This window comes from Drosophila suzukii, chromosome 3 (assembly GCF_043229965.1).
Source record: "Drosophila suzukii chromosome 3, CBGP_Dsuzu_IsoJpt1.0, whole genome shotgun sequence".
Classification (NCBI taxonomy): Eukaryota; Metazoa; Arthropoda; class Insecta; order Diptera; family Drosophilidae; genus Drosophila; species Drosophila suzukii.
The window spans coordinates 16,674,966-16,796,106 of NC_092082.1; the positions used below are offsets into that span (position 1 = coordinate 16,674,966).

At 41.7% G+C, this 121,141-nt stretch overlaps 48 protein-coding genes and 1 non-coding gene across 54 annotated transcripts; 24 read left to right on the plus strand and 25 right to left on the minus strand.

Annotated features, from left to right (window-relative positions):
* Window positions 1–655: 655 nt before the first annotated feature.
* Window positions 656–5,132, plus strand: ringer (tubulin polymerization-promoting protein ringmaker). 2 transcript variants are annotated; one of them, XM_017076415.4, is made up of 3 exons: window positions 656–788; window positions 4,095–4,497; window positions 4,775–5,132. In XM_017076415.4, the coding sequence occupies exons 2-3, from the start codon at window positions 4,102–4,104 to the stop codon at window positions 4,955–4,957; spliced, it is 579 nt and encodes a 192-aa protein (XP_016931904.1). In that variant the 5' UTR covers window positions 656–788; window positions 4,095–4,101; the 3' UTR covers window positions 4,958–5,132. The 2 variants fall into 2 exon arrangements, with proteins under 2 accessions (XP_016931904.1, XP_016931903.1); XM_017076414.4 differs by lacking the exon at window positions 656–788 and adding an exon at window positions 3,659–3,798.
* A 711-nt stretch (window positions 5,133–5,843) lies between these two features.
* Pdh (Photoreceptor dehydrogenase) lies at window positions 5,844–6,931 on the plus strand. 2 transcript variants are annotated; one of them, XM_017086401.4, is made up of 3 exons: window positions 5,844–6,035; window positions 6,094–6,492; window positions 6,557–6,931. In XM_017086401.4, the coding sequence occupies exons 1-3, from the start codon at window positions 5,892–5,894 to the stop codon at window positions 6,845–6,847; spliced, it is 834 nt and encodes a 277-aa protein (XP_016941890.3). In that variant the 5' UTR covers window positions 5,844–5,891; the 3' UTR covers window positions 6,848–6,931. The 2 variants fall into 2 exon arrangements, with proteins under 2 accessions (XP_016941890.3, XP_036670778.2); XM_036814883.3 differs by having other exon boundaries at window positions 5,845–6,035; window positions 6,091–6,492.
* Window positions 6,891–8,185, minus strand: Tcs3 (Probable tRNA N6-adenosine threonylcarbamoyltransferase Tcs3). The gene is made up of 3 exons (XM_017086426.4): window positions 8,004–8,185; window positions 7,255–7,940; window positions 6,891–7,194 (listed from the first exon to the last, which is right to left on the minus strand). The coding sequence occupies exons 1-3, from the start codon at window positions 8,116–8,118 to the stop codon at window positions 6,952–6,954; spliced, it is 1,044 nt and encodes a 347-aa protein (XP_016941915.3). The 5' UTR covers window positions 8,119–8,185; the 3' UTR covers window positions 6,891–6,951.
* Window positions 8,186–8,260: 75 nt separating this feature from the next.
* Golgin104 (Golgin 104) lies at window positions 8,261–11,416 on the plus strand. Its single transcript, XM_017086402.4, has 7 exons — window positions 8,261–9,068; window positions 9,189–9,308; window positions 9,366–9,429; window positions 9,488–9,642; window positions 9,708–9,850; window positions 9,943–10,123; window positions 10,354–11,416. Exons 1-7 carry the CDS (start codon window positions 8,349–8,351, stop codon window positions 11,296–11,298), a joined length of 2,328 nt encoding a protein of 775 aa, XP_016941891.4. The 5' UTR covers window positions 8,261–8,348; the 3' UTR covers window positions 11,299–11,416.
* On the minus strand, window positions 10,168–10,240 carry TRNAM-CAU (transfer RNA methionine (anticodon CAU)). Its single transcript has one exon. It is a non-coding gene; the product is annotated as a tRNA-Met (tRNA).
* Window positions 11,371–12,085, minus strand: mRpS34 (mitochondrial ribosomal protein S34). The gene has a single exon (XM_036814884.3). The coding sequence runs from the start codon at window positions 11,990–11,992 to the stop codon at window positions 11,426–11,428; it is 567 nt and encodes a 188-aa protein (XP_036670779.1). The 5' UTR covers window positions 11,993–12,085; the 3' UTR covers window positions 11,371–11,425.
* A 528-nt stretch (window positions 12,086–12,613) lies between these two features.
* On the minus strand, window positions 12,614–14,692 carry LOC108018818 (uncharacterized). The gene is made up of 2 exons (XM_017086403.4): window positions 14,182–14,692; window positions 12,614–13,693 (listed from the first exon to the last, which is right to left on the minus strand). The coding sequence occupies exons 1-2, from the start codon at window positions 14,225–14,227 to the stop codon at window positions 12,738–12,740; spliced, it is 1,002 nt and encodes a 333-aa protein (XP_016941892.4). The 5' UTR covers window positions 14,228–14,692; the 3' UTR covers window positions 12,614–12,737.
* A 656-nt stretch (window positions 14,693–15,348) lies between these two features.
* Window positions 15,349–21,771, minus strand: LOC108011308 (uncharacterized). Of its 2 annotated transcripts, XM_036816118.3 has the most exons (5): window positions 21,628–21,771; window positions 18,288–20,078; window positions 17,024–17,890; window positions 16,500–16,798; window positions 15,349–16,434 (listed from the first exon to the last, which is right to left on the minus strand). In XM_036816118.3, the coding sequence occupies exons 2-5, from the start codon at window positions 20,067–20,069 to the stop codon at window positions 15,831–15,833; spliced, it is 3,552 nt and encodes a 1,183-aa protein (XP_036672013.3). In that variant the 5' UTR covers window positions 20,070–20,078; window positions 21,628–21,771; the 3' UTR covers window positions 15,349–15,830. The 2 variants fall into 2 exon arrangements, with proteins under 2 accessions (XP_036672013.3, XP_036672012.3); XM_036816117.3 differs by lacking the exon at window positions 17,024–17,890.
* A 5,840-nt stretch (window positions 21,772–27,611) lies between these two features.
* On the minus strand, window positions 27,612–28,176 carry LOC108011316 (uncharacterized). The gene is made up of 2 exons (XM_017076423.4): window positions 28,061–28,176; window positions 27,612–27,996 (listed from the first exon to the last, which is right to left on the minus strand). Exons 1-2 carry the CDS (start codon window positions 28,073–28,075, stop codon window positions 27,712–27,714), a joined length of 300 nt encoding a protein of 99 aa, XP_016931912.1. The 5' UTR covers window positions 28,076–28,176; the 3' UTR covers window positions 27,612–27,711.
* Window positions 28,177–28,692: 516 nt separating this feature from the next.
* Window positions 28,693–29,605, minus strand: retinin. Its single transcript, XM_017076431.4, has 2 exons — window positions 29,500–29,605; window positions 28,693–29,435 (listed from the first exon to the last, which is right to left on the minus strand). Exons 1-2 carry the CDS (start codon window positions 29,509–29,511, stop codon window positions 28,869–28,871), a joined length of 579 nt encoding a protein of 192 aa, XP_016931920.4. The 5' UTR covers window positions 29,512–29,605; the 3' UTR covers window positions 28,693–28,868.
* Window positions 29,606–29,642: 37 nt separating this feature from the next.
* Window positions 29,643–30,130, minus strand: LOC108011324 (protein dpy-30 homolog). The gene has a single exon (XM_017076434.4). It carries the CDS (start codon window positions 30,071–30,073, stop codon window positions 29,729–29,731), a length of 345 nt encoding a protein of 114 aa, XP_016931923.4. The 5' UTR covers window positions 30,074–30,130; the 3' UTR covers window positions 29,643–29,728.
* A 296-nt stretch (window positions 30,131–30,426) lies between these two features.
* LOC108011321 (trimeric intracellular cation channel type B) lies at window positions 30,427–32,058 on the minus strand. 2 transcript variants are annotated; one of them, XM_017076429.4, is made up of 3 exons: window positions 31,585–32,058; window positions 31,107–31,382; window positions 30,427–31,042 (listed from the first exon to the last, which is right to left on the minus strand). In XM_017076429.4, exons 1-3 carry the CDS (start codon window positions 31,869–31,871, stop codon window positions 30,754–30,756), a joined length of 852 nt encoding a protein of 283 aa, XP_016931918.3. In that variant the 5' UTR covers window positions 31,872–32,058; the 3' UTR covers window positions 30,427–30,753. The 2 variants fall into 2 exon arrangements, with proteins under 2 accessions (XP_016931918.3, XP_016931919.3); XM_017076430.4 differs by having other exon boundaries at window positions 30,428–31,042; window positions 31,107–31,379.
* A 100-nt stretch (window positions 32,059–32,158) lies between these two features.
* On the minus strand, window positions 32,159–33,018 carry LOC108018832 (uncharacterized). Its single transcript, XM_017086418.4, has 2 exons — window positions 32,756–33,018; window positions 32,159–32,691 (listed from the first exon to the last, which is right to left on the minus strand). Exons 1-2 carry the CDS (start codon window positions 32,765–32,767, stop codon window positions 32,275–32,277), a joined length of 429 nt encoding a protein of 142 aa, XP_016941907.4. The 5' UTR covers window positions 32,768–33,018; the 3' UTR covers window positions 32,159–32,274.
* A 917-nt stretch (window positions 33,019–33,935) lies between these two features.
* On the plus strand, window positions 33,936–34,848 carry LOC108018831 (uncharacterized). The gene is made up of 2 exons (XM_017086417.4): window positions 33,936–34,097; window positions 34,517–34,848. The coding sequence occupies exons 1-2, from the start codon at window positions 34,086–34,088 to the stop codon at window positions 34,787–34,789; spliced, it is 285 nt and encodes a 94-aa protein (XP_016941906.4). The 5' UTR covers window positions 33,936–34,085; the 3' UTR covers window positions 34,790–34,848.
* Window positions 34,849–35,557: 709 nt separating this feature from the next.
* LOC108018824 (uncharacterized) lies at window positions 35,558–36,207 on the plus strand. Of its 2 annotated transcripts, XM_070996025.1 has the most exons (2): window positions 35,559–35,884; window positions 36,073–36,207. In XM_070996025.1, exons 1-2 carry the CDS (start codon window positions 35,638–35,640, stop codon window positions 36,105–36,107), a joined length of 282 nt encoding a protein of 93 aa, XP_070852126.1. In that variant the 5' UTR covers window positions 35,559–35,637; the 3' UTR covers window positions 36,108–36,207. The 2 variants fall into 2 exon arrangements, with proteins under 2 accessions (XP_016941897.4, XP_070852126.1); XM_017086408.4 differs by lacking the exon at window positions 36,073–36,207 and having other exon boundaries at window positions 35,558–36,057.
* Window positions 36,208–36,360: 153 nt separating this feature from the next.
* On the plus strand, window positions 36,361–37,160 carry LOC108018823 (pupal cuticle protein G1A). Its single transcript, XM_017086407.4, has 2 exons — window positions 36,361–36,531; window positions 36,591–37,160. The coding sequence occupies exons 1-2, from the start codon at window positions 36,520–36,522 to the stop codon at window positions 37,134–37,136; spliced, it is 558 nt and encodes a 185-aa protein (XP_016941896.3). The 5' UTR covers window positions 36,361–36,519; the 3' UTR covers window positions 37,137–37,160.
* Window positions 37,161–38,059: 899 nt separating this feature from the next.
* LOC108018825 (A-kinase anchor protein 14) lies at window positions 38,060–38,799 on the minus strand. Its single transcript, XM_017086411.4, has 2 exons — window positions 38,666–38,799; window positions 38,060–38,597 (listed from the first exon to the last, which is right to left on the minus strand). The coding sequence occupies exons 1-2, from the start codon at window positions 38,675–38,677 to the stop codon at window positions 38,145–38,147; spliced, it is 465 nt and encodes a 154-aa protein (XP_016941900.4). The 5' UTR covers window positions 38,678–38,799; the 3' UTR covers window positions 38,060–38,144.
* A 2,500-nt stretch (window positions 38,800–41,299) lies between these two features.
* LOC108011325 (uncharacterized) lies at window positions 41,300–41,728 on the plus strand. The gene is made up of 2 exons (XM_017076435.4): window positions 41,300–41,326; window positions 41,401–41,728. The coding sequence occupies exons 1-2, from the start codon at window positions 41,315–41,317 to the stop codon at window positions 41,626–41,628; spliced, it is 240 nt and encodes a 79-aa protein (XP_016931924.3). The 5' UTR covers window positions 41,300–41,314; the 3' UTR covers window positions 41,629–41,728.
* Window positions 41,729–42,165: 437 nt separating this feature from the next.
* On the minus strand, window positions 42,166–42,813 carry LOC108011323 (retinin). Its single transcript, XM_017076433.4, has 2 exons — window positions 42,658–42,813; window positions 42,166–42,596 (listed from the first exon to the last, which is right to left on the minus strand). The coding sequence occupies exons 1-2, from the start codon at window positions 42,667–42,669 to the stop codon at window positions 42,246–42,248; spliced, it is 363 nt and encodes a 120-aa protein (XP_016931922.4). The 5' UTR covers window positions 42,670–42,813; the 3' UTR covers window positions 42,166–42,245.
* Window positions 42,814–42,995: 182 nt separating this feature from the next.
* On the plus strand, window positions 42,996–43,674 carry LOC108011315 (A-kinase anchor protein 14-like). Its single transcript, XM_017076422.4, has 2 exons — window positions 42,996–43,138; window positions 43,200–43,674. Exons 1-2 carry the CDS (start codon window positions 43,127–43,129, stop codon window positions 43,599–43,601), a joined length of 414 nt encoding a protein of 137 aa, XP_016931911.3. The 5' UTR covers window positions 42,996–43,126; the 3' UTR covers window positions 43,602–43,674.
* Window positions 43,675–44,057: 383 nt separating this feature from the next.
* On the minus strand, window positions 44,058–44,828 carry Nplp3 (Neuropeptide-like precursor 3). The gene is made up of 2 exons (XM_017076419.4): window positions 44,673–44,828; window positions 44,058–44,565 (listed from the first exon to the last, which is right to left on the minus strand). Exons 1-2 carry the CDS (start codon window positions 44,682–44,684, stop codon window positions 44,299–44,301), a joined length of 279 nt encoding a protein of 92 aa, XP_016931908.1. The 5' UTR covers window positions 44,685–44,828; the 3' UTR covers window positions 44,058–44,298.
* Window positions 44,829–45,798: 970 nt separating this feature from the next.
* On the plus strand, window positions 45,799–55,288 carry LOC108019378 (neuropeptide-like 3). Its single transcript, XM_017087201.4, has 3 exons — window positions 45,799–46,024; window positions 54,551–54,717; window positions 54,783–55,288. The coding sequence occupies exons 2-3, from the start codon at window positions 54,706–54,708 to the stop codon at window positions 55,122–55,124; spliced, it is 354 nt and encodes a 117-aa protein (XP_016942690.1). The 5' UTR covers window positions 45,799–46,024; window positions 54,551–54,705; the 3' UTR covers window positions 55,125–55,288.
* On the minus strand, window positions 47,644–48,258 carry LOC108016489 (uncharacterized). Its single transcript, XM_017083155.4, has 2 exons — window positions 48,247–48,258; window positions 47,644–48,177 (listed from the first exon to the last, which is right to left on the minus strand). The coding sequence occupies exons 1-2, from the start codon at window positions 48,256–48,258 to the stop codon at window positions 47,836–47,838; spliced, it is 354 nt and encodes a 117-aa protein (XP_016938644.4). The 3' UTR covers window positions 47,644–47,835.
* Window positions 55,289–56,112: 824 nt separating the features above from the next.
* Window positions 56,113–56,827, minus strand: LOC108007323 (larval/pupal cuticle protein H1C). The gene is made up of 2 exons (XM_017070971.4): window positions 56,675–56,827; window positions 56,113–56,595 (listed from the first exon to the last, which is right to left on the minus strand). Exons 1-2 carry the CDS (start codon window positions 56,684–56,686, stop codon window positions 56,212–56,214), a joined length of 396 nt encoding a protein of 131 aa, XP_016926460.3. The 5' UTR covers window positions 56,687–56,827; the 3' UTR covers window positions 56,113–56,211.
* Window positions 56,828–57,719: 892 nt separating this feature from the next.
* Window positions 57,720–61,412, plus strand: LOC108007321 (uncharacterized). The gene is made up of 3 exons (XM_065864302.2): window positions 57,720–58,293; window positions 60,705–60,797; window positions 60,864–61,412. Exons 1-3 carry the CDS (start codon window positions 57,814–57,816, stop codon window positions 61,314–61,316), a joined length of 1,026 nt encoding a protein of 341 aa, XP_065720374.2. The 5' UTR covers window positions 57,720–57,813; the 3' UTR covers window positions 61,317–61,412.
* LOC118877422 (uncharacterized) lies at window positions 59,098–59,397 on the minus strand. Its single transcript, XM_070995780.1, has one exon. The coding sequence runs from the start codon at window positions 59,380–59,382 to the stop codon at window positions 59,098–59,100; it is 285 nt and encodes a 94-aa protein (XP_070851881.1). The 5' UTR covers window positions 59,383–59,397.
* Window positions 61,413–61,972: 560 nt separating the features above from the next.
* LOC108007322 (uncharacterized) lies at window positions 61,973–62,602 on the minus strand. The gene is made up of 2 exons (XM_017087205.4): window positions 62,450–62,602; window positions 61,973–62,383 (listed from the first exon to the last, which is right to left on the minus strand). The coding sequence occupies exons 1-2, from the start codon at window positions 62,507–62,509 to the stop codon at window positions 62,054–62,056; spliced, it is 390 nt and encodes a 129-aa protein (XP_016942694.3). The 5' UTR covers window positions 62,510–62,602; the 3' UTR covers window positions 61,973–62,053.
* Window positions 62,603–68,526: 5,924 nt separating this feature from the next.
* LOC118877425 (cuticle protein 10.6) lies at window positions 68,527–69,472 on the plus strand. The gene is made up of 2 exons (XM_036816198.3): window positions 68,527–68,663; window positions 68,726–69,472. Exons 1-2 carry the CDS (start codon window positions 68,652–68,654, stop codon window positions 69,101–69,103), a joined length of 390 nt encoding a protein of 129 aa, XP_036672093.1. The 5' UTR covers window positions 68,527–68,651; the 3' UTR covers window positions 69,104–69,472.
* Window positions 69,473–73,671: 4,199 nt separating this feature from the next.
* On the plus strand, window positions 73,672–75,005 carry LOC108019382 (uncharacterized). The gene is made up of 2 exons (XM_017087206.4): window positions 73,672–73,783; window positions 73,843–75,005. Exons 1-2 carry the CDS (start codon window positions 73,766–73,768, stop codon window positions 74,446–74,448), a joined length of 624 nt encoding a protein of 207 aa, XP_016942695.4. The 5' UTR covers window positions 73,672–73,765; the 3' UTR covers window positions 74,449–75,005.
* Window positions 75,006–76,102: 1,097 nt separating this feature from the next.
* Window positions 76,103–76,856, plus strand: LOC108019377 (uncharacterized). Its single transcript, XM_070996828.1, has one exon. The coding sequence runs from the start codon at window positions 76,103–76,105 to the stop codon at window positions 76,721–76,723; it is 621 nt and encodes a 206-aa protein (XP_070852929.1). The 3' UTR covers window positions 76,724–76,856.
* A 2,582-nt stretch (window positions 76,857–79,438) lies between these two features.
* LOC118877377 (cuticle protein 38) lies at window positions 79,439–80,178 on the plus strand. The gene is made up of 2 exons (XM_036815931.3): window positions 79,439–79,582; window positions 79,649–80,178. Exons 1-2 carry the CDS (start codon window positions 79,571–79,573, stop codon window positions 80,126–80,128), a joined length of 492 nt encoding a protein of 163 aa, XP_036671826.3. The 5' UTR covers window positions 79,439–79,570; the 3' UTR covers window positions 80,129–80,178.
* Window positions 80,179–81,307: 1,129 nt separating this feature from the next.
* Window positions 81,308–82,188, plus strand: LOC108010529 (uncharacterized). The gene is made up of 2 exons (XM_070996830.1): window positions 81,308–81,325; window positions 81,388–82,188. Exons 1-2 carry the CDS (start codon window positions 81,308–81,310, stop codon window positions 82,105–82,107), a joined length of 738 nt encoding a protein of 245 aa, XP_070852931.1. The 3' UTR covers window positions 82,108–82,188.
* Window positions 82,189–82,999: 811 nt separating this feature from the next.
* On the plus strand, window positions 83,000–83,879 carry LOC108010530 (skin secretory protein xP2). The gene is made up of 2 exons (XM_017075407.4): window positions 83,000–83,157; window positions 83,239–83,879. Exons 1-2 carry the CDS (start codon window positions 83,140–83,142, stop codon window positions 83,764–83,766), a joined length of 546 nt encoding a protein of 181 aa, XP_016930896.3. The 5' UTR covers window positions 83,000–83,139; the 3' UTR covers window positions 83,767–83,879.
* A 370-nt stretch (window positions 83,880–84,249) lies between these two features.
* On the minus strand, window positions 84,250–84,734 carry LOC108010527 (uncharacterized). Its single transcript, XM_036815933.3, has 2 exons — window positions 84,596–84,734; window positions 84,250–84,537 (listed from the first exon to the last, which is right to left on the minus strand). The coding sequence occupies exons 1-2, from the start codon at window positions 84,602–84,604 to the stop codon at window positions 84,280–84,282; spliced, it is 267 nt and encodes an 88-aa protein (XP_036671828.3). The 5' UTR covers window positions 84,605–84,734; the 3' UTR covers window positions 84,250–84,279.
* An 816-nt stretch (window positions 84,735–85,550) lies between these two features.
* On the plus strand, window positions 85,551–86,589 carry LOC108010531 (glycine-rich protein). Its single transcript, XM_036816154.3, has 2 exons — window positions 85,551–85,865; window positions 86,020–86,589. Exons 1-2 carry the CDS (start codon window positions 85,854–85,856, stop codon window positions 86,419–86,421), a joined length of 414 nt encoding a protein of 137 aa, XP_036672049.3. The 5' UTR covers window positions 85,551–85,853; the 3' UTR covers window positions 86,422–86,589.
* Window positions 86,590–87,000: 411 nt separating this feature from the next.
* LOC108019367 (cuticle protein 70, isoforms A and B) lies at window positions 87,001–87,783 on the minus strand. The gene is made up of 2 exons (XM_017087188.4): window positions 87,630–87,783; window positions 87,001–87,564 (listed from the first exon to the last, which is right to left on the minus strand). The coding sequence occupies exons 1-2, from the start codon at window positions 87,639–87,641 to the stop codon at window positions 87,151–87,153; spliced, it is 426 nt and encodes a 141-aa protein (XP_016942677.4). The 5' UTR covers window positions 87,642–87,783; the 3' UTR covers window positions 87,001–87,150.
* A 4,473-nt stretch (window positions 87,784–92,256) lies between these two features.
* On the minus strand, window positions 92,257–92,997 carry LOC118877381 (uncharacterized). Its single transcript, XM_036815950.3, has 2 exons — window positions 92,878–92,997; window positions 92,257–92,707 (listed from the first exon to the last, which is right to left on the minus strand). The coding sequence occupies exons 1-2, from the start codon at window positions 92,887–92,889 to the stop codon at window positions 92,438–92,440; spliced, it is 282 nt and encodes a 93-aa protein (XP_036671845.3). The 5' UTR covers window positions 92,890–92,997; the 3' UTR covers window positions 92,257–92,437.
* Window positions 92,998–94,106: 1,109 nt separating this feature from the next.
* Window positions 94,107–94,838, minus strand: LOC108019371 (vitelline membrane protein Vm26Ab). Its single transcript, XM_017087193.4, has 2 exons — window positions 94,686–94,838; window positions 94,107–94,610 (listed from the first exon to the last, which is right to left on the minus strand). The coding sequence occupies exons 1-2, from the start codon at window positions 94,695–94,697 to the stop codon at window positions 94,380–94,382; spliced, it is 243 nt and encodes an 80-aa protein (XP_016942682.2). The 5' UTR covers window positions 94,698–94,838; the 3' UTR covers window positions 94,107–94,379.
* Window positions 94,839–95,066: 228 nt separating this feature from the next.
* On the plus strand, window positions 95,067–95,759 carry LOC108019384 (MAPK-interacting and spindle-stabilizing protein-like). Its single transcript, XM_065864818.2, has 2 exons — window positions 95,067–95,172; window positions 95,255–95,759. The coding sequence occupies exons 1-2, from the start codon at window positions 95,158–95,160 to the stop codon at window positions 95,528–95,530; spliced, it is 291 nt and encodes a 96-aa protein (XP_065720890.2). The 5' UTR covers window positions 95,067–95,157; the 3' UTR covers window positions 95,531–95,759.
* A 381-nt stretch (window positions 95,760–96,140) lies between these two features.
* LOC118878581 (uncharacterized) lies at window positions 96,141–97,793 on the plus strand. Its single transcript, XM_070996275.1, has 2 exons — window positions 96,141–97,665; window positions 97,721–97,793. Exons 1-2 carry the CDS (start codon window positions 96,415–96,417, stop codon window positions 97,727–97,729), a joined length of 1,260 nt encoding a protein of 419 aa, XP_070852376.1. The 5' UTR covers window positions 96,141–96,414; the 3' UTR covers window positions 97,730–97,793.
* Window positions 97,794–101,699: 3,906 nt separating this feature from the next.
* Window positions 101,700–102,339, minus strand: LOC118877366 (vitelline membrane protein Vm26Ab). Its single transcript, XM_070995983.1, has 2 exons — window positions 102,180–102,339; window positions 101,700–102,116 (listed from the first exon to the last, which is right to left on the minus strand). The coding sequence occupies exons 1-2, from the start codon at window positions 102,189–102,191 to the stop codon at window positions 101,781–101,783; spliced, it is 348 nt and encodes a 115-aa protein (XP_070852084.1). The 5' UTR covers window positions 102,192–102,339; the 3' UTR covers window positions 101,700–101,780.
* A 1,142-nt stretch (window positions 102,340–103,481) lies between these two features.
* LOC108019369 (insulin-like growth factor-binding protein complex acid labile subunit) lies at window positions 103,482–105,373 on the plus strand. Its single transcript, XM_017087191.4, has one exon. It carries the CDS (start codon window positions 103,496–103,498, stop codon window positions 105,251–105,253), a length of 1,758 nt encoding a protein of 585 aa, XP_016942680.4. The 5' UTR covers window positions 103,482–103,495; the 3' UTR covers window positions 105,254–105,373.
* A 537-nt stretch (window positions 105,374–105,910) lies between these two features.
* Window positions 105,911–106,342, minus strand: LOC108019372 (uncharacterized). Its single transcript, XM_017087194.4, has one exon. The coding sequence runs from the start codon at window positions 106,289–106,291 to the stop codon at window positions 105,998–106,000; it is 294 nt and encodes a 97-aa protein (XP_016942683.2). The 5' UTR covers window positions 106,292–106,342; the 3' UTR covers window positions 105,911–105,997.
* A 257-nt stretch (window positions 106,343–106,599) lies between these two features.
* On the plus strand, window positions 106,600–107,019 carry LOC108019373 (vitelline membrane protein Vm26Ab). The gene has a single exon (XM_017087195.4). The coding sequence runs from the start codon at window positions 106,671–106,673 to the stop codon at window positions 106,935–106,937; it is 267 nt and encodes an 88-aa protein (XP_016942684.2). The 5' UTR covers window positions 106,600–106,670; the 3' UTR covers window positions 106,938–107,019.
* Window positions 107,020–109,733: 2,714 nt separating this feature from the next.
* Window positions 109,734–110,297, minus strand: LOC108019366 (uncharacterized). The gene has a single exon (XM_017087187.4). The coding sequence runs from the start codon at window positions 110,253–110,255 to the stop codon at window positions 109,863–109,865; it is 393 nt and encodes a 130-aa protein (XP_016942676.4). The 5' UTR covers window positions 110,256–110,297; the 3' UTR covers window positions 109,734–109,862.
* Window positions 110,298–110,617: 320 nt separating this feature from the next.
* LOC108019379 (uncharacterized) lies at window positions 110,618–111,121 on the minus strand. Its single transcript, XM_017087202.4, has 2 exons — window positions 111,020–111,121; window positions 110,618–110,945 (listed from the first exon to the last, which is right to left on the minus strand). The coding sequence occupies exons 1-2, from the start codon at window positions 111,029–111,031 to the stop codon at window positions 110,751–110,753; spliced, it is 207 nt and encodes a 68-aa protein (XP_016942691.4). The 5' UTR covers window positions 111,032–111,121; the 3' UTR covers window positions 110,618–110,750.
* A 1,004-nt stretch (window positions 111,122–112,125) lies between these two features.
* Window positions 112,126–112,684, plus strand: LOC108019376 (uncharacterized). Its single transcript, XM_070996790.1, has 2 exons — window positions 112,126–112,276; window positions 112,341–112,684. The coding sequence occupies exons 1-2, from the start codon at window positions 112,268–112,270 to the stop codon at window positions 112,581–112,583; spliced, it is 252 nt and encodes an 83-aa protein (XP_070852891.1). The 5' UTR covers window positions 112,126–112,267; the 3' UTR covers window positions 112,584–112,684.
* A 1,797-nt stretch (window positions 112,685–114,481) lies between these two features.
* On the plus strand, window positions 114,482–114,978 carry LOC108019380 (uncharacterized). Its single transcript, XM_017087203.4, has 2 exons — window positions 114,482–114,574; window positions 114,663–114,978. Exons 1-2 carry the CDS (start codon window positions 114,557–114,559, stop codon window positions 114,924–114,926), a joined length of 282 nt encoding a protein of 93 aa, XP_016942692.3. The 5' UTR covers window positions 114,482–114,556; the 3' UTR covers window positions 114,927–114,978.
* Window positions 114,979–117,023: 2,045 nt separating this feature from the next.
* Window positions 117,024–118,965, plus strand: LOC108019375 (uncharacterized). Its single transcript, XM_017087198.4, has one exon. The coding sequence runs from the start codon at window positions 117,179–117,181 to the stop codon at window positions 118,127–118,129; it is 951 nt and encodes a 316-aa protein (XP_016942687.3). The 5' UTR covers window positions 117,024–117,178; the 3' UTR covers window positions 118,130–118,965.
* Window positions 118,966–121,141: the final 2,176 nt, after the last annotated feature.

Below are 121,141 nucleotides of genomic sequence, written 5' to 3' on the forward strand. Positions count from 1 at the left end.
ACCCCAAAAACACCTCCCAGTAACCCCTCCCCAAAGACCCCCTCATTATCCCAATTGTCTGGCACTTGTTGTGCGTGTTTTTGTCAAAAATTTCACGCATCGTTTTCTGCTTTTGGCGGCGGACACATACAAATTGACTGTTTTACAACCTCAGACTATGTAGCGAACCCCTCCCCCGTCTACTATATAAATTCAGGAAAAGCTTTAAGCTTTTTCTTCCAGAACTAAACTCACAACAAACCAAATTGCGAGTGGAACTTGTTGGTTTGATAAGACTTTGGGGCCTAACGTCACTTTTGTTATTCTGAGTTGTTTTTGGGTCTCGTTTTTTTCTTTTTGATAAATCGCTTAACCGTGTGGCTTTCGCTGTTAGTTTCGGTGAATAAAATTTTGCGAAATGAAGTCATCGCTTGAAAAAAATTTTAGGGGTCAGTATAAGTGTGTATAAAATCCAATCTTTTCCTTTATCACATTCAGAAAATTAGGAATTTATGTTTGCTCATGGTTTGTTTTGCCGTCTTTCGTTTTGATAAAATGTTGTAGAGGATTTTCTGGCCTTTTGTTGCTTCTATTTCACTCAACGAAAGCTCACTCAAAACAAAAATATCACTCATACGCCGCTTGGGCCTTTGCTAGCCAGTGGCTGCGCATTTGTCCAAACAGTTGAGTTTCGACATCGCCAGCATTCGCGCGCTTGCCTTAAAGTAGTTGGAAAATATCCAAGGAATACAAGAAACAATTTTTTGGAAATTTATTCAAGAGTTTTGGTACATTTTTAAAAACAAAATGTAAGTTATAAGGTTTTAAGAAATATCAGAAAGAAAGTTTTTTTTTAATTTTAAAGACTTGGTGTATCCTGTACCTTAAAAAAGATAGAATCCAAGGTTATTTTCTCGTTTAAAGAAAAAGCTGCTTAGGATTTCAAGAGCAGTTTCTGACCCAGTTACCGCCAATCGTGTTCCCCTTTTTCTATTGTTCCTGGGACATCATTGTTTTCAATTTCCGTTTGGAGGTCTGGTTTTAGGCGCAGTTTCCCCGCTTCCGTGTGTATATATGCGTGTGTTTAAATCATCAGTCTGAAATTCAAGAACCCCCAGGCCCCAGAAACCCCTTCTCCAAACTGGCGCTTGCGCGTTTCCCAGCTCCCAGTGATGTCATCTGGGCTAGTGGTGATGTAGGAATATATTACATACATATATTATGCCTAGAGCATAAGTCCCCTAAGTCAATGATTCCTCTATTGCGTTGCGTGCTGTATCAAAATCCCCTTTCCTTCCTGTTTCGGCCCCACACAAAAAATGTAATTTTAATTTATGCATTCAGTCCGAGGCGCTAAAATTTCAGAATGTTTATATACACACGTAAACTCATATCTGGTGCAGTATTTCATGTTTCTGCCCCCCCACCGATGTTTTATTTATAAATATACACCGAGATGACCCAATTTTCCCTTCATCATCTATTTGTTCTTCAGCCCACTTGAGGTAGGTTGGGCTAACAATTACGACCTCCCACTCGCCTCCTCTCCAGGAAGTCCATTCTGTTCTACACATGGCTATCTATAACCCATTCATATTCCTATTCAAATTCTGTCCATAAATATTCCCAATTAACTTTTACCATTTTGGTTAAAAAACTAATTAAAATGTTGGCAACGAATTCGCAATGCTCGACTGGAGCTGGATGAGAACTTGTTCCCCTGATCAGAAATACAGAGAAAGAAACCAAAACAGAGATGGGAAATGAGAAGAAGCGAATTATTTATGGTCTGACAGCCAAAGCGGATTATTTTTGATTTAGACTATCCACACTCCCCATCAGACTGCCTGATTTTCTGCGGTCTTGTTCGCGAGGGGTTTCTTAGCTTTGAGTTGTCAAAGACTTTTAAAAATGAGTGTACTTAATATGTAGAATCCAAATTTGTTCAACACATCCTGTGTAGTGATTATCTTAAAAAAATCTTAACATTGTTGTTTCCGGTTTCAAGACTAATAATTTATTACATCCGTTTTGTTTTTAAATGGGTTATAGATTCTTAACTTATTATAATGGAACATATATTTTCTTAAGAAATTTTTTCTTATGGCTAGCAGTAAATTTTCTAATTTAAATACAAAACCAAAGAAAGGAAAATTATAGTTTTTGAAGGATAGATCTTTTTAAAATACCAGTAGGTTACAATTTGTATACCTGCATATAGCGCATTCCCCCGTCGTTTTGTTTGGTTTTTGAAAATCTTAAAGCTCTTCTTGCATATTCCAACTTCTTTTGTCGTGTAGTTTGTCAACTTTTCTTGTTTCCCAGTATTTATGGGTTCCAATTACAAGTAGAGGCGGAGTAAAGGGTTCCATTAGTAATCTCCGGGGACGACTTCGGTAATTTGTTTCGTCTTGAGCGGAGTTCAAGTTCAACAACCTTGGTCTTGGACCATTGAGATGATTAATGACAGGCGGTCTTAAGATGCATGCAATGCTCTCAATTAACCAGTTGGTTTGAATACATGATTTCGATGGATTATCTGGGGAATATGGGCTATGAAATTGCCTCACCCCCGAGCTATTTAAAGCTGATCCCAAAGCAGCGTAATCAAGAGCCGGCGTAATGAGGCGATGACATAAGCAGTGACTCGATTCACTCATTTTTCGATTTGGGTTGCGAATGGGGCTTGGGGTTGGTATATAGATATAGTATTTGACATGCTCGACGGCCTGCATCAAGGTCATGGCGAGTGCTGCATACCCATACCCATACCCCCTTCCATTTCGATTTGTTAACATCTGTCCAGGCACAAGCCACAGCATCATAACTCACGGATAGAGGACTCCAAACTGGTTGCAGTCCCAATCTTATCGCCCCCTTAAATGGTTCCCCAAACAGCTTCCATCTCTCCTGGGGCTTTAACTTCCAGCCTTAAGTGGTGCGTAATTAATGGCCCCGCCAATAAATGCTCACGTTTTATTTACTGTTTATGGAAGGATGAGGATTCGGCTTCTCTGGCATACAATACCTTTTCGACTTCGTGTTGGGTAGCCTGTAAACAAGGGGACAATTTATGCTACAAGCAATTTTAAAACTAAATTATCATCCTAATTTATGCCACGTTCGATGGGTAACAAATTAAGTAAGGTATTTTTGGGAATGGGTAGGAAAACTTAAGATAAATAAATAAAATACTTTTTTGGAAGTGTGGTAAATGTTTATTTCGAAATAGTTCCCCGGTCTTTGTAAATATATGCTGAAACCATATTTTAATTGACTCTTATTATTATTATTAATTTTTGGTTGTTAGAGTCAAGAATTTGTTAATTTTTAAAGCCAGAGTCGTGATTTATGTTAAACCTAAAGCAATGTGCCCCCAACCAATCTAAAGCTATGGTAACTGTATGCTAAAGACGTATCATAATAGATCCCGCAAGCTACCGCTAAGTTCTGACCCCCATAGAGAAACCTAGGTGAGTCAAACCTGTTGACTATACATATGTTTTTGTTTATATGGGTTTTGCAAAAAGACGATAATTGGCTTCGTTAGGGGACGGGGAACCAAACAGATGACGCCATTCCATTATTAGATCTCTCCCAAATTTTCCTTTGCTTGTATACCTCTCGAAAATCATCTGAGAGAGCTTTAGGTGGGTATGGCTGTGTTATTGTCCAGTATAAACTCTGATAGCGTTGCGAAAGGGTATTGAGTAAAATACAGATAAGCTTCTCGTAGAGCTACGTATGGGGATAGAACCTCGTTAGTTGAGCAAGACAGACAAGACCCACCACAATGTTGGTGAGCGTTGTGGCCCACAGGTGAGCAAATGCGTAGGTGATTTAATGCTTAGGAAATATTGCGTGATAGCAGGGACCACAACAAAGTTGTAAAAGGAAAACTGACCTATCAGGCTATGCATAATATCAACTGTAATGACCCTCATTTCAAACAAGCAAACAGAAGAGTTTTGGTCATTCTGTAATTGCGTATTGAGTATTGAAAGTCTTAAGAGTCCCTAATAATATTTCTTTAAAAATGGTGGATAATCTTAATCCTTTTTACCTGGAAATCTAAAACATCTATAATAACGACCCCAATTCCGAATATTTTATAGATCCATCATGTCCGAGGCAGCAGCAGCTAATGGAAGCCCCTCTCCAGCTCCCACCCCTGAGGTTCCCGCGGCCGAGTTGGCTCAATTGGCTCTGGAGGATGAGCCCAAGGTTAGCTTCTCGGATCAGTTCAAGGCCTTCTCCAAGTTCGGGGACTGCAAGTCCGATGGCAAGCTGATCACGCTCTCGCAGAGTGACAAGTGGATGAAGCAGGCCAAGGTTATCGACAAGAAGATCACCACCACGGATACGGGCATCCACTTCAAGAAGTTCAAGGCCATGAAGATCTCACTCAGCGACTACAACAAATTCCTGGAGGATCTGGCCAAGACGAAAAAGGTGGAGCTGTCGGAGATCAAGCAGAAGTTGGCAGGCTGTGGAGCTCCAGGAGTTGTTTCTGTTTCGGTGGGTTATTAAAACCTTAATTTAAAAATAATAGGATTTTAAGTCCGTTCTAAATGCTGCAGATTCCATTAAGTCCCAGTATTTAAATTTATGACATGTAACAAACATAAAGGGGAAAGAGGGAGGACCATGTTCGAATAGCCCCTCTAGCCATTAATTTTTTTTATCAAAACTAATTTTTCAATTTAAATGCCTATTGATCAAAATATGTAGTAATCAAATTATATATATTTTTATTTTTGGCACTTAACTAATTTTTGTTTCAAATTTGTTTTAGGCTGGAAAAGCAGCAGCTGCTGTGGATCGACTGACGGATACCAGCAAGTACACTGGTTCCCACAAGGAGCGCTTCGATGCCACCGGAAAGGGCAAGGGTATCGCCGGCAGACGGAATGTTGTCGATGGATCCGGCTATGTGAGTGGCTACCAGCACAAGGACACCTACGATACCGCCCACTAAATGGGGAATCCACCGTTTACGTCCGCCCACCCTCTCTTAAAACTGTCTTTCTAACTTTTGTGTTTCCTTAGTTAATGTCTCCCATTTCGTTTGGTAGCTGCAATAATTTATCTTTGTGTACATAATCTAAGTTTGTGATAATTTAAGTGCTTACAAATAAATTGATATATTTTGATTTCGTTTTTGGTTTATATTATTATGGTTTCCTTGCGTTCTCCTTCGATACGTAAAACTCTGAAGCGGCCCAAAAAAGTTCAAAAGCAAATCCCAATCAAATTTATATATATTTCATGGTATTCGAATCCATGTTTGCTAGACCTAAGATAAGAGATAAACTTTTAATATTGCAATTTGTGAACGAAATTTAAATATCATATATAGAAACCAAAGATATACGACATACAAATGTTATGTTCTCATAAGAATTTTGCTTGAATAAAAGAATTTAAAAATATTTATATTGAAATCTTTTTTATTGGATAGAAATCACTAAAAGGAAGGATTTTACTTCCTTTCTTAACTAATAATTTTTTAAAAACCATCTTTTATTGATATCCCGAAATCGCAAAGTATTTCAGAAGTGTCTAAGTAAGTTCTATCCCGTTGAATGCGGAGAAGACCTCATTGGAAAAATGTTATTAAGAGATCATTGCTTTATCTCTAGAATGACATTATCATTGATGCAAAGCTGACATCGCGAAAACCAGAGCGGTGTGAAGCAGACTGAACGCTAGAGCGACCAGAAGACGATGGAAATCGATATGGCGGCATGAGCTTGCATAATCCTAACCCAGAGCAGGTGGAAAACTAGCTATTGATTGCAGCCGATCCAAAGTCACTCAAAGATATATCATATAACCCTCGGATAATTACTATAAAAGCGACGAACAATGCTGTTCCAAGTCAGCAGTGCAACTGAGGAGCTCTAAGCTTGATGAAGCCTCAAGGAATACACCCGACTACTACAAATATCAGCCAGACCAAGATGTCCTTTCGCGGCAAGAATGCAGTGGTGACCGGCGGAGCTGGAGGAATTGGTCTGCAGGTGTCCAAACAGCTCCTGGCCGCCGGAGCAGCGGTGGGTCATATAAACCACTTTATATAAAGTCATTTCTCTAACTGGCGTTTACCAGAAGGTGGCCATCATCGATCTACAGGATAACCTAGAGGAATTTGTCAAACTTCGGGCCGCTCATCCCACGCAGAGCGTGATGATCGTCAAGATGGATGTGGCCAACAAGAAGGGTGTGGAAGCCACCTACGAGGAAATTGCCAAGACCTTCGGCAACATAGATATTGTGGTCAATGTGGCTGGCATTTTCAATGACAAGGATGTGCAGAGGACTCTGCTGGTGAATCTCGGTGGCATCATCAACTCAACGCTGAGCGCCTTGCCGTACATGGGAAAGGATAATGGCGGCAAGGGCGGCATTGTGGTCAACATGAGCTCGGTGGTGGGTCTGGATCCGATGTTCATTATTCCCGTTTACGGAGCCACCAAGGCGGGCATCATCAACTTTACTCGTTGCTTGGCGGTAACAAGAGTCATTTTGTTATTTGTCGAATACAGTTTTATATTAAGCCTCCTCTCTCCTCCAGAATGAAAAGTATTATCAGCGTTCGGGCATCAAGTTTGTGACTGTCTGTCCTGGAGCTACGATGACGGATATGTTTACCAACTTTACGGAAAAGATCATTTTTCCGGAAACCAGTGACGAGACCTATAGGATCCTGGATAGGTTGAACAAGCAGAGTGCCGCTGATGTCTCTCGCTGCATTCTGAATGTCCTGGAGAAGGATAAGAACGGAGCTGTCTATGTCATCGAGGGCAAGCGCGTGTTTCCGTTGGAAATGAAGGCCCAATGGACGGGCAAGGAGCAGGCCCTATAAGCGGGGCTAGTCCCCCATATCCTAAACACACACTATACAAATCTGAACATGGAAATTAGTTATTTAATAAACAAACGAAGCACATTTATAAGTCCTTTTTGTGATTAGTCCTCCCGCCAGCTGACCAGCACCTCGTCCGTTCGGAATCGCTGGGTCACAAAGGCCTCTTCCAGGGGCATTCTGGTGCCAGAGCGGAACATCTCTGCACCGGCATGGGCAATCATCAGCCCGTTATCTATGCAGTAACGTTCATCGGTGGCAAAGAGTTTGCCGCCTCGCTCCTCGCACATAATACGCATCATTTCCTGCAGCCGCTCATTGCAGCCCACGCCTCCCACTATGAGAACCTGGGAAAAGGAATTCGGTTAGCTACAGGTGAGTACGGGGAAAAGGGGCTCTTAGCTTACCTCATTGGAGCCGCAGTGGGCCATGGCGCGCTCTGTGATCTCCACCAGCATGGCGAAGATGGTCTCCTGCAGCGAGTAGCAAAGATCGGCTTGGCTATAGTTAATGATCTCTTCCTCCTGTGGTTTCTTTCTCTTATTTTGCCTCCTGCCCGGCTCAGCCAGATCCTCGATATAGGACAATATCCCCGAGAAGCTCACATCCATGCCTTTGACGACATAGGGTAGTTTAATGTAACGATTGCTCAGCTTGGCTAGCTGCTCTATGTTGTAGCCTGGACTGGGATCGTTGGACAGCTTTATGATGCGGGCAAATCGATCCAGACAATTGCCCACAGCAATGTCTATGGTTTCGCCAAAGATGCGATACCGCTGATTGGAGTAGGCAATCACCTGGGTATTTCCGCCGCTAACATAGAGAACAATGGGATTCTGGGCGCCGGTAATAAGGCGACCCATTTCGATGTGACCGATGCAGTGATTCACGCCCAGGAGGGGAATGTCCCACAAAAGCGACAACGTGCGGGCCACAATGGCTCCAACCAGCAGAGGAGGAGCCATTCCTGGGCCTTTTGTGTAGCAAATAACATCCAGGTCCTTGGGTTCCAGCTGGGCCTCCTTTAAGCTGGCCTTGACCAAGCCCAGGATGGCTTCCCTGTGATGTTTGGCCGTCTCCTTGGGCAGGAAACCTGTTGAATAGGTCGTTAAGATGAAATCTGTAAAAAGCCGGTTGCTTAGAGTCTTCAAAATACCTTCTCCTGGTGGGGTTATGTACGTTCTGCGCACATTAGCCAGCACTACACCATCCCGAATTATGCCTATGCCAATTTTATTGGCACTGCCTTCAATGCCCAAAGCGCAAACCATAATAAAAATGTGTTAAAAAATATAAGTAATTTTGTAAACAAACACCAGTGTGCCCGTTTTTGCTTAATAGAAAAATGTATTTTAAAAAGTGGTCACTTTAGACAAACAGGACTGCCAACTCTTCTAAATTAACAGCTGCTTTGCAAATATCAAAACTTTTGTTGTATAGCAAAAGTACGCGAATTTCTACTGTAAAATTTAAACAAATGATAAAATAACCCAAAGAAATTATGGAACCAGCTCAGGCAACAAAGCCGGCTGAGGTGGAGAGTCTGGCCAAGGTGGAAAATGGCGATTCAAGCCGGGATTTGGGCCATGTCGAGGAGAAAACAAGTGAAGACGTGGAACAGAAAACGGATTTTATTAAACAGCAGCTGGAAGAAAGCGATTCACAAAGTGAGCCTCCTGAAGGCCAATTAGCGGACCAAGATGAGGCCAAAATGGAGCAGGATCTCAAGGCAGCTGTGCTCGAGCAAGTGCCAATTGAAGAGGAAGGACTCAGCCTGCGTTACAAGGATCTGCAGGCCCAGGAAGTTGAGGAGGAACTGCAGCAGAATACTTCAAAACCCCCGCAAAATGACATATTGTCCCATGTCCATTGTCTGGCACAGTTGGAGGAGCAGCGGCGCAACTACGAACAGCAGCTGGAGCAACTGCGCACCTCCAACATCCAAAAGGACAACATGATCACACTCATCCAGCGGGAGAACGCCATTCTCGGCAAGGAGAAACAGGCTTGCCGAAAGGAAATGGACACGGCCAACAGGGAAAAGGAAGCCACCGTCATCAAGTTTGCCATGAAGGAGAAGCTACTCATCGACGCCAAGAAGGAGAAAGAGGCGGTGGAGAAGCAGCTGGCCGAGGCCAAGAAGGAGGTCAAGAATGTGTCCACCAGATTCTTGGCTGTGAGCGAGGAGAAGTCCCGCATGACGTACATCATCGATGAGAAGGTGGGTTGATATATATGCAGTGCAGTATAAATTCTATATCTCAATCATTAATCTGCCATCACAAAATGCCTGTATAGATAAATAACCTCTTATCAAAACATTTTATCTTGGTCTTATCAGTGCAACGAAGTCAGGAAGTATCAGCGGGAGTGCGAAAAGTACAAAACGGAACTGGGTCACTTGGAGTCAAAGCTGAAGTATCACATCAACAAGCTCAACATCGAAACAGAAGCCAAGGCGGTAAGTGACGATTAACTAAGTGTTATTCTCATTCATTCATTTTTATGTTCTTTAAAGGTTGTAGAACGCAAACTGGAAGAAGAGAAGAATGCACCCAATAAGATGGAGGAAAAGGCCAATGGTTGGTTTGGTTTTCCCACGGATAAAGTTCCAACATTTATCCCCTTCTCCACTTACAGAAAAGCTAAAAATGGAATTTGAAGCCAACACAATACTCTTGAAACACGAGATTACCAGCAAGACTGAGGCTCTGGATAAAGTCACCAAAGAGCAGCTAAAACTAAGCGAAACCAACAAGGAATTGCAACATCAACTTCAGGAGATTACCACAGAGGTAAAGTCAAGTTCTTTACGTATTGTTATATGTATTTAATGTTTTCTGTTCCGGTGTCATTGCAGCACAACCAGCTTACAGAGGAATTTAATCGTTTAAGAGATCTACATAATTCCGTAGAAGCTTCCTACAGCAATGAGCTACTTAACTCTGCAAAGCTCAGGGGACAGCTAGAAGAACTCCAGCTTCTACGTACTCAAAACACCATGTATGTAATAATTATCAATTCCCTTATAAATATAACTTTTTTAAAACGTCTTTAAATGTAACTTATAATAATTATTTATATTTCCTTTCCAGAAACGAAGAAAAGCTGTCGGAGGAACAACAGCGAGTCCAACAACTGGAGGCCTTGGCCCAAGACAACGAAGCGGACTTGAAGCAACTGAAAGTTAAAAAACAGGAGCTGCTTACTATAAACAAGGAGATGAGTGAGCTAATTGTGCAACTGCAGAATGACATTTGTTTGGCGGAGGCCAAGGTGAGTGAAAATAAAAATGAAAAGATTTAACAAAAAATTCTACATGCCCCGGGTGAGGCTCGAACTCACGACCTTAAGATTATGAGACTTACGCGCTGCCAACTGCGCCACCGAGGCCATGTGTAACCCGCATTTTAAGAAGACCCTATAAAAGCCAATAGCAGAAGCCTTTGAAAGGGAGCATTTTAAGGATCCATTATAATCAGAATCCATGTATCTTTATTTGGCAGGCCCAAGGACTCGATGCTAAAAACAAGTTACTGAAGCAGGAGAAGCTTTCCTACGACTCCAAGTACAATCAACTGGAGCAGCAGCTTAGCTTGGAGGCGTCCGAGAAGAGCGAGGAGCGACTGCTATTGGCCAAGCATTTATCTGAAAAGACCAAGTTGTACGAATTAACCAAGCAGAAGCTGGAGGATGTCCAAGGCGACTACGAGGCCACTCAGCACAAGCATGCCACCGTGCTGAAAGAGCTTCATCGGGAGCTGAACAAGTACAAAAGGGGAGTTACGGAATCTAAGACTCCCATCAGCTACTGCAGCAATTGCCAACAGGCGATCAATGGCTACCCCGCAGAGAATCCTTCGCAGCGCACTCACAGTCGCTCCAGCAGCCACGGCAGCCTGCACAGCGGCAGTCGGCGGGCCAGCGAATCCTCCGAATCGGAAACGGTGGCCAGTAGTGCCACCACTGTGCAACAGCCGCCACCGCAGCAAGACCTGCAAGCGGTACCGTCCAAAAAAGTACTCGTGGAGCGGATTCTGCGTCTTCAGCAGGCCACGGCCCGCCAAACGGAGCGCATCGAGTTCCTGGAAAATCACACAGCCGCTCTGGTAGCCGAGGTACAGAAGAAATCCAAGGTGGTGCAGCACTACATGCTCAGGGATCAGACCGCCGGCGCACTAACCACGTCTCGCAGTGATCAGAACAAAAGCGAGCTGGTCAAGTACGGAAATGGCATCATGGCGGCGATTTATGGCGGATCCTCGAAGGCGGGCGGCGAAAGCAAGGCCATGTCCTTGGAACTCTCCCTGGAGATCAACAAGAAGTTGCAAACTGTACTGGAGGACACGCTGCTGAAGAATATCACGCTGAAGGAGAACCTCGATGTGTTGGGTATTGAAGTGGACAATCTCACGAGGAAACTACGATCCCTAGAGATGGGTAGCAAGTAAAATCCGGTCTTCTTAAACACTGAATTCCATTCCATAGTCGAACCCTTGTATAAATAGTGTACAAATCGTATGTTCTTATGTTTAAGTGTATAATATATGTATTTAATATTTTAACAAAGTACCAGGCTTATAAAATTCCCTCGTAAAGCTTGGCGCTCACGGGCTTTGGCTGTCCCAGGCCCAGTTCGAAGTTAATAGTTGGTTTCTCACCATCCTTAGCCAATCTGGCCAGTTTGTTGTGGGTTAGTTTGTAGTGGACCTTCATCTGGGGATTGGGATTGCCCGTTTCCTCCGATACCAGCTCGCGGAGCAGAGGTGGAAGGTCAATCTTGGTGGGCAGCACCACAGGTTCAAGCTTCTTCTTGTTTTCCAGGTACTTGGCCTCCTGCTCCTGGGGCACCAGCTCGTAGTCCGCCTTGTAGCTAGTGCTGTAAATCTCCACGGGCTTGGGTTGGGTCACTCCGCGCCAGGTCTTCTCCACGGTGACCCGCACCTTGCGGATCTCCCCGGGCTGCTCGTCCACCGACTGCACCTTCAAAATCCGCATGTAGCAGGGCTCCGGATATCGCTGGAACATGTTACGTATGAGCAGGCGGCCCACACCCCAGTTGGGTAGCTCGGAGACCAGCTCCCACAACGTGTTGCCGCGGAAGTCCGTGGTGCGACCGATGTACTTGATCACCTTTTGGGCCATTTTATCGGGTTATTTAACTAGTTTTAATTGAATTTTAAGGTAAAAATGAGAAAAACAGTGCGGTTGCCATTCACCGGGAAATCGAACAGCTGTGCCGGCTGCTTTAACAGCGCTGTTGAGAGTTAACAGTGCTGTTAAGGCAAGCGATTTTTTATGTTGGCAATGCTTCGCGCCATTTAAAACTCATTTGAAATAGAACAAATATATAATTATATTTAGAAGAACATGAGGCCTTCTTTCCATAGTTTCCATTTTTCTGAAAGCAATATTTTTACTTTTCATCAAATTGGGGTTTAAAATGGTTTGTAGATTACTACTAACATGATTTTAAAAATTTCATTCTCTTCTTCATAGGAAACTTGTATTAAAATTTTAATCTTCAAACTTGAAAATATTTTAACAAAAACAAACCAAAAAAAAAAGTATTTTGATGATGTTGTAAAATTAACAGTAGAAATGAATTCTAATGGCTTTCAAATGTATCCTTCTTAATAATACTCGTAATTGAATTATGTATTTTGTGTCCTTTAAAGACACCCAATAAATTATTAAAAAATTAAGAAGCAATAGAAATCCATAAGTGCTGATACATTTTAATGTGCTTACAACTCACAGCCACTTAAGTCTGACTTGAATTTAATTTTATTTTATTTACATAAATAATATTTTCAACTAAACTTAGTTTAGAGTAACTCGTTTTTCAACTACTTTTAATCCAATGTAACATGGGATTGCTAGTCCTTCATTAATAGGGAGTGTGGACATGTTCGCCTAGCTCTTCCCCCACGGCCGTGTGGCCCACTCCGCCTCCTCCACTGGGATCCAGGTGCTCGTCGTAGGACTCCTCCTCTCCGCCCAGCTCCTGACCATCGTGTCCATGGGCCGAGGGATTGGTGCTCTCATGCAATCCAATCGTGGCATGCTGGGCCGCCTTGGAGGCATTTACCTGGGCAGCAGCCGCTGAATTGGCAGCCTTCAAGGCGGACTCCTTGGTGGCCGCGTAGTCCACTCGCGCCTGATGCAATTGCTCCTCCACTTGTTCCAACCGGTTCTTGGACTGACCCACCATCTGGGATTGCGAGGCGAGTTGGTTGTTTACCTCCGTAGAGGTCTGCTCCGCCTGGTCGGCCACAGATTTAGCATTATTTACGGCAGCCGTGAGCACAGATATGTGATGATGGGCCGCCTGGGCCGTTTGCTGGGCCAGTCTGGAGGAGATCTTGGCTGCCTTCAGTTGCTCCAGTTCTCGGGAGAGGGATTTCTGTGCTTCGGCTGCCTGCTGCTCCAACTCCTGGAGAACCACTTGCTTGCCCACCAGAGCCGCTTGAGCCGTGGCCGCCGCCTGGGAAGCAGCTTGAGCCAGGGTATTCTGGGCTATGAAAGCCGCCTGCTTGGCAGCCGCATGCTGGTTGGACACCGCACTGTGGGCCTGATCCGCCGATCCCTGGGCAATGGAACGCAGGCCACTGCCGATGCTGTAGCCACCAGATCCTTTGCTCGAAGACGAGCTTCCGCCACCTCCTCCCGATGGAATGTAGTAGCTCTTGGGACTATGTTGTGGCTTCTCCGGCTCAGGGGGCTCCACTGCCGGGTGATGGGGCTCGAAGTAGCCACCCTGGTGGATTGGAGGCGGCTGCTGCGGCCTGTAGTGGTAGCCATTCCTCTTATGAAGGCGACTCATCACATGGGCCAAAAGGACGACTAAAGGGGTATAGTGGATAGAAGAACCAGACAATTTTGAGATTTATGAGGTGAGATTTATTTATTATTCATTTCATTACATTCATTGATTTAAAATGAGTTATTGAATAAATAACTGATGAAATTATCCAGTATGATTTTTACTTGAAGCAAACAACTAACATCACAATCATCAAATTTTGATTATTTAATTTTTGTAGTATTTTTTTTTAAATTTTGTTATTGATTTAAATTAAAATTTTTTGACCATTCTCTATGTACTAATTGTATTTTGTATTTTTGACATTTTTAATATGAATACAAGCTTTAATTGTTTTTTAAACAGTTTGATAAGAAAGGAAAAAAGTTGAACAAATATTTTAAACCGCTTCAACAGAAAATTCCTCCTTATAAAATATTTTGTAATTATTACAATGTTATGTTTTTTTTTTACACTTTTCACAGGTTTTTATTTTGTATCTCCCTTGAAAGGGGACTTCCCGGCTTACCCAAAACGAGTTGAGCGAGAAGAAAACGTAATCCTTGGCCGTACATCTCGCTATCGCTGCTGAAACTGCATTGAACTTCAAATTGAATGGAAGTGTCCAATTTATAAGACTCTCAGAGACGCCAGCCGAGCATAAAGTTTTTCAAGTTGCGGAAAGTTGGTTGCGGTTTTTAAATTTAACTGATCACGGGCATGTTATGATTTTCATACTTTAAGCTATTTGAATGGCTCTGCCCACTATATCATGTGGAGTTGGGTCCACACACATTACACCTTTACACCCATCTCTGTCCAGTCCATCCCATCGAGGAAGCTCGGAGACCAAGATTCGGTGGCGTCTTTTAATGCCTCGTTGGCACGTTTTTCTGATCAAACTGTCGGTGTAAAGTGGTCGGTCTCCTATGGTTTGTTTAATGTCTTAAATTTAATTTGCATTTTATGTGCTGCACTACTTTGTAATTGAACTTTAAGTGGCGCTTTTGGCGGGTTTCGTAGTGCAACGATGCAGGGAAAACCATTTCGGGGATTACGCTTTCGGTTAGATTAACTAGCTAACTTGGCAATTTACAAACAGGGGAAATCTGGCCTTCCATGGTTTTCCAATCAAAATTTGAATATAATTTTAATTGAAAAATTATATAATGTAAGTACTTAAAATAAAACTCCCCGTTGAGGAGTAAACTTTAAGTGGTATCTGAAAAGTCTCATTGGAATACATTTTAATTCAAATTCGAACCTAAGTGAAACTTGTGCTAGACATTCTGAAATAAACCAACGAAAATCACCCTATCTAAAGATTTGATTTAAATATTTTTTGCTGATTTGTCTTTCACTCTTTATTCATATTACAATCCAATCAAACTCGACCGGAAATTTAAAAGGTGATTTCTTACAATTCTCTTTTAAAACTATTTCTATTTTATTACTTCTTTTTAAAGAAGAAAATAAAAAATATAATGTCTAGATTTTTTTACATTAATGCATTTTAAATTCTTTTTAAAAGCCTTTCCAAATATATGTGAAATAGTATTTTCGAACTCAGAAGATTTTAATTGGAACTGTCAACAATATATAAAATATAGTTTCGTGACACTCTAATTGCTTCAATTTTGAATAAATAATATAAGAATTATTTTCAGCCAACCCAAAGACAAAAACAATATTCAAATATTTTATATAAATTATTTTTTATTTAAATACATAATTATAAATTTATTACAAATACATAAATAAATAAGTTATGACAAACACTATTTTACAAGACAAAATCGGAACTCAGACGTACAAGATACAAGTTACAATTAATATCAACAAGTGGTGACGCGACGGTTGTGCGTCCTCAATTAAGTAACAATTGTGGGCTGCGAATGAGTGGGTCAATTGGTGGAGTGAAGTGAAGTGAGGGGGCGATATATATGTAACAAAATATAACAGGTAACAAAAGAGGCATTCGTAATAAATAAGAGTGACGACGCTGATAAATACGATGACGAATGCCACAATCGAAGTAGATTTTAGGGATGGCTTCGGTCAGAAGTGGAAAACGAACTCGTCGGAGGAGGAGGATGTGTCATCCGGAATGGGTCCAGAGGTATTTGCATGGTAGCCAGTCACCTCCTCCTCCTGCTTTTCATCCTGCTGCTCCGTTAATCATTTATAGCTCTGGGTGATCTGTTGGATCCAGGGCAGGTAGGCGGAGACCTTCACGTAGACTCCAGGAACATTCACCTGGCCGCATCCAATGCCCCAGGACACCACTCCCACCACGTGCATGGCTCCATTGCGGTCGCAGACCAAGGGACCACCGCCATCACCCTTGCAGGCATCCTTGCCCTCCTCTCCTCCAGCGCACACGAATCCGGGATTCAGTTTGTAACTATAGCCCAGTCGGGTGTTCCTCAGCTGTTGCTCACACTGTTGGTGCGACAGGATTGGCACATCCACCTCCTTCAGGATGTTCTGGTACTTTCCGTGCTCTCCAAAGGCATCCTTGCCCCATCCAGTGGTCCAGCAGCGAGCTCCAGTGAAATCGGAATACTTGTCGGGCAGACAGGCGGGACTGATGTGAGGATTCTTGGTGAAGTCCACGGGCTGATCCAGTTTCAGGACGGCCAGATCGTTGTCCAAAGTGCCGGCATAATACTCGGGATGGATGTGCACAGAGACCACATCGCGTTCGATGTAAGGGAAGAACTCCACATCATGGTTCACATCCCATTCGCCCAGACGCACACGCAGATCGAAGCCATTTTGACTGGATGAAAGAAAGTATACAGGTTAATCCTCTGATGTTAGACTCAATATAATTCTAGAACTTACGATTTGATGCAATGGGCAGCGGAGATAATGTGCTGGGCATCGATGAGGGTGCCACCGCAGGCGTAGATCGACTCCTTGGGGTCCTTCTTCAGAATGGCCACATGCCATGGGTACTCGCCGAACTCACTGTCTCCATCCACGTAGACGGGGTTCTTGATGCGACCGGTGATTCCGGCGGCGTTCCTCACTCCACAACGACCGAATTGCTGGGGAGGAGCTTGGGGACGCAGGGGACGACGGCAGCAGACCTCGTTGATGCGGCAGGTCTTCTCCACAGGTCGGTTACCATAATAGGCGCGCTATAAAATATCAAGATGGGGGGAAAAATTAGCTAGATGTGGAGAGAAAGAGGAAATACCTAATCCAAATGTCGAAATATATTGATTTCTGGTTGGTTGTTTTAAGAACATGACCTTGATCATCTATAAGTTTGTTGGATAATTAAGAATTCCAATAAATACATAGATCATCATGATATTATAACGACTGAGGAACCCTATAATCCTTGATCACCACATGGTTACCTGCTCCTCAGGAGCTGCTCCCGCCCACACACCATCCTCAACGCTCCTGCGCCTGCGATCCCTTGGGAAAGTGATCCGATCACTGCCAGCTGCATTGCCAGGAGCAGGAGTGGGTATATTGTAGAGAGGTCCCAGGTTCAATTGCTTGCCACGACGACCAAAGGAGGGCTCACCTCCGCTAACATTGGCACTTCGTTCCACATGTTGCGAGTAGTCGCCGAATCCGCCGAAATCGGGACCAGAGCCAGGATATATCGAGTTGTAGGAGCTCTCATAGGGCGACGATTCGTGGTGATGATGATACTGGGTAGGACCACTGTGATACTCAAAGACCGGAGTACTTGGGACCATTTCAACACTGAAGTGGGGACCAGGACCAGATGTTTCAAAGACATGGGGATAAGAATGGTGGTCATGATGATCGTGATGGCCATGGTGTCCGTAGTCGTGATGCTCATAGCCACTATAGTGATCATGGTGGTGATAATGATGGCTGTAAGTTTCGGCCGGCTTTCGTTTGAAAAAATCTCCAACTTTCTGGATGATATTCGCATTCGGGGTGACATGGAGATTGACCAGTGGCTTTACCACCTTCTCGCCATACTCCGTTTTGGCCACCTGCACCGAAACTAGTGGATTCACATTCACCAGACCGAGATTCAGGCCATTTGGTCCCACTGAGCCAAAGTATGGGTTCTGGGCGGGCACATGATCTCCCAGGATATTCGAGGGATAGCCTCCGTATCCGCCGGTGGGATAGGGCAGACCAAAGCTAACACCATATGTGGGCAGCACCTTCCGTTGGATCAGCTCGATGGCCTGGAGGGCGGGCAAAGCCAATGGAGATCCTCCGAGCGGCAATTGTCTCTATTTTTTTAAGGGGAAAACATTAGAACGCTACAGGTGGAGTTCCATTTCCGGTTGTCGGATGCAGGTTTCAGGTTGCAGGTTGCATGTTGCAGGCGTGCGATCACAAAGGTCGTGCTTGGTTAGCTGGTTTAGTTCTGGGATTAAAGACTGGTCTAATCGGAACCGATTTGCACTCTGGTATTTTAGTTGAGCTTGGAGCGTTGAACGATGGGTGCAGTTGTCAGGTTGGTTGATTGGTTGATAGGTTGACTGATTGATTTATTGGTTGATTGGATGTGTGTGTGGGGGGGATGGAGCTCTTTTCGAACTCAATTAGTGGTCCATGTGAACCATGTGTGATTTTGCATTAGTCGGGCACTACCTAAACTAGGACTAGAGTCTATTCTGAACTTACCCCTTGGGCATCAAGCGACAGATCGCTGGCTTCCTCATCCTTCTGGTCGGCATCAGCCTGGCGACGAGAGCGCTTCTTGTCATCCTTGTCTGACTTATCCTCGGCCTTCTTTCCCTCAACGGAAGTGGTGGCATTGGTGGCCGGAGCATCGTCACTCAGAGCCTCAATATCTTTGCCCAGGTTCCTGGGATCGATGGGCAGAATAAGATCCTCCTTGCGTCCAATACGATCGGCAGCGGGGCACTGAGAGATGGGCACACACTGGCAGTCGACGATCTGCTGGCGAGAGGTGTCATAGCCACCCTGGTACTGTCCTTGTCCCTGTCCCTGGTAGCCACCAGAGATGCCATTGTACTGGTTGGAGACTCCGTTCTGCAGTTCCTTCTTGTAGTAGTCGGGGTTCTGGCTGTGGTAACTGGAGCTGGGCGATCCACTGAATCCTCCAGAGGCGCTGTTGCCAAAGCTTCCCAGTCCCGAGTTCGGCTTGTACAGATCTCCAGAGTTTGGTTTGTACAGATCTCCAGTGGGCTTCTGGGAAATACCAAATCCGTTCTGCGAAAGGAGACCACCCTGAGAGGCACCATTGAATCCAGCATTAAAGGCATTCGACTGGGAGTAACTGGATCCGGAGGAGGACTGAACAGATGGTGTGTAAGTGGCAGAAGATTGGGCCAGGGCGCTGAAGTCAGTGTTGATGGTTTGGCCAGCTCCAATGGGAATTGGCACACTGGGCACCTTGGCTCCCTCGGCTCCCTCCACGTGGTGGTAGTGATGGTGCACATGCTGCTGGAGGGCATCAATGGGTGCTCCCACGATCACTTTGTTGCTGGATGAAGTCGAGGAGGAGGAAGCGGAAGACTGCTGCGAGTAGAAACCATTGGGAGCAGAGCTGGCACCCTGGATGCCAGACTCGGGGTTTTCATAGTTGTACGGGGGAACACCATTCGAAGCTCCAGTGAAGACGGGTCCGGCACCCAGAGAAGGACCTCCGGTGTAGATGGGTCCTGGTGGCTTGCTGTCGTAGATCAGAGCTCCGGGTGGTGGCTTGGTGTAGGTGATTCCATCGGATGAGCCATCAATGGCGGATGGTGGAGGATGCTCCAGGTAGCCACCAGGTCCCGATGGCCTGTAAGGTCCAGACATTGGCTTGTAGGGTCCCTCGTAGCCCACCTTCCTGGGAGGTCCAAAGGAGTTCACCGAGCTTGGCGGAGGGCCAAAGGAGTTCAGGGAGCTTGGCGGAGGTCCGTAAGATCCGGGAGGACCACCCATGGGCGGACGACCACTGAAGTAGCTGGGTGGTGGCATGGGCTTGGCTGGTCCATAGGGACCACCGCTGAAACCAGATGGCGGAGGAGGACCCTGGGCGTAAATGGTCGAGTAGAAAGGACGCTTCTCCTCCACATCGCAACTCATGAGTCCCAGACCGCACAGTTTATCCCGAATGAGATTGCGGGCCTGCAGATCGTTTCCCTGCTGGAGAGCCTGATCAATGTTTCCATCGGCATAGACGGCATCGTATTCCCCGAGATTGCGACCCTCCCGGCGGGAGTTGATCAGCTGCTCGATGACCTCGTCAATCTGGGTGGTGCTGTTGCTCTGGATGGACTCGTGGACCAGGTAGCGTCCCTGGATGTCAGCTTGTTCGGCGGGTTTGGTATCTACAGATCGACGACTAGGTGTGGCATCCTCCATGGGCGCCCACTCATTGCCCCAGTTGGAATCGTCGGCCAAGGAGGCTGTGGCCAGCAGTACAACTGCCAACAGGCTAGCTCTTATTCTCATAGTGGAGATCTAAAAAGGTTTCAAAAATAAATAGAATTTAGATAATAAGTCTAAAAGGATTGGTTCTTATTTTCTTGTGGTCCATTTTAATCTAAAAAGGTTTCAAAAATAAATAGAATTTAGATAATAAGTCTAAAAGGATTGGTTCTTATTTTCTTGTGGTCCATTTTACTAGCCCATGTTTCAATTTCTTAATCTTAAGAAATTGGCTTAACCTGCTGACAAACTATATAATTTAATGTCTTCTTCATCTTTCATTTGGAGTGGAAAATAAATGAAGAGGTTTAGTCATGATTGGTTATGACATAACTGGCTATCTTGACACCATTACCCCAAGTCATTGTCCCAGTTTACATTTCTCCTACCATCTCTGGCTTAACCAATCCGTAACGAAACCGAAACTGAAACCGGTTAACATCACGAAATCTTCACCGTGACTCAGACTCTCGTATAAGACTTTTACTTTCGTTGGAGGTCGCAGACCGTCGCACTTAATTGCTTGATTTTGTACGTTACTTTTGCTCGAAATGGGGGGAAAGAGGGAGTTATAGCAACAGCTCCCTGTAATTTATGAGGTAATTTTCCTTCAGATTTAGCAAGCCTACGACTGCAATCCCACTGGCGACCATCGCTCAAGTTGATCTCTCGCCCTGACAGCCGCTTTCCGCTTCGTGTATCTCTTATGTTGTAAAAATCACTTTTCTTTCCAGCCTTTTTTTATACATTGCAGTTATGTCACCGGTTCAGAGTGAGGGCGGATTTTGTAAAAGATCGGCTACACTTGGACAAAATTTGAGTTTATCAAATTGTATTGACTAGCGATGATTTCATATGGGTTAAAATAAAATTTTATATAATTAAATGTTTTAGGGAACTCAAAATCGGTTTTTGAAAAAAAAACTTGTAAAATTTCTTAGCATCAGCTAGGATATAATTTCAAGTTATTTTTTTTCTTGAATAATAATTTATAAAAAAAAAGTTATATATAATAAAGTGGCTATTTTTTAAAAATTGAATATTCAGTTCGAGTGATCTTAAAAAATACAAAAATCATACAGAACAACTTTTAATGTATGCATGTTCTGACTAACATTTTATATAGTTTTATAGCTAACTCCAATCCTTGAACAATATATATTTTTTGTTGATTTTTTCAAGTGCATCAAAAATGTATTTCCAAGTTATGTAAACGAATCTGGGGATTTCTTTAAGCTTGCTCTTTGGGCGGAAGTTGTGTGCAGCGTTGCATTGCAAATTACCGGCAACTCTTTTGCTTGGTTTTTCTTTGGCGAGAAATGCTCGTAAGCGATGCTAAATGCCGATTGGTGGGATTTGGGAAATTTTTTTAGGTTTTTCCTTTGTATTCGCAGTGAAAGTTTTGCTATTTCGATCGGTTTGACGGCGGGGAGGCTCTTGACCAAGAGTTTTTATTATAGAAAATATATATAACACCCATAATTTTATCTGCTGGAGACGCACAAGTAATTGCAACTAATTTTAATTAGTTTGCTTTCAGTTCACTGGAGTTCACTTGGGTAATTTGCTTCACTGCACTCACCTTTTTTATGTCAAGTTTAATAATCCAATTTGGTAATTATCACTGTTGTTTTGGATAATCCTTATGCAATTTGTGGAGTATATGTTATCCTTTCACTTCACTCGCTTTCTGCACCGATTGTGCTTTTCGTTGGTCTGCAGATCGTTCACTGATTTCGCTTTCGTTGGCCGCGCACATTTTATACAAAAGCTGCGCATGCGCAGCGTCGAAGTCAAGCTCCAACGTTTCGCTGTCTCTTTCTGGTCGCCTATCTATCTCTTTTGCACTCGTAGAGCGCTTAAGTTTGCGAATCGGTAGCCCAAAACAAAAGAAACAAAAAGCGGCAACGGCGACAATGTTTGGCAACCTCTCTTTCTCAGTGTTGATTTTTGTGGGCAATCGTTTTTCGCCTGGGTTTTTTCTCAAATCCCCAATTCTGCTAAACTAGTGGAGGTCACTAAACGAGGGTCTAGGCGGAAATATCACTTAGGTAGGAAATATTATTATCAGTTAGAAAACCCCAAGACCCAAAACTATCTCTCTATTAACTCATTTCTTAAAAATTAGTGACCATACTAAACACCCAAATTGGTCTTTGTTATGAACGGCTTTTAACTGGGGAGCTCTGACCAAATTTTGAATAACCAAATTAACCTTCCCGGAAAGGCGTTGCTTGAGAAACCGGGATTATGCAATTCTGCAATTATGAATTGGGTCAGAAAGGAGCAGCCGAACAATAAAAACATCATGAAAAGGGGCAAAATTGGGCATTGCCTCAAACCGGATCTTTTGGCATACATTCATCTTTCCCCATCTCTTTTTCCCTCTCTTTTCGGGTGCAGTTCAGTTAATATCGTCTGGTTTTTAACCCATGGTCAATGCAAACGTCATCGGTCGGAGGTTCGTTTTCAAAACCTAGCCCGCTGTGAATCAAAAAGTGCTTTGCGGAATTACCCGAAGTTCATAAAAATTAGAGACATTCCCCCCAACTTATTCACGATGATCACGTTCGCGTGCCACTACCTCAAATCCCGAACATTATCATGTTTGAGTTGTGTGTGGTCAGTGCTGTTCGAAGTGGCTCTCATTGTGATTCAGTGGATCCAGTGGATCCAGTGGCTTCGACTTGTGTTACTGACCTTGGTTCGATGAGCTGGAGTCGTTTATCTAGCCCCACTTAAGTGGCGTTTTATGTTAAACATTCCAAGAAAGTTGATAATGAGTAGATCTTTGAAAATTATGCTAATCGCATTGATTTGCCGGAGTTTTTATTGTCGCCACTCTGGGTTGTTTGGCAAACACCTCTCGGCTATTTGTTGGTGATTAATTCGTGGAGTTTTTATCAATCAGTGGCGTAGTTTTTGACCATCGGGTTTTTTATGACTCACCCGGCGAGCACTTTGGGCTTTTCGAGCATTGTTTGAAGGAGGTGCGTCGAACCTGATTCGCATCGTATTTTAATTCCGTTTATGATAGTTTGGCTTACCCTATATTTTGGGCATATCGATGAGATGGAGTGAATATCTGACTAGTGCCCTAATTATAAGATCGTCTTTTAGCACTAAGAGAGTTAAATTATATAAAGAGACACCCTTTAAAATATTAGATCAGAAATAATCATTTTAATGGAATTGTAGGAATGCATACTTTTTTTGAGATGTTTTTCAAAATCTTGCTTGAAGCTAAGATTCCTCATGTTCAATAAAAAAATAACAACATTACTTTTTTTTTACATTAAAATAATTATTCAAAACTTTTTTCAAAAACGTATTTAAATTACTAATTATTTAGTATGACTCAACATGTTCTGAAAACTTTATGAATTTAATATTTTGGGTTTTTAATATAAAAAGGTACAATAAAGTTGATGTAATAACTATGCTATATGAGAACATATAGTGTATGTTTTGGTGCTATATGCAGCGACTTTTACTGGTTTTGTGATAAAAATAATTTTGTCGGTTCGCTGAAACTTAGCTATTGGTAAATCCCAGTAGCTGATGAACTGAACTTGAACTTGGACCTCGCCGGAGACAACTAATGCCAGGTGGAGAGTGTGTAATCCGATGGGGTTACAGGTTCAGGGGCTCGTTATTGGAACTTCACTCGAGATTTGGCATATATTCATGGCTATTTATGGTGCGCTCCAACGTTTTGCTCATTTCTTGGACAGCAGTATTACAACACATGTGGCCTATGTTAATTATGGGCAACTTGTTAATTGTTTGCCCAAATGGATTTGTGTGGGAATCGTGTTTGCTCCACTTTGTTAGCTTCCTCTGCCTGAAGCACTCTCTCTTTCTCTTTCTTAGTATACCTTCTCACTCTTTCTCTTTCTCGCACAACTTGTCGCAGTTCAAGTCCAAAAGGCAAAAAAAAAATATTGTCACTTGTTCAAGGTTGGTCTGTCGACTCCCCGACTTAGATTTGTGTCAATTGCTCAACAAGTTGAGGTCTTCCACCCACACGCACCATTTGGCCAAAAACAATTTGGCAATCTCGTTAAGCCAACCATTATTTATTGGGCATGGATTTAGAGCTTAACTTTTGCTGAGATGTAAAATCAACCCTGATTATCATGCTTTAAAGCCGATTGGAATTTATTAAAATCCTTAGCATTTTAATTTAATAGTTTTTAGCCAAAAACAAGAAGGGAATCTAACATCGGCAAGACGAAGTTTCGATACCCTTGTAGGTCATTCCCTTGGGAACATTGTGTGCATAGAGCTTTCCTATTTTTAGAGAACTAAAAACTAATTACAGAAATATTAAGATATTGTCTGAATATCATAAATGTATAAATTTTATAAATTTAACATATAAGATATTTTTATTAATAAAAAGTCTAAAGAGTAGTCAACATAGGAAACTAAACCATATACTGGTCAGACCCAAGGTTATTATTTTCTTTTTATTAAAACATCAGTTTAAAACTGTGCATATTTTCTTTCATTCGTATTTAATTTTATGTAATTTTATTTTCAATCAATTTTTTTTCCATTTTTCGTTGTTATATATTTTTCTTTATTATATGTTACAGATAATTTTTCCTTCAGTGTCTACAATTGCATTCCGCCTTTTTACTGCCTCTGCAATTGTGCCATGGATTTGCCCAAAAAATTCGCCAATGCTGGAAAATCCCAAGAAAACCCAACTTCAGTTTTCGGTCTTGCAGTGTTGGCCTATTCAATTCTTGATTGCTTGCCGGCTTCAACGGCTTGAACGGCTTTTGGGCCTTGGGGAAACCCCAGTCAAGTTTGTGGCTAGCATCGCTTGGCTGGATTTGCTTTGGGCTTGCATAATAATAATAATAATGCATTGGAGTGCGGTGCAGTGAGCCGAGCTTATGATTCATACATATATTCGGATTCGATTTGTAGTAGCTTCGATTTGGATTTCTTTGACTGGTTTATGTGCCTTCCATTTGAATGAGTTTTTCGCTTTTGTTTTCATCTCAGCTTCGTTTTGTTTATTTTTTTGCGAAATGGCCTGTAATAAAATCGATGCGTATGCTGAGGTTTATTGTTGTATTATTGTAATCATTATAGTTGGCCAAAACCGTCAAGGTCGTTCACCCACATTGTGTGATATGCATACGGATGAGTGGTAAATGGTCTTTAAAGGGCGGAATGAGTCATGTCGTTGGCAGACAGCTGTTGCTCCCACTTATTCCCCCTGGTTATTACATAACATCCCGAATTATTTCACCCGCATCAAAAAGCTTTTGTTGCTATTGCTATTGCTGCCCTTTCACTGCTCTTTTACTGCCTGGCTCATTTAACACGGCTTATTGTCTTCATCTCGGCTCAAACAAATTTACCTACGACAAGCTCTGAACATTTGTAAATTAATTTGAAAGCCGTTGCTTGCCACACCGGAAAGTTTGGAGCTGGAAATAGGGGGTCTTGCCCCACAAAACTTCCGTTCTCCCCCCAGCTTTAAGTGAAAGCCTCGGCCAAAAGTTGGCCAATAATTGCGCCTTAAGTAGAAACTTCTGGATTACATCAAATATTTAATATGTTTTGGGCCGGGAGTTCTGGGAAAATGTGATTTTTGTGGCTAGCCACTTATGGTAAGTGGCTCGCCGTTTGATTTGCACAGACGGAATTTCATCTTTCGCATTCGGGATTTAAGTTATTAAATTCTAAGCAGACCCCCCAGGATGGCTGGTCCTTTTAGTGCGTTCAGTAGCCAGGATGACAGCATAACGATGCATTCAAATGGCGGTTGGGATAGACAAACAAACCGATTACACAGCAGTCGAGCACCCAAATCACCCACTGTGCCAATCGAGAGTGCCCATATAACCAGGTCCAATCAAAGCCCCAGTCCCAGGGAGAGGGATGCAATGAACCCAGCTTTTGGGGGGAGGTGGAGGTCTTTCATGGCTCTTTCATTGTCCGATTCTTTGGGGCAGCCTTTTGGGAGGCCGATCGGCTTTGGCTGCTGTGAGCCCAAAAGGCTGCTATGCCGGGAACTGAGACTGGGTAATACAAAGCCCATGATGACGATTGTGAGATGGATGATGATGGTATCCGAGTTGTCGATGAGGTGGAGCAGAAGAAACTGCGCCTCTTCGAATTGCATCATTGGATTGCCTGCGTTTCCTGGTAATGACAGGTATTCAATTTCTCGGTTAAAACAATGCATTTGTGCATCAATCGATAAGAAAACTGTTCCGCCCACCTTGATGCTTTGACCTTAATGCAGGAGCCCCTTGTCTTGTGTAATCCGATAATGCTTAACTATATGTGCCTTTTGGAAGGGTATTACTTACCCCCTTTAAGCTTTCTGCGTCATTTTGCCCAGCGGGTTGTTCACACGGTTAATTGGCATCAATAAATCCTTTGCCGATTGCATAACCTGTTTTCAGTGTCTTCCAGAAGTTGACCTTTGGCCTTAACTGGGGTTCAGGGTTTTCAGTTTCATTACTCTATTGTGACATTTGAAACTCTATTATCTATTATCATAATGGAGGGGCTTCCATTTGTTATCTTTCGAAGCCAGGGCAATTTCACACACTGGGTGAAAGTCCTCACTCAATCCAAGCCACTTCCCTCACCTCCTTGGCTCTTCAGGGATCTGGGCTAGGTTTTCGGCCACTGACCCGGGGTCATTCCTATGGAAATTGATAAGAGTACAACAGCCTCCAAGGCCCTGGAAATAATGCCAAAACATTTGCGTACAGAACGTCAATCATCCTTGCACCAATGCACCCAAAAATAATAAAGGTTTCGAGTATGTGTGCTTTGGGATACCTATTGTAAGATTTGGTTAATACTAAAACAATTCTTTAAAAACTGTGTATTTGTTCTGTTTGTTTATTTATTTTATATATTTCTAGTGCTATGTAGTTTAACCCTATAGCCTTTATTAATGTTAAGATACTTACTAAATTCTATCGTCAATTTATCTTTACATAAATAAAATTTTAAATATTTCGTTAACTTTTTGTAGTTCAGGTCAACCGATTTCGATCAACTAAAATAAATATTAAATCTTAATAAAAATTTTAGGTATTGCTCTGCAAATTCAGTTCCAATTAGATTGCACTTTTGTGGGGTTTTGTGGGTATTTAAATAACTATACTACTACTATTTTCTCCACATTAAAAATATATGTTTAATTGTCAACTAAAAATAGCTCTACAAATTTTGCAATTAACATGTTTAGTAATAATTTTGAGCACCTCATAGAAAACTTTGAAATTCGATGGTTACTTCAATTTAAATATAAATCAGCTATGGCCCTCTGTCCTGCATCCTCCGATTCAATAAACCCCTACAAGATCCTTGAGAACAGGATACCAAAGCAATGCATACTTCGTGCGTTTGTTTGCTCATCTGGTGACGTCAGTTGAATCATATTCCGCCACCCAACACTCAATCAGAAGTGCAGCGTAGCGCGAAATCTAATTGGCAGTCGTCTACTCAGAATCCAGTTGGGATTACCCCATACACCCCCACGCCATTTTCCCCATCCGAATGCGATACAATGTCTTTTATGGGGCTTTTGAATTTGTTTTATTTTATTGTTTAAATCGAAAGTTTGGTAGGCCAATCATTTGAATAGAATCAAATTTAAGGATTCATGCTGCTCAGAGGTTTACTTTCTGTACAGGGTGTTGGCACCATCGAAGAGGGGATAATTCCAGGTGGGATAGTGCAAATAGGTGGTCCTCAAGGCCGGAGTCAGCAGTGGAGTAACCCTTGGAATACTACGATGCACGATGGTGGAGCTCTGGTGGGAAACCGCGGTGGGCACATGGTCCACCAGATGACCCACCTGGGCCAGAGATGGTTGGTGATGCAGGGTCATTAAAGGATGGTAGATTTGCAACGCAGCTTTCCCAAATGCCAAAAGGCAAAGCAGGAGAACAAATGATAAATTCTACAAGAATAACAGAAATGTTAAAATCTATATAGGTTTTCATTGAATATTGTTCTGAACTCACCAATCTTTGTGACATCTTCTTGGCTCAGTGCACTTCACTTGACTGTTGTTCGTTGGCCAGCCAATCATCCGCTTTTATAGTCCAGCAAAAGAACCCAAGACTGGAGAATGGACTAACCATTCTAAATGAGTGGTCCCAGCCCTTGAACATGAGAAGAGCTTGGGCGTTAACCCAGACCCTGTGCCTGCCTAATCCTCCAGAGATCTTGATTGCACACAATCGGAGTGTTCATTGGGGAACCGGGGGGCGGATGTGGCATATTTATTGTGGTCGTGGGCCGGTCTCTGTGTTAACTTTATTGATTTCCTGTCGCACCGACAACGCCCAAGAATCCCAGCCAGACAAGTGAAAATGCAATATGTTCACAATACGCAAAATGCAGGACAATCATTTTACATAAGATGGGCGAAGAGATAGAATTATATGGGTAACGAGTGGTAAATGTCTTTAAGGGGGAGCTTGAGAAGGACACATATTAAAGATACATTCCTAGCATACGATTTCCAGTGATTCTTAATAGGTCAAAAACATTTTTCATGAAATCATAAATTTAAACCTTACTCCAATTGTGGTATTTTTTCAAGTTGTAAAATCTACTTGATATATTGTCCCTTAAATAAAAGTTCGTTAAGTGCAAATGCGAAATCTTTATTAAAAGCACACTACAGAAGAATTCTACAGAAAATGGCAGAAGAAAGAAGACAGAGAAGAGACAGAGTTTTGTGGGTAATCAGGTTGAGAAAAGAAATTAAGAGTAGTAATAGCATAGATTTGGCGAGTTCATCTTGTTGATCTTTGGCATGCCTGCTTAGTTGCGGATGAGAACCACTCGGGGATCGGAGGCCACGGTCCACAGAAGCGGTGGCTCCTGGCGAACCACTTGGGTGGTGCGAACAGCGGGGGCCACAATGGGAGTGACCAGTCGGCGGTGATCGTGCACCACCGTCTGGCTCTGATGCGAAATGGCAGTGGGCACGTGCTGAACTACCTCGCCCACCTTGGCCACAGCCGGCTCCTGGATGGTCAGTACGGTACGCAGTCCATTGCGAGCGGCCAGGATCAGAGGAAGTGGCACGGAGACGGGTATACCGGCTGAAACCAAACGGGCATCGATGGGATCCGAACTGCCACTGGAGGACTGGGACAGCTGCTGTTCCTCATCCTCATCCTCCTCGGATGGCTGCTCCGGTTGGGAAACGCCTGAGCTTACAGATCCCGAACTGCTCTCGCCCAACTCAACGGAATCTTCGCTGGCAATGGGAAGCAGCTGCGAGGACTTGACCGAACTGAGGGCCACCAAATTCGAGGGCCACTCCAAGCTGGCTGCCTGCGAAGCTCCGGCAAAGACGAGCACAGTGGCCAGGATGGGCAGGAACTGGAATTCATTGCTCATCTTAGTACAAAAGTTTAAAATAGATCATCCTAAAGATAGGACTCACCATTCTAGACATGATTATGGTAGTCTCCCTTTAGATCCGTAAGCTGACGAATGAATGATGCAGTTTAAGATTAGAACATCTGCTTTTATAGCCCTTAAATGTAGAGCCAATCTCCCCGCCTGACTGCCCATAGAAATGCATCATTGACTAAGTTAAACATTGAACCAGAAACATTTAATCAGCTGATAATTTGAAATTTGATTGGGTTACATTGGGGATGATACCTATATCAAAGTATATTCTGCGGCAAATCAATATCGCACTTGTGCTTGTTCTCAAGCCAAAACTTTTCCAAATAACCGATGGGATCGCGGGGCATTTCGCGAGCCAATCCCAGCATTCCCTCCATCATAATGGGCACCACCTCCTGTTCAAGATATGTTCGCTTGTCGGCCTCGGACTTGTAGCTCTTCACTCGGGGACAGTCCTTGACCTCATCTCCTGGCTTGGGTTCCTTCTTGGGCTTTTTTACATCCGGACAAAGGACCGATATAATGGCGGAAGGATTCTTTTTGGCCTTATTCACGCTAGTCTTGCTCCTCTTGTGGGGACTTACTTTTCGATTGGATGACATTTTAACAAGTTATCTGGCCAGAAAGTATAAATATTCATTACCCTGAAAGGGAAAAATAGATCAGAGGCAACTCTTTCATGAAACAAATGTCTTTACCTAAGCCCCTGTATTGAAAAGAAAAAAACCCTGTTTACTCTTAACCAGTCCAAAAATGAATTTAAAAATTTATGAAAACGATATTTTAAAGTTAGTAGTAAGCCATAGAAAATAAAAATAAATAAAAAAATAGTATTCTAAATTAAATAATATATGTTTTCTTAATTAATTTCATTATATTTCCTTATTGAATGTTTTTTACATTTAAAATTTTTGGAGATTGTTTTAGTTAATCCCAATTAGTAATAGATTGATTCGTCTTCAAGAGATAAAAATTTGGTTCCCGTTTAAATGTGGAAATTTATTCTCAATCAGAAATTTCTCGGTACAGCTGGACGAGCACACTTGAGCATCCGACAACCCGTGGTCGTAACCCAGCACTTCCTCCTCGGCTCCGTCGCTCTGTCCACCCGTGGGCGCTTCTAAGCTGATTAGCATACGTAACCCGATCAAGCGAGACATCTGCTGCAGTTCTCCAATCGCTTGGCTGGACGGGCGGTAACTTAAGCCGCTTTACCCACCCCCTAGCCCCTTCTGGAGGGGATGTGAGGCGGGCATACGATTGCGCAATCCCCCCGAGGGTTTCAATCCAGTTCCGAGAACGCCCACTTTCGCCGGTTTTTGGCCTCCGGCAGGCGTTGAAAGAACTTGCTCAAATCCCTTGAGAGACCGCCGAAAAAGGTGTATCGTATCTGGTGCTCCATAAGCCAAATAAAATGGTCCGTTCGATAGGTCAGCGACAGGAACTTAAAGGCAGTGGTCATCACCAGGGTGTAGACTATCAGTTGATGACGGTTGAGGCCCAGAATCAGGGGACTTTGGAAGATCTCGAGCATAAAGAGGAGAGATAGGACCAGTGCCAATTTCGAGTTGCTGTGAAATCAAATAATATTTATTCCGAAATTTATAAATATTTTGTTTGACCAACACAACTCACTTGCTTAGCTTGAGGTAGGCCATCTGGTTGTGCTGACATCTATTGATTAAAAGACTCGCCACCGGCTTTAGCACCTCAGCTCCACTGCCCATGACAGTGCCCACTATAAGCATCGGGACTGGGGCATTACCGTAAACCTGTCCCGCCAAATGAACTCCTCGGTCAATCAGCTGAACCTGACTGATTGTCGACATAGCGGTGGTTAAAACGCGAAAGGCCATTGTGCTGGCCAGGGCGTGTGCCAGGTCAAAGGGAAAGTAAAATATGCAGTACCTACTTGAAGGAAAAAAAAATTACATTCCCGCTTTTTATGATATGGCTCTATATCGAAATACGATTTCAAGAGAAATTGCCTTAAAATAAAATAATGTGAAGAAGAATTCTAAAATTGATAACACCGGATCTTGCCTTTTTTCCGTACTCAATATTTCTGGGTGTTTTACTTCTTTCTTTTGAATACCCAATAAATCACACTCACCAGATAAAGGAACTGAGGAGTATATCTGCGGTATTGCAGAGTGGTTCCAAGGGGAGACTACCCAGCAGCAGGTTTCCAAGGATATCGCCTGCGTAGCTCAGCAAAAGGTTGGCCAGCCACAGGACGAAGGGCTGCCACTCCAGTGCCTTGCTACCTCTCCCTTTTAATCTTAATGATCCTGCAGAGACTACCAGTTCGTCCCGCAGTTGCTGGGAGATCTGGGAATAGTGCAGGATGCGAAAGATTAGGAGGTTCGGAAGCTGCTTCAGGATCAGCCGGGCATTCATCCCTCGGTCAGCTGCCTCACGTCTTAGACCTTGCTTTTGGGAGTCCTCTAGTTGACTCTGAATTTTGGCTTTAGGTATCTTTTATTTTAGTAAAAGCCAATTACACTTAAAAAAATATTATTGAACCGAATTTGCTTAAACAAAAATATTGACAAACGAAACTTAGGTGTCTACATTTGTGTGGATGTGTGTATGCAAATAATATTGGTTGGCAAAATCGTTAGATCATAAAAGATCTTAATACCTATCCCGTTTTCTAAATAAACTGAAACTTGAAAAATTTATAGCTATTCAATGGCTTGTAATATGCAAAGTACAGGATTCCTGGGATTGAATAATTCTAATGAATGTGATAAGTTTATATATGGGATTTAGTGTATTAGTCCTAGGATTTATTATTATTCTAAACTGGTGACAAGTTGCGAGGGGGGGCCAAACTGCGGGGTCCTGGGACTAGAGAGGCGAAGCTTATGTTCCGCACGGGCTTAATCCTCGGCAGCATTTGGTGCACCACCGGATGGGCGGCGTAGGTGAGGTGGGCGGGTGTCTGACCGGAGATGGTGGGCACCTGCACCTCCTCCTCCTGCTCCGCCGCCGGGAAGAACCTCTCCACCTGCTCCCCCGCAGCTCTGTGATGGCTGACAATCCTGGCTGAAGGAGCAACCAACTGCTTTTGGGACTGGAGGATTAGTGGCTCCGCTGGCGATAGTCTGGTGAAGCTCTGGTGGGAGACGGCACTGGCCAACTGGCCGTTGCCATGCAGGATTGTCGTGGCTGCGTGACTGTGGCCTAATCCCCAGGTGAGTACGAGGCAAACAACCTGTTAGGATTGGATTCAGCTTGGAATCAGGTGGAACTCGGACAAAACTTTGCGGATTACTCACTGAGATGTGCATGATGGTCACTTGAGTGGGCAACTAATTACCGTTAGACATGTGCCCCTGCCATTTATAGCCGGGCCTCTTGGCCAAGAGGACTCCTTGACCAAGAGGTCGCACTGCCCCTGTCGCAGCAAGATTTATGGGCCATTTTGTATGCAGCCAATTAATTAATCAAAAAGTACTCCAATCCGACAGGCTCTCATTAGCTGCGTGCACTTAGAGCTTCCATTACGCGCCTCCGGCTAGTCGCCAAATCATATGGCCGGCTCATGACTCAACATTGCCGGATTGCCGGATTAATAGAGAATGTGCGAAGCCACGACGGCAACTTAAAGTATTGAAACCTCAAGCGGGAAAAAAATATAAGCTTCGAAGCCTAAAATACCCTAATTAAATCTATTAGCAACTACAATACGATACAATAAGTACAATACACAAAAACTTGAAAACAAATGTTTACTATATTGTAAAACGTTCTGGTTCTGGAATATCAATTATAGTATAATATAATTGTTATAAATGTATGGAATTTTTAGAACATTTATAAACTTATTTATATTACTAGGCCTCATGCTTAAACTCATGAGTTTCGTCTTTTTTTTTGTTAAAGAATCCCAAGCTAGTTAGAATACTTTAAAAATTTGTATATGTACACATGATTTTGTTAACTGATAGATCTTCATGAGATAAGTTTATCTCCTAATGGTAAGTTAGTCCCCCCTCGATAGAGTATTATAAGAGAGCAAACAACCCAAGCCACCACAGAAGTTGGTGGAGCGGTGGGTGAGCGGTTGAGGTGCGAAGTGGAGTGGATCAACCTTCAGCGAGTTGCGCAGACGCAGACGCCGTCGCATGTTGTAGGCTTTGTTGTTGCGGCGCTATTACTACAATATTTGCGGCGTTCGGTATTTATTTATATTTGATTTTTTTTCGGATTATTTCTTTACGTAAAGCTGCGTTGAGACACTCCCACAATTGCAAGATAACCGCGACTGCGCGCGTGTTTCCAACGCTTCGATCGCAGATCGAGTAGTTTTCCAGGGGCTCTGCGAGGGGGGCTGCTTCGATGGGCCTACCCCCTTGGCATGCTCCACGGCCGCCCCTGTTTGGGCCAGCAACTGCTCCACCGTGATTTCATGGCACAGCAATTCACACAGCACTTCAGTTTGACTTTGCCACTCGCTCCGCTTTGTGTTTGTTTCTTGAAAGGGGAACCTCCACTCCACTCCAGTATTCGATTCGATTCGTTTCGACCCGCCCACCTCAGTTCGACGGCAGTGTTCTCAGCGGCCTGCTGCCTCCATAATCGCCCCATTAGGCTTGGATCGTTACCATGCGGCATCTGGTGAGTGGAATGATCATCCTCCATCAGGGTGGGTCGATTTCGGGGATACTGTAGAGCATATGTGTTTTGTTTTCATCCAATTATAATACTTTTTAATTATTTAAAATATCACTTAGATATCACTTTTATTTCTTGAGAATATTCCAATATATATTGACCAGTGATAAGATCTTAGGCCGTTAGATACTTAGATAAGAGTTAAGGGCCTTGGTTATGATCAAAGATAACCCTAGTTTACAAAACTAAATACAAAATTGACTTAAAATATGATATTAGTTTCATTTTCGATAAGAATATGCAATTTAAATTTAATTATTAAGCCTTCGGGTAACTGAATACCACTTTTTTATGTTCAAGATCGACCTACCCTATTCATAATTTTATTAATTTACTAAACTGTGATTTTACCACCCTCTTAGGTGTTTTTGGCCCTAATTTTCGTGGCTCTGGTTTTGGCCAAGCCGGCGACGGAGGCTCCTCGTCTGCTGATCGATTCGGCGCCCTCGGTGGTCGCCTACCAAGGTTCATCGCAGGCACAGACCCGCTTCGTCATAGCGCCCATGGGCCGGGCACTGGGCTACGTAGCACCCACCAACCTGAATCGTACCTTCCACACGAAGGCCACGCAGGAGGATGGGTCCACGGGCTACGAGCAGCTCAATCTGAGTCCGGTTTATGTGCCAAACAGCTAGGCAACGGAGTGGTGCACCTAGTTTTAGATAGTTAAATGTGTAAATAAAGGCAGCGTGTATATGAGTAAAACGTTTTGTATTTTGATTTTTATTATTATTTCTTCCAGGTCTCGCAAGTTTACGAATTTCAAAAAACTTTTTAAAGGCACCTAACCAGTAAATCGGAACAACATAAATATTCTTATATATACAAATGTTTTAACATCAAACAATATTTAAATGGAGGTTAGTTATTTGGATTTTACCAAATTTTCAAAAGCTTTAATACATTTATAAAAATCTTACAATTTTATTTTGATACAATTATTTCCACACATATATTTTCAATAACATTATTAATATTCACTAATTGTTTTCATTGCTTTTACAAAAACTTTTTATAAAAAAGTTTATAAAAGTTTTAAAACTCAAGCTCTTATCTGATTAAACTTTGATTTGGTACTCCATACTTCCGTTTGCCCAAGCTTTTGCTTTTAAAATATATTCACAGCCCATGGTAAAAGCCTAGCTGAACAGAAACTATATGCTATTTAATTTTATTAGAATAAAACAGCAGCCTAAATTTTGCATGTTAGTAGATATTTTAAGTGTAATATGCATATAATATATATAAGTTGTTACGATAGAAAATATTTGCCAAATGTTGTGTTCCCTTTATTATTGGACTTCTTGGAAGTATGAGCAAAGTATAGAGTTGCTATAGGGACATCCAAGAACAAATTCCACTGACAAAAACTGATTGTTCTGATTATACCACCCAGCAGGCATTAAATAAATTTCAACCATTCATATAAAAAGGTCAGACAAAAACAAAAACACAACGAAAATACTCTTCTAAAACAATAATCATGTCGAGCAGCAGTCGTCGCGAAATGTGGGTGCCCAGTCCGACGATAATGTTGCACCAGCTGCAATCCGCGGAGGAGGAGGCCGACGAGCCGGCCGTGGATTTCCACGAGAACTGCAACCGGGCGTGGCGGGCACAGTACAATCACCCTGCGACGGCCAGCGTGGGAATTGGGTACGAGTTCGTCAACTCACCCAGCCGGTGCATCAGCTCCTCCCAGGACGACGATGCGGAGAATCGCATGCGTGGTAATTCTTCTTCCAGCACCAATCGACTGGTGCGCACTCTGGAGATCCCCCCGATCGGATACCATCCCTACAGTTTTGGGTCGGAGGACGAGAACCAGATGCAGCACCTGGTGTAATCGAAAAACTCATCCCCAAACTAAATTCTCAGTGTTTCGAAAATTCTGATTCGCTTTTTTTCCTAAAACCAGGATTTACGTACCTGACCCACCGCTGTCGCATCTGAGCCCTGATGAATCCCAACTGGAAACGCGAGGCCCCGAAAGGGGGTCTTTTATAGCATCACCTCTTTGGAATAAAATTGCATTTCATTTTGTTTTCGCCAACACGAATCGAAAGACCTTCGCTTGGGCTCTGAACCTCTAAACCAACAATAAGTTTTTTGGTATCAATCTTTGGGTTATTGTTTGAGCTTCGAAACCTTTGTGGGCCTAACGACAATTGATTGTTGAGAGTTCGCAGATGTTTAGTTCAAGTTCAATGTAAAGCAAGCGAGTTTGCCAATTGCTCGTTAGTTGATTTTGCTGAAGGACAATCTGGCTGGCTAATTTTTGGCCATATAAAGAGGTAGTTTGGGTTTCAGATCAGCAACAGTCACTCGTCGACTTCAAAGCACCACACAAACCCAAAAACCCAACATGTTCCGCTTCGTGAGTATTTAAGGGGTTTAAGGATCTAACTCAGGATCTAACTTGATGCTTAACCTTAGATTGCCATCTGTGCCCTGGCCACCATTGCCGCCGCCGCCCCGGGATTCATTGAGGAGCACCATGTGGCCGTCGCCCCCGTTGTGGCCAAAGTGGGTGCTGTGGTGCACAGTGCTCCTGTGGCCACTTCTCACCAGAGCTTCACCCAGTTCCACAACCAGGCGGTACTCACTCCCGTGGTGAAGCATGTGGTGCCAGCTGTTCCCGTGATCAAGACTGTGGCCCCAGTGGTTCCTGTTGTCAAGACTGTTTATCCCGTGGCTCCCGTGGTCAAGCATGTGGCCCCCATTGTTCCCGTCGTGAAGCATGTTGCTCCAGTGGTGCCTGTGGTCAAGACCGTTCCCGTGGTGCACCACCAGACCTATGTGGCTCCCGCTGTCCACCATGTGGCCGCCGTTCCCGTCGTGAAGGCCCTGCCCCATGCCGTCTCCCACCAGAGCCACACCCAGGTCCACCACCAGAAGACCTTCGTCACCCCTGTGGTGGCTCCTCTGATCAAGACTGTCGCCGTGGCCGCTGCCCCATTGACCCATGTCTACCACCATTAGGAAACTTGTGATTGTTTTGGTTGCTTCTTTGAATAAATTGAATTGTTGATATTAAATATTGCAAAATTTACCTATTTAAGGGGTAATGAAATGGTCCAGTCTTTGGCAAAATTCACGTTTGAATGGCTGCTCGATTTGATCCAATCCAATTAGCATATAAATAATCAATTTGAATGACTCTTATTTAAGTGTTTTTCATAGGTATTCATCGTTAAGCTTAAATCGGTAGCTCAGTTCAAAAATTCAAAATAAAAGAAAAGATAACAAAAGCTGCCCAGAGGCATCCAAAAAAATAGATGTATTTTTAGTCATTTAAAAAATGCAAGTGTGAACGTACTTTTGTGTGTATACGTAAAAACTGTTTTGTTATATATTTCTAATGGGTTACATTAACAGAGCTCTGTCTCAGGAAATTCCGATTATACTACTAACCGATGTAAATCGATTTTTAAGGAGTGGTTAAAGATTCTTACAAGTAGTTTGACTTCGACATGAAAATGTATATTCTTAATAAAACTAAAAAAAACAAGTATGATACGATATAGTTGAATGCCCCGACTATGTGATACTCTCTTTGCCAACTTTCAAAAAAACTGTACCTTCGATTGGAAGCGAGGGAACATGGATGCTTACATTTTTGTATACTTTACATTTCTAGATTTTACACCTTATTTACTTGCGTTGTATGGGCATAAGGTCATAGCTCATCAACTAATGGTCTAATTTGAGCAATTTTGGAGTTTCGATAGGTATCACCAAGCGAAATTATATTAAATTTAATATAAAACAAAATCTTTAAAAATCAAACTTGTGTGTTTGTGGGCGTGGCACTTTTCTGGAGTTAGCGTAAGAATCTCTAGAATCTGCATGCTTGTTCCCAACTTTCTAGTTTTCATAGTTTCCGAGATCTCAAAACCAAATAATTAATTTCAATCCTTTTTTTTATTGGTTGTAACTTTTTTCGTTCAACAATTGTATCATGACCATATCACAACGCTTTCAATTGATTTACTTGTGGTAGGCGGAGTAAACCACTGGGGCACTGTGGACAGAGTGGACCAGAGGCTGGACGGAGTGAACCACTGGGGCACTGTGGACGGTGTGGACCAGAGGCTGGACGGAATGAACCACTGGGGCAGCTGGGATCACAGTCTTGACCAGAGGAGCGGCTGGGACCACAGTGTGGAGCAGAGGAGCAGCTGGGATGACGGTCTTGACCAGAGGAGCGGCATGAACCACTGGAGCGGCATGAACAACTGGAGCAGCATGAACCACTGGGGCGGAGTAAGCCACTGGAACCTTGCGCACCAGGTTCACGTTGCTCTGGTGGGTGATGGCCGAGGAGGCGCTGGTGTCCACGTAGGCGGTCTTGGCCACAATAGCTGGCTGCACAATCGAGTGGGTCTCGGCAATCAGACCAGGAGCAGCAGCGGCCACGGCCAGGCAGGCGAAGAAGGCAACCTGCAGATGGGATAATCGGTTTAAGGACACGTTCTTTTTTTATAATTTCCAACTCCTGAACAACTCACGAATTTGAACATTTTTGGAGATTTGGTTTTTTGGGGATTTGCTGTGATTGCTGAATCAATTGCAACTGCTGATGATGACAGGCCAAACGCTGGGCTTTTATAGTTGCCTAGTTTGGTCCAAACCCCAATTGCCTGCTTGTCGCTAAGTACTTGGCTGAACTTGAGCGCCGAACCGGTTTGGGTTTCAAGTAAAACACTTATTCGGGTTTTCAGCTGGCTTTCTTGGCTTGGCTTCTAAACGCGCTTATCAAAGACGCAGTTCGGTTCGTTAACTGACCTAGGTTCCAGGGGCTTTTGTGTGGGTGACTCTGAGCGAGGAAGTCGAGTCGGTACAACAAGCCAGGCCAATCAATCGACAATGGGCCAAGTAATTGGCCTTAGATGCGGTCGCTTACGCAAATGAGGCTGCCCGGAGATGGAGTGCGTGGGTTATCCTTGCACTTCACCAGGGGATACTACATCTTCCGCCGCGTTGGCCTTTCACAATCACTTGATCCGGGCGTAATTGAGCTGCATTCTCGTCTTGGGGATACCAACCCATCCCTGCCCAAAGGAGTGTATCCTATCTGGTGGATATGTGTTTGTGCGGCTGCATCTCCTGTAGCTCGTTATATGACCTTTTACCACATAACGCTAATGAATGAATGTGCTGATGTGTAAAAGTGCACATACCATCGATGGCAATTCTATAAGCGCGGTTCATATAACATGGGTTGCATTGACAGGAGATGTGGAGATAATTAAAGGTTATGACAATTGTCTGTGTGTTCATAGGTGGGCTCACCTTGACTCGGTAATGAACTAAGCACATGAACTAAGAATAAATGTGGCCTTTCAAAATCAATCGCAATGGAACATGTAATTCTGGAAAAGAAGGACTAAGGCACAATCAAAATGATGAAATGTTGTGGGGATGTAAGCCGGTTATGTGTGAGGAGCGAAGCTGAAAATCAGTTGAATGGGGAATTCTGAGAAACACATAATAATAATAGAAATAGAAACTATGCCTTAAGAAGCGTAAAATTGTTACTAATAACTTTGTTTATTACCGCTTTTGCTGAATATTTCATCATGCTACTGTGTTTGGCTATAGAGGAAGCAAACTAACGAATTAATATTTTTAGCTACATAAAAAATCAGTTCAATATGTAACAAACACAAAAATCTATAAAATAAAAAATTAATTCTTCGAAATTGTATAGTATATAAAAATATACATTATGCCAAAATAATATCATTATAAAACAAATACATATCTCAGGGAATATTAGTTATCCTACCATATTTGGGTAAGAAGTAAAAGGTGAAATCAATATCCAATAAACAATAACCTGAAATATACCTCTGAAATCAGAAACTAATTCTAAATTTATTTGGAAAAATCAATGTCTTGTTATATTAACATATAAAATCAGTATGATAGAGAACACTCCATATGATGTCCGAACTTGACCCAAATCAGAACCCTCGAAGCCCCCGACTTTGCCTTCATTAAACGGGGCACAAACATGAGCGCAGTAAATTATACGCGTACGCCTGCATTCAAATTGAATCCGATTGCAACATCGGCGGGTCCAGTTGATGGCTGCGGCTTCTCAAGTGATTCATGGCCAGGCCATAAAGACCTGGCTACCAACTGCAGCAGCTGTTAAGTGCCGCTCGAGTGACAGATAAAGACCCCCGATTCGGTCCCAGATTCGGTCCCAGTCCCTATGTCAAGGTTATCCGCCGGACAAGCCCCACGCGCACTTAACCCACAATTTTAAACTGGACGTTGTTGCTTTGCCGTCTGTGTCATTGCTTTTTCGGATATTCGGTTTTTCGGGGCTCGGCTTTGGAGTGAGCGACAGTTACACGTACTTAAGATAACCATCGGATACCAACTGGTAATGTGGAAAATGAATACCCAGAAAATTATGCATACATCTTGATTGAAACTCGAGTCTCTGCTCTCGTAAATCCTAATTTGCGGTCTCTGTAATTTTATGGAGTGATGCTTGCCGATTATTTCTTTATGGCTCGTACAAATCAATCAGTCGTCGCAGGATGAGACAAACCTGTTTTTGTTTGTTTATATATTTAACTCTATTTTTTATTTTATTGTATCACCTTTATTTTATGGGTGGGGAGTCCCAACTTGGGACACAAGCATATGTTAATTTAATATATTTATTTACTATATCCCAACGGTTCGGGCTTACTGAACATCTAATTTAATGCAATACTCTCAAGACAAATATATGTATATATATATTTCACAACTTACTAAATATCACGTTATATTATACATCTTTTAGTTTTCTTTCAAATGACGAAATTTATTTTTAATTTACGTCGTATTATTATTGATCTCATTTTTAAAGCTTTTTACATTTTTTTCTAGATTTTGCCATAGCTTCAATTTCTATATTTTGGGTATCGATGATCCGATCATGTCAAAAACATTTTTCTGGTCTATTCAATCGTTTTGCTAAGTATAACCGTTGTAAGACCTTCATTAAATTTGGCGTGTCATTTGTCATTTTGGCAAATCTATTGACAATATGGCTATATAAACGGTGCGTAGGCCTCAGTGGGTCATGAGTTCTTACTGGAGTTTCGCAAGGCCAAATTCAAACTAAGACTAGATCCAATTTCAGCTGCCTCAACATGCATAGAATGGTAAGTAAAAATACTACAATAAATATATTTTATTTTTTCGTTTATAAATTAATAAATTTCCATTTTCTTTGCAGCTGCTCTATACCTTGGTAATCGTTGCCCTTGCTTTGGTTCAGGCCTGCCAAATCCATCATAATCTGACATTTCCTGCTGCGAACCAAGTTTCCGACTGTTCTGGCCACCACCTCACTTTTCGTAATCGGAGTTTGACGAGGGATCTGCCCACATTAACCACCGTCAATTCGATGTCTTCTTGGCCTGAACTTTGCTTTTATGGCAAACCTTTTACGTTGGGGCACTAGCCATGCGTTGTTGTTGCTGTTGTTATTGCTTGAATAAATTGTTGTACATTATTTATCATATAAAAAACATAAAACAATGTTGGGAAAGTTATTTTTGCTTAGCAAGGGGTTTCTAAAATTAGATGTTTGGTTTGTTATTCTGGATAAAGTTATAAAGTTATAAGCTACTTAGCTACTTTTAAATTTTCATTTAATCCATAATTCGGTTATACATATGTTTAATTTCTAAATGTTTCCTGTAGCTTAATTTTTATAGGTGAGTCGACGGTGTACACATAAATATATATTTTTAAATGTGATTTACTATTCATTTAATTACATAAGCTCCACACCTAGCATTAATAAGCCAAGAATTCATTTACAATTATTGGCAGTTTTAATTTTATGTGATAATGGATTATAAAATGAAATATTAAATTTATAGCTTTTTACTATAATTGTACAATAGTTTAAATTGATTAAATTTGTTTGGATCATCTCATTTACCAATCCCATGATCCAATGCTGTTTCGAAATAAATATAACAAGAAATGATAGTTGTTTGGGGATCAATAATACTTGTGGGAATTTTATTTAGTTTTCATATAATTGGTTAACAAACAAAAGGTTTAAAGGATTTAGTGGTGAAGGGTGTAGGCAAGAGGAGCGGAATGCACCACCGGTACGGAGTGGACGGAGTGGACGACTGGAGCGGCATGGACAACGGGAACAGAGTGGATGACTGGAGCAGCATGGACAGCATGGACAGCCACGGCGGGTTGGGTGTAGGTGGTGGTCTTCACGATGGGGGCAACAACGGGCTGCACCACCGCCTTGCTGTGCACCTGTGTGATGCTCTGGTGGGAGACCGCAGAGGGAGCTGAGTGGACCACCGATCCCACCTTGGCCAGGACGGGCTCATGGACCACATGGTGGGTCTCGATCAGACCAGCACTGGCGGTGGCAACCAGGAGAGCGACAACAGCGATCTATAAGGGAAAAGATATGGTTACTCCTGCCGTAGAGGATAATATTCCTTATGTTACTTACGAATTTGAACATTTTGATTTGATTTTTTTAAGCGAATGCTGCTTGTTGGCTTGAGAAGATTCGTTGAATAACTGATGATGTTTGGGAACAGCAAACCCAACTTATATAGAACCTCGAAGGCGCATGGAGTGCTTCAAAACCAACCGTTGACCTTGATTACGCCCCTGCATGACCCGACTTTGATCCGATCGGGAACCGAAATCTCGACGAAGTCAACTCATTATGGTTTCTCGATGCTGCAGCAGCCGATTGCCAAAAGCTCAGATCGTTTTGGAGCCCGAAGTCTGAAGTATCTCGTACCTTATCAAAAGCCCCCAAGGTGGACAACTTCGGAAGCCGAAGTCGCTGGCTGTTTGAGCCCTTAGCCCGCGTTGGTTAGTTGCTATATAAGTCTCATCCACAGGTTCCAACAGCATCAGTCATCTCTCTGAGCTTACCCCAAAAACAACCAACCAAAAAACAACTCAAGATGTTCAAATTCGTAAGTCTAAAAGATTTCTGGATGGAAAAGAAGATCTCATAAATAATATGTATTTATACAGATTGCTGTCATCGCTCTCCTGGTTGCCACCGCCAGTGCTGGTCTGATCGAGACCCACCACGTGGTCCATGAGCCCGTCCTGGCCAAGGTGGGATCAGTGGTCCACTCAGCTCCCTCGGCGGTCTCCCACCAGAGCATCACACAGGTGCACAGCAAGGCGGTGGTGCAGCCCGTTGTTGCCCCCATCGTGAAGACCACCACCTACACCCAACCCGCCGTGGCTGTCCATGCTGTCCATGCTGCTCCAGTCGTCCACTCTGTTCCCGTTGTCCATGCCGCTCCAGTCGTCCACTCCGTCCCAGTGGTACATTCCGCTCCTTTGGTGCACTCTGTGGTCCACTCTGCTCCCCTCATCAAGTCGGTGGTGCATTCCGCTCCTCTGGCCTACACCCTCCACCATTAAGTTTCCAAATGTGATACAGTATTTACCATTTTTTGTTTAAATAAATGTTTTTCGTTTTGTCATAACAAGATAATCAACTGTGTTTTTATCTCTCTTTAAAAGGGATGCTTGATTAAAAGATTGCTTAAATACTTAAACATTTTTTTTTTAAGTGTAGTTTTTTATTTTTTATTTAAGTTAAGACAATGTAAGAGGCTTTATTAATGAGTAATTGATCTGAATACTTTTATAAGGGTTTTCTAAGTCAAAATTTATATAAACCCACAAGGTAATCATCTCAGTATTCATTGTTGTTCCTTAAATATTAAAATTAAAATTTTATGATATTTTGAGTTATATGTAAACGATCATATCGATCATATAAAACTCTTATACTTACCTTTCGTTCGACAAATCTTTTGTGTACTATACTTTAAGGCTGCTGTAGAAATCAATGAAATAACAAAGTCAAAATCATTTTCGCTCGCTATAACAAGTATGGTAGGTAATTTATTGCTTGGAATGTATTTTAGTGTCTAAACATTTTTTTGTGATTTTTTTCTTCTCATTGCTGGATTTGAGTTCTTTATAAACAGGGCACACAGGATACGTGATTGAAGTAATCCGCAGGAAATGCTAGGGTTGAACAGGAGCTGAAGGGCTGGCTGGAGTGGGTGAGATATGTGGGCTTGTAGGATCGTCAAGGAATGTAGCTGGATTAACCGATCACAACGGGTCCCAGGCCATGGATGCTCTTGACCAGCAGCGGGGAAGGATGCACCTGGGTGATGGCAGCATGGGAGATGGCGCCGGGCACCACGCTCACAACCTGGGGAGCCAGCAGGGGAGATCCGACGACAGTGGGTCCCCAGATTCCAGGAGCCACCAGGCCAGGGTGAATCAGTCCAGGAGCGGGAGCAGGAGCTGGAACAGGGGCAGGAGCTGGGGCAGCAGCAGCCAGGCTCAGGAGGGCAACGAAGACGCACTGGAAAGGTAAGGGATTGTAATCATTATAAGGAATATTACTTTTAAAATATTATTGTTTTTATATAACTTTTCCTAGATAATCCTTTCTTAGTTTATCTTACTCACCAGCTTGAACATTTTGTTTTGTCGATGGTTTGCAACGATTTGATATCGAACTGCACTTCAGACTGGCCTATTTATACAGATTATTACAGAACTGCAGCTCTAACGCTCTCTAAATGGGTCGCCAACACGCCTCTGCACTCTGCACTCATTTGGCCCGGCAACAAACACATTTTCCACAGCGTTCTAGCCAAGTTAAGCCACATAGAACCAAACCAAACCGAACCGAATGCTAACCCTTCCGGGGGCAGGTTCTCGTCTTACCCGGCCTCACAGTAAAAATAAATACTATTAAAAAATATATTATTATAATGCATTTGTAACATACACGCAGAAAAAAAGGATGGACAAATTCAAGAACTTCATGATTCAAGAACAATATATATTATCATTCTCATTTATAAACAATTCTAAAATCAAATCCAATAAAATGTCGTAAAATTATATGACCAAATTTGTAACCTCATTTAAAATAGTTTATAATAGTTTTTTATTGTTTAAGTGATACAATGATTTTGTAGGTTTGAGACTTAAATAATCATAATTATTTTAAAAATTTGTTTTAAAAATTTGGTTTTTAACCAAAACCCATAGTCTAGAAATGGAATTTTTAAAAGGTTTTCTGTAACTTAGTTACTAAACAAATTTTTTTTTAAAATTCAGAATTTTAGATAAAAAATTTTCTCCAATTTAAGGATTTTTCTCCCAGTGAACTCGTTCTCCCCCAGTTGACTGGCCACTTCAAAGCGATCTGATTCGATTCTATTCGATTTCGCCGCCTTATGATTTATGCAATGCGAGACATGTTCTAAGTGGACTCCCCCTAACTCAGCCTCCCCTTCCTGCAATCTCACTTGGGGCTATGCGGCGTATACTTGACACTGTTGCATGCGTCGCACAATTAAGCAAACAAATAAATAGAATCATGTCAGGGGGAAAATATGTAATGTGAGCCCAAGAAAAGAATTAACTGAAGCGGCTTAGTTGGCGGGGCAGAGGGGCTTGCTCTTTGCACTTTTGGCTTGCATAAATTAAGTTCCCAACTTGGTGAAACGTTGATTAATGTGACTTGCCAATAACGCCAGCGGGCAGTTGGTAGTTCAGTTGGTCAGCAAACTTGCCCCGGGGCTCGGCCAATCGACAGAGATTGTCTCCAAAGCGATTTTGTCTTGTGCAATACTGCGACACTGGCACATCAGACACATTTTATGATCGCCGTCGCAGGCAGTGAGTTATTACAATGCCGTCATGTAGATCAGGAAATGTATTTGCATATCAGAGGAATCTTGCTCGAAGGATGGCTTTTTCGGTAGCAAATTGTTTCTGAAACAATATCCCAATATTTGCAATACTTGGTAAGCTAGTTCTAAAATAAAAGAAACAAAACTCAGAAATAATCTTAAATAAAATATTTATATATATTTTCTAAAGTCTAAGAAACATATTTAGATTAGTTAGTTACTGTAATATAAGTATTTAATCTTAATAAAATATAGAATATATTTAAAGTTTAAAAACATGCATCAAGTAATTATAAATAGTATTATATTATCATAAGTATATGTTCCCAATGCTGTCGTTTTCAAACCAATAACAGACCCCACCTTTTTATCTAAATCTTCACATCTTTGCCATTTGCTCGTTTGTTTACCTTTAATGAGCTACCGAATCACGTGCCTCTAAAATAATACAAAAACCGCAGTTACCTTGCCGAATCTATTTATTTATTGTTTTATTTCAGCTGCCTCGTTTGCCGGTCAGCGAACCACTCTGAAAAGTTGGCTTAAACCATAACCGATTTGCGGCTAATTTTGGGCGATGAAAAGACAGGCCAAAACAAAAAGCAAAACGTTTTCAAGGTTACTAGTTGATTGATATTGATTTTGATTTGATTTTAATGCACCAAACAAGGAAGTATCCAGTTATTTGTGTAGTAAACAGAGGCGTACAAGGGGGAATCTCAGTATATAACACCCCTTTTGGAACACCCCTGATTTTGCCCAACCCAACAGCTTATATATATTGCAAATTGGCCATTTCTAATTGATGTTTATGTCACATTAAATGTTTGAATATCCCATTTGACTGGCTTTATGGCAATGTTTGCCGATTAAGCTAATTCTGAATTCAAATTTATCACGGGGCTCAGTGTGGGTAAGCTATACGGGCAATTTGCATTGGCTTATGCAAAACGCCGAGTCAATTGCAAAAGCCAAATAGACTTGAACTTGAAATGGATCTGGATCCCTTCTGGTTTTATTTTCAGACCCTGTTCACCATGGAAAATTGCATGCAACAGCAACTATTTATCACCTCTCTTGGCCAATAAATACCATAGATATTCCCCCCGTCCCGCTTGCATAGACATTCATCATCTGCTTATGCACTGATTTGCATAACACTGAAAAAGCATTTGGTTGCCACATGTAGATGCAACGTGTGTGTTGTCACCATGGGAAATGTGCCATCCCATGCCCCCTCGAATGTATCGAATGGTTTTTTCGGTTAATTGCGACGGCAGACTAATTATGTCACCTCGATATGGGGAAGCGATTTTCGTGCGGTTTCGCCACAAATAGATCTCATTTGATTCACTTCCAGCCGAAGACTAAAGCAGATTAATTTCAAACGGTTATTGTAAATTGTGCAATCAAATTTGTAATAATTGATTTAATATTTAAGTTCTGCCTATCTCTGAATAGGCAATCAGAACATTTTAAATCCATCCATACAAAATTTTGTTGTAATGGGGATGCTCACCTCTTTTAAATCCATATATATTTCCAACATATTATTTATTTTTACATTTTGATATGCGTACTATTTTTTGTATATTCAAGTCCATAAACTTCGAAGACCTTCAGATTTTATATATAGGTATATATTTTTGATGATGGTATCTATTTTAAAATGGTATTTGCCAGCTATTATCCCCAAAACCAAATCAAACATTACTTTTAGATATTGTATCTTTTATGTACAGTATTAAAGATAGATGGAATAGCATAGTCAGCAGCTTACAGCGAAACTTCCTTTTGGACTTTACACATGAACAATCGACACACGCAAACATACACAGCATACAAAGGTTGCATCCTTCCCGTCGTCGTTATCGGCATTTAGTTATCGTTATCGATCCTCAGTCATCAGCGTCGTCAATCGTCGTTTAGTGCAGGTGGTAATCGTGGAAGTCGTGATGGTGGTGCAGATGGAAGGGATCGTACGGATGGTAGGCCTTTATGATGGGCGCAGGATGGTAGGCCTTGATGATGGGGGGATGGACCACTGTCTTCACCACGGTGGGCAGCAGCACCGGCTTGATGATGTGGTGCGGCACACTGTGCACCACCGTGGAGCTCTGATGGGAAACGGCGGGCAGGTGGTAGTGCAGTGGCTCCACATGGTGGTGGTGCGGATAGTACGGAATCTCCGGATAATGATGGTGGTGGCCATGCAGGAAACCAGGACGAGCTGCCGCCAAGGCGCAGATGGAGAGTAACGAGAGTATCTATGGGTTTGTTTGCGGGAATATCCTTAGACCGGTTCGTGGATACGGTTAAATCCATGATATCCTTACCAGTTTCACCATGTTGTGGGGGTGGCTTGTCCTTATCCTTGGTGATTAGTCTCGGTGGCTCGCTGCTTGCAACTGATGCCACTCGATGGAGTGGAGGTGGCTTTTATTCACTTGCCACCTAGCCATTTGGCCACCAGCAACAGCTGCGGATTCCGCTGCAGATGCAGATGCTCTCGTTGCCATATCCGCCGCCGCCGCCACTGAGAGGCTTCAATGTTGTGGAACTTTGCGTTTGCATCCGCAGTTTGCAGTCTGCAGTCTGCAGTCTATAGTCTGCAGCCTGAAGTTGCTGCCGCTGTAATTGCAGCTCGTTTCGTTTTCATTTCAATTGTTGTTTTTGCGTTGTCTGCCTTTTTTCGCAGAGCGTTTTGTCAAGCGCCGCATTGTTTACCCGCAGCCATCGCTTCGTGTCTGAGATGCTCTATCCATCGACCCCTCACAATCCCAAGCGCTGAACTCTGCCACGGTTGGGTTCAATGAGGTGGCAGACATTGCAGTTATCGGGGCTATGGGGATGCCCTAAAATAAGTCTGAAGAGGATGCGAAAAGTAAAAACAGGCCAAGTTATCAGAACCTATAATTTGTAGCCTTCGATATGCAACGAGCGTGGCATTTATTTTTCTGAAAAATGTGACAGATCTTAGCTGTTTATTGTAATAGAAATATTATGATTTATAACTAGACACCTACCTATAGCCAAAAACGTATTCTAAACATTCGGATTTAAGCGATCCTTAAATACATTTTATTTTAAATGTATAACCAGATCTATAAAACCTTAAAGTAAAATATAAATCGTTGAAGCAGAATAGATTATAAATTATAAATATTAAAAATTTCGTTGTTTATACAATACATTTAATAATTGGACAGATAATATAAATAACATAGATACTATAAAGTAATGATTTTCTCTACTAGTTAAAACCCTTTCTTAACTTTTTACAGAGTATCTTCTCATGGGTTCAGATTTTGTTGACTTGTTTTAACCTCTTTCCCAACTTTTTCCCATTGCTGATGTACCATAATTAATTGAAGAGCAACTGCTTATGTGTTCATTCAGAAAGCTTATCTTAAGGTTGTCGCTGCTTTTTTGTATCTCTTGGCAAGTCTTACATATAATTCTATAATATCCCAGCGATTGTCGCCGTTCTGTTCTCGATGTTCGTCTGCTGCAATTGGCACTGGTAATTGTAGTTGCAGTTGTTGCAGTTGTTGCTGCTGCAACTTCATTGCAATTTGCGTTTGCAATTCACTCGTACCGTTAGACCAACAGCAGTTGCAAATTGTCTTTGTGTTTACTTTTGTATCTATGTGTTCATAGTAAGTAGCATAATTTATGCCAGTGTTACATTTGCCCCGCTGCGACCTTGACTACCAGCAGTTTTTGGCCCGCGAATTGCTGTTGGTTTTACAGCATCGCATTTTTGTTTTTTTCTTGGTCAGCGGAAATTCACACTTGCCAATTTAATTGTTGCAGTTTTTTTTATCGTGGAAATTAGTTGACTACGTCTGCGTCTATGTTATCTGGAAGTCTGACAATGTGTTTTAAAAGAACTAGCTTTTTTGTTGAGTGTGTGAGAATCGAGATCTAAACACTTCTGTCGTCATGTACCTACAGTTGCAATCGAAATAATAGCTTTAAAAACTTGTTCTATACGGTGATATTTTTAGAAAATATAACACTTTTTTTATTAACCTTTAAATATTATTTACAAGTTTTACTACATAGTTATCTTGTGAATAAACAGTGGAAATTTTATAACCCAAACTTGTAGTTAGCCACCTATAAAAATATAGTAATAGATATTCCGAGCATTTTTACTCTTTATAGCTAATCAAGTTTTTTAGACTTCAAGTTAGGAAACAATAAGAAAGTAGCTTAATTATAATATAATATAATAATTACTTATATTTATGTTCTAAGATAATAAGAATATTTATTAGTATATATGAAGAAACAATACATTCTTGATACAAACTTTTAACTTACGAATCAGATCTACTTTTACATGAAAGACTACAATATGGCTACTTAAAATTTTCATAAAACAAGTCTTTTTGCAGAGACTCCTCTCCTGTATACTTAAGCTATAAAAATCAGCCAAATCGAACTTGGAGCTCATCTTGAGTGCTATTATCTTGACTGCAATTGCTGCGCTTCGCTTCTGTCTGCCATCGATTGTGATATTTAAGGCTTCCATTTGCGCCCTGTCATCTCATCTCCTCGAAAAGTTCACGAACGGCAGCGGATTCAGCTTCAATCCATGGCAAACTAGAACACTTGAGCCGAGAGCACGAGCTCATTAGAATGTCGTTTGGTATTTTGACAGCAAACACGGACGGCAAGTGCTGAAATGTCAGCCTACGAGGGAAGTCTCGGGAGTCGGGGGTCTTGTAAATTAATCATGATTTGCATTTAGCGGGATAAATATTTACACAACAATTCGCTGGGGTCCCTGGTCAGCACTCCCAAAAAAGAAAAAATAGAAAAAGTGGAGTCCAAAATGAATTCAATTGCTTGGCTTATCGCGACCAGGAAGCACTGCATCTGCGGCATAAACGGGTTGCAGCGAGTGACTCGAGTGTTGCAAGCAGCACACTCCACCCAAAAAGTTCGATTCAGTTCAGTGGGTTAGTGGGAGCCCCGATCCGCATTATCTTTGGCTCGGAATCTCGAGTTATTTTCAATGTTAGTGCAATTAAGCTGCGAACCAAGTCAGGCATCCGCTGACGCAGCATTTTCAATTCTGTGCCGAGAATTCAATTGATGGACACATCTGACCTTAGCGAGTGGCCAATGGCCAATTGGTTGCTTGGCCACCTGCTGGAAGTTCGTTGAGTATCCGCCAGAGTGGCAGCAGGCAGCAGGTATACTATACATATATATATAAGCAGCTCGAACGTAATTACTTGGGGGGCCAAATGAAAATGAATTTTATATACCGCTCTACTTGCCGCAGCTGCAGCACATTTCTCACTGGTTGCCATTTGCGTAATGCTAACGCTCCTTCTGGCCAGATTATCCGACTCTATGGAGTCTATATCCAAGTTTCTGAGTGTCCAGAGGTCTGACACCTGAGTGAACTGTGCCAACAGGACAGGTCGGATCATTTGTGCTTGTGGCCGGGAGTGTTTGGCAACTTTGCAGATACAAATATCCAACCGATTGGGCCTGGCCAACAACGCTCTTTTCCAGCCCCAGCCCGCGAAAATATTCAATTTCACGTAACATAATGGTCAACTAATTTTGAGTCTGGCGAAGTGTTTGGGTTGCGGAATGCTTTTGTACTTAAAATTTATGGATAAGTTAATGGGTTTAGTTTTGAATTACAATAGTAGGCGGCTGACTAGTCTTGTACAAAAACCATGGGAGGCTTTTTATTCTCGTACCATATATGAAACAACTGACATTTTTATTATTATGTAAATTAAAATATATAGAACGCACGATCTTGCAATAGTTTTTATTGTTCTGGCATTGTTATATTCGATTTTTAATGAGCCTGAGTCATTTGAATTAATTTAAAAAATCTGTTATTATAATCATGATATTTGATCTTAAACTTTTTTATTAACAAAATATTTAACTTGGCTAATTTTTCCAATTAATTTTCGTTAACAACTTCCTCATTTATGAACTCCCTACATTATTTACATCACATCAAACGTTGTTCATATTCTTCCGTCTGATCTGTACCGACCTTCCAGCCAATTACCTGTATAAAAATCACAATGGCTCAATGGCAGATCAGAAGTTAATATTGAAAGACTCGGAAACACTGAATAGATAGAGGTAATTACGGTAAGAACCACACAGAAAAGTAATGACGTTTAAAAAAGACTGTCAACAGAGTTTTCTTACCCCCAGTAATTGATCTTTAAGCGCGGCTTAATTGTTGTTCATTACGCTTAGACTGAGATCAGCTCGAATGTCTCTAATTAAAAGCGAAATTGAGTTTGGTGCTAAACGGTGGCGATAAGGGGCGATCGCAACGGAGTTTGCCCGGGGAACTGGTTCCCCTCATGATAATTGCCTGGCAATTTCTTAATGTGGCTAGTGCTCTTGTATCCAGTGTTATGCAATGCACTGGCAGAAACAGAAAAGAGGTAAAAAAAACCAAAATAGCGACAGAACTGTCACTTGCCTGCTGGCCATAAGGCGTACATTACCCCCAGAGCAGTACCACTCGAGATCCAATGAGAGATATATACCACAGATGTTGGGGCACAGCATGTTTGGCAAAAACATAGCCCGGATATTGCCAAGGAATTCACTAGAAAAAGACTCAAATCTATTAAAAGTCACTCAAGAATTTCGGCTAACAAAGGAGGTGGTTGGAGGAGGGGACTATGTGTCGCCAGATTGAAACATTCATTAATCATGCTAAAAATTGCTGACAAATCACCATAACGGCGGCAAATACAACTACAGTTGAACACTATGGAAAGTACAGTTGTGTTTGTTACTTTTGGGCAGTGTTGTGTAACACTAAATATAAGGGGGACTTAATTTATTTTTTGGAGGAAGTACCTACCTAAGGAAATGATTAAGTTATAAACTTTTAGAAATCTTAAGACAAAGTTCTTGTGTATAATCTTAGCCCCCTTTTTTGCCCCACCACTGTTCATCAGCTTATGTGTGAACTGCGCGCCTGCGCAATCGCAATCGATGTTTGCTTATTACACAAAGCGGAACTCCAGACCAGTCCCGAGTGCGGTTCTATGTGGGATGTGGATGTGGATGTGGCTGTAGCTGCGACTGTCTTGGGTCTGTGCCTTCTGGTGCTTTATCGCCTGGCCCGTCTAGCTGGCCATTGTTATGCCAGACAATTGCAAGCCGAGATTAGCATAACCTAAAAGATACGAACGGAAAAAAGGGGGTGGAGAAAGAAAGGGAGTGCTGCTGCTGCCCAGAGAAATAACAGATACAATAAATCGAAATGGGAATCGAAATTTGGAAATAAAATTTATATTACTTTATATATAATTATATATTTACGATATTTATTTATTTAGGAAACGACTTCAAGTCTTGTATTTACAAAAAATATTTGCAAGCTTCTACCACATTTTAGTACACATATTGTGCCTTGGCTTTTGTTCATTTTAAATATTGGTGTGTTCCTCGTAAACATAAAATATATTTAGAAGAAAAACTCAAGGTAATAACTACAATTTATATTCTTTATCCTAAAACGTTACCTTATCTTACTGGTGTATATTATAAGTATTGCATAATTTAATTCTGAGACAGCCAAGGTAATTAGTTTGGGTACACTGCCATAAAAGTAAATATTTTCCTTTGGGTCAAGTAAAAGTTGTTCCCCTAAAGAATTAAAATTTGTTTTTAATTTTTAATGAATAATTTTTCCCAACTTTACACATTTTCTTTTTATTTTAAATAAATTTGGATCAAGTTCCTTGGATATTACTTACCTAAGTTCCGTCAATAATTTGTAGTTGCTCATCTCTGAACACAGAAAGTGCGAAGAAGTAAACAAAAAGACACAGTGGAACTTGCTAAAAATATGAAGAAATTAATTTTCATTTCGTTTCGCGTTCGTGGGTCGACGTGATGGGCAACCAAATTGGCCAGCGAGTTTGCGCACATTCCTTTCCCAACGCAACTCAGCCCGGTGACGATTACCAATGGCCTTCTCCTCCTCCTCCGCCCGCAGACAACCAACAACCGGAGACGCAGATCCCCCTGGGCCCAGACCCCCTCCCCCTCACATTAGAGCCAGTTATGTTTTGGCCATGACAGATACACGCAAGTGCGTTTGCATTGAACTTGGGCTACTTTGGGCGGGTTTTACTCTTTTTTTTCGCCCGATATGGCTGCTGTGCGTGTTGCAGCCTCGGGAAATTTTCACGGTCAAAATCGAGGAGGAAAATGACAAGTGTGAGCCACATTTTTAGCGACGCTTGTCTGGGCCTGAAGTGATGCAAGTGGCGGCTACTGGCCAACTGCCCGAGTGGGCCAAAAGCCCAACGTCCGCGAGCTCAACCCAGCCAGACAGACATTACATTTTGACTGGTTTTGTTTTTTTTCTGTTTTTTTTTTTGCAACCTAATGGGGTACGATGTCTTTGGTGGGCAGTGGCCACTCGGTCAGTTGGCCATTTCGGGGAGTTGTTGGCCAAAATGCTGGCCGAAGACAAAGCGAATCAGCTGCAGCACATGCAAACTTTGGCAGCTCTGGCACTCGTTGCCGTTGGCGTTATTTTTCAGCTTTTCCTAACGATGCTTGAAGGAGGAAAAAACAACAAAATTATTATTATTGTATTTTCTGCATTTTAAGATTCGGTTGCACATGGGCCACTGCTCGGATTTTGGCAGTATAAAAGCCACTGCAAATTTGGAGCTAACAACACAATTCGGCGAGGCGTCAACACAGACCCACAGTTCAGTAGTTCAGTTAATAGCTAGCGCACCAGGATCGCAAGGATTAGCAAAATGTACAAGTTGGTAAGTCAAGTTATAGAATAAATACTTTATATACTATAATAATTATTTCTTTAACCCTATTAAAGGTGGTGTTCTTCGCTCTGCTTGCCGTGGTGACTGCCCGTCCGGGTTATTTGGAGGCTGGTCCCTTGCTCCATAGTTATGCCGCCCCAGCCATCATCCATGAACCGGCTCTGGCCAAGGTGGGCGCCATCATCAAGACCGTTCCCAGTGCCGTCTCCCATCAGAGCATCAGCCAGGTGCACAGCTCGGCCCACATCATCCAGCCGATTGTGGCCCCCGTTCTGAAGACCTATGCCGCCCCCATCATCAAGACCTATGCGGCTCCCGCCCTCCACACGACCCTCCTCTCGTCTCCGTGGGCCGGACATGGTTGGTCTGGTCATGGCTGGGCCCCATCCTGGTAAATGGTGTCTTATAGCCGGAGGTCCTGGATGGCTTTGCGTGGGCTAGCAACTGTGGCTTATCCTCACCCCGATCCCATGCTTATTGTCTTCACCCTGCTGTTTTGTTTTTCTTCCACCACATTTCGACTGATGTAAATAAATCCAAGTTTCATGCTCAAAACAATCTTGCGGTGTTCTATTAATAGGGGAAATACTAAAAATAACCACGCACTAATTAATGTTCTAATTAAGCATTAAAGAAAGAAATTGTAATAAAATTCTGAAGAATTCCTAATCAATCCTAATTGAGTTGGCTTAAACCCCTTTTGATGCTATTTTCCTAAAAGTTTTTTGATTAAAAAAAATATAATAAGTTTGTCAGCATCGGTGTCACAGAAATCTCGGGGGAAACTTGTTCGAGTATTCATGTTTACGTACATTTCCCCTGAATTTCGCTTGAAAATTATTTCTGTGACACCCCTGCATAAAAAAGTTTTAGTTTGATATACTTGCAAAATATTTAACAATCCTTTTTCCTTCAAATTATATAGAAACTGTACATTTTCTTATTATTAAACTATGTGCCAAATTGTCTTCTTTGAAGATCCCGTGGTACTGTTTAAGGACCAAATGTTGTTATTTAATAACTCATATTCGGAAGCCGTTGATCTAATTTTGAGACCTCTAGTAAAGAGAACTATAGTTATTATGTGTAGTGTTTGACATTGTGAAGTGAAATGAAAAATTGCATGATAATTATCAATTAAAATTTTTTTTAATGTAACTATTTAAAAGATTATATTTGTTTTGCATAAACAATTTACTTTATTGATCATTATGTTGAGAAAAACGTTTTCTAAAGAGCAGGAAGCTAACTATATATAAGCTTAAGAAATATTAATTCTTAAAAATTTAGTTTAAAAAACCTACAACAAAAAATCTTAAGTAGAATTTCCACACCCTTTAAATATTCCAGAATAAACAAATATAAGTTTTTTTTAACATTCACATTTTACTCGCAATTAAACTCGTATATATACAATAGGAATCGCTATTTTCTAACCATCCAGATCGCTCGAGTGAGCCCCCAAAGGTGCAGTTCTGCCGATTACCAGCTGGAATGGTAGACGACAGGAGAGGCAGCGGCATAGGAAGTGTGCACCACTGGGGCAGCAGCGGCATAGGAGGTGTGGACAACGGGAGCAGCGGCGTAGGAGGTGTGCACCACCGGAGCAGCAGCGGAATAGCTGACCACCGGAGTAGACTTCACCACTGGGGCCACGATGTCCTCCACCACATGCGAGTGGCTGTGCACCACCGACTGGCTCTGGTGGGACACCGAAGTGGGAATGCTGCTCACCACTGAACCCACTTTGGCCAGGACGTTCTCCTGGACAATGGTCGTGGCAGCTGGAGCGGAGTAGACCAAAGGAGACTCATAAAGATGACCGGGACGAGCGACAGCTACGGCAAGAAGAGCAGACAACACCACCTGTAGGATAAAAAACAGATTAATGTTATAAGATTTAATATAATGATATATTTAATATCCACTCTATCAGTAAACTTACCAATTTGAACATATTTAAGGATTTTTGTTTCTTGGTCTGTGTTGTGCTGCTGAAGCGAACGAAGTTGACTGATAATTTGAAAACCAAAATTACTGGCTTATATATACAATGTTCCAAAAATATTGTTCATCGTCGCCTCGACGCAGCTGCAAAGCGAAAAAGAGTGGCTTAATTAAAACATTTACGAGCCGAGCAGAGGGCAGTCAAAACCAAATGAGTTGAATAAATCTGCCCTCGCTGGGACAATAAAACATGAGACTTGCAATTGGTCACTCCAAGACCCGAAATCCCAGAGCCACAGGTACAAAACCCGAAAGCTCACGCACTGCAAGTTGACCCTGACTCTCGCCCTCAAAGTGCAAGTAATGCAGTCGCCGAGGAATCACAGTCTCTAATGGCAGACAAGGCGCCTAATGGATTCAATTCGATTCCATTTTACACAGAAAAATTATGAGTGTTACCTATTTGATGGTAGCTTTGATGATTTTTTAATTATATGGAATATGCACACTGATATGTTGGCAATCAATGCATTTAGGTGTACAGTACGTTTGTTTATTTTGGTTTTAATTTTAGGTTTAGTAAATAAAAATGTTTTAATACCCTTTCTTAAAAAAAACTATAGAAATTTAATACAGTGATTTCTAAGATCACGACCTATTATTCCTATTTTTTGGTAAACCTACTCAAATCCAAAAATTAAATTTCTATGTATTTTCTAAGATCTTCATTTATTAAATCTTTTAAAAGTACCTATCATATCCATTATATAATTTATCATATATTTATTTACTTTTGGCTTCAAAGTTTATTGTTTAAAAATGTTATAGCTTAGCTTATAAAGCTTATATTTGGTAAACAGATATTATGAACAACACTATTTTTCTGTGTACTCAAACACGTAGAGCAATTGTCTTCACTGAGCCGTCCACCGACGCAAATTGCTTATTGATCGTCGGCCAGAATCTGATATGGGTTTAATTTCGGCTCGAATTGTGACGGATCGGAAGGTCAAAGCCAAATGGCTGCTGTATAAAAAGATTACTGCAGTCCGGCAATCAGCAGCAGTTCTCGCAAGAAACTCAAACCGATCACTCGCAGTCCAATCAGTCAATACAGACCTAACCCATTTACCGAAAATGTTCAAGTTGGTGGTATTGTCTGCTCTGCTCGCCGTAGCCGTTGCCCGTCCCGGTCACCTGTTGGAGTCCTCCCCGCTGGTCTATGCCGCCCCAGCTGCGACGACCATCGTCCAGGAGAACGTCTTGGCCAATGTGGGATCCGTGGTCAAGAGCGTGCCCACCTCCGTGAGCCACCAGAGCCAGTCGGTGGTGCACAGCCACTCGAATGTGGTGGAGGACATCGTTGCGCCGGTGGTGAAGTCCACTCCGGTGGTCAGCTATGCTGCTGCCGCTCCAGTGGTCCACTCCTCCTATGCTGCTGCTGCTCCAGTGGTCCACTCCTCCTACGCAGCTCCTGCTCCAGTTGTCCACGCCAGCTATGCTGCTCCTGCTCCGGTTGTCCACACCTCCTATGCCGCTGCTGCTCCCGTTCTGGCCACATCCTACGCCCATGTGGCCGCCTCCTCGCCGCTGACCTACACCGCCACTGGTGTGTGGTAAATCAGCCCCAGTCCGATCCCCACTCCTCCTTTCCAACATCTGCCAGGTGACCAGGATGCGTTTGCATCGCTGGACGGTTTTGTGATACGAATTTTAAATAAATAAATTTTTTGCCTTGAAATCGTGCAGTTGCCTATTTAATTGAAACTGTTTACTTTCCTACACAAAAAAAACCTTTGGTTAAATTGACCAATATAGCAGTTAAATGGGACACACCTTTGGAATTGTTACTTGGACTTACAAAGACTAAACTACTAATGTTTGGTAGTTTTAAAAAAAATTTGAATGGATCAAAGGTAAAATGTATTCAGATTTTTTTAAAACTACTATATATATAATATATTTAATGTAAGGCTGCTGTCATTTTGTACTGTAAATTAGCAAAAGCAAATTCATGTCTAGGCATTTTTCACGTCACTTTGGGCTTACAGTTGACATCCCTCGGTGTGGACTTGGTCTTAACTTGTTTTCGTTTCTAAAAGTGTCCTAGTTCGTTGCCCTCTGTCACGTACTTACTTCCTGCTGCACCTGTTTTCCTCTGGGTAAATATTGGACATACACATGTCGGAAAATCGCCTCAAATGTGGGTGAGAATTAGTTGGGTGACAGCAGAGGCATCCAGCTGGCTTTGAAATTGCCAGCCTTTCCGGCCAGTGAACTCGCCATTGCCTTTGCAATTGTTTTATTAAGATGCCAAATCAAATCCGTAATGCTATTGCTCCAAATGGATTATTATAAAATTAAAGGAATGTTAAAATTTATTTCATCAAAAATTTAGTTTTCTTAAAATAGTTCAATAGTTCATCTCCTCTCATCTTTGTTGCGAAAGTTTGATATCACGGGTATTTCAATATTGGCACGGGCAGCTAAATTCGCAATGGGGCTGAAGATCATAGTCAATGCTCCCCCCAATCCGTGATCCACCGCTGTTAAATTTACACCCCTTTTGACTATCTCGTGATGATGTGCAACATATCCGCTGGTGCCGTGGTAAGATAGGAAAAGGAAAAACAAAAGCTGCAAAGGAATTAGGTAGTTCCCAGAAAATCTTCCATCTATTCTTACCGCTTTCATCAGGAAATCCATTTTTAGTGCTTGCAAAGGCGGCTCAAATGCAATAACTGCTCCGTTATTGAATCTACTTGCTTTTATAGAAAACTTTACTAAATTCTAGGGACGAGTGTTGTTGACGCACAGGTGCAGTCATGACTTATTAGGAAAAATAAACACAGACACTGGTTGGTTGACGAAAATCTATACCTAAGTGTTCAGGTTTACTTACTGACTTTCAACAAAAGTGTTTGTGGTACCATGTAAAGTCAGTTATTTTATTTCGTATTATTTCGCTTATAGAATAAACAAGAAAAACTTTGCGAAAGATATTCAAAGAAATCTAGTTTTTAGTTGGGTGAAATACAAATAATGGAGAATTCGTTTGGGTTTGGTTTGAAATGGGAATGGGAATAGGAATTGGAATAGGAATAGAAGTAGTGAGATTTCCAACGTTGTCCTGATTTGGTAGGGAGTCTTCATTTCCTTTAAAATTCGATTGGGTTTGGTTTGTTAAGGGAATGGATAGAGGAAAGGGGGTTGTGAGGTTTACAACTTGATCCTGATTTGTTGGAGAGTCATAGGTTCCACTCAAGAAGACCCAATTGGAAAATGACATTGCCGTGAAGTTTGAGTTTCTTTTAACCATGCCTACTGCCTTCTGATCGTATCCAAAAGCATTTTGACCGTAAAAGCATAGAACCATCTGTAGAAAAGATATCAATTTACACAACTTTTCATTCTAAAATATGATTTGATCTAACCACTTTAAAGACAACATCCATTTCAAGCGAGTGTTGCTGGCAGTTCTATAATATGCATCCCAAGTGTCTTCATTTATATAGCGACTATCTATTTTGTTAGCAAAGTCTGTTCTTTTGGAACTTTGTTTACCTAGCAAAATGCATTGTTTATTTGTAGAATCAAAGTAAAAGCTTCTGGGAAACGAAAGTATCTTTCTGTCATCGGATGACTGGCCTTGGCTCGAGTCGGAAGCTGGTTTCAATTGGCTCGCAATTAGAAGTAATTTCGGAACCTGGGTTCTCCCTTCCTAACCAGAAATCGAACCTGAGGTGAGTACGTGCGACTAATGATCTCTGCGTTGTGAAATGAAACCAAGAGTGGGTATGGCAAACAAGTGCGAGGCCGAAAATAAGTGAAGTAATATGGGGTGGGAGAGGAGATGGAGAATTGGCCACGAATAATAATCTGGTTTATGGCCAAGACCCGGGACAAGCGGCCAGAATCCGTTCAGGCACGTTCGACTTATGGCTCATTGTATCCGCCTCAATGGACAATGTGCGTGAGTGTGTGTGGGAGCCACGAAAGTGAAGTTCAAGTATAAAAGACGTTGACAGTCCCTCAGCTCAACACATTCGAAGTCTGTCTCCCTTTGCAGCGACACCAGTCGAAGAATCCTCAACCAACTCCCCATCAAAATGTTCAAATTGGTGAGGTTCTTGATTGGATTGGATCGATGGGATTGGATTACTAACTATTATTCTGCCCTTCTTCAGTTCGTTCTTGCTGCTCTTTTGGCCGTGGCTGCCGCCAAGCCCGGTCACCTGGCTGCTGCTCCTCTGGTCTACAGTGCTCCTGCCACCACCGTCGTTCAGGAGCCCGTTTTGGCCAAGGTTGGAGCCGTGGTGAAGAGTGTGCCCACTGCCGTTTCCCACCAGAGCCTGACCCAGGTGCACAGCACCCCGGTGGTGGAGGATGTGGTCGCCCCTGTGGTCAGGACCACCGCTGTTCACTCCGCTCCCGTTGTGGCTGCCGCTCCCATTGTCAAGACCGTGGCTCCCGTCGCCTACTCTGCTCCTCTGGCCTACTCCGCCCCGGTGGCCTACTCCTCGTACTCCGCCCCCCTGAGCTATTCGGCGCCCGTGGCCTACTCCGCGCCCCTCTCCTACGCCGCCCCTGCGCCCCTGCTGCACCACGCCCCCCTGACCTATGCCGCCAGCGCCTGGTAAGGTGGTGAAGAACGAAAGATTTGGAACTGTGCCTGGTTTACTATACTGCAAAATCCGAAAAAATTAAGAAATAAATTAAATGTGAATACCAAACAAGTACTGTGTTTCCTATAAATCAAGGGGTTCTATTGAAAAGCTTTGAAAAATGCCTATTGATGGATAAGAAGTTTTAAGCATTAGTGATAATATCTTTTAAATACTAAACATTTGAATACATACAGTTATTAGACTGTCTGTATCTATGGATACAGAAAAAAACGTTTGTGGATAGTTAAAAAGCACCCTTTTTACAAAATAGTTCTAAACTTGATCATTTAGCCATAATAAATAAACATTAATTACTTATACATTGCTTATACAGCTGATTATTAAGCTTACTAAAATATTTTTAGTCCTTTAAATGAGCTCTTTCTCGTCCTTTTTCACAATTTGTATAATTTTTTAAAAGTAGGTAGGATTTTTTTTAATCTCTTTATGATGAATTAAATATAGACTTTAAATTTGAATTTAACAAAGCTCTGATCAACTGATTATTAAGCGTATTAAAATATTTTTAAGTCTTTAAAATGATTTAAAGTATTAATGAAATAGTGGTTGAGTTTGTATTTTTTACCCTGTCTTGAACTTGTATTTATCGCAAAATCGAAGAAATGTAACATTTTCAAAAAATAAAGAATGATTCTTAGCATTAACGCAGAATGAGATTTCCAGGGGAGATATTCCTATGGAGGGTTCCTCTACTTCAGGTAAATGCTAGGGTAACTGGCTCCTCCCCAGACTCCCGGCTCGTACCATCCCGCACTGCTGCCCGCGTAGCCCAGGGGAGCATATGAGATGGAGGTGGCCGGAGCATAGGCCGCCTTCAGGAGCGGAGTGTGGTCCACAATTGGGCGCCAATAGGGGCGCTTCTCGTGCACCACCGTGGAACTCTGGTGGGATACCGCGGCTGGCAGGGCGTAGCTTTCGTAGCCCACCACACTGGGGGCATACTCCACGTGCTCATAGCTGGGCAGATAACTAGGACGAGCCTGGATCAGGGCAGCCAACAGTCCGCACAAAAGGAATACCTGAGGAAAACAAATATTACTATAGTTACTCCTGTTGATATTGACAGATGCGCCATGGCAACTCACAACTTTGAACATCTTCGTTGGGTGAACTCTGCAACAATGTTTGGCAGTTGAAGAAGTCATTCGGGTTTTATACAACCCCGACCAAGGGAATTGACTTCTTTACGTTAGAATTGGCACAAACAATCGAGCCATCATCTCAAAGTTTGTCTGTTTTTTTCTATTTGGCTTGTGTTTTCTGCGTTTTTCCTCAACCATATTCCCAGGCCCAGATGGCTCATTAGTGACCCATTTGGGCGTAACTGAGCGAGCGGCTCGGGCCGAGGCGAGGCTGAAACCGAAAGCCAAATGGCCAAATAAACCAGCCAGCCGAGCCACCCACTAGTGATACCTGTTCCAGTATCCAACACCACACCCACAACAACCCATTCCCAAATCCTGTTCATTTCTTCTACTTGACTGGCATTCCAGACATTAGCATAACCAGCAGCCAAACTCTTTTTCCCCGATTATTTTTGGCTGCCACCAACGCAAACCGTACACCAAACACCATATGCCGTGTATGGCCCATTTGGCTAACTTTGATTTTAATTAAGCCAGCATACACGCCAAACAGATTCCCAGCCCATTTGCGACGACCTTGGCTCTAATTTAATTAAGAAGAAAAACCGAAGCAAAAAAAAAATATATATAAAAAAGAAACCCACAATGAGCTTGTTCAGAAGCGAGATATTTAACAAGCGGCTGACAGGCCCCGAAACGATTTAATCATTGGCCAAGTTGCTCTTATTGTTGGCAGTAGCTAACTGCAGAATGCCATTGTTATTGGATTCGGTACACTTTGGCTTCTATACCCTCAAGACCTGGCTTGTGTTCCAGCCAGCCCCAAAGTGTAAATCACTGGGCTGTTTAGCAGTAGTTGGCATAAGTCTTTGACTTGCACTCACCGCCGGGTGTAATATTTCTAGCTAAACAAAAAAACAATAAAAAACGAAACAAATAAATAAGTAACTAAGCTACAAAGCTAACCTTTTTTTACGACCAATTCAAAAATATTTTAAAAAATCAAGGGTATACTTTTAAGCTGCTGTCTTAAAATGAAGCTTGGTTTTAAAGCTTTTCTCAGCTTAAGCAAGCTTTGTCTTTCCACTTAACCCATGTTAGACTTTGGGCCAAAAACTAACCACACAAGTGAGTAGACATTTTTTAGCCAAGCGGAATTTCCTACAATCAATTAGACCTGACCAAAGTTTCAGCAAATATTTCAATCAATTTATTTAATGCTTTTGATTTAACCCAAGTTGGTAAGATGTGGAGGCTTAATTCCACTAGGAAATGAATGTTTCCACGAAGAACTTAGGTTTCTGTTAATCCACTTTTCCAAGACAATTCCATAAACAATCTCCCGGTAATTGGAATATTGACAAATGGACAAGAGTTTTAAATAGTCTGGCTAATAGGAGTTGACTGTGCCCACTGGGACTGGCTCAAACTCAACTCGAGTCTGCATTTGTATCTGTATCTTTGAGGTTGTCAGCATGGAACATGCAACTTAATTAGCTGTATTAAACCAAATTCGAGTGCAAGATTTTTGTTGTAATTATGGGTGCAAAGTAGCAACACTCTGAGCTGGTCTTATCTGAAACCTTATCGGTGTGACTCCGTTTTGGCTAAGAAACAGCATTGAAAACCGCTCATACGCCATGTAATTAGATCTGTAATAGCCACATCCGCCTGCAGGCTTAAACGTTTGGGAAATGCCTAGTTTGGCCGGTTCTTGCACCGACTTGGAGATTTGCTGTCGGCGCGTTTTTGTGGGGCGTGTGATCTGCATTGTCTTATTAATTTTAATGACTGAATTATACAAAACTCGACGCACAAGCAACTTTTTGCCGGTTGCAACTGGCCGGCAACTTCCTTGATTACACACAGAATTCGAAGTTGATTTGAGCGTAGTTTTTTTTGCCAGTCGTTGTTGTTCTCAAATCGAATTCGTTTTGGTTTTGTTTTCTTGTATCTATTTCTGTTTTTTTGTTTTCTATGTAATTTACGTACATGAATTTAATGTTTAGCTGCGGCTATCATTAAGTCTAATTGACTTTTTATCGCTTATGGTGTTCTCAGCTCATTTTTGCTTTTGTTTGTGAGAAATCCAAAGCAGAGCGAACTTGATCAGCAGATTAGCAGTTCATAAAGCGCGACCTAGGGATGGTAAATTGTCATCGCATCCGGATGGGGATTATTAGGGAATATTACAAAAATTAGCAAACTAGGCCAGAATAACATATATGAAAATAAAGATGGCCCTTAAGTAGGGATTACTCAGACCCTGCTCGGGGGCCAGTGAAAACTTATTAAGAATCTAAAGCTCGTGATTGATTGATTTCCCACCTCTAACCAATATATAGATACTCCCCTCACAGGTGTGCAATCATGCTTGGATCTCGCCCAGTAATTTAATTTCAGCACAAGTTCAGGGTGAGTAACCACACAAGTCACCGAATTGCTCTAGAACAATCTCAGAACAGCCGGCAAAAAAAGGTAGCAAAAAGTGAAAGTCAAATTGGATGCACTAGAACCCACTGGTCTCCTAAAACAATGGCTATAAACTCAGGTGAAGAAAAGGGGAATGCGCACCCATACGAGAACCAAATTCAATTAAAAAGCACTAATCGAGTAACGAATTATATGGGACAGCCCCTCGCATAAATCTTAGCAACTGGGAGTCAAACAATTTGCATACAATTTGGCGACACACAACTTTAATTTACGAGCGCCAAAAGGGGCGTGAGTTGTTCAACATTTTGTCGTTTATTTTTGATTTCAGTTTTCGGTTGTCATTTGTTATTGTTGCAACTCAAGTTGGAGACACTGAGCTCCAATTTAACTACTTAATTATGAAGCAGATTGCAGATTTCGGTCTATTTGCATTGGCAGCCAGAGAGCGAACACTCAATGAAGCTGTCAAATGATCTGTGACCAAAATAGTTTTAGCATGCGGGGAAGGCTGATCAAAAACAACACAATTTGCTAGAAAAACAAGTGCTTTACGTGCCATGAGCCCCATTGCGCAATGTCCCAGTACAAAAAGAACTTCAAAGCGAAATGAAACCAACTTTGCAAATGATAATTGTTGGCCCAACCTTCAGGGCTGAGCTGAAGGTAAACTCAGCTCTGGCATAATGCAGTAGCCAAAAGGAAGGGAGGAGATCGCATGGGGTTAATCCACCTTAGCTCACTTTAATTCCATTAATGAAAACTTACCTCTCAGCTGGCGAGTGTGTTTCTAGAGCTTTTCACAGCGGTGCCTGGCTGACATTTGCTTTATGGAGGTGGAAAAACAGAGCGATGATTGGTACCCTAGAAGCATAATCACGGTATGATATTTTAGAGTCATTAAAAAATAACTCGGAAAGATCATGGTATAAAGAAAACGATTTTATGGGAATGGCTGTGTAGAAGAAAACATTTATTTCGATTTATATCTGTAAATACAGATTTATATACATATATTATATAGATTAGATTAGGGTTTTATATTATATATAACATATATATAGATTAAACATTTTAAACGGATCCTCACATTTTCAATACAAACACATTTTATTTTACTAATACAAAGTCAAAATATAGGTACTTCCAAGTCTAGTTAGTAAGGTAATATCATTAGCATAAGGTACTATCATTTAAAAGGTAAGATCTCATTTCTGATCCCAATTTCCAGGGTAATTAGCTAATCAAAAAAATTAGATTTTTTGCCAGCCATTGTTACAGTTTCGCACTTGGTAGTTGTAGCTACTTCTCTGGGTATTAATCATTATAAAACGAGTAATTGTCGGGGTTTTCGCTGTACACATTGTAATGTGCACGACATTGTGACAAAGGCTGGGGTAAGCACGACCTTGACCGAGTGGCGTCCAACATGTGGTATACTTAATACCTAATTGGCCACACTTGAGTCACAGCCAGCAATTTGCAGATGGGAGTTGGCCATGCAAATTGCCATCCACCCAACCGACAATTATGTAAAACTATAACAAATTAAATAACAACTCTTTGCGGTCATATGTTGGCCTAATCAAATGTCAGTAAACCGAACTAATCACCTCTGCTCCATTTGCGAATTCCAGACCCCCCGACTTGTAAAATTTCCCTAGCCAGAATTCGCCAGACAAATTTCAGGTCTGACTATTTTGCCCAGAAAAATCACATACATAAATCATGAAAGGAAAAAATATTGAGTTGAGCCACAGCGATTTGGGTTGGAAAATTGACGGCTTTTAATTTCGACTTTTGAATGATTTGTTGGCAATCAAAGTATTTTGGGCGTTACTTGGAAAATGCGAATCCGATCGAGAGTTTCGACTATATGGATTGTATGGATGTTGCCCAATAGTTATGGCAAAGATACAGAATGCAATTGGGAGGCCATTAAAATGCAATTACAGGCTGGTCAGCTGCAATCGGAACCCCAGACCCACAAAACCCAAGCCCAACCGCGTTGAAGAGTGGGTGGCAGTATCGGTTTTGTGGCCTGTATGCGAATCGATAGATAGCCACGCAATTTGGCATCCTGTTTGGTGTCAATCAAGCCGCCTTCAATATAGATTTATGCGACAATTTGGTCAGCATTTGCATAACGCCACGGGCCAAAATCACGAGGTGTTGGCTTGGTGAAGGGTTTACTTTGGCTTAGTTTGAGATTTTAGATTTTCGATTTTAGACTTGATATGCAGATTGCCCAGGGTCAAAGCCGAAGAATTGTCCCCATCATAATTGTTTATTGATTTATGAGTCATAAACTTTAAGCCGCGCTTTGTTCGCCCTCTGAGAACTCTGATTTTTGATACCAGACTTCGATACAAAACACCGATTCAAGGTTTGGAATCAAGCATTTTGCAATTCTTTTCACGCCTCGTGTTCTGGCCGATCTTGCGATTTGATTTGAAAAGTTTCCAAGGAATTAAGCATGGCTATTAGGAAATCTGGCAGGCCATTCGAAATGCGGCGAATATGATTTACCTATGTTTCCAATTGATTCCGCTCCTTCCACCCAAGTTACGCATACGCCATGTGTGCGCGATAACAAATCAGTTAAAAATTAATGCATGCAAAATATATGCAAACCAGCTGCTGACCATTGGCCACCGACTGGCCAACTGCACCAATCTCGATCTCCACTCTGTGTGTTTGTCAGTTATTAAAGTGAGTAATTTTTCTTGGACCACTTGAGTTCAGTTTAGTGCGTGGAGAGGCAGCTCCGATTGATCATTTGCATGTGAGCAACAACATTTTCCACACCTACGGATCTCAATATCTGTAATGAGCTGTCAGTCAGTCAGTCAGCTGATTGATAATCAAGTGCGTGTCCGCTTTTAGAAAGGATTTGCAGATCAGCAATCGGTAGACAGATATGCTTAATGGGCTTAGGGGATTTTCGAACAGAAAAACATTGGATTGCTTGCACTGAAGTAATTGAGCAGGGAAGTAGGATATGCACTTTATGAAATTTAATAGCACAGCTAGTTTAATAACAATACTTTTATGAGGTATTTTTCAAAGGAAACGTAACTTTATAGCCAATTTACAGCTCAACTTAAAGTGCAAAAAAAGTTAAGGCCCTATGACACTTATTTGATTATAAACTGAAAATGTATTTCAAAAATTCCTGGCTACCAAAACCATATTTAATATACAAATTCATATGATATTGTTAAGCTGTATAGGTTGCAAGGACTTTTTTTTAAATAAATCCATTCAGTTAGTTAAAAATCAAACTAGTGTCATAAGGCCTTAAAAGACAGAACTAGAATTTTCCCAGGTGGAAACCGCTAGAAAACAATTGTTCATTTCCACGCTGAAATGAATGGAAGTATAAAAATTTCCGTTAGAGCAAAAGCCGCTGCATGGAAGCCAACAATTGCTGACAAAAAAAGATACAAATTGAATTAAATGTCCATAGAGGCATTTAATGGGATTCGTTGGGGGACTCAAGCTGGCCAAGTTAGTGGGTCCGATCCAAAGTAGCCGCGTGACTGATCTCTTTCGCGATCTGCTGGTCGGCAAATGCACAAAGCTTCGGCTCTCGGCCGTCGAAAGGGGCGTGTTGGCTCTCCCTCTCCAGCGTCGCTCTTTGGGCCAAGATTTGTCAGAATATTTCTCATGTTGCGGGTATAAATAACAGGCAACTTGAGACGTCTAAGCATAACATACTCAGCTCTTCACTCAAGAAGTCACAGCAACCATCAAAAACCAACCCAAAATGTTCAAGCTGGTAAGGATACTCTAAGGATACGCGTTATAATGGAAATACTATATCATAGTTCCGATCCGTAGATCGCCCTCATCTCTGCCCTGTGCGCCGTGGCCAATGCCGGTTTGATTTCGCCCTATAGCCATGGCTATGGATTGGGATACGGACACGCCCTGGCTCCGGCCTATGCCGCTCCTGCCGTGATCTCGCATGCCCCCATCATCAAGAGCTACGCCGCTCCGATTGTGGCCCATCCGGTGGCCACTTCGTATGCCAACACCTACAAGGTGGCCACCAAATCCTACCCGGTGGTCCATGCCGCTCCCCTGGTCCATGCTGCTCCTCTGGTCCATGCCGTTCCCGCCCTGCACTCCACCTCCACCTACCATGGATCCTACGGCGGCTACGGCAGCTACGGTCTGGGATACTCCGGCTACGGACATGGTGGCTACCTGCACTAAGGATCTGATGTCGTATGCGATATCATCCCAAGTTGACGACCCCCCGAAGTGAGATAATCCAGCGGATAGTTCGCATTTTGCTGCCGTCAAAGTGTTGAATTTGCATTTCGTAGTCAGAGGCAGATCGAAATTCAATCGGGTCAAACCCCAAATTGTGTACAAAAACCCTCCAGAACCCCAGAAAAGAACAACCACTTAGAGACAGAGACACTTAGAGAACTAAGGATAACTAAACGGGAGGCAGCGAGAGCGAGAGATTGAAGGAAGGATCAAGATTCGTTGATTTTGTTATAAAGGTGCAACTCATTTCACTGTGGCTTCAGCACTTTCTGTAAATAAACGACATATGACTCTAAAAACGAATGAAAATGATTTTTAATTTTCGGGGTGAATATTCTTAAAGACACAATTTGAGTGTTGTCAAAGGGGCATACTTTTTCTATAATTTAATTTTGCTCAATTGTTAATACACTTTCGATAAATAAAAGTTTCTTTTAATAAGCAAAAAACTAGTAGGTTGAATTCCATTTGGTATGCAAATTTATATTTTATTGTCTTAAATGGTATTCCATTTGGAGCAAACAGGTAATGGGTTAACAATTTTAAAGGGTTAGTAAAAAGATAAGCACTTGAATAAATTCATTTTTGCAAAACAATTGCGAACAAAACTATTTTCACTACTATTTTCTATGTTCGTATGCTGAACAATAAACACATAAACAAACAATCATTGGTAGTAGAGTGTGAACTGCACAGTTCTATGAGTATTTATAAGGATTCCAGATCGAATTGCCAGTCGTGGCATCACGAAAATTTCACACCCAACTGATTGTTCAATTTTCCATCAGCCAACTACTAGTTCACCCCAACTATCCCCGCGATTTCTACTCCCATTCAGCATTCAATTGCACTGCAAATTAATTTTACTTGACCAACTCGATTCATACCGACTCCCGTCGAGTGTTTTGAAATTTCGAGGAAAAAAACAAAATACCGAAAAAATTGTTTTATTGCAACGCCTTGCCCAGCCCACCTGCCCCCCTTTTCCCCAGTTTACCCCTCCGCCCCTGGCAATTATCATGGGCGGAGAGACGAAAGACTCAAGCGACAAACGCGTGCGCCTGTCAACAGGTTGACCAGTGAAAAGTGCGTTGAAATATATTTTTATTAATGCCTGGCCAACTGTCGCAGCTAAATGCTTTTTGCCCAGTTTCGTAAGTGAAAAATTGGAGCACATCAAGAGCTGCTGAGAAGTAAATTGACTCACTTAATTACCTTTTCAGCCGGCCAGTTGATCCTGGGACCAAAAAAATAACTATAATTCATACGAAAATTGAAAAGTCGTGTGTTAATATTTGCCCGGTGGCTGGAGAATTGCAAATCAATTTACGATTTTATTTAATAAATGTTATTTCGCAAAGTGAAAATCTTGTGCCGAAAGGGTGGGGCAACTAAATGTAATTCATAGCGCCCAATAACAATAAGCCATTGTTGGCGGCTCTTCGACCTTGACAGCCATCCAACTTTATTGTGCCCAGCTATAAGTTTAATTTGTCTCAGTTCAGTTCGGCATAAATTATGTGGCCCCTGCTCATGGGCCATGTCGTAGTTATGGTCTTATGAAGACAGCATTACCGTTAGCTAGTCAAGCGATAATTTGGCAACAACCTTGGGGGGATTCGCAGACAAAGGTGGGCAACAACTTTGCTTCCTACATCTTACCATAGGCCATTGAATATTCATTCGAGCTCCTCGGTTGACACTAAGTGGATGCATTTTGCGGCAGGTGCTCTCATGGCACAGTTGCAGCTCTCAGCTGTTTCCCACAACCTCGCGAATGCAACACACCTGTTGTTTGCCTCCCGCTCTTCAGATTGAGTGCAAATTCAGTCAAATACCAAAATTCTGGGCTTTCCTTTGAGTTTTTTGCGTTTAGCCCGAGAGTATGCTAAGTCTAATTGAATTACTCGAGCGGAATTGGATTTGCATTTTGCCAAGCTGCTGCTCTGCATTATTAACAAGTCACTGATTCGAGCCAGGGCAACGACCTTTGGTAGGATGCGAGTCGAGAATCACAACTCGTATTGCTGCAATTAAAACCCGCATTGAAGCCACAATCTCTGGATTCAGAGAAAATTAATTTCAAAGGGTCGAGCTGTTTCCCGGGAAACCCATTCCTTTGCCACGGAAATGCACGTTGTGCACAGGAAAAAAAAGGATCATCATCAAAGGATCAACTTTTAACATTCCATAGTTTAAATTTAAAACAAGTATGGATAATTGCATGTCTCAATTTCTTCCATCCTCAGTTAAATTTCAGGTATCACTTTTAACCTTAATAATGTTAAATTGATATAGAAAATTGCAATTCTCAATTTCTTTCCTTTCTACAAAATTAACTTTAAAATAATTTTAGTAAAATTAGTATTATTTTTATGATTTTTTAACAGTGTGGAGAAAATGCACACGTTTTCATATAACCTTGACCAAGAACATTGACATGAAGGGAGCTCGAACCATCCGCTCACACTCAACCATTGCTCGTAATTATATACTTGTTATTTGTGCAAAGGATTTGCAACCGATAATTTAATGCAGCCATGCCCTCGCATGTCCTTGCACTGAGTTCAACGACTGCGTATACGCAATATGGAAGCAAGGATTACAGATTATATAAGCAATACAGGGTGGTTTCATTAAAATTCAAATTAAAGAGCAATTAAGAGGAAATAATTCGTATAATAATTGTAGCATATTTTCCAGCCAATATACCAGCAGCATGCCCAATCAATTGAGTGAATCAAATCAAATCAAATCGAATCGAATCAAATCAGTTGAAAACTTCAAATGCTTGCAACAAAGTTTTTCCGGGGCAAAGGGAAAACGCACATTTGTCGTTGGCAAACACGTGCAGCGATTTAGCAAGCATTACATTATATTACAATGCGGCTCCAACTGAAGAGCCCCACCTGTTGCCATCGGCGGTGGAAAATCGGTGGAAAGTCGGGGGAAAATGGCTTGTGGAAATCGCGGGGGCAACCACTCGAGGGACTTGAGAACTCAAGAGCTGGCCGTGTGCTCCACTCAGCATTGGCAAAAGGGAAAATGGGAAAATCTTCGTGGAAATTCCCGCATTTTAGTGCCCTCTTTTTCGGTTCAGCGAAGGTGAACATATCGATTTCTGATTTAGCCACTTTGTTATGGTAATTTCACAGGCTTCCCACTCCCAATTTTCCATTTCCCCCGTTTTTGTGTTGACAATTTCGATGGGCGCGTGTCGCGCATTTGGCAGCCAATTTAATTGGCCACCCGTGCGGGAATTTCGGCTGTTTACGACAGCTGCTGAAGCAGATTTTATGGCAGAAGTGGCAGTAACTTGCACGCTTTTGCCCACTTTTGGGCCGCTTCGGGGTGATGCAAAATGCTCTGCCAACTTTTGGGCTTCAACCGGCTAATTGAGAGCTTCGAACCTGGCTTTGTTGGCGGCGGTAATAAATCGACTTTTAACTGGCGTGTGATATTTTGGCATTTATATTTCGGCAACGGCCATCAATCAGAGTCATAAGGCATAAAAAGGTGCCTGGAACGTGATCGCAATGGGTTTCTTGTAGCCGCTGCCACTTGGTTGTTTTTCTTATTACTGGATTTTTTTTGCAGCTGGTGGCGGCAGTAAAAGTTGCTGCAGTCGAGCGCGTGCATTCGTAAAAGTTATCCACTTCTATATCCAGGGATTTGGCCAAATGAAGTGCACATGCTAATGGCTTCAGAAGTGGGCTGGATTAAGCTGATTTACTATCGAGAGCTGTTTCTTAGGATACTCGAAGTATAGCGGGTTAGGTGTACATTTTATGACCATGCCCTGGAGAATAATAAATATTTTTCCTTTATAAAAAATATTATCATTTCATATTGAGTTGGGAATTTATTCTGCTTTCAGCAATCCTTTATGAACTCGCTTTGAAAATATTTTTCTTGAAATAAAAAAATTTTTGTCGAAAAAATCGTATCCAAATGAATAGAATGTTTTGAAGATATTTAGGGTATGAAAATTTAAATGTACCAAAAATTCAGTTTATGGTTATTAAAGGCTAACATTAACTACGATTTTATAAAAATAAATTTATAATCAATTAGGAACTAATAAAAATTAGTACATTCCAAATGATTTCACAAAAAATGCGACGCATTTTTATAACTAAAGTGAAATTGATCATTGTCATAGAAATACCTAAGAAATAAGTAGATATAATCAAGAAAATGGTACATAGCAACACATATTATTTCAAAATGTTTGCAAAAAGAGTGTGGCATGCATTCGCTCCAAATAAACCCATTTAAAGTTTTGACCACCGCCTGTGATTTGTACCCTCCTCCAAATTTCCCTTGAGGATGGGGCATTGCAAAACTTGTCGCATGCATTTGCCGCACGATTTGCTTGTCGATTGCACGTCGTGCGCAGATCCCTTAATGGAGTTTTTACTTATCGCCTCCTCTAGTTTCCATACTCCTCCTCCGAAATCAGCATAATGTGAGCAACGCAACTCTGATCGAGGTATATAAACCTGCAATGGTCAACAAAAATCGATTCATTACGTGTGAAAGTGTCGAGGAGAAGTGACTTAATACGGAAATCGAAAACGGAAGAAAGCATAAGGAGAAAAAATGTTCAAAAATTCCAAAGCAAGTGAATGAAAAGTGTTTTTAGTTTTATAATAATGAAATATTTTTGTAATATTTAGAGTGCTTGGATATGTGTTCTGATGTGTCTTGGCTCTCCAGCCTGGGGAAGTTTCCATCATGGCCCATCGACGGTGGGTGTACCCGTGGGTGTTCCTGTTCCAGTGCCAGTTCCGGTGCCCTCTCCATATCCGGTTCCATCGCCAGTGGCTGTTCCCGCTCCAGTGGCAGTTCCCGTTTCAGATACTGTGACAATCCCAGCGGTTTATAATGCCCATCAGGCATTTGCCTATGGAACGGAAGAGCATTATGCTCCTGCTCCTCCACCGGCAATCTTTAAATATTCATCATCATATGCTGCCCCCCAGCCAGTCATCAAATACTCCCTGGGAGCTCCAGTGACCACTACCACCACCACATATACAGGATTTGCTGCACCACCAACGTCTCATTTTGCAGCAGCACCACCAGTTCAATTTGCAGCACCACCTCCACCACAATTCCTAACGAGATATGCTGCCCCGCCCACTGGTTACCAGTTTGCAGCCGCCCCCTCTTTCGGAAGATACAAACTCCACTTTGGAGCACCACCACCACCATCATATCATCATTCTCCGGCTGCTGTTTATGGAGCTCCCCCACCAACGTTTAACACTCAGGGCTGGTAACTCATGAAAACCCCAGATGGGCCCCTCATTATGCTCATTATGCATAACTATGAATGATAATTTCCTCAAATTAGCAATTAATTAAATCTAAATAATGTTGTTATGTTTCGTATTATCCGCGACTCGTGAATTTATGCGAAGAACGCGGAGCGTATCGATTTAATTATGCTTATATCAAAAACCCATAAATAATTCAGACGTTTTCATGGCTTTGAGCTATCTTTTGGCTCCGCCAATTTTGGTCAAAGGCGAGGCATTGAGAGGGCCCAGACTAATACCCCCAGATATGCCGCAATTAACTTCGAACTTTTGACCAACTGACCTAACTCAATGAATGGATAGAAGATAGCGGAGCCAAACGTCAATTGGGTCAAACAGTTTAAACTTTAAAAAGCTTTCGAGCTCAAAGATGGACAGCTTGATTACAGCACAAACATTGACTTTGAATAAATAAATAACGAGAATTGACGATTTCCGCATTCAGAGATTGGGTATTAAAGTAGGTGTCATGTTTAGTAGTAGTAGTAGTTATAAATATAAGATGAATAATTTTACATCTTTAGCAGTAAGAAAAAGTGACAATTTTGAAGCTTAAAGTAAATAAAACTTGAAGTATAAATAAATAAAGAATTTATTTAAGTATTTTAGATAAGTATTTTAGATAAAAATATTAAAAGGAAAAAAAAAATTTTAAGAGATATATTTAATAATAATAATATAGTAATGAAAAACATATGTTATTTTTATAGTTTTTTAAAAAAAATACCCATGTCAAAGCCAAATAACAACAACAATTTAATAAAACAAATTTTAAACAATTTTATAAAGTCACTATCCATTTTTTTTCAGTGAAAGTTAAAATTAGATGCGCATAGATTTTGATTAAGTCCCACCAGCTGAGGTCAATCTGTGACGAGAGACCCGCACAGAAAGAGCGGCAATCAAACGCCGAGATTTGGAAAACAATCAGGTCTTTAGCATGCAAATCTCGCACCGTACCGTCAAAGTCCTCCGTTTTGGTCAGTGGCTAATGGCTTTTATGTTTGCGACTCCTGTCACATGACGCTCGATTCGATTTGTGTTTAATAAGCTCAAATGCTGTCGACATGCCTGAGGTATGCAGAAAACTTTAGAACAGGGGTGCAACCAAAGGGGGGGTATTGCTAAAAATAACCCACCCGTTTGAAACCACTATGCCACTGCTAATTTCTGTAGTTGCATAGTTTGGATGCCAATAAAAATGACCAACAGTGATTTATATGCAAGGCAGCCAAATATCAATATTATCAATAGAGAAGACTGCCCGGCAACAGCTTTTTGTTAAGCCACAACAAATAAACAAAGTATATAAACAAAGGCAACACAAAATGCCAAAAAGCTTCGTCTTGGCCTGCACTCAAGTGTTGGCCTGGCCCAAAGCCATTCACGAAGAGCCAAGAGGAAGACCTGAAAAGAGTGACAAAGAGAGAGAGGTATCACTCCGAGAACCGACCGATCGCAGCTCCTCCATACGCATATAAAAAGCATCTTCAGCGGGCTCACAAATTTTAATCAGCCACCAAAGCTGCGACAGCGAACATCAACGAACTTAGGACCCGGTTAAATAAAATTGTTTTAAGAACAAGAACGGTGAACTAGAAGTGAAGAAAGTGAAATGGCGCCAAAAGTGAGTGTTAAAACAAGTGTGTGTGAAGATAACTTAAGGTTCTATTATAATGAAAAACACTTTCAGTTGACCTGTGTGTGGATTGTACTATTGCAGCTTTTGAGCCTGGCTCTGGGAGATGTCTCCCACTTGGATTACTCTATCACACCAAGTGCCCAGCTGGGCTACTACCATTACCCCGCCCCCAACCGACCAGCTTTGCAACGGACACAGAGAACCCAGTACCAACAGATCCAGAGCCAGCAGTATCCCCAAGTGGCCCAACAGTTTGCCGAACCCGCCTTAGAGCAGGCTGCTTTCACCCAGGCTTTGACCAGTCAGGGTTACGTATTTGGAGCACCTTCGTCCCAGCTTCAGGTGGCTCCCTCGGCTCCACAGCCCCAGCAGGTGGCCAGACCATCAGTTCCCTTGGGTTCTGCAACCATAACGGGTCGCTCCATAACCTCAAGTGCGGATGCCAACTCCCTGAATCTCAAGCTGCCAGTGCCCTTTGGCATTGCTCCCTTGAATGTGGCCCAACTGCCACTCCAGGCTGGAGCCCCCTATGCCAGTGTGCCCCGGACAACAGGCCTCACCTCCTATGGAACACCGCAGATCCAGAGGCGCTGATCTAATCCTAATCCTAACATAGCATAATAATAAATTTAACCGAGCCAGAGTTATCCCGACTGATCATCAAACTGCGATGACTTCTGCTCTTAGTGAATATACACATTGATAATAAACTTGCCATCTAAGCTTAGTCTTTTGGTTCGGTCTCTTTTTTATTGGCCATTTTTGTTTTCATCTCATTGCCATCGATGGTGACTGCATTTGCATAATTTGTTGAAGGTTGAGCCGCAGACACAATAAAAAGGTCTTCGTTTACACCTTTCACCTTTAATCGTTGCTATTTACATACACACAAATCGGGCCAAGAGATCACCAACATGCGATCCTCAAAATTAGACCTTAAACTTGGCATTGGAAATGGCTGTAAACACAAAAAAAATCAAGCCAGCTACGAAGCTTTGACGTATATTTATGAAAGCCAATTAAAGTCAAGTGTCATTGATCAGAATCTGGGAACGGAACTGGGATTTGGCATCTAGATCTATATATATATTTATTGCAGGGGGGTAGAACCTGCTTTCCCGCAAAAACAAAAACAGGAATTCGAATGTGATCTGCATAAATTTGGGTTTTCGAAAATCCATTAAAGCCAACGGTACTGACGACAGTCACATATAATTCTTAAGAGGGATAACGATTCTGAAGCGGCTCTAACTCAGTTTGCAGTTGAAAATCAAAATGGTTAACTAGGAAGTAAGTGGATCGCTATGGTGTGAAGTGAAGTGCTGAAGACAAGAAGGTGATGGCGATGGCGATGATGATGGGTAAAGATGTATTTCCGTGCTTGAGTCACCGGAAAATTGGAGCGTCATCGCTGGAGAATTCCAATCCAGACATTGTCTTAACAAGTGAGCGAGAGGTGAACCCCTTCAGTTGGACTGTACCACCTGTGGTGACTTTTCAGATTGGATCAGTCCGATCAGAAGTAGCCACAATGCGGATGCAGAATGAAGAATACAGTATACAGTTACATGCGTGGGGCATCTTGATCGCCGGATCGAAAGACATCATATATATCTCATCCTCTCCACTCGTCATCGCCACGGCCTTGAGATCGGCGTCATCATGCGATCAGATTTCAGAAGCAGTTTTATAGTAACGACCATCAAGATGCTCTGTCCATGCTGTTAATAATTGTTAAAAATGTAATACAGTTGAAAAGCTCAAAATACATTTAATTATAATAAAATAAAATATAAAGCATTAAAGTTTATGTGAACTAATATAACACATAGTTTATACTTTCAAAAATTTGGTGGAAAATGGCATTGCTCATAATAAATCGATATAGTATTTAAGTGATAACAACAGACTAATCTGCAGAGAAAAATCATAATCATCATTATAATCATTAAACTGCAATCTTTAATAAGAATTTTCTTCTGAAAATGCCTTATTTTGATATGAAAATGATCTTTGTTTTATTACTCATTAATATGAGTAATACCTTAATAGGTATTTTAGTATGCGTGTTTTTCATTAAATTCTACAAATGTGGCAAACTTTACAAAAAAAATCTTGCCTCCTTTGTTAAATTTTATATATAACCTAAATATATACTTGAGTACATCCTTAAACAGCATGACTTCTTTTAAATGCAGTAAGTTTTTCCTTGAGAAGTTTTATGTCTGTTCATTATAAAATAATTGCTGCATCGATATGAAAGGAAAAGTACCCCCATTGTGAAGAGCACATCAGTGCAAATCTCAGGTTCACCAGCCATCAGATGACGACGATGCTGCTGACCAGGCCAGCACGTGACCGAGTGAGCTGCGATGGCTTATTAAGTCCGCAAGCCGGTTTCGACCGCTCGATCACCCGGCCCCTCACCTCGTGGGCCAATTAAGCCACCTCGGAGTGATTGGGCCCATCGGTGGATGAGCAGGCAGCTCCACATCTCATCCTGTGGCCAGATGGCGTCAAGGTCAGGTCAACACGAAAACAAATGAAGCTCCGGCGGCAAGGATGAGAGGGAAATTTACGACCGCTTTTTATTGGCCCCTCTGCGAGCCATTAAAAAGTGAACTAATGAGACATTTAGTGGGGCGGAAACGTGGCCTAGAGGGGGGGCATCGAATTTTATAGCCAATTTGGCTTAGATTGCGGCCAATTCAATGCAAGGCGGCGCACATTGATGGCCCAAACGGACTGCAAATTACATTCAGACAGCCCGGCCACCGAGGGAGTCTTCAATTGCATACCAATGTCGATCAGTGCACTCGAAAAAAAGTAGAGGTTGGATAGAAATATTTTCACTACAATATATAACGTTTTTTAAAAACTTAAAAAATTGTACTTTTATGTATTTTTCTAGGGTTTTATTTATTTTGTAGGGATTTATGATTTATCAAATAAATATAAATATAAATAAATATATAAATAACTGGGTATACAAAAATCGAGTTACCTAATCTAAAAATATATCATTTTAATAGGCACTTTTGGGCTTTTCTGAATACTTTATATATATTTTAATTCATTAATCGCTTAGTAAAAGTCCGCGACTAATTACCTTATGTTAGTTAGCTAGTTTGCCTGGCAAACCATTTCTATTGCTAAGCATACAATTTCTCCAAGTGCAGGCGAAAAAGTCGAGCGACAACTTGAACAACTTCCGACAATCCATTGGGCAATTGAAGGCGGAGCACGTCTTGGCCAAATGGCGATCATGTACTGCTACTTGGCACTCGCCCAGGTTGGCCGGGTAAAGAAGCGACCAAAAATCGGCGCAGACAGAATGTCCCTCAAAGAGCACGGATATGGGCACGAGCTATATAAGCTACTGAGCTGGCTCCAAACGAACATTATCGCTCAAGAGCTTTAGACAAACTCAACCACAGCAATATGTACAAGTTTGTAAGTTAACCTCTACCTGAAAAAGGATTAAACTCCAGCTAATTATTACTTTTTCCTATTTTCCAGTTGGTTCTCGCTGCCCTCGTTGCCTGCTCCGCGGCCAAACCAGGAGTTGTGGCCCCACTGGCTGCTCCATTGGCTGCTCCTCTGGCCTACGCCAATGCTCCTCTGTACGCCGCCGGTGGCAGCAGCCAGGTGGACGTCCGCAACAACTACGACGGCACCCTGTCCTCCTACACCACCGCCCCCTTCGAGTTCGCCGGCCCCTACTCCAGCCGCTATGTGTCCGGAGTCCCAGCTGCTCCCGCCGTGGTGGCCAAGTACGCTGCTGCTCCTCTGGCCGCCGCCGCCTACTCCGCTCCTCTAGCCGCTGCTCCTCTGGCCGCTGCTCCTTATGCCACGCCCTACGCCGCCGCCGCCTACTCCGCTTACCCCTACGCCTCTCCCTATGCCGCCCCCTACCTGGCATCTCCCTACGCCGCCCCCTACGCCGCTCCCTACGCCGCTCCCTTCGCCGCTGCTGCCCCTGCTCCAGTGGTGGTCTAAGGACTAGGACACTCCCATAAACCAAGCCAAACTATAGACAATTTTTGTAAACAAACTTGAGATTAAATTACGAAAAAAATACCAGAAACAATGTTTATTTCTTTTAAAAATTAAGCAGTTTCCTAATACGATTTTTAATATCTTATTAAAAGTCAAAGTAATTAATTAAGGTATTTTTACAATACGAAAAACTCAACTCTCAATATTAACAAAAATATTTGTACGATACGGAAAATTCAAATCTCAAACAATTTTAGAAAGATGATTTAAAGTATTTCTAAGGATAGGATTCCTTGGCCCCAAATAAGCTTTAAAATATCTAAAAGTATAGATCTTTTTATGTTTTTATTTAATTACATAGAGCTTTATAGACTTTTTATTCTTCTTTTAAAAACTATTTTTGTTACCATTGAAGTACTGTAATTTTTTAACGATAAGAATTCAAAACCCTAAAAATCTTTAGAATTCATTACCTAATTTTATGTGTCCCTTTTTTTAAAAAAGAAAAATATATTTTCATATGAAAACACGACCTATAAAATGCCTGCATAGAGTTAAGTTGTGTAAAAATAAGTGTCAAATTTTAAAGAGATTTATGCTATGATTGTTCCCATTGGGGAGACAAAATGCTCTCAATGGCAACATAACTTGGACTTAGGGAAGTTCAAACTGCAGAAGTTAGTCACACAAGGTATGTAAACACACACAACATTTGTTGTGATTGCGTTGTCACCTAAGGCGCAATATCGATTGTTATTTATGGTCAAGGCAATATTTATGGGTTATCATAATCATATTCCACTTATGGGGAACTGTCAATGGCTGGGCTTGGTTTGGCCCCATGTTATATAATCTTGGGCCGTGCTTTCGAATCGCCCAAGAAGTTATTGGCCCCTCGTTCGAAGGCAGTCGCAGTCGCAGTCACGACTTGCTGACCAACTAAAGCGGTCTAAAGTGGGTTACCTCACCTCAAAACGTACTGAAAGACACCTATTAAGTCGAAGACGAAAGTGAAGAAATGCAAGTGCAAGTCTTTTGATTGAAGACCGCCTCAATATCCCTATAAATATTAATGGAATTTGACAGTGGGAAGACATTAACAGCCGAACCAACCGATCGAGCACATCGATCGAGAAGCTAATCCCCCAAAGAAACCGAACAACCAATCCCCCAAGCAAGATGTGGCAACTAACATGGGTGAGGATTCAAGGATAACCAATCGTCAAGAATTTATAATAATAGATCTGTTAATTTTTCAGTCCTTCGCCTTGGCTTTCCTTCTGGTGGGTGGTGAGGCCAAGCCCTCCCAGCTCTTCAATCACCACTTCAACCACTTTGATCCTCATCATGTGGGCCACTTTGATGGGCATCATTTGAACCACTTGGAATCCTTCCATGGTCTGCCGCACCACCTGGATTATGCGGTGCAGGAATCGGTTCTTCCTCCACCGGCTCCTCTGCTTCCTCCGGTGGCTCCACCACCAGCCTTTGCTCCTCCACCACCCGTTTATGGTCCTGCACCACCCGTTTTTGGACAAGCACCACCTGTTTATGGACCAGCACCACCAGTATTCGCTCCTGCTCCTCTATTACCCGCTCCTGCACCACTTTTACCTGCCCCTGCACCACTTCTACCCGCTCCTGCACCACTTTTACCCGCTCCAGCACCACTTTTACCAGCTCCTGCATCCTTTTTCCCCGCTCCTGCACCACTTGTACCCTCACCAGCTTTCCTGCCAGCTGCTGCACCACTTCCAGTTCCGGAGTTCCATGTGCCCAGTGTCACCCACCAAGTGCTGCCACCACTCCTGGAGGCAGTGCCCTTTGCACCCACCTATCGAGCCATCCCAGGACCCAAAACCACCACCCATCGAGTGTCCATCGGCTACGCCTTCCCCAAGCTGCTGGCCGCGCCCCACGCCCACCTGAAAGCCCTGCCCCTGAAGTTGGCCCATCACCATCACCACTCGTTGTTCTAGGTAGAGCATATATAAGGATGATGGAAACCTCACCAAAGAGTCATCAAATCTAGCTACCTGCATTATAAAATAATTTATCGAATAATTATAGTACAATAAAAACAAGCTTAAATTAATTTTGGTATTTAGTTTTGGGGTTAAGAAAAAATTGTATTAATTATAGAGGTCCTTGAATTCTAGCAATGTCGGAAAGTTACCCAAACACTGTCACCAATCAGTACCAAAAATAGAAAACCCAAAGAATGGAACCACGGAAGATAAAATCATAGGCACACCAAAAATTAGCCAAAGTAAACATACTTACTCGATATCTGATTCAGGCTCTCATTACGAACCAGACGCCTCGTAATGTCGCCAAATGGGGTTTCAGTTATTCGGCTAACACTCACACTCACACATACGAACTATTGGCAACACACACACAGCCTTGCGAGGAACTGAAATGTGGCTGGTGAATTTCCAACTGCACGCAACATGAAATCCAATCAGAAATTCCAGACACAGACCCGGCCCAAACACGCGACAATTGTTGCAATAAAATAAGTAAAAATAAAAACAAAAAGCGGGTGTATGAAAATGTGGTAATTCAATTAAATGATTTAGCCAGTTGGTGGGAGGGTAACACGTATTTTGGGCAAATAATTGCAGCTCATTTTGTAGCACCACCCACCAATCCAAAATAACCGAAAACCCAAACTGTCATAAGCACACAAAACCGAAAAAAAAACGAAATCTTGCCCAATATTGGCCTAGGTTATGGTCGGCAAATGCGTGCAATTATGAAAGTTTTCGGGGGCGATCGACGTAAGAGGCCACCGATTGGTTATTAAGTACGTTTAGTACCGATCCAGCAACGCCCTTCATAAGGCCCCTATATAGAAAGTCTTCCAAGGTATTTTCGTATGCTTAACCACGGATAATCCGTGGGCTACAGAATTATAAAAGCGTTGACCAGTGGACAGTTTGATATCACAGTTCAGTCTGCCTTCAAGCTAATCACAACTAGCCAACCCATCCCCAAAACCAAGCAAAATGTTCGCCAAGATTGTGGTGAGTTGGGGAGGATCTGGAGAGGATTAGGGGATGTGCCAAAGTGGATACTAAATATTTGGAATATATTTTTATTTCCAGCTCGTTGCCCTCTGCGTGGCCTCTGCCCAGGCTGGTCTTCTGCCCTTCCATGCTCCTGCTCCCCTGGCTGCTCCTCTGGGAACTCCATTCGCTGCTCCTCTGGCTGCTCCCGTGGCTGCTCCTGTTGCCACTGCCGGTGTGGTGGCACCCTATGCCTCCAGCTTCAATGCCCACCGCATCAACCACGCCGTGGCCTACCCAGTGGCTCCAGCTCCAGTGGCCTTCGCTGCTCCCGTTCCCGCTCCCCTGCCCGTTCCAGTAGCTGCTCCTGCCCCGGTGGCCTTTGCTGCTCCTGCTCCTCTGCCAGTGGCTGCTGCCCCTGCTCCTGTGGCTTTTGCTGCCCCGGCCAAGGTTGGATTCGGCTTCGCTGCCCCTGCTCCTCTGGGATTCGCCCCTGCTCCGGCGCCTGTGGCCTTCGCCGCCCCCGCCAAGTTCGGATTCGGACCCTTCGCCGCTCCCCTCGCCGCTCCAGTGCCAGCGCCCCTGGCTGTGGCCCCCAAGTTCGCACCCGCCCCCTACTTCTTCTAAGGATTCAGCCAAAAGATCACTCAATTCATCCGTTCCATCCGTCCTATTAGCTTGTAGAACTTAGCCCAAATCTTCATACCTAGAGAGCAACAACGCTTGGCGAATAAAAAACTAAATCATTAATCAATTTATTTCAAGACTTTTATTGAAATGCTTTTGGTGATATTTCCTATCATATCTACCTTGGGAGATACCTCCTAAAACCATATACCAAATAATTAATGACATTAATAGGTGTAAAATTTCATTTAAATGATTTTTATGATATATTCTAATTTTGGGCTCTATAACAATTTCATAAAATGCAAATCAAAATAGTATTCCATCTCATCAACTCAAAAAAATAATTTCTTTTCTAATAATACTTTTTATTAATGTGTTTAAGCAGACGTCTGATAACATTTTAAATCCATTTTTAACGTTAGGTTTCCAGTGATACTTATTAATCCAAGTTTTGAATTCGAGCTCTAGCTACATGAGATACCTTAATAGATACTTTCAGAGTAATCCTAGCTAAATCCTCTTGTTCTTAACATGACCAATCCTCTGGAAGAGTGGAACATGTTCGTAGGGCGTATGTGAAATGGGCACAGAATCGTAGGTGACGTGGGCAATCTTGGTGAGGGGTGCCACAATGGTGTAGCCAGGGTGTTGATCCAACTTCTGATGTGTGGGACTGGCAACCGGCAGAGGATGATGATAGACCACAGGGTGATGGTAAATGACCGTGGCGGTTAGGACCCCACTCAACAGGGCGAAAAACACGAGAACCTTCAGAAGAGATGAGAGATAAGATTTCTAAAGGGAACTGAGAATTTACCCTGCTCACCTTGAGCATTCTCTGGTGATATTCTGGCTGGAACTGCACTTGGACTAAGCTGAAATCATCCGAAGGCCAATCAATTTATAGGCTCGTCTTCATCGCTGGATTTTCATTCCTCTTTTAAACAGTTAGGAACCGGTTGACAATCCCCTGAAATACCCAACTGCATTTCCTTCGCCACGGGGAACCTGTTGCAACATCCATATAGTGGGAGCACTACTCCACTTGGCCTTTTGTCCCCTTCTCTTCGAGAAACCCGTTTTCAAGTTCAAGTTTAAAGCGTCTACGCCGAAGATTGTCAAAGAGTCACTGACTCTTTTGTGCACTTAATTATGCCCAGTCGTTGGTTTTGTTGTCTTACATTTCTCAGCTTTTTGTTTGTTTATAGGTTGTGAGTTAGTTGGTCGCACGTCTTCGATTTTGCCTTTGTTTCCCCGTTTATATGGTATTTTTATAAATTTAATCATGGCCAATATTGTGTTTTTCGTGCTATTTTATCTTGGTTTCGGAGGTGTTGAGAATTAATTAGTTTGACTTTATTCGGCTTTTTATGCTTATGCTGTTATAATCGTCGTTTTATACTGGGGCATACCCTAAATAGAAGGTGGTTTAAGTGTTTTCAAACTAAAGATTTACATAGATACTTAGATTAGTTAACGTGCCATTTGGTCTTGATTAAGGTAACTAAATACATATTATGCAAAACAATAAATAATACGAGCTAATATATTTTCTTAAACCTGTTAAAATAGTTTATCTTTGTATTTCCTAACTCAATCTCTCGAGAAAGATCTTCGTAGGATACGAAATACGAAAAAAGCTTGCTTTCTCAAACATATAGAGCCCATTGACCCTATATATAATCTAATCGGAGGCACATGAATGAACCGATGGAAAAGGCCACCCACTAGATTTAAACTGCCACAGGCCAAACAAAGAACTGGAACTGGATCCATTGTGGTTGTGGTAAATGCCAAACTCGATTTCCGATTATACAATGGAAGCCCAAAAGGCGAAAAACAGGTGTTGGAATTTGCTTTTATTTGCAGCAGCTAAGGATGGTTTTGTGGCACGTCGCTAACTTGGGCAACTTGTCCAGCGAATTAAAGTACTTGGTTGCACTGTTCATTAGATCATCGATGTCCATCTGGGGATCGAATCCGTTGCACTGGGGATTGGTATAAAAGAGCCGCGTTGGGATCAACTGCAGCAACACTAGTGGTTCAGCCTCCTCAGCAGCTGCCGGAAAATAAACTACAGCAAGATGTATAAAGAAGTGAGTAGCACAAGGATATATAAAAGATACTATATCTTCAAGTCTGAAAAATGAATTCTATCCTTATCCACGCTCTTATGCAATTCCCTTGATATTACATTCTCGGAATGGTATTTCAACTGAGAAAATAATTTCTTTTGTAATTTATTTTCAGCTGATACTTGTGACCATCGCCTGCCTGACAACCTCCATCCTGGCAGCTCCTGCACCTGAACCCGCTCCAGAACCAGCTCCAGCTCCAGCTCCTTCGCCCAGCATTGGATACGGAATTGGACATGGCTACGGAGGATATGGCCTGGGATTAGGTCTAGGAATTGGACACTATGGAGGTCACTATGGGGGTCACTACGGCGGCTATGGTGGACACTTTGGAGGAATAGGATTGGGCTACCACGCACCCATCATCTCCAAGACGATCATCGGCAAGAGCTACCTGGGCGGCTATGGTTATGGCTTGGGTCATGGATACCTCGGAGGCTACGGACATGGACTGTACGGTGGACATGGTCTGGGTCTGGGATACGGACTGGGATATGGCTACGGCCATGGTTGGTAGAAGTGCTACCGAGTCCAGCAAAGTCAATCAAAGTGTGTAACCAAGGAAAGCGTGCAACATGTGAGAGTTTTCAATCGAGTCATTTACTTCGCAGCACCCAAATCATTACGATAGCCTTAATCAGTCAATCACTCAGCAAGTCAATAAATCAATAAAGACAAAGCAACAATGTACAAATGAAAAGTGTATTAATTATGGATTTCAAGGCAAATTTAAAGTGTATACAATCTTTTTTTAAAGATTTTCAAAAAATATATTTTTTAACATTTTTTTGGTAGCAAACATTACTAACATTATTAACCAAATTAACCATCAGAATTTTTATAATTATCAAGACTTTAAGAAACCACATAGTACAATAGTAATACATTTTCTATACAATTTCTTAATGTTAGGTTATAAGCAATCATTAAATATTTAAAGGAAGCTTCTTAAGCTTTGTAAGATACCCGAGAAGAATATCTTTTGGATATTCTGGAAACCCATTATTTAAATAACCTCTGATTTTCAAAAAAAGAAGTGATTGATTTTTATAAATTCAAACGAAATATATTTCAACATCAAACCCACTTTTCACAATCCGATTTTTGAGAACTTGAATTAATTTTTAATTCTCCGCTATATCCTCTCTTTCTCTCTCACTTTCTCTGTGTGTTCTCCTTCACCTCTCTCCGATCCAAACGAAACGAAAGCAATGCAGAAAACGATGTTGTATGGGATGGACTATCCTTACCAGCCATGGGCCAGTCCGTAGCCAGGAGCAGCCAGAGCCGGGTAGGCCGACTTGTAGCCCAGTCCCAAGGGAGCAGCCAGAGGAGCATGAGCCAGTCCCAAGGAACCATGAGCCAGACCCAGAGGAGCAGGAGCCAGGCCCAGGGAGCCGTGAGCCAGGCCAAGGGGACCATGACTCAGTCCCAATCCGTAGGTCGAAAGGGCGGGACCAGCCAGAGGACCATGCGCCAAGGCCGGGGAGGCATAACTAAGCCTGGGGGCCAGTCCATAGGAGGCGATGGAAGGACCAGCCAGAGCATGTCCATAGGAAATAGCCGGAGCTGCAGCCAGTGGCAAGGCCGGAGAAGCTAGTCCTCCCAAATATCCCGGAGCGGCAGCAGCGCTGGCCAGGCAGAAAGCGGCAAAAACGAACTATGTTATTGGAAAAAATATAATTATAATGAAATATAATTTAAAAGAACTTCAATTAAACTCACGTATTTGAACATTTTGGTTTTTAGTGCAAGTTGAACTCGTGGCAAGAACACAAAGCTGAATAATGCCGCTGTCTAAGGCACAAATGCTTTTATAGCCCAAAGACCTGGCCAAAATGTTGCACGAGAACGGATCCAAGCTGGGTGCCCCAGAGACTTTTACTTTTGTTCAATGGAGAGACCCGGCCCAAAACCGAGTCCAAGAGAGCAGCATGCAAAGCTGGCCTGTCGAGTATCGAGATGGCGATAGAGACCTGGGACCCACCGGAGAACCGCCTTGCCCCGCCCCAGACAACGCGGATGTTTGCCTGGGCTGAGATTGGCCATACCCTTTCGCAGGGTGTTGCAACACTTAGAAGGGGACAACATTCAAGGCAGGGATGACTAGGCCACCAAATATGGTACATATCTCACCAGTAAGCCAGTCGAAAGACCAAAAATAAATATACAAAAGTAACTCACTGCCACAAGTGCTTAGTAATGGGATCCCATTGAAAATCAATTAACAGATTGTATTTATAAAGGTGTCTAAAAGTATGCACTGAATTAAGAAAATAATCTTTTAGATTAAGCCCATGGGTCTTATGGTTTTGAAATTATTGTTGCATACTTTGAGACACGTTTATAATTAATTTAAAACCCTTGTGATTTCCTATTTAAGTTGGTGCTTAGGACTCTTTAGAATATAATGTGGCATACTTATACGCGCGTTTATAATTAATTTAAAAGCCCGTTTGATTTCTTTAATTATTAAGATCCTAGTTGTACAAAGTATAATAAATCCGTATATTGTTTCTCATACAAACTGCAATATATATAATTACTTAATATTCATCGAATACTTCATAGATTCACAGTAATTTTAAGAACATGTTATTATTTAAATAACGCTTCCTTTAAGTTACTTTATGTAACTAGACAACTTTTGAAGTGTCCCGTTTTCAATGATTCGCAAGATCAAAATCGCAGTCAAAGGGTATTCCCACATCGATCACAGGGCACCCAATTTTTATTTTGATTTTGAATAATTTCTGATAAATTTGTTTTTGGTCTATTTACCTTAAGCCGACGCCGCGACAAGGTGTGTGTGAGAAAAACTTAAATTGCATTTTGTATCTTGCTTTTTTTTGGTTCTTTTATGCATTTATTTTCCTGCAGACAACAAGTTTTGCTGAATCCGCCGTTTAAAATAATTTAAATGAGCCGTTGCGAATGCGTGCGGCTATTTTGCTGGTAGAAATTTTCGCAGTAAATGCTCGAGCATTCAAAAGCCAAAAAGTCTTAATTACAACACAGGCCGGCAATGAATGGGGCGTGGCAGTTACACACCTGTGCGTAAAACCGAGGCAAAACCAGATCCGCCTCGAGATCGTTTTTATGTGGAGCAAAATGCACTCGAGGCTCGAGCACATGTGCGTTTAGAACAATAAGTGATCGCTGGCAGGGGCGTGGGCAAGGTCGTTCTTTGTGGAGCGGCAGGGGCTCCTGGGCCAAGCTACGCCCCTGGCGGAGCTAACTTATGAACTGGTGCACCCATAACTCATGCGACAGCAGCAACAATGCCGAAGGAACTGCGGCTGCCAGTTAATTGCCAGCGACCCACTCTATGCATAATTTTGAGACAGCGCTTTACGCAAGCCCAAAGCACTTAACACTTATGAAAGGGGGGCGGGGCTCGCAGGGGCTTAAAAAGGGGTCGGTGGGGGGCCTCACTCCAGCACTTGTTGAAATCTCCACCCTGCAGGCGCTAGTCAGACCCATAAAAACATACGAGGACTTAACACTTTGGGTACCCACATGCACATAATGTTAATAAATTTCCAAGATAATAAAAAAAATTAATTGAGGAAATTAAAAGTATGTGTTACATGATATAATAAAGCTTTCTGGGGGACATATGTTTTATAACGCTTATGAAAATACTATTTATGTACACAGAGACTTCTGACGATCTCATCTGAGTTGAAAATGTGCTTAGAAGTGAACTACATTTTTGAAGTTGAAAGTGTTTTTATTGTGCTTGAATCAAAATGAACTGTCGTTATTTACATTGTATATCTCACCAACTAAATTGTTAGTCCAGTCAGTAGTGTAAACCCTTAAAAAAGTTGTTAAATAAACTCAATTTAACTTTTCTCCTCTCACAATTTCGTTATAATATTGGGAGCATTGATACAAAAATGTAATTAAACGGTTTTTAAGAGCGAATGTTCTCAATTCAAGAACAATGAACTTGAATATTTCTCTCTTTAAGCTTTTAAGGATATGTTTTTAGGGAAACTATTCGGGATCTGAATTTCTGATGAGGTACCTAGAGATGAACCATTTTTATAAGATGTAAAATTTTAAAGAAATTTAATTTTATAAAAGGCTACAATGGTTACTAAAGGGTTAATGAGAAGGCTTAGCCTCGTCCAGAAAAAGCCTGCGGGTAAATGGAAAGGCAAAGGCCTGTGACAATAACAAGTTGACTAGAAAGGGGAGTAGAAGGGGATTCGGATTCAAAATGCGTAACTCGAAGGGGATTTGCATACGCATAGGCCGAGTGGGCGACTGTACTAGCCGAAGTTCTCCGCCCGATTCGCGCTTTTGGGCCGTAAATCAAACTGGCCAAGCATTTCAATTAAGAGCCTCCTGAGATCCGGCTCGTTCGACTCGCCGTTGGTGCCTTGCTGATATCTACACAGTGCGAAAAATCGCTGGCAATTAATTTGGTGGCACTTGTGCAACACGGCGATTAAATCAAAATGCAATTTATTGGGCACTCGAGTTGAAATGCGAGCGCTTTTGGATCGAGTTTGTTTTTATTGATGTCTCCGCAAATTGATCGCAGCGCGTTCTAATCGCCGCAGACTCGCCATTATCGTTTCAATGCTCTCGAATGACAGTGTACAACTGTCAATTAGACAAGATTGTTGTAATCGCTCGAGAGCAGACGGTAAACAGCGGGGGGTAATTATAGCATATGGGTCTAGAAGTCTGCTTGTTTGTAAAGTGGATATGCGTAGAGCTAATTGGAGGTAGGTGGGAACTCGTATTCAATTTGGAGGAGCAAACAGGAGATAAGACAATTTAATTATATGGGGAAAAAACAAAAACTTTAATGAATAGTGATAAACTACGTCTTTGTGTGATAAAATTTATAATTTAATAATAATGACCATCAAATATATAACCTATATTTATAGATTTTAAAGTTGGTATTATTAAATTTAACTTAAAATGGTATATTCAGAGCTAAGATAAACCATTTATAATAATAATAACCATTGAATTACTAACTATTTTAGTAAAATTTTAATAATAAATTACATTTTAACAGGATGTTTAGACATTACTTTAAAGGTACCTTTAAAATTAATAAAGTAATTACCTTATTTTTGGCCCAAATACCCCATCACCATTAAAAGTTTTCTACAGTACCCAACTGCAGCCTGGGAAACGGAACGTTTAAGTGCAATTTCTGGGGCTTCGGCAATTATAAATCGAGGGGGGCCACCTTATTAATGGGGCGTGACCATCGAGACAAAAGGCAGCGTTAAATTTTAATTTAATTTTCCCACTGCAGCCGCAAACAAGTAAATTAGCTGCAAGAAGTGCAACAACACGTGCAGGTGGGAGTTGTATTTCCATGGGGGCGTGACACAAAGGCGTTGAAAACATCGAAATGAATTTCAAATCAGCGACTCAAAGACTTGAATTAATTTGCAAAATTTAGTTTAAGTCAAATGGCGTTCGTTTTCTTGATTTGATTTTCATACTTTTCGACGCGGTTGCACGCGGCTTATGATTAATGTTAAAGTTTACGAGGCGTGGCTTCGTTTAACTTGTTGATCGATTGTGATTAACAAAATGCAATTTAAGCGGCGCCTTTTAATTGAGTCACTGCCATATTCGCAGTGACAGTGCCAACCAATGACCTCTGAGCCTGTGCACACGCAACTTGCAATAAAAATGATAAACAATGCCGCGGGGTAACCTTACTCTATAACCTATGAAGGGTTAGAGTGATGAAGGGGTTCGGACTGCGAAAACAAAGCTCAAGGATTACGGCGAGGAACGTGGCAAATGTCGATGAACCGGAATATAGTAAACACACGGCTGGGCATGAGTTAAAAACAAACCCTTTGAGGACACTCCGTCATATGGGAAACAATTTTAAAGGGATAGAGGTCTAAAGGGTTATATCTTGGGTAATAGTTTTCCAAGAGAATGAAAGCAAAATGTACTTCTCATATATTAACACTGAATCAAAGCATTATTAAAGTGGGTAGAGCTTGTTTTATGACACTTGCCTAAGTTCAGACTCACTAGATTTACTTTTAAATTCATTTCAACCAAAGAAAAAATAAATATAGCCTCAAAACCCTTCCCTTTGTTATATAGCACATAATATTATCTGAAGATACGTCTTTAAGCTTAAGCTTAAAGGCAGTGTTCAAGCTGCAAAAAGTAAAGCTCTGAATATTCTAATAGTGGAAAATCGTTTTTGTGGTGTGATAATAATAGTGAATACATCTGAAGATAAAGCTTCCCAAGAATAAACTGCATTGGGTAGTTTCCTTTTAGCTCGATTCCCACTGCCCACTGCAAGATTAATTTAAAACGGAAAGAATAAAACTCGTTTCAGTTCTCAGTTGGTCAGTGCGTGGGCCTGATGCATTGCGTTTTTATTTGTATTTGCCTCCGAGCGTGTATCTCCATCTCCGTTTGTATCTGTATCTGTAGCTGTAGCTGTCTCTGCGACAGTGACGATGTCTGGTGAACACGTGCGGCACTTTTGCAGTATCCCTTCGGCATCCTGGGACAGCTTACTTCTTCAGGATGGTGGCCACAGGGGCGGCGGCATAAACGGCTGGCAGGGCGGCGCTGTGGGCCACACTGTGGGCACTGTAGCTGCTGGCATAGGGGGCGACATAGGGGGCGTAAGCAGAGGTGTAGGCGGCGGTGTAGGCTAGGGGGGTGGCAGCTGGCACGGCGCTGTAGGCCAGGGGCGTGGAGTAGGCCAGGGGGGCGTTGTAGGCCAACAGACCGGGACTGGCAGCAGCAGCGGCGAACAGAGCGCACAGGACAACGGCGAACTTTAGGATAATAATATAAGATATTAATATATATTGATAAATAAATAATAATCTATAAATTACAACCGAAAATAGTACAGATTTTATTATAAATGTAAATAGACTCTAATTTTCTTTTAGTAATCACAGATTATCTCTTGTCCTTAAGCCAAAAATATCTTTCAACTTACGAATTTCATCATTTTGCTTGGATTGGTTGTGTTAACTTCGAAGCTAGACTTCTGATTGATGTCTTGGTTTGGTTTTGAAGTGGTTTATATAGTCAAAAATACATTTCATCCTTGACAAAACCCAATGAAAAGCAAAAACCCACAAAATTTAAAACATTTCCATCACGTACCAGGGCTAAAACAGGGCCACTTATTTGGTGGATTTTTACTAGCACACTTGAAGTTTGCAGATTACTGATTGATAGTACGCATTTCTGGTGAATTTATTTTCAATAAGTGCTATAGTTTTTTATTTCCCCCCCACTCGAGCATTTCCGCGACTGGCGTCAGTGGCAGCTGCCCGTTGCGGATTGAATTATCATAATTTAACACTCAGTGCGTTTTGTGGACTATAGACGTGCGTGTCATTCCAACCGTCTTGGTCTTGGCCATCTCCGGAGTTCGGCTCACTCTTTGCGATTCAATTGTCAGCCACTTGAACGCGCTGCTTTGCATTCTAATCAGAGATGCAAATAAAAATAGAAGTGGTTTATCCAGTTCCGAAGGACGTCATCGAGTTGAACCCTTTTGGTTCAAGGTGGAGGACGTTCGAAGCGGGGAATCGTAGGCATTGGATCAAGGGCTTTGGGAGTTCAATAAACCTGCAGACTAGTTGACCCTTTTGCCCCGATGTAAACAAGGCTATCACCACTTAGAACGCAGTTTCCTTTATATTATCTATTTTTATTGAACAAATAATACGTTTACAGCTACTAAGAAGATTGAAGTTATGGTAGGTGGAATAAACAAAATTATTTCTTCTTTTTAAAGAGGTTGGTAACTTAATAGGGTATATTTTGAAAATAACAATCTTAACTAAGCAGCACTTTATAAGAAGCATTTATGATAAAACAAACAATATTTTTCATATGTGGTTTTAGTCCTGGTTAAAATAATACGATTTCTGAAAATAACAAACTGTAATATACAGATTCAACAATCACTTCACGCATACTTATATTATATCAACTAATTGCTGGATAACTTATCCAAAATGTGAAGTTTAAATATTTTTTTTCTGTTTTAAGTTAGTCTTAACCAAATACAAATAGCTATCTTCGAGTACTTTATTACAAACGAATATTGTATTCATTTATTAAAATTGAATACAGCCTAAAAGTATGTGCTTATAAATATTTGTAAACCCATTTTAAAGTCAAAATAGTAATAAAAGAATAAACCAAAGGTAGTTTACGTTTCACGCAAAATGCAGTATTTATTTCAACAATAATATTCCGTTTATACTTGTATGTCCTGTTCCCATGACTTAACTTTCAGCAGTCGGCAGAGGTGGGAAGATATAGAGTCTGCCAAACTAATACCAGGGATGTAGATAAGTGGGTGGATAGCACGGGGCTGGAGTATCTAGATGGTTAGCAGGGAAGTATCCATGTTGTAATAGGTATATCTTTTCGGGTCCAGTTCAGTAGTCAGGGTTTTGGGTATCCTTGATCCTTCCAATCTTAACGGTAGTAGGCGGCATAGGGGTAGGCCGAGTAGGCGGAGTAGGCGGACGCATAGGGATAGGCGGAGTAGGCAGCGGCCACTGGAGCGGTGTAAGCGGCGGTGTAAGCAGCGGAGTAAGGAGATGCGGCCACATAGGGGGAGGAGTAGGCGCTGTAGGCCAGTGGGGCAGCGATCACCGCCGGCTTGGCAGCCACACAGGCCACGATGGCGAACAGGCACAGGGCGAACTGTAAGTATGGGAAAAACCTCTATTAGTAATCCTTCGTTCGCCGAATAGATCCAGTAATCCTTTTATTCCTTACGTATTTGAACATGTTGATTTAGTTGGTTGGTTGTGAACTGTTGGTTCTCAAGTACTAGACTGATATCTCCTAGACCCCCGGCACTCGGGTATATATAGCAGAATCGGTCGAGAAAATTCCAAGCCTAAGCCTCAAAGCAGCGAAGGTGATGCCAATGGCCATTGGTATTCACAAGCTATTCTCAGATCGGTTCCAAGTCCATTTTGAAGCCAACCAAGGAGAATCTTGAGCATTATGGCTTTGCACTTTTGGTTTCATTTAGGTATTTTTAAAATCGAATCGAGGGCGTGTTTTGCATACGAAACACTGGCTGGATATTGATATTGATCCATCGATCGGTGGGTCTTGAAGTGACCCACAAAAACTGCCGGGTTCGGCTCAGAAATTTATAAAGCTGGGTTCTGTAGGCTCAGACATGTTTATTTCGTTTTCAGAACGTTGAGCCATCAGATCTTATCAGCTTGGACTGGCTATGTACAGGAAATTAGTAAGTCTCAAGCGGTTCTCCGCGGAGAAGTCGATGCACTTGCTCAAAGATGACGAGGCCTCGCCATCGGTGGCCATTTCAGGTGGTGCTCCTTCTCCTCCTGATCCACCTGGCAGCCGGGGGTCAGATCCAGGATGCTGCCGAGGAGATCGATGTGCCGCCTGCCCATCGGGCTGCACCACCACCGCCACAGGCACCTGGAGCTGCTGCTCCAACACAGCCATTGGGTCCACCACTGGGTCCACCACCACCTGTGGGCTCTGCTCCGCCACCGAGTTATCCTTTGTACTACCCAGCTGCGTGGCTGCCATTCGGACGCTTCAGCGCCTCCATTCCCGTCCAGATAGTCGCTGCCTGAGTGCCCATCCGCACCAGAAACTGGCCAAAGGACACTGTTGTCCTTCCTGTTGAAATGAATTGCCTGTTACTGTTACTCATTTGTTATTGAATGAAATATATATTTTTAGATACGTTATGCATAATTATTTAGTCATGCTTGACGCAACTTTCAACCGGCACCTTTTAAATGGCCAACACGTGATTCTCCTACGAGAGATACTATGAAGATACATATTTTGAAATATCTATCGCCTTTGTTATTTTTGTTTTGTCAGGGGATTATGACGCAACTCGTCTGGCATTTGCTGAGTATATTTCCGGATTTTCAGAGGACAGAATAGGCTGAAACTAAGAGTGGGCTGAAAATAAAAAAATACATCAGTAAGCCACAAGAACATTTTGAAGGTCTTGAAAATGTTTTTATTTTGTACTATTTTAACAGAAAGCTTTGTGCTAAGAAATATTACTTAAAAATTCCTATTAAACACGGAAAAAAATTAGAACTTATGAAATTGAATAGAAGTAATCTTGAATTTACTATATATCTGTAGCAAGCAGACACACACACACACACACACACATACATATCCCTAAGCATCTGCTCTACATTAAGTTAGGTCACACTATTATTAAACACATACATACATCCCTGTTACTCTTAAGAAACACTATGCTTGTCTCACTCCCTCATACTGTGTACCCCCAACGCTTGTAACATAGGTTAAGCCTGTACAAATCTGCACAATAAAGATCACTTTTGCTGCGACCGCCGAACAAGAAAGTGCCGTCTACAATTTCAGAAGTGGGATTACCGCGAAAAATTTTTTCTCGCGTCCCTAACTCTGCCTACGAGCAAAATAAAGCAAAAGCTATTACTTGAGTTATTTAAAATTGTGCGTAATCATGGACACCATCGCTGCAGACAACTACACAGCATCAGAACTTCGATGTTGGCTGGAAAAACTTGGGTTGCCGAAAAGCGGCACCAAGGCAACACTAGCAGCGCGGTTGAATGGTGTGCCCCCCGAAGCCCGAGGAGATTGTCCAGTGCTGGACCCGAAGGACATGACCGACATTGAAGCTGGGCCTGAGGAAAGGTCAAATAGTGCTGCAGTTCAAGGAACCGATCAGGACGATGTCGGGGCTACATCGCTGGATGCCCAAAACAACGACGAAACCGCCAACAACAACATGTGCGTTCCAGAAATTTCCATGCAATTGGAATCTCTGAAGCGCCATTTAGAAGTCGTCCAATTGGAAAATGAGTTTCTCAAATTGGAAGTTTCCCGGCGTCAGCCATGGAATAGAGTGACCGCACCTTCGACGAGCAATTTGCCAGAAATCCAGAACAATGTTTCCACACCAAATCAAACCAATGTCACCCTATCGGATTTGGAGAATATTGTTGCAGAGGCTGCCAGGCCTAATACAGCCATTTTTAACAACAATTCTTTGGTGACCATGGTTAAGGAAATGCTTCCACCTTTCGACGGTGCTGTTAACAGCAAAGTGCCAGTTAACACGTGGATCGCACAGCTCAACGCGATCATAAAAATGTACAAGCTGAGTGAAGACATAACGCGCATACTGGTTATGTCAAAGTTGAAAGACCGCGCTCAAATTTGGTTGCACTCTTCTGAGAACTTTCTGTCCTTGCCAGTCCAGGACCTGTTAACTCAACTCGCAGAGGCTTTTCAGTCAAAAGAGAGCAAGATAATGTCCAGACGCAAGTTCCAGGAGCGAAAGTGGCAACCAGCTGAAGACTTTGCTACGTACTTCAACGACAAGACCCTGTTGGCTGCACACATCCGGATAGACGACGAGGAATTAATCGACAGTATCATCGAAGGAATACCGGATACTCTTCTACGGCAACAGGCACACATGCACTGTTTTAATTCGTCTGCCCAGCTGTTGCAGGCATTCTCCAAAGTAACATTGCGGAAACCATCTCTCGCATTTGGACGCCACAAAGACGTTTCCGGAAATCAGCCCGGACCCGCTGTAAGATGCTTCAACTGTAACTCCGTGGGTCATTTCGCGGCCGACTGCCGCAAGCCTAAGCGCGCGTACGGCGCTTGCTACGGTTGTGGAAGCTTGGAGCACCTGATATCTCATTGCAACGAGAAGAAGAACGCAACCAAAAATGAATATGTGAGACCGTTTAAAATTTACTTTAATTCGCAGCCTAATCAGTGCCTATTTACAGAATGCCTAATCGATTCTGGGAGTCCAATTAGTTTTACGAAGTTATCCTGTGTTGAAAACATTCTAAGTAGTAGCATCATTAACGTTAATGAAAACAACTTTTCGCATTACTTTGGCTTGAACCACAGCCCTTTAGATATACATGGAAAGATGTCATGTTTTGTTATTATGAATAAAGTAAAGTTTAATTTCGAATTACTAATTGTGGCAAACAAATCGATGGCATATAGCACTGTTTTGGGAAGAGATTTTATGAACATTTGTAACTTTAAGATTGTTAGGGAAAATGATTGTTCAAATGATAGTTTTGCTAATGATTGTTCAAATGATAGTTTTGCTAATGATCGTTCAAATGATAGTTGTGTTGATGATCGTTTACAGGATATTTGTTCAAAAGATAGTTACTTTGCAAATGATCGCTCAGATGATAGTAATAGTGAGAAGGATAGCAGTTTTAGAATTTATTGCTCAAATGTTGGTCAGATTAGAAACGATTGTGCTACTGATAGCTGTGAGAAAGATGATTGTCTAAATGATAGTATTAAGGTTTATTGTGGTTACAAAGAAACACAAAGTGATTCGTGTAAAATGATAGAGTCAAGTCAAAATTTAAGTGTCCAGCCGAGCGATCATTTCGAGTCAGAAATTATGTCAATTGAATACCCTGATCCAGCCGAATGCAACCTGTTAAATGTTAGCGATAAGTGTGAGTTTGCGTTAAGAAAAAAACTGATAGATATTTTTGATAAGTTTTATACGAAACCGGAACGGCCGGAGATCCCCTTAGTAAAATGGGAAATGAAACTGAATTTTGATACAACTAAACCGTTCAATTACCCTCCAAGGCGTCTATCATACGCAGAGAAAAGTCAAGTTCAAAATTTATTAGACGATTACTTAAAAAACGGTATTATTCGAGTAAGCGAGTCTGAGTATGCATCACCTATAGTTCTAGTAAAGAAAAAGTCTGGAGAATTAAGAATGTGCGTAGATTACCGAACCCTTAACAAAAACATGCTGAAAGATAACTACCCTACCCCCTTAATAGATGACCTTATTGATAAACTGTCTGAAAAAACTATTTTTACCAAGTTAGACCTTAAAAATGGGTTCTTTCACGTGCACATGCATGAGGATTCAATCAAGTATACCGCTTTTACAACACCTATGGGTCAGTATGAATGGCTTAGAATGCCGTTTGGTTTACGAAACGCACCAGCAGTTTTTCAAAGATTTGTGAACAAAATCTTTGCCGATTTGGTTAAAGAAGATAAGGTTTTAATTTATATGGATGATATTTTAATAGCAACGAAAGATAGTAAGAGTCATATGGAGATATTAACGGAGGTATTTAAACGACTGGTAGATAACAAGCTTGAGCTTAGGTTAGACAAGTGTGAATTCCTTCAAAGAGAAATAAAGTATTTAGGATATATAATATCGGGAGAGGGTATTAAACCTGATTCGAAAGGTATGCAAGCAGTAAAAGACTTCCCTGTACCGACAAAAACGCATGAGGTTCAAAGTTTTCTTGGACTGTGCTCCTATTTCAGACGCTTTGTCAAAGATTTCTCAACAAAAGCAAAGCCGTTGTATGATCTTGTAAGAAAGGACAGAAAGTTCGAATTTGGTGCGAAAGAGTTAGAGTGTTTTGAAATATTAAAAGTAAATCTTTTGGAAGCCCCTATTCTGGCCTTGTACAATCCAAAAGACCCAACAGAGTTACATTGCGATGCTAGCGCCCTAGGTTTTGGTTCAATTTTAATGCAGAAAAAGAAAGATAGTAAGTTTCACCCCGTATTCTATTTTTCCAAACGCACGACGGATGTGGAGGCGAAGTACCACAGTTTTGAATTAGAAACGCTCGCTGTAGTTTACTCGTTACAACGCTTTAGAATCTATCTTCAAGGAATACAGTTCAAAATAGTTACAGATTGTAGTGCTCTTACCCTGGCGTTAAATAAAAAGGAATTATGCCCAAGAATTGCCAGGTGGGCACTTTTTCTTCAAGATTATGACTACACTTTAGAACATAGAGCCGGCAAGCGTATGCAACATGTCGATGCACTTAGCAGGAACACACACATACTGTCAATCGATTCTAATTCATTTGAAGAAAACTTAGTTATATGTCAAAGTAGAGATGAGAAAATTAAAAGTATAGCTGAGAAACTTCAGGAAACAGAATTAAAGGATTATGAGATGCGGAATGGAATAATTTACAGAAAAAAGGATACGAATAGTCTTTTATTTTATGTGCCAAGCGAAATGGAAAGCCACGTTCTTTTTAGTTACCATGATCAGTTAGGACATGTTGGAATAGATAAGATGGTAGAAGTTATCTCAAAAAGTTACTGGTTCCCCAAAGTTCGTGAAAAATGCAAGCGGCACATTAATAATTGTTTGAAATGTATCGCCTATTCTGATAAGTCTGGTAAAGACGAAGGTTTCCTTCATAGCATCCCCAAAGTAAGCATTCCCTTTGATGTCATACACATAGACCATTATGGCCCGGTAGACAAGAGTAGAGCTAACAAACACGTACTGGTGATTATAGACGCATTTACAAAGTTTGTAAGACTTTATCCGGCAAAAACTACAAAGTCTAGGGAAGCAATAGTAGCATTAAAGGACTATTTCAGGTCGTATAGTAGGCCGCGATGCGTGATTTCAGACCGTGGGACATGCTTCACTTCTAAAGAATTTCATGACTTCTTAGAAGAAAACGAAGTGAAACACATTAAGATAGCCACTGGATCGCCGCAGGCTAATGGGCAAGTCGAAAGAGTTAATAGAAGCATAGGACCCATGATCGCTAAATTGACTGATCCAGACAAGGGATTGTTCTGGGATACAGTTTTAGAAACAGTTGAACACGCACTTAATAATACGATTCAAAGATCAGTTAGTCAGCACCCAAGTCAAGTCTTATTCGGAGTGTCTCAAAAAGGAAAAGTTATAGATAGCTTAAAAGAGAAATTAGAAGAGTTAAATAAAGATAGAGAAAGTAGGAATTTAGAAGTAATTAGAGAAAAAGCTACTCAGAGCATCGAGAAGCTGCAAGAATACAATAAGTTACGCACAGACCTTAAGAGAAAGATTGCTAAAGAATACCAGACGGACGATTTAGTAATGATCAAAAACTTCGATTCTCATGTAGGCGTATCCAAAAAACTAATTCCAAAATTCAAAGGCCCTTACAGAGTGACAAAGGTTCTTCGTAATGATAGGTATGTCTTGGAGGATGTTGAAGGTTTTCAACAGTCGAGGCTTCCTTATAAGGGAGTTTGGGCAGTAGCAAATATACGACCATGGATTAATAATGCAAATAGTTAAGAGATCAGGAGCTCTCTGGTCAGGATGGCCGAATTGTAGCAAGCAGACACACACACACACACACACACATACATATCCCTAAGCATCTGCTCTACATTAAGTTAGGTCACACTATTATTAAACACATACATACATCCCTGTTACTCTTAAGAAACACTATGCTTGTCTCACTCCCTCATACTGTGTACCCCCAACGCTTGTAACATAGGTTAAGCCTGTACAAATCTGCACAATAAAGATCACTTTTGCTGCGACCGCCGAACAAGAAAGTGCCGTCTACATATCTTAGAAGCAAAGATTATAAAAAATTGTATTATAATTGGCATTAAATTTATAAAAAGCAATAACATGTCCTCTAAAATTATAGGTAACAAATTAAAAGAATTTAGATATCCCTCCTTAAGTTATTACCTATATATATGACAAAGTATTTTCTGAAAACATTTAAAGGACATTTTAAAGACTTTAAAGTTAGTTAATAAACACGTACTTGTATAAGTATTTTTAAGTTCAAAATATTTTTTATCACAAATATAATACTATCTATATCATTTTTGGATAGTTGTGCCGCAGCAGAAAATCCAGGATTAAAAGAAACCAAAACCCAATACCCTAGCCCCATTCAAGGAAAAATAGTTTTAAGCTTTAGTTTGATTTCGTTTTATTTCCAGCCGAGTGTATTTTTAGTCCGTTTCGAATCCGTTTTGAGTCCTGGCTAATCCCTCTTACAAAACAGTGGTGTAACCGGCGGTGTATGGGTAGGCGGCATAGGGATAAGCGGAGTAGGCGGCGGCCACGGGAGCGGAATAGGCGGCAGCAACTGGAGCGGTATAGGCAGCGGCGACTGGAGCGGTGTAGGCGGCAGCAACGGGAGCGGTATAGGCGGCAGCAACAACTGGAGCAGCAGCCACACCGTTGAAGTTGCGAGCCACGTACTGGGAACTGGTGGCGGTGACCACTCCAGCCGGAGCAGCGGCAACCACAGGGGCGGCGGCCAGGATAGCTGGCTTGGGCTCCGCCATGGAGGAGGCCACCAGGGCGCACAGGACAACGAGGGCGGACTGCAAGAAAAATAACCAGTTAAATCCTCTCCAGAGATCAGGATATAGAATATATCAACCCACCAGCTTGAACATGTTGTTGGATTAGTTTGATTTGAGCTAGCAAATTGGACTATGCCTTGATTCGCTTGGAGCTGCAACTTTTATAGTCCATGGAAATGGAACTCTGGGGGATGCTTGAATTTCTGGGCACACACGATAATCGGGCGAATAATTCTATACCGCCTGCATGGGAATGCAGAGCGGCCTTTGAGTGGCTCAATTTGCCGTTTGGCTACGTGCCCGCCGCCCCAGGGAGGTCGATCTGAAACCGAATCCAAATCCCAATCCGAAACCGAATCCGAATCGTAATCCATCCAATATTTCGGGCACGTCCGCATTGTGGGCCCATAAAAGTTGTCGCCGCGAAGGTAACCAGTAGCTAACCGATGTGATTGATGCCACCAGACACGGCTAATTGCCGATGAGTAACCTCTTGTGCCAAGAGTTGGCCAGGAATCAATGAAATTGCATGCCTCAATCCGATTGCGAATGTTTCAGGGTTACATATATGTGTATCTCCCACGAATGCAATCGACTTTATGCAATGGATGACCAGATCATCGGTTGCCAAAATCTAATCTGCTCTACTGATGCAACGGATCCATCTCGCCCACTGGCCAAAACCAAAGTTACGCGCGCATTCCCCTATCGAAAGTTCAACAAACTGGAGGGAGAGATTCGATTTCGAGGGGGCGAATGCTATCAGTGGTACTATAGTTAGCAGACAGTTCTTAATAGGAGTCAAGCTCAACTTACCAACAATTCACAATGGTTTATCTTGGGTGGAAAAAAGAAGCCAGACAGATAGAGGGTCTAAAAGGGGAATTGACTTGGGATGATAATAAACAAGCAGATGTGCCATCAATATTCTATATTTCTAGCTGGCTTTCTATATTTTAATAAATAAAATACGTCTGTTATTAAGTCATGATTATCAAGAAACGTTATATCTTTGGTAATCTGGATTAAATATTAATTTTTAAATTATTTATGCTTTAAAATCCGTACAACTTTTTAAGTGGGTCAACAGCCCTTTTGTTTCTTTTCTTAAATTCAATAATAAGTCCCTTAAAATTTTTAAAATTCTTAAGAGCATCTGATTTTCTTACAAACTTCCTATATCCCTTATAATTTTAAGAGTATATACGTAAACCAAACAAAACAAAGTGCAGACCGACAATTTTTATCATTTTTGCGCTGGACTACTGAAAGCCTGACAATCTTTAAGGGAGCTAGATTAAGTCATGTAAAGGCATATATGTAAATGCAAATATGTAGTATATCCATTGAGTGGAAGCTGGAGTGCAGTCTGCGAATTTGCACTGCAGCAGTTTACAATGTCGATTGACGGCGAGCGGTTCGTGAAAAAGATGAATAAAACGCGCAGGATACTCGTTACGATCCTCATCCTTACTCTAACGATAAGAGAAAGTAGTGCCAATGGTGGAGATATACCCCTGCGATGCGACGAGTACGATTCCATGGGATTTATGGACGTGAATGAGGCCTTTTGCACGGTCACCGGATTCATGGTCACTCACAGTCAGAATATCGTGTTCAAACATATACCACCCGGCAACATGGTCAAGTTCATGAAGTTCTACGAATCAACGCTGCTTTATATGCCCTTCCACCTCTTCGAAACGTTTCCCTATCTTAAGACCCTGGACGTCTCGAATACAAATATATTGGAGCTAACCAGAAATGCCTTCAGTGCGGCCAGCAATCTGACCTATCTGAATCTGGCCTACAACAACCTGACCTCCATCCAGACATCTGTGTTTATTGGAGCCAATGTCCTTATGCGTTTGGATCTGTCCTATAATGAAATATCTTCGCTGAGTGTGAATGCTTTCTGTGGCCTGCAGACCATTAGCCAGATTTTTCTAACCGGCAATCTGTTGAAGGAGCTGCACAGTGATATTTTCAAGGACAACGAGTACTTGGAGAAGGTGTCCTTCGAGGGAAACCTGCTGACCAGCATTCAACCGGAGGTCTTCCGAAATATGCGGCGTATCAAGGAGGTGAATCTGTCCAATAATCGGTTGATTTTTATCCATCCGGATACTTTTGCCGATGCTGCTAGCTTGGAGAATCTGGTGTTGTCTTACAACGAGCTGCAGAACTTCCAACTGACGGAGAAAAACATTGTGCATCAGCTGCATTTGGATAATAATAAGCTGACCAATTTGACCATCAATGCAACGCGATTTGTTCGCGCCAGTCACAATGAAATTTCGCAGCTCTTTTTGCACCAAAGTTTGCATATCGAAACATTGGATTTGAGTGCCAATAAATTGACAAGCATATCGAACATCACAAATATAACCTATTTGCTTTATTTGGATGTCTCCGAAAATCCCATAGGTCAACTCAACATCAGCACTTTTTCGCAACTTAACAGACTTAGGGGATTAAATCTGCGTGGAACTGGCATTCGAGAGCTCAAATTCGGAATGTTTTCGAAGCAGAAATTCTTGGAGGAACTGGATCTATCGTTCAACAACCTGACCAGCCTTAATTTGGATGTGTTTGTGCCGTATCTGACCAATCTGAAAAAGTTCCTGATAGACGGCAATGGGCTGCGTGAGCTGCAGGGAAATCGCACGTTTTCCGATGCCTTCCCCCAACTTATGAAACTGGGAGTTTCTAGAAACCGCTTCAATTGCTCCTATCTGCACCACCTACTCATTCCGCCCTCGCTGCCCGAGTCCGTGGTGCTGAATATCGAACCAGACTCCAATCTTGAGGAGACCCCACATATCCGAGACGTTTCCTGCATCAGCCGATCTCAACTGGACGTCAATATCTCTTTCATCGCCGAAGAATCCCGCCTCGAATCGCAGATCCGGATCTTATCGAAGCAGTTGGAGATAGTATCATCTCATTCGGAGAATCTGGGTCTTCATCTGGTATTTATGCAGGCCTTTGCCTATGTTTTGGGCGGTCTAGTTCTGGTGGGCCTGGTGGCCCTGATAGCCCTCCGGTATCTGAAGAATCGTCGATCCGGTCGATACGATCGAAGCAGCATTGTCTTCCGCTCGAATGCCACAATGGATGCTAATCTTACCCTGGGTAGTGCAGATTCTCAGTAGTCCCAAGAAGACTCTAAAGAATTTTTTTATCTTATGCTATACAAGACAAAATTGTATTTCCAATATTTGTTAAATCTATAATATTTCGCAGCAATCAAAGACTTCCCAAAAATTGTAAGTGAGTAAAAAAGGGAAAATTAAAAAAATATGTATCTTAGTCGTAAGCTCTTTAAGCAAACAATTCTAATTTTAACACCAAAAATAGTAAATAAAACATGTAGAATTAAGTTTCCGCTTCCAAAGATCTTTAAATAAACGTTACTTGTTTAAATTCTGAGCAAAGTACTGATTTTTGTTTACACACAAGGAAATGCGGAAAAGAAATTGATAAGGTGTCAGTCGAGGAAGAAGAGAAGTACTTGAAGGTTTATCTGAAGCGACCTTGCACTCAGATTTCTGACTTCCTGCAGGCTGTTAAGTTCAGATAACGTGAATTGCTGTTATTACAGTTGACTTATATTACTTTTAAAAATTATAATATTTTTATTTCGATAACAAAACCCTTTGCAATAATAGTTAGTTTAACTACGTTGTACTGATTGTACCATATATCAAACCAATAGGCACATTTTTAAATAGAGTAGACCTTAATAAATTTGTTTAAGGTATTATTTTGAGTTTTCTGAAATAAAAATTGTATAAAAAAACTAAAAAGGCTTTGTATCGTTTTTTATAACCGTTTTATTATTTTCTGTTTCGGTTGGTGATATACTATCAGGTCAAGTAATGCCGTGGTGGTCCATCCTACTTCTTCAGCAGCAGGGGAGTGCTGTAGGAAGCAGCGACGTAGGGAGATGCCACATAGGGAGATGCCACATAGGGAGACGCCACGTAGGGAGATGCCACGTAAGGAGATGCCACATAGGGAGATGCCACGTAGGGAGCCGCGAAGTTTCCGTGGTATTCCCGGCTGTAGACAGCAGCCGCCGGAGCAGCAGCCACCAGAGGAGCGGAGTAGGCCAGAGGAGCCACGATTCCGGGCTTGCCAGCCACGCAGGCAATCAGGGCGAAGAGGGCGACGGCGAAGAACTTGAACATCTTGGAGGATTGGGTTGTTTTGATTTGCTGGCAAATGAAACTGATGACAACTGCTGGATGAACACGCCGTTTTATACCCGACCAGACCACCCACAATTAGCCTTGGCACTTAAGCTTAGTGGTAATACATTTCTTGGCCCACCATTTAATTAGCCAAAGTACTCGTACTCGTACCTAAATGCGTTCGCTGAAGCCAACTGCGTATAGTGGTTAAGTACGTGACTGGCCTGAGCAACATAATTTAGTTTTCGGCCGGAGACCTTGCAAGGTCGCTGGGCACTCGACTGTGGGGCTATAAAAACCCCGACTCTGGACTGTTTTAGACATCAGTTGCATTTGTTCAATCCGACAAGTAATACCAAAAATCCAATCCTCCAAGATGTTCAAGTTCGTCGCCGCCGTTATCTTCGCTCTGTTTGCCTGCGCCGCCGCTAAGCCCGGAATCGTGGCTCCTCTGGCCTACTCCGCCCCCTACGTGGCTTCCCCCTACGTGGCGTCTCCCTACGTGGCATCTCCCTACGTGGCATCTCCCTATGTGGCTGCCCCCTACACCGCCGCCTACACCGCCTCCTACGCCGCTCCGTACGCTGCCTACACTGCTCCCTATGCCGCTGCCTACTCCGCCCCTCTTCTCCTGAAGAAGTAGGTTCCCGGAAGGATGACCAACACCGGAGGATAACAGATGGACACTCGCAATGAAACTGAAATAAACTCACAAACAAACGAAACCATTTGTCTTTTAATCAGGAAAAATAGGGACTGTATTCGGGGGCAGAAAACATTGTTAATTTAAATGGAATAAGAACCAAAAACATATTGAACAGAGTTATGTCTAAAATGGACATTAGTAATTTTCTACAGAACTTCAAACCCATTTCCCGTAATCCAAATTCAAAACTGAACTTCTAGATTTCATAACTTGAGTTATTGGATCCCGATTTAGACGTGGGATACCTCAACGAGTTTGTATTTAAATTCTCTAATGATATACATTAAAAGTGTTCTTATATACGGGGGTCAAAATTTTAACCCATTTTCATGTTCGATTTTTCCGTATTTCAAATGGGTTCAGAATGGGATCCCAAAACTGAACTTCTAGATTTCATAACTTGAGTTATTGGATCCCGATTTTGACGTGGGATACCTTTTTGATTTTGTATTTAAATTCTCTAATGATATACATTAAAAGTATTCTTATATACGAGGGTCGAAATTTTAACCCATTTTCATGTTCGATTTTTCCGTATTTCAAATGGGTTTCAGAATGGGATCCCAAACTGAACTTCTAGATTTCATAACTTGAGTAATTGGATCCCGATTTAGACGTGGGATACCTTTTTGATTTTGTATTTAAATTCTCTAATGATATACATAAAAAGTGTTCTTATATACGAGGGTCAAAATTTTAACCCATTCTCATCAAAATTTTAACCCATTCTCATGTTTGATTTTTCCGTATTTCAAATGGGTTCAGAATGGGATCCCAAGCTTGAACTTCTCCCGATTTAGACGTGGGATACCTTTTTGATTTTGTATTTAAATTCTCTAATAATATACATAAAAAGTGTTCTTATATACGAGGGTCAAAATTTTAACCCATTTTCATGTTTGATTTTTCCGTATTTTAAATGGGTTTCAGAATGGGATCCCAAACTGAAGTTCTAGATTTCATAACTTGAGTTATTGGATCCCGATTTAGAGGTGGTATACCTTTTTGATTTTGTATTTAAATTCTCTAATGATATACATTAAAAGTGTTCTTATATACGAGGGTCAACATTTTAACCCATTTTCATGTTCGATTTTTCCGTTTTTCAAATGGGTTTCAGAATGGGATCCCAAAACTGAACTTCTAGATTTCATAGCTCGCATTATTGGAACCCGATTTAGACGTGGGATACCTCTATGAGTTTGTTTTTAAATTCTCTAATGATGTACATTAAAAGTGTTCTTATGTAGGAGGGTCAAAGTTTTAACCCATTTTCATGTTCGATTTTTCCGTATTTTAAATGGGTTTCAGAATGGGATCCCAAACTGAACTTCTAGATTTCATAACTTGAGTTATTGGATCCCGATTTAGACGTGGTATACCTTTTTGATTTTGTATTTAAATTCTCTAATGATATACATTAAAAGTGTTCTTATATACGAGGGTCAACGTTTTAACCCATTTTCATGTTCGATTTTTCTGTATTTGAAATGGGTTTCAGAATGGGATCCCAAAACTGAACTTCTAGATTTCATAGCTCGAGTTCTTGGATCCCGATTTAGACGTGGGATACCTCTATGAATTTGTATTAAAATTCTCTAATGATGTACATTAAAAGTGTTCTTATGTAGGAGGGTCAACGTTTTAACCCATTTTCATGTTCGATTTTTCTGTATTTCAAATGGGTTTCAGAATGGGGTTCCAAAACTGAACTTCTAGATTTCATAGCTCGAGTTCTTGGATCCCGATTTAGACGTGGGATACCTCTATGAATTTGTATTAAAATTCTCTAATGATGTACATTAAAAGTGTTCTTATGTAGGAGGGTCAACGTTTTAACCCATTTTCATGTTCGATTTTTCTGTATTTCAAATGGGTTTCAGAATGGGGTTCCAAAACTGAACTTCTAGATTTCATAGCTCGAGTTATTGGAACCCGATTTAGACGTGGGATACCTCTATGAGTTTGTATTTAAATTCACTAATGATATACATTAAAAGTGTTCTTATTCACGGGGGTCAAAATTTTAACCCATTTTAATGTTCGATTTTTCCGTATTTCAAATGGGGTTCAGAATGGGATCCCAAAACTGAACTTATAGATTTCATAACTTAAGTAATTGTATTCCGATTCAGATGTGGGGTACCTCAATGAGTTTGTGGTTTAATTCTCTAATGTTCTATTATTTAAACAGGAAACCGGAAATTGATTAATATATATATAAATATAATAATCAAAATCCTTAAATATGGAAATGCAAATATTTAAAATAATTTTAATGATAATTTCAAACATGTTGACATTGTTAAGGCCTTGATTTAGTTTAAAATAATATCTTGCAGTAATCAGAATCTGATTTAATATAAAATTTCTTTAAGACTTACAGAATAAAAAGATGTGACTTAAATTTTTCAAAAGTTGTAAGATAAATTCTTACTGGTTGAATTAGGCCAAGCTAACTTCTTAAATTCTAGGAAAACGGAAAAGGCCAAGCAGAAATAAATAAACCCACTAACAAATTAAGCACAATGAGCCGAGTGGGAGGAATCGGGTACCACAGACTCATACTAATAAAGGATAATTATCCTTACACCGTCCACATGTTGCCAGGCGTGCAGCCATTTTAATGCGGATACAACACACAACGCATAGACAATGCAACGTGCGGCGTTTAAAATTAGACACCGTGGCGTATACGTAATCTGTGGCAAATCACAAACAGAACCGACCTGATTCGTACAAAGGGCTTACATTTATTTTGTATTATATAAAATTCCGTTAAATTCAAATTTTAATGCCACGCACCAGCCCAGAAGTATGTTAGCATTTAGGTATTGATTCCGCCCAGCGGTTTGTTAACCCTTAATTGGCCCATGCATTGTAATTGACCAGACTTCGATTCTTGGTGAAACCGATGCTATTGAACACCTGCAGGTTGGCCGACCAGCCCAGGTTGAATGAAATATTTCCAAAGGGGTCAAGAACCACCTTGTTTTTCACGGGCTTCTGTTTCTGGTGGTTCTTCTTGGCATTGCTCTGCAGTTGGTTGAACGCACTGTACAGTGAAGCCGGCGGATGCTGCACGAACTGTTGAACGCCGCTGATGAACTTGTTGAATTCTCCGGAAAAATCATTGGGTGAGAATACCTTGGCGGGGTCATCGATGGATGGAATGGCTTCAATGGGTTCCTGGTAAAATGTTTCCTCTCTTAAGTTCAAACTTCGGGCAACTTGGGTTGGTAGAAGGAAGTACATGGGCTGGCACCATTTTACATTTATTAAAAGTAACCAAACGGAAATAACCTGTTGAAACGATGATTAAAAAAATAGCGTGTAATCTTACTTTGTCTGAGATCATTATGGCTTAATTCTTGTTCAAAAAATTAGTTAAAAATTAAAACTGTTAAAAAATTATAATTTACAAGAATAAGAAAGCACAAATTCAAAGTATTTTTTTTTCTATGTTAAATGTCCCACATTTTTCTTAGTGTACTTACAGACAACATTTCTCCTGTGACTCCGAACGATTACTAAGCCAAAGTAAGACAACAACGGAAGCTTAAATACCCCTTGGATGGACTCTTCCCCTTCTCCCAGAAGAAACACATTATGACACATAAACTTCAGACCAATTTCAGAACTTTATTCGAGGCATGTCCATCAAAAAAATGGCTAGACTCCAAGGAATAGCCTGGGGCGACAGGAGCTCTGTCGGCTGCTCGAGGACGCCTATTTGTGAGATGGCTCCGCCTAGATCCAGCCGTAGCCATGTCCATGGCCATAGCCTCCATAGCCTCCATAGCCTCCGATGGAGGAGGTGTAGATGGGCTGGTGGATCACTCGCACCGAGGGCAGACTGTGGTACGAGTGGCTCAGGATGGGCGACGAGTGCAGCAAACCGGGAGCGGCACAGCTCAAAGCCAGGCAGAAAGCGAGGAAAACGAACTGAAGGGGGGCGGGAAAAGTTGGTTACTTAATTAACTCCTTTCAGTCGGCGAATGGGGGCGGGAGATCCTTACCAGCTTGAACATTTTGAAAGAGGTTTTGATTACCGAAGAACTTCTTAAGATGGAAACTCAGGAGTGGAACTCGTTGAGAAGCTGCCAAAAGATGGTTTGATGGCTGGTTGAACGCGATGCAGGTTTATATAACCCAGCCCAGAAGGTAAGAAGCCAAAGCAATTGCTCGACCTTGGGCCGATACTCAAAACCCTAAAAGTCTCTTTTTGAAATCTTAGCGGACGCGAAGGGCTCCGATTTCAGTTGAGTGAGTGACTGACTTCAGGTTGCATTTGCTGCCCACCCACTGCAAATTGCACCACAAATGCGATTGTGATATTGGCAAATACGCAACGCAGAGCTCCCAAAAAAATTAGCAAGAACTGCGCAATTTTCCAGGCGAAAAACAAATCAACAAACCCGCAAAATACGAAAACATTCATGGGAATTATACACAATAAACTCATTTAATTGATTTCGACGTGGGAGTTTGTTTTCATTCGACTCAAGACAAAGGAACACTTGGCCAAATTTTTTCCGCAACACCCACACTGACCTTGAAAGCCTCTCCAAAGAAGGCTGGAAAAATCCGGAAGTGCGTCTCAATTCAGGACAACCTTAACTGCTTATTTCGGGCCAAGAGCAAGGCCCAAAATAAATTAATGGAATTAAACAAAAGGAAAGAGATGCGAACATTTGCGACTTAACGAAGACCAAGGAGTTGAAGAAACACTCAGAAAATAGCATTAGGTGAGAAACTTGTAAAGGGTTTTAATTGTAGTTATTAAACAGGTATACGAAATATAAAAAAATAAAAATCTTAAGGTCTTAAAAGAAGAATGGGTTATTTTAAATAGTAAGTTGTAGTAATAGTAAATAGTAAAACAAAATCCCTTGACTTTATGGCGAGTGAAAGGAAGGTTTTTGGTGGCAAACAGGAGGAGGCCTCTAGAATATTCCGTGGCAAGAACCCAAGTGGCATTGCAGTTTCACTGCCTTGTCAGCGGACTCACGACCATCCGATTCGCATCTGGATGCTGATTTTGAGTGGCAAGGAACGAGTTCCGCTGGCAATTGCAATTGCAACTGGCCCATTCAAAGTGAGTTAAGGGCCTCTTTCATTTGCCGCCTGCTTGGCAAATGCCTTTGACCTTGGCCAGTGGCCAAAGAGAAGGTCTGGATGTTAGTGGACAGCTATAAAAGGCAGGAACAGTCAGGAATATCCATTCAGTTGGATAGGTGATCTACAAGGAATTGCAACGAGAGAACATGAAGCTGGTGAGATGGGGAACTCAATCCCAACTAAGATTCTGTATTCTAAAGAATTTGCTTCCTCAACCAGCTAATCTTCGCCTGCTTGCTTGGCCTGGCTTTAAGCCACGAGGTGTACTACTATACCCCTACCTATGGGTATTACCCCGGTACTTTTGCCAGGACCTCGCCTGTTCTGCCCCTGGCCTATTCCCGTTTGATTGCCCCGGCAGCCGAAGAATCGCATCTTTACCACAGCGTGGCGACCCCCAACTCCTTCCAGCAGCAATATCGCAGCGACTACAAACCCCTGACCTATGAGTATCTCTACTAGATTCGGGGAGGGCAACAAACCCAACCTTACGCGACTTGTAACCAAGTGAAATTTGAATAAAGTTCGACCACTCCTCATCGAAGGGGTTTAACTCTGGATAACCTTTATTGTACTGAGCTGTCTGTGAAAACAACTTTCCTACTTCCCCCAAAACCAAGTGACCTAGGTCACCCGCTGTCTGTTGAACTCGGCCTCCTATTGTTCAGTTATAAAGCCACGACAATGGCTGGCTATATCGAATGGCCCTGGCCACAGTTATTCACCTATGTGTGCTTGCGGTCCAGGAGGCCTGTCTAAATTTAACAAAACTGCAAAGTGGCAACAAGTCAAGAAACATGTCGTATAGTAGTACGTCACCAGGGCGCAAAAGAAGCCGTAGAATCTATCGCAATGTGCAATGTGACCGCCGAGAAAGCTGCTCGGAAGCCACCTCCCACAATTTTTGCCCTTTGGTGCGTGGTTTGCGGATCCTGAAAGGAACTCGGGAACGTGACCTGGGGCTGTCACATGGAATCCACCCATGGGACGTACGCAAATGCGTAGAACGGAAACCGAATGCTAATCGAATCGCTAAACATTAATTAACTTTTGATTGCTTGGCGGCGACTCACACACGGCAGGTATTTTCGTGGGCCAATAATGAAGCGATAAAAGCACTTCGATGGCCGCGGTATATGAACGACAATATTCGTTCTCTATAAGCATAAGAAATTCATTACACTTAATTAATTAATGACTGATATAAATTAACTTTTTGTTTTTGTACTTCATTGAATCTCTTTATGTGTAAGCTAAAAAAATACAAGTTAAAAAATTGCTGTTAAGTAATATAAAAAATAACATTAATAAACAAAATAACTAAAAAATACATAATAAATGTAGACAAATGACAAGAAAATATCTATTACTTATTAGGAAACTGCAGCAAACTGATATCATATACATTTTTCTGACAAAACCTTTTTGTTCCAAAAAATTTGAAGACATAAAAGGAAAATAATGGTCAAAAATTAGCATAATTATTATTTTTCCTTTTTTTATTATTTCCCTTTATAAATTTCTTAGATGCCTAAGGAATGACTTTCATTTTTTTTTAAGAAAATCAAAATGGAAAAATAATTACAGCGTTGTTAGCTGTCTAGCAACCAATAATGATTGCTGATTACGAAACTAGATCGGACTCGTGTTCATTATGCAAAGCTAATCAGAAAGTACTCATCTGGTCAACAGATACCTCTGATTGGGCGGAATTCCAGGGAAGGTGGCATCAATAACAGCATTCTGCAGCCCATCATCTTCTTGGACTGGGAGACTGAAGAACCTGTTCCTGTAAAAAAAAAGGAGCAGGAGCACCATCAACAGCATCTGCATCGCCATCTGATTCCATGGTACATGGTACATGGGGAAGTTCAAGGTTTTACAATGTCCAATTAATGGCTTAAGAAATCCCAGCCGACCAGGCAGGCAAATCTATGCGAACAAGAAACTTACATTGCCCAGTGAAATAACTACACTAAAAGTATGGTTTTATTAGTTTACTTGCAAAACTCTCTTTATTTAAAAATCAGTTTGTTATTTAAAAATCAGTTGAAGATTTATAACACCAAAATGAGATAGTTTTCTTAATCGATAAGTATAGCGTAACCACATTTAAGCTAACTTAATTTAGAAAAATAGTAGTTGATTTTAGAAGTGGTTTATAAAGTTGTGACAAAAATTCGGTAAAGGTTTAATTACCTGTTCAAATACCCTTCAAACCATTTTCCTTTAAAGGGTGGAATACAATTTTTTGTTAACTTTAACTTTAACTTAGTTTAGAAAAATTGTACCCCCCGGCAAGTTGTTTACCCGATATTAAAACAGGCTTTGGGTCCCGAGACCCCAACCTGGGATATAAAAGGTCTTTGCAAAGGCAGAAGGGAGCTCAAAGTGAAAACGACACTGGACGGCGTAGTTTGCAGGTTGGCGAGAAAATGCGCAATTATCTATGGGTAGGCAGACGATACCGATACCGCTTCCTGCCTCAAGAGGCAGGAGGCAAGAACCACCTTCACTAGCACTCACCTTCTCCCGTTGCAGTTAGCGGTGCTCCTGGCGGTGGCCACCACCACCTGTGTCAAGGCCAAGCCGCTGGTCTCCTTCGGTCTCAGCTATCAGCAGCCCTACGTGGGACCCCAGCCGGGACCCTACTACTATGGAGGTCCTTATCAGGGGGGAGGCTACTACCCCAACTACCACAACAGCCCGGGACCCTATGGTGGTTACCCCTATCCGTATGCGAATCGCTATGGGGCCCTGGATGTCGGAATAGGCGCCCTGTCGCTATCCTCATTCCTTCTCTGATTCCGCGTAAAAGCCAAAAGCCACAGTAAATAGAAACGAGAATCATACAAAAGTCTTTTCACTATTTTCCTCGGCACGCACTGCTAAGCCTTATTTTTCAGCCGAGGTCAGGTTGATATATGTGCGTACTATAAAGTGGGAGGTGGGTACTCAATAGTACGTGCTATATCCTCGGGAACTATGGTGACCCAGTGACTGATTTTCTGGATTTTCCATTTCCTGTCACAAAACCCTTTGATTTATTTAGACCGAGAGCTTTCGATGTGTGGGTGTCTTAATTTGTAAGCATATCTAAAATAATCCTAAAACAAAACTCTTGCTGAAAATGGAATATCTAGAACAAAACAATCAGCCCTTCCCCTTGAATTGAATCCCGTAGTATTTTTAAGCAACGACCTTTTGGATCTGCCGATTATGCTAATGTCCTCGACGGTGTCTTATTTATATATAGCATTTGTGTCTTCAGGGGGCTCTGCATAACCGAAATGCGTTCGCAAAACGTGCAAACGCAGCTTGAGTCTCGAGGAGATGCAACCTGTTGGGCGAAGCATATAATTGCACCAACTATCAGGGATTAGAGGAGCCCCTCTTGGCCCCATTTCTCATCCTTTCTCCAGTCTTGGCGACTCGTGATTTCCGCACACATGCGGATAAGTTCGAAAGGCGACACTTGCACGTTGTGACACTTGCATGTGGCAATTTTAGCCATTTCTTGACCCGAGCCAACTATTAAAGAATGCGCCCAACTTGTTCTTGTGAAGGTGTTAGGCGTGCCACACTGAACGAAAAAGTAGGCTACGTAGTACTTTGTATGTCTAGCTCATTGTATAAATCTTGCAATGTGCCACAAATTAACTAGGAGATGCTGTTGCTTATGACCATTTAATTTTTGTATTTTTTAGCAAGGCTTGGTGTCGTTTCGTTGAAAATTGGCTAGTCATAATTAACATTAAAATGGGAAAGGTCCTTCACTCGGGTTAAAAAGTTAAGACCAAAAAAATATTACCTTAATTATTAATGAAAATATGTCCATATTTTGTATATCTACTCAATTTATTTTTAATCCCCCACAACCAAAATTTTGAATCAGCCACTTGTATTAATCTTAAGAAAACGTAGGGAAATTTTGAGCTTAAAAACTACTTTTAAGTACGAAAAATCGCCCTTAGAAAGTCAGAGTTTTAAAAGTATGGTTATTTTATTTACAAACTATAAATAATAGTGAAGGAAAAAATATACATTACTTATCTGCTATATAAACCTAAAATTTCTAAATAAGATTATAAAGAACCATCGCAATAAAGATTGTTTTAAGATAACAATATTCTGTTCTTTTACACTATTTAATCTATCTTAAGGTAATCTTTTAATACCTTATTCTTTCCATTTAATTATCTTGCTGTTTTTTTAGCAACACTATAAATGTATCATACCTACATCATAAGGTTGAACCTAAAATTATTTAATTGCATACCAATTCTTCATGCGTTTTACTTAACAGAAATAATTATAAATTTTATTTGGAAATGTCAAGTATTTGGGTTAATAAACATAAAGCAGTTACTTTGTTGGGCTTTTATACCTAGAAGGTATAAAGGGAATCTCTCTTCCTGATTTCCGGAATCCGTACTATTTTTCGGAAGTGTTCATGAGGAACCTCGTCGCTCGGGTGGATGACGTGCACGGATCACGTTCCCAATCACGCACAACAATGCTAAAAACTCAAAAGTGCAACCAGCGACGCCCAAAGTGTTGTTAGCTGGCTTTGTTAACCTGGCTGAAAGGGGAAGCATCAGCAGTCACGTTGAGTGGAAAAGCCCGTGGCGAGCAACAGGTTTTCCTTCTCCGCCGAGGAGGAGGCATACTCCTGCGGGTGCCGAGTCCTGTGTAGTGTCCTTCTCGACGGCACACAGGGCACTGATTTCCGACGGGTGTGTGTCAGTATGGCAGGCGAATCCGGATCGGGCCATCCGAAGCCACAGCCGAGCTGCGGAAATGTCCTCGTGGGGGCGAAGGTTAGGATGCGAAGCTGCCGCGACATTGAGGAGCTGTATAAAAGCGGGTGCCAAACGCCTGCCACTGGTAGTCTTCATCGAGACTTCAGCGGTTCGCGTTAGCCAGCAAAAAGTTCCATTGGAAAAGCATTGAAAACTGAAGAAAAACCAGAACTCGAACTGAAACACAGTGCCAGTGCCAGAAAGTGAACTAAGAAATATTCAAGAAAAAAAAACACAATAAAAACCCAATTCGTTATGGATACTCTGTCTCCCAATAATGGCTCCAAGTCGAGCTCCAGCGGCAGTTCGGCGGCCAGTTCCTCCATGGATCTGGGCAAGCAGCAGCAGAAGGAGAAGCTGCACCGCCATCCCCGGAATGGACCGAAGAAGCTGTCTCGCTCCAGGAGTTTGCTGCAGTTGCTCAGCAGGCACCTGGGCAGGCATTTCCACCATCAGAACCAACAGAACGAGACGGTCTACAGCAGCCAGGATGATATCAGGAGCAGCTCCACGGACTCGTTTAGTTTGAGCTACGAGCGGGGTAGCCACGAGCACGAGTGTCCCAACAATGGCTCCTCCCTGGACCTGGAGCACACTTCCCGGACCTCCAGTGGCTCGGCGTGCTCTAGATATTCCCCTGGACTGGATTATTACGATCAGCAGGGTCACATCTATGTGGAGGCCGTCTACAGACCAGGCAGCGCCATGGAGCAAATGCATCCACAGCTGCATTTCGAAGAGGACACCAGCGAGGAGGGCAGCAGCAACGAGGCGGAGGACGAGGTGGAGCTTGGTCACGATGAGAACGAAAACAGCAAGCCAAGATCCGCATCGGCGGCATCTGCCAAGTCATCGGGACTTCATCTCAGCCGGATTTCCATCTCCTCATCGGTCAGCCGAATGCTTCAGCATTTCTCCAGTCCCACGGGAAATGCCTCGATGCGTTCGCTATCCTGCAGCAGTACTCCCCTGAGGCAGCCCAAGAAGTCCCTGTCGCCGAATAACTCCAACAGCAGCAGCAGTAGCAGCCACTCCGGTTCCAGCTCCAAGTCCTCCGGTGCCCCAGCCTCCAAGAAGGAGAAGAAGCAGCAGAGCATCCTGCGGCCACCAGTTCAATATGTCTCCATGAAGGGCATGTCGGGCCTCTATTCCCGAGTGCCCAGCTATGCGGTCTGCTATCCCTACACCCTGCAGCATATGTATTAAATCAAAGGGAGAAATCCAAAATAATACTTAAATTAAGGGAGAGGGAAAGCTGCAAGCTGGTTGGGGGGTCTTGAACAATATACTTAGGAATTTCTAGTGATGTACGAGTAGTGCCTGAACAAAACGAGATTGGAGTAGAAGAAAAACGGAAAATAATGGGGGGTTTAGAACAAGAGGCAGCGAGCATATTTTATAAATGTGTCACAGCTGGGCCCAATAAGTGTACCTAAGGCCACACAGCCCCGAGAATCAAAAACCTATCTATAAATGTGCTACGATAAACACCTTAGATGATCTAATTGTCTTCGGCTAATTTAGGGACTTTCAGTTTACAAACGAAAATAAATTAAATTTAGCTTAATGTAAAACAAAATGTTATTTAGCAGACCCTCACATATCTTTCGAAAGTAGCTCTTAAAACCACAATTTTCGAGACCCTTCAGTTAAAACGTTTAAGTATACTTTCAAAAAAACAAACTATTTTTGCACTTTTGAACTAGTTTAAAATATACTTTGCACTAATTTCAATGACTTCTAAAACAAAAACCAAATTTTACGAATTTATACAAATTAAAAGAAGAACAAAATTCTTTAAGAACACACTAATAGAGGAACATTTTACAATAATTCACATTCCAAAAAATCGAAATTTTTTAAAAAAAAACTAAACCAATTATTCTAAACAATGAAATATCATAATGAAATGTAAATGGTATAGTAGATGATAATGAGAACCTAGAGAAAATGTTTAGAGCCTATATATTTTTAGATCCTAAATGAACAGAGATAACCTAACACCTAAGTCTAGTTGTCAATAAAATAAAATATACATGACTATGAAAAAGAAAAACATGATTTTAATCGCATTCAAGGTGATGGGAAGACAAAGGGAATGAACCGAGTTGCGTTGGCCAAGGAGCTTCGATTCGTAACGGTTTACCGAAAGCTAAAGGACACTGTTAACGTAGGCAAAAGCTTCCCCACAAAGAGAGAGAGAGCGAAAGCGCATCCTGCGAGCAAGAGAGAGCACATGGCCTCCTTTTGTTTGGGTAACAGTCTGCGGCAGGAGACCTGTTCCCTGGGAACAGAGAGATTTTGGCGCTGCCGATGATGTAGGCAAAGTCCTCAAAATCAAGTCGCCGAAGGACTCGACCTTATAGTTTTGACTGAGCCATATCATGTCCGTGTGACGTTAATCGTTACCGCTGCACTTGGCGGGCGTGACAAACGAAAGCGTTTAAATTTTGATGACACCCCAATTATTAGGGTTCTTCAAACCAAGGACGTGCCATGGCGATGGTCCATGCCCAAGCAATCGTTTCGAGGTCATTGTTTCTTTGAACCCTTCTCTTTATAATGGCCAGCCCCGAGCTAAAAGGGTTTGGATATCCTTGGCATAGTTTGTCCTAAAAAATCAAATTAAAATGCATGATTTATAAGCAAACAAACAAAAGCCTTTAACCCAAATTTCTGTAAACAGGAGGAATAGTTTCATGACGCAGTTAGGAAATGATTTTCAAATGATTAAATGATTTGTTATCATTGGCCAGACAACTGCGTTTTAAAAAATATCTTCCTGGAATTCGACAGGGATATGGTTTTGGGTTGTGCTTCGGGTTATTCTATGGAAGACAATCAGAGGAAAACAAAACATGCACACATTCCAGGAATCCAGCAGAATGAGAATCCTTCGATTACAATAAAATAACCAACTGGCAAAAGGAAGAAAGCATATTTCATTTTTAGCATATTAAAGTTGTAATTTAATTTTAAAGGGGGAAAGATGAGTTCAAGGTCTGTATTTTAGATAATTTATTATTAATTGAATTTTTTTTAATATTACTCTAGTTAGTTAAAAACGTATATTCCTACCTCCTCCTTAATTATTTAAACTAAAAGTTACTTTTTTTGTATTCAATGGAATTTAAAATAATTTGTGTATTTAAACAAGATAGTCTGGACTGACCAAAAATTAAATCTAAAACAAGAACTATGAAGATGATTATAAAATTCGCAAGTAAAATGTTCCAATTAAAGAGTACATAATTATGTATTTACTGGATTTTATACCCAACCTATGTACTTAATGGCTAACCAATACACTTGTTATCTTTCAAAGTTTGTTTGAAATTTGGGGTCCATCCCCGACAGGAAAACATTAAGCTTATTCATTAATCTGTTGACCAAGTTGATTAAGTCGAAATGAGTTAATGCGCCGTCAAATGGCTGCGACAAGCGCCTTATAACAATGGAACCCGAACTGCCGACCCATCGCCTTCCACTGGCCAAATTAAAATCCGAGTTGTGTCACTTTGGCCAAAACAAAATCACTGGCCGCTCTGACGTCAGTCGATGTCAACAATTGCGCCTCTAATTAGATGTTCATGGCATTTTTCAGGGGAACGGGAAATTCCCATCGTTGTCGACACCTCCTGATTCCTAGCTTTTAATGCTCCCCATCTCCTGGACTTTCATTCCCCAACCATTTTATCGCCTCGAAGTCAAAACAAAGGACTTCATTAAGCCGCCGCCGTCTCATCTTGTCTTAAAATGCGTTCACAGAAAATTGGCATTCGGCTTTATTTATAGCGCATTAAAATCAATTTCGGGCGCAATTAAGTAAAATCCAACAACAACATTTAAAGCAGCCCGAATCTATTTTCGACCTTCAACTTAAGTGAGGTGAAATTTTCATAAAATATTGCCTTACACAAAAGCCTCTTGGTTTCTTAAGTGCGCTGCCTAGAGTCCTTGAAAACTGTCATCGTCAAGGATATTTTAAGGTAAATCCGGCACAGATCCCTCAAAAATAGGCACCACCAAGCCCCCTCGGTTCTATTTTCGGCAAAAGCAAATTAAATCAACCAAGAAAGTCAAACGGAACAAAAGTGAAATGAAAACGTCTAGCTGATTAATAATTGATGGCTCTGTGGGGAGAGAAAGGAAAACAATTAAAGGGAGTAGACGGTCTATTCCGAATTCGTTTGAATTCTGGCTCGAATAAGAGATGCC

Bases quoted from the DNA above. Each gene is read 5' to 3' on its own strand.
- ringer (XM_017076414.4), top strand. From the start codon at position 3,773: ATGTTGGTGAGCGTTGTGGCCCACAG. The intron at 3,799-4,094 runs GTGAGCAAATGC...AATATTTTATAG, and splicing joins GTGAGCGTTGTGGCCCACAG to ATCCATCATGTCCGAGGCAG. The intron at 4,498-4,774 runs GTGGGTTATTAA...AATTTGTTTTAG, and splicing joins CAGGAGTTGTTTCTGTTTCG to GCTGGAAAAGCAGCAGCTGC.
- Pdh (XM_036814883.3), top strand. From the start codon at position 5,892: ATGAAGCCTCAAGGAATACACCCGACTACTACAAATATCAGCCAGACC. The intron at 6,036-6,090 runs GTGGGTCATATA...GGCGTTTACCAG, and splicing joins TCCTGGCCGCCGGAGCAGCG to AAGGTGGCCATCATCGATCT. The intron at 6,493-6,556 runs GTAACAAGAGTC...TCTCTCCTCCAG, and splicing joins ACTTTACTCGTTGCTTGGCG to AATGAAAAGTATTATCAGCG.
- Tcs3 (XM_017086426.4), bottom strand. From the start codon at position 8,118: ATGGTTTGCGCTTTGGGCATTGAAGGCAGTGCCAATAAAATTGGCATA. The intron at 7,941-8,003 runs GTATTTTGAAGA...CCTATTCAACAG, and splicing joins CATAACCCCACCAGGAGAAG to GTTTCCTGCCCAAGGAGACG. The intron at 7,195-7,254 runs GTAAGCTAAGAG...TCCTTTTCCCAG, and splicing joins CCCACTGCGGCTCCAATGAG to GTTCTCATAGTGGGAGGCGT.
- Golgin104 (XM_017086402.4), top strand. From the start codon at position 8,349: ATGGAACCAGCTCAGGCAACAAAGCCGGCTGAGGTGGAGAGTCTGGCC. The intron at 9,309-9,365 runs GTAAGTGACGAT...TGTTCTTTAAAG, and splicing joins TCGAAACAGAAGCCAAGGCG to GTTGTAGAACGCAAACTGGA. The intron at 9,643-9,707 runs GTAAAGTCAAGT...GTGTCATTGCAG, and splicing joins TTCAGGAGATTACCACAGAG to CACAACCAGCTTACAGAGGA.
- mRpS34 (XM_036814884.3), bottom strand. From the start codon at position 11,992: ATGGCCCAAAAGGTGATCAAGTACATCGGTCGCACCACGGACTTCCGC.
- LOC108018818 (XM_017086403.4), bottom strand. From the start codon at position 14,227: ATGTACGGCCAAGGATTACGTTTTCTTCTCGCTCAACTCGTTTTGG. The intron at 13,694-14,181 runs GTAAGCCGGGAA...ATACCCCTTTAG, and splicing joins TCTCGCTCAACTCGTTTTGG to TCGTCCTTTTGGCCCATGTG.
- LOC108011308 (XM_036816118.3), bottom strand. From the start codon at position 20,069: ATGAGAATAAGAGCTAGCCTGTTGGCAGTTGTACTGCTGGCCACAGCC. The intron at 16,799-17,023 runs GTAACCATGTGG...GATATTTTATAG, and splicing joins GAGCAGCTCCTGAGGAGCAG to CGCGCCTATTATGGTAACCG. The intron at 16,435-16,499 runs GTAAGTTCTAGA...TCTTTCATCCAG, and splicing joins GCTGCCCATTGCATCAAATC to TCAAAATGGCTTCGATCTGC.
- LOC108011324 (XM_017076434.4), bottom strand. From the start codon at position 30,073: ATGTCATCCAATCGAAAAGTAAGTCCCCACAAGAGGAGCAAGACTAGC.
- LOC108011321 (XM_017076429.4), bottom strand. From the start codon at position 31,871: ATGAATGCCCGGCTGATCCTGAAGCAGCTTCCGAACCTCCTAATCTTT. The intron at 31,383-31,584 runs GTGAGTGTGATT...TTTTCCTTCAAG, and splicing joins CTCCTCAGTTCCTTTATCTG to TAGGTACTGCATATTTTACT. The intron at 31,043-31,106 runs GTGAGTTGTGTT...TTGATTTCACAG, and splicing joins GCCTACCTCAAGCTAAGCAA to CAACTCGAAATTGGCACTGG.
- LOC108018824 (XM_017086408.4), top strand. From the start codon at position 35,638: ATGTCGAGCAGCAGTCGTCGCGAAATGTGGGTGCCCAGTCCGACGATA.
- LOC108007321 (XM_065864302.2), top strand. From the start codon at position 57,814: ATGTTCAAGTTGGTGGTATTGTCTGCTCTGCTCGCCGTAGCCGTTGCC. The intron at 58,294-60,704 runs TAAATCAGCCCC...AGACGTTGACAG, and splicing joins ACACCGCCACTGGTGTGTGG to TCCCTCAGCTCAACACATTC. The intron at 60,798-60,863 runs GTGAGGTTCTTG...GCCCTTCTTCAG, and splicing joins CCATCAAAATGTTCAAATTG to TTCGTTCTTGCTGCTCTTTT.
- LOC118877422 (XM_070995780.1), bottom strand. From the start codon at position 59,382: ATGGATTTCCTGATGAAAGCGGTAAGAATAGATGGAAGATTTTCTGGG.
- LOC108007322 (XM_017087205.4), bottom strand. From the start codon at position 62,509: ATGACTTCTTCAACTGCCAAACATTGTTGCAGAGTTCACCCAACGAAG. The intron at 62,384-62,449 runs GTGAGTTGCCAT...TGTTTTCCTCAG, and splicing joins CAACGAAGATGTTCAAAGTT to GTATTCCTTTTGTGCGGACT.
- LOC108019377 (XM_070996828.1), top strand. From the start codon at position 76,103: ATGGCGCCAAAAGTGAGTGTTAAAACAAGTGTGTGTGAAGATAACTTA.
- LOC118878581 (XM_070996275.1), top strand. From the start codon at position 96,415: ATGGACACCATCGCTGCAGACAACTACACAGCATCAGAACTTCGATGT.
- LOC108019369 (XM_017087191.4), top strand. From the start codon at position 103,496: ATGTCGATTGACGGCGAGCGGTTCGTGAAAAAGATGAATAAAACGCGC.
- LOC108019372 (XM_017087194.4), bottom strand. From the start codon at position 106,291: ATGTTCAAGTTCTTCGCCGTCGCCCTCTTCGCCCTGATTGCCTGCGTG.
- LOC108019373 (XM_017087195.4), top strand. From the start codon at position 106,671: ATGTTCAAGTTCGTCGCCGCCGTTATCTTCGCTCTGTTTGCCTGCGCC.
- LOC108019366 (XM_017087187.4), bottom strand. From the start codon at position 110,255: ATGTACTTCCTTCTACCAACCCAAGTTGCCCGAAGTTTGAACTTAAGA.
- LOC108019375 (XM_017087198.4), top strand. From the start codon at position 117,179: ATGGATACTCTGTCTCCCAATAATGGCTCCAAGTCGAGCTCCAGCGGC.